This window comes from Anas acuta, chromosome 11 (assembly GCF_963932015.1).
Source record: "Anas acuta chromosome 11, bAnaAcu1.1, whole genome shotgun sequence".
Taxonomy (NCBI): Eukaryota; Metazoa; Chordata; class Aves; order Anseriformes; family Anatidae; genus Anas; species Anas acuta.
This window is the reverse complement of record NC_088989.1, coordinates 15,342,101-15,484,063: the sequence shown is the minus strand read 5'-3', so window position 1 is coordinate 15,484,063 and position 141,963 is coordinate 15,342,101. Positions and strand designations below refer to the sequence as shown.

General features: G+C 45.1%; 5 protein-coding genes and 2 pseudogenes across 7 annotated transcripts; 2 read left to right on the top strand and 5 right to left on the bottom strand.

The window, feature by feature from the left end:
• The window catches only part of LOC137862742 (zinc finger CCCH domain-containing protein 11A-like), an 11,206-nt pseudogene extending 10,435 nt beyond the window's left edge, over nt 1-771 (bottom strand).
• A 16,160-nt stretch (nt 772-16,931) lies between these two features.
• LOC137862466 (zinc finger CCCH domain-containing protein 11A-like) lies at nt 16,932-26,869 on the top strand (annotated as a pseudogene).
• Nucleotides 26,870-35,245: 8,376 nt separating this feature from the next.
• On the bottom strand, nt 35,246-35,785 carry BRK1 (BRICK1 subunit of SCAR/WAVE actin nucleating complex). Its single transcript, XM_068695030.1, has 3 exons — nt 35,624-35,785; nt 35,465-35,547; nt 35,246-35,385 (listed from the first exon to the last, which is right to left on the bottom strand). Exons 1-3 carry the CDS (start codon nt 35,739-35,741, stop codon nt 35,359-35,361), a joined length of 228 nt encoding a protein of 75 aa, XP_068551131.1. The 5' UTR covers nt 35,742-35,785; the 3' UTR covers nt 35,246-35,358.
• On the bottom strand, nt 35,636-84,701 carry FANCD2 (FA complementation group D2). The gene is made up of 44 exons (XM_068695025.1): nt 84,574-84,701; nt 84,075-84,164; nt 82,610-82,744; nt 81,889-81,956; nt 80,997-81,100; nt 79,546-79,609; nt 77,121-77,173; nt 74,813-74,891; nt 73,961-74,085; nt 73,033-73,120; nt 72,044-72,148; nt 70,777-70,877; nt 70,169-70,277; nt 69,401-69,436; nt 68,923-69,066; nt 67,677-67,811; nt 66,245-66,376; nt 64,940-65,047; nt 62,939-63,048; nt 61,472-61,532; nt 60,814-60,939; nt 59,498-59,571; nt 59,257-59,397; nt 57,981-58,081; nt 57,560-57,675; nt 57,006-57,114; nt 54,725-54,823; nt 53,623-53,732; nt 52,012-52,158; nt 50,698-50,814; nt 49,838-49,966; nt 49,493-49,608; nt 48,338-48,451; nt 47,645-47,772; nt 46,610-46,709; nt 44,803-44,925; nt 44,056-44,149; nt 43,189-43,260; nt 41,590-41,628; nt 40,871-40,945; nt 39,707-39,781; nt 36,602-36,748; nt 36,012-36,080; nt 35,636-35,907 (listed from the first exon to the last, which is right to left on the bottom strand). The coding sequence occupies exons 2-44, from the start codon at nt 84,139-84,141 to the stop codon at nt 35,818-35,820; spliced, it is 4,335 nt and encodes a 1,444-aa protein (XP_068551126.1). The 5' UTR covers nt 84,142-84,164; nt 84,574-84,701; the 3' UTR covers nt 35,636-35,817.
• A 26-nt stretch (nt 84,702-84,727) lies between these two features.
• Nucleotides 84,728-88,534, top strand: EMC3 (ER membrane protein complex subunit 3). The gene is made up of 8 exons (XM_068695029.1): nt 84,728-84,983; nt 85,079-85,136; nt 85,564-85,657; nt 86,189-86,293; nt 86,909-86,990; nt 87,159-87,238; nt 87,847-87,929; nt 88,292-88,534. Exons 1-8 carry the CDS (start codon nt 84,829-84,831, stop codon nt 88,418-88,420), a joined length of 786 nt encoding a protein of 261 aa, XP_068551130.1. The 5' UTR covers nt 84,728-84,828; the 3' UTR covers nt 88,421-88,534.
• Nucleotides 88,535-91,672: 3,138 nt separating this feature from the next.
• On the bottom strand, nt 91,673-135,763 carry USP4 (ubiquitin specific peptidase 4). Of its 3 annotated transcripts, XM_068695026.1 has the most exons (22): nt 135,600-135,763; nt 135,345-135,472; nt 135,035-135,165; nt 131,405-131,531; nt 130,124-130,269; nt 129,806-129,867; nt 123,963-124,106; nt 123,222-123,339; nt 122,290-122,463; nt 120,298-120,456; nt 117,524-117,748; nt 115,031-115,114; nt 114,227-114,321; nt 101,715-101,906; nt 101,081-101,169; nt 99,898-100,110; nt 99,748-99,818; nt 98,053-98,168; nt 96,999-97,148; nt 96,123-96,226; nt 94,621-94,709; nt 91,673-94,493 (listed from the first exon to the last, which is right to left on the bottom strand). In XM_068695026.1, the coding sequence occupies exons 1-22, from the start codon at nt 135,746-135,748 to the stop codon at nt 94,392-94,394; spliced, it is 2,868 nt and encodes a 955-aa protein (XP_068551127.1). In that variant the 5' UTR covers nt 135,749-135,763; the 3' UTR covers nt 91,673-94,391. The 3 variants fall into 3 exon arrangements, 2 of the variants coding, with proteins under 2 accessions (XP_068551127.1, XP_068551128.1); XM_068695027.1 differs by lacking the exon at nt 123,963-124,106; XR_011100493.1 differs by lacking the exons at nt 91,673-94,493; nt 94,621-94,709; nt 96,123-96,226; ... (3 more) ...; nt 99,898-100,110; nt 101,081-101,169 and adding an exon at nt 107,497-107,628 and having other exon boundaries at nt 101,769-101,906.
• A 4,435-nt stretch (nt 135,764-140,198) lies between these two features.
• Nucleotides 140,199-141,210, bottom strand: GPX1 (glutathione peroxidase 1). Its single transcript, XM_068695007.1, has 2 exons — nt 140,932-141,210; nt 140,199-140,826 (listed from the first exon to the last, which is right to left on the bottom strand). Exons 1-2 carry the CDS (start codon nt 141,151-141,153, stop codon nt 140,461-140,463), a joined length of 588 nt encoding a protein of 195 aa, XP_068551108.1. The 5' UTR covers nt 141,154-141,210; the 3' UTR covers nt 140,199-140,460.
• Between the last annotated feature and the right edge of the window lie 753 nt (nt 141,211-141,963).

Genomic DNA, 141,963 nt, shown 5'->3' with positions numbered 1-141,963 from the left:
CCAGAGCAGCTTCGCAGTGGCGGTAGGCACATTTGTCTCCCTGGAACCAAAAGGAAACCAACGAGGAAAATAGAGTACAGCCTCAAAAATGGCCATGCTGCTGCCTAAGGTTGCTACAACTGAATTCAGAATCTATCTGGTTCTCAAGTTAACCAAAGACCAGTGTGCTTCCTCCTCCTAATCTACTCCTTCCTGAAAAAAATGGGGAAAAAAAAGCAAAGCAAAGGAAAGCCAGCCATACCTTGGTACAGGTAGAATAGAAATAGAAGTAGCAATCGTCTCCTTGTTTAGACATGCCGACGAGTTCTGCTAACAAGCTCGGCTTCTCTCCACAGGGACTTCCTCTGCTCTTGGAGAGAGCTGTCTTCACCCTTGCTTGGGCTGAAAGTCGTCTACTGGCTTGTGAGCAGGGAAATCTTCTTTTGAAAAGTAACCCTAAAGAAAGTAACAGGTAGGACGCATTAAACAGCACGTTGCAGGCACTGTGGGTCTTCCATTTCACCTACCTGGACAACCTCAGCAAAGTTATCGATCTTCAAAGACTTCCAGTTAACTTCTCCTGGAGGCCGAACCAAGACTGAATCCGTGAATTATTAATAAAGGGGTAGGAAGAATTTTCCTCCTCACTTTGCCAAGGGAACCTCTCATCCACAATTCAAACATAGCATGCGCTTTTAAGCAGCTTATAACTAATAGAGGAAGCAAGTCCATTTGAATGCTCTCTCAGACTGGAGACAGCCAGGGTTAGTTAGCTCTTCAAAACAATAAAAAACAACAACAAAAAAAAAAAACAAAACAAAACAAAACCAAAAAAGCTTTGAGAGGCAGGGGAATGCTCACTTTGCCAGTGGCATGGCTGCATGATACCAAGGATTTTGAATTAGTTGGATTTTTTGGAAGCAATTGGGTTTTTCTTTCTGCGCTGTAGCAAATACCACAGGTTTGCCATCACGTGCTGTTCCCTAATCCATATCTCCATCCTCATCCATTGCTGCAGGATCATGAAAGATTAGAGAAGACGACTTAGGTCTTCTTCAATTTAACAACCAATGATTTTTCGATGAGCAGAGCTGCAACAGATTTTATTTAGCCACAAGCATTTTTTTTTCTTTTTTCTGAGATGAAGTCAGAAATTTTAATTATTTATTTTTTTTTAAAGACACTAAATGTCACAAAACCTGCAACCAGACCAGATAAAGTTCAAATTAGAGTGATTCTGAATCCTTTCATGAAAACGCTGCACATTTCTGTGCAAATTATTTCTGACTCTTCTGGACAAAAGTGGATGAAATAGTTCTTACAAATTAATAATCAAAGGTTGGAACCTTTTACTCACACAAACACTAGTGAATTTTCCAGGAAATATTTTTTTGGCAGGGAATTTTCCCAAATCTAAAATAAAGAGAGGAAAAGTTGGCTTCTCATATTAGTTACTGCTTTTGACTGCTGGACAAAGGGAATAAAAACAGTAGTTAAGTGCAAGCTTTCCTTCTCTTCTTTACTATGGATAGGAATCATCACTTCGCACCTTTAGCACCTTCAGAAACACACCCAGTGCCACGCAGGTTCCTCTGCATCTACTTCTAACAATTACTGGTGCTCCTTAGCATGGAAGTTTGACTCAAAACACTCTCCAGATTTAGCTCTTTTGACTGCCCGAGGAGCTCATCATTTTGCTTGTTGCCTTCCAGTTTCCTGAACAGACCGGGAACGCTGTTCAGAATCTGAATGGATCTGGTCTAAGGAATGGGAAGAAAGCAAAACCAAGCATACCTCGCAGCCCTAAATTCCAAAAAAGCAGTCTCGTTTTAAAAAGGACCTCAAAAGCTTTTTTGTATTTTAACATAGCAATCCAAGCGCTAAACCAACTGAAGTTGCCCCTGAAAGCCTGAATAAAAATGAGTAACTCTGGTGCACTCAGCAGGTCTATAATAGAAGTTGGTAAGATTTTTAGATTTCTTTTTTTTTTTTGCTCCAGGGTGCTGGTAAAATTTTTGCATTAAGAGATTTTGAACCTTTTGTACCAAAGAATTAGAGATGCGCTACAGCGCCAGTAGCTGGGGGTCTGGAAATACACACCAACAAGTGTCATAAGCTTTGCCTTTGCTGAAGGAAGATGAATAGTACCAAGAAAATCTGTCTAGTTTGTTTTACAGGCTTGTCTTTCTCAGTATGGAACAAACTGACCTCCCTGGTCTAACTTTGCAGTTGCCTATTCTGCCTTTGTCCTGGAGAGAAGAGCAAGAAAGGAAAAAATCTATTTTTGCACTCCAAAAATGCATTAGAGGAGGATTATCACACCCACCTAAGGGTACTTCCCTGTTTGTTTGTAAAGCACCAAGTATTTCTCTTGGACAGTCTCTGTTGCTGGTCTGTTTTGTGTCTTCCATTTATAATAAAGATATTAAGATGCTTACCCCTTTACCCCTTGTTTTTTTTTTTTTTTTTTTTTTTTTTTAAAGAACAGTGGAAGTGGAGAGTCGGATGACAAGCAAGAACAAACACCAGAAACTCCTTGTTCTGCCCCTGCTTTTTAATCACCCAGCATCACCCCGGCTGCAAAACAGCCTCTGCTGATTTACCTGCTTGTTAAAGCACCCCACAGGCTGCAAGTGCGGTGTGCTAGGTGTCAAGTTCTATTTCGCGGTGCACAGGTAACCATTCATCTTCCCACAGTCGAAGCACAGAACAACCTCTTGCTAACAGAACTCATCCCTGCTGCTGCAAGAAACCTCACGGCCTGCAGGAAAACCTCAAGCTAAGAGTTCCAAAGCCAAAGCAGAAAACGCATGATTTGTACTCTTTATATTGGAGTGAATTCTAGCTGCTAAACGCTGCCTACATCTGAGGGCACGTGCTGAGGCTGGGGGGAAGGACACTCAACACCCACCGACAGCAGGAGTGCAAAGATGCCAGCCAAGAAGGCAAAGGTTAGAGCTGAACGCTGCCTCAGCTTCCTCCAGCAGCCAGCTGGGGGGCACCTTTCAGCACGCTCTCTGAGACTCTGAGCCCCGAGTTACCGCAGCCGCCAGGTACAGCTGCTCCTTGCTGGCCCAAACTATTGGAAGAGTCTTCAAACTTCAGGGACCTGTTTTATGACAGCCTCAAGATCCAATTAATCTGTTCCTGAAGGCGCTGATCGTCCTGGTGTTTCTGGAGCTGTCCAAGAACAGGAGCTCGTCTGATCAGACAGTGCTTTGGCACAGATTTGTCTTTAGCTTGACACATCAAGGTGAAGAGGAATCGACTCTTGCAAGCAACCTCTCAAACAGGGATCTAATAAGGTGACCAAAATGACAGATCTGTTGTGCAGATCTGAGCACGTCCCTCTGCAGGGAATCACTTTCAAGCCTAAGATGTTTCACCCATCTCCCTGCCCCAGAGCGACACAAGTAAAGCTCTTAAGCAATTGCTAACCTGTTCTCAGTGCTCACGAGTCCCAAATCACTCATTTTACAATCTATAAACCATGGCAGCTGGCACCTAGCTGGCACACGGTGACACTGCACACGTTGGCAGTGTCATCAGGAGCTGCAAAGTCAGGGCTGAGGGGGTTAAGGGAAAACCACACATCAGTTTAGCAACTTGGCTCCCGTAGGATACTTCCTACGGCAGGAGTTTCAGCAAAGCCACTCAGAGGGACCTGCTGGCTAATTCAAATGGGACTTCTGCTGGAGCAGTCAGAAGGCAGCAGGGTATCAGGAGATATCCAGTGGACATCACTGTCAGTCTGTGGCAGTTTGGGGTCCAGGTATCAGTGGTTAGGTGGGGTTTTCTCTGCTTCACTTTCTCCAAAGCTGTGAAAAAATATTTCTTTTACAGCACTGTACAGTCCCACGTTACGGATGGAACCAGCTGCATCAACTTCCAGTACGACGGCGTTGGAAAAAGGTGCCTTTGGTGGTCAGAAGCACAACAGCTCTGCTGATGTGTTATTGAAGTGTGTTCTTTCATCTGAGTTTCCTCATAGCAGTATGTAGCTGAGGGGGTCCAAGTTTCCCAGGGAAGATTTATGGTTTTTCTCCTACCAAGCACTAGCTCAGTATACAAAGCTCTGTTAATAACACCCAAGCATGTAGATGTTAAACTGAAACTGCTTTTAAACCTAGTTGTTGTTACGAAAATAGCTTAATACACCATCTTCACAGGGTAAAAATTCACATGGAAGTACAGAAAAACCCAGAAGCGCTTCCTGAGCTTCAGTTTACCAACAGCACCATCGGATTTAGATCCTGGCCTGGCAGCCAGGATGCAGGGTCTGTAAGCATTGCTGCCATGTGGAAGTGCCAAGGCAGGTTTCTGGCCTGCCCTGACTAAAAGACCTTTTTTTTTCATACAAACAGCGTGCCAGGTACGCTGTAATGCCAATGTGCCAGGTCAATAGAGGATGTCAAACAACAGAGGCGTTTCTCCTAATTTCTGGCATGAAAACGCTTTTAACAGCATTCTTTTCACCAAGAAACCCCTCTCTATCTTCTCCAATGCTCCAGGATCTGCTGCAGCTGCAGCAGCCGCGCTGCTACAACCCACATCTTTACCAAATCTTTTCAATAATTGTGCTTTACCTCGGCAATGTTGAGGTCACTCCTCTTCCTCCTCCAGCTGAGGAAGCAGCTCGCTGGCTCTGCCACACCGCAGGTGCGCAAGCGAAAGCTGGGAACACAGGAGTCAAACTCTCAGTGCTCACGAAGCCACCAGGGCACAGGCCTGACACAGAGGCACCCCGGATCTGCTCTCCCACCCCGCTGCGAGGCTCACAGCAGCCCCGACCCGAAGCGCACACAATGCTTCGCATGGTGATGTCACCGCTGACTCTGAGTCCCCAGGTGAGGATCTGCCTCACCACTCTCAACGCTGGGGTTGGGTTTTGGTTTTGTTTTTTTTTTTTCTTTTAAACATTCACAGCTTATGGGAAACCATCAGGTAAACCACAGATCGCTAGGGAAGAAGTCCCACACGAGGGAAGCCCGTGCTTTTCTTCCAGGCAGCGGCACGTGCTTTAACACGCCGCATTCGACAAAGCAGCTCTCCCCGTTTTGCTCAGTGGCAACAGGCACAACTGCAACGCACACAGGTGTAGGCAGCACCTGCAGGTCCCAAACCCTTAACCGGTTTGTAGAGAGCACCAATTTTTGAAGGAGTGGTTCTCCCTTAATCCATGAGCCCTTCTTTCCTTTATTTATAGCAGGTGGCTCTCCTCCATTTTCCTCCTCAGTGTCTGAGCAGACACTGGGAATCGTTTCTGGAGGAAGGGCACTGCTGAAGCTCCTACATCTACTCTCCGAGAAAAGAGAGTATGTCAAAGAATACAGATTTCCTTTCTTTTTCCTTTTTGAAATACAATTTCTGAAATCAACGCTGCCGCCTGGCAGCAAATACCTACGGGACTAAAGAGGATTCCTCATCCTCACTGTAACGTTGTAGTTAACCTCCCAACGAACCCATCTCCCCAGGAAGCGGCCATTTGAGATGGGAAGGGGCAGAGCAAGAGGAAGCTCTCCTTAGCCTAGCTCTTCCCCCAACACCACCTCACCACCCAGCACCAAATTCAATTCACCTGCTCCGCCCAATCAGTCGAACGGGCGTCCGACGCTGGCACACGCCACAGCGGTGGTTCTGACGTGGCTTAAATCACCTATCCGCAAAATATCTCGGGTCTGTACGCTCCAATAACGCAGTAGTTGAGAAATAACGCCCAGAGCTCACACTCTGAGTGCAGCCCAACAGCACCGAAGCACCGGGAGGCTAAACATTCGCAACCTGGCAACAAGGCCGACCCAAGCAACAGCACGGAACCCTTCTGCACCTTCAGCGTGGACATCAGCGTAAGGAAACACAGATTATTTTTTTCTCCTGGGGCTGCACCGCTCAGGGCCAGCAGAGCAGCGCTTCCCCTTCCCTTCTCTGTCTGTGCCAAGATCATGCCTTGTCTCTCGAGTCCTGCCCGTGATGGTGCCTGGCCTCAGCCCCTTGAGGCGGCCGTTCCTCCACCACCGCAGGTCTCTTGGCAAGCTGCGAGTCATTTTATGTCTTGTCACGGCTTTCCAGAGCCAGGCACACAGGTTCTGGAGAAGGCTGGGGCAGGACAAGCCTGCTTTAAGCCCCAAACCTGCCTCCTTTACTGTCTCCTCTCAGGCCAGGCCTACCCTCCGGGCCCAGCAGCACTCATCCTGCCTGCCCCAGGACCCGCAGGTTGCTCACTGTGGTAGCAACAAAGAGCCCCCCAAATGTCTGTCCTGGGGTACACAGGGGTGAGGCAGCCCCGTCACTGCACAGACACCCACGGGACACGTCACCAGAGCCGCTAGCGGCTTGGCAATTAAGGACGTGGGAGAGGAGCCCACGTCACGCAAGCATTCGTGGCTGCCCTGGACAAAGAAAGAAACAGTGGCTGTTTTTCTCCCCATTTAAATAGCTAAAAGCACCGCTAACAGTTTCTTTCTTTGCGTCCAGCCTGTACTACGTTTAAAGAAAGAAGCAGCTTCTGCTGAGGAGGTGGAAGATGCTGTCAGCAGAAACACCGTGCCTAGAATGCGAGCAGGGAAGACAGCGATGCTGCGAAATAAAGCTTTTACAGCCGCTTCAGATCAGTTGGCCCGGGCTCCAAGGGTCAGACACCCAGCAGGGAACATTGAATTTCCTCCTCGATAGCCTTGCCCAGCTCAATCTTGCCATCCTGACTTGGCTCCAGAGAAAGCCTCTTATTAAAGGCACAGAGAAACAATAGCTTCTCGGCCAAAAACTAGGAGTTCAAGCAAGCCAGTGAAAAAACTGTGCTTGGGAACAAGAACGTTTCAGAGGCTAGTTGATTTAGTTCTCATCGTCACTCGTGTCATGGCAAAGGGCCTCTACAGAGGCAAAAGAGTCTCAGCACTGAGGTAGGACATAGTTCAAACACCAGCCCCAGAAGGTGGAGATCATAGCCTTGACTCACCCTAAAGGCATCGCAGAAAGGGCACCAGGTAAGAGGACAAGGAGGGTTTTTGCTCTAGGGTTAGTTTGTCACATAGCCCAGGAGCCACTGGCTTTGGCTAGCATTTGACAACTGATTCTGGACCTTGAATGGACGAAGCCATACTCTGCCTCTGAATAATGAGGCTTGCATAGAGAGAAAACCCACACTGCCTATAGGGACTCTGTCATAGCAGTGGGCTTGCTTCTTGATCCCCATCCCTCTTTCCACCCTGCAGGCCCTACTTGCACGCTCTGCCTTGCTCAGATGGGAAGCTCAGCCATTCATCCAGTACCACGAGAAGATGTGGGATTGATTTCACAAGCTGGTGGACACACTGAGGACGTCACAGTTACATGTGGGCACATTTTATTCTCTGGATGCACTCGCGCATTGTTTCTGCTCAACAGCCAAAGCTTTATTGATTCAAAACCATTTCCCTTCTCCCCCACCCCCAGCATGTTTTATTTATTTATTTATTTATTTTAAATTTTGTATATGTATCCCTTTTCCCACCCCTCAACTGCTCGTCCACTTCTGATTTGAGTAATATCTCTGCTTGGAGTCTGTTTTCTCAGAAGAAGCTAACTGACAATTCATTCATTTTTTTTTTCTTCCAAGAACCATATAAATTACATGCAAAACATTGTACACAGAGATTAATATCAAAATGCAATACAGATCAGGTACACTTTAAGCTGGACTCAAGGATATGGCAGACACAACAGGGTACATATTGCTTTGAAACCACCATTTTTTTTAATGTCATGCATACCACATAATATTCAGTCTTTTGGTTTGTATTTTTCTGTTTTTATACAAAACTAGCAGTGCTTATTATACTAGTTACTGGATAAGAAAAAAAAATCAGATCTGTGTGTCTTCTTCAAATCAAAATTTTGTTGTGAGAGGATTGGATAAATATATATACACACACCAACAAGCGTCATAAGCTTTGCCTTTGCTGAAGGAAGATAAATAGTACAAAGAAAATCTGTCTAGTTTGTTTTACAGGCTTGTCTTTCTCAGTATGGAACAAACTGACCTCCCTGGTCTAACTTTGCAGTTGCCTATTCTGCCTTTGTCCTGGAGAGAAGAGCAAGAAAGGAAAAAATCTATTTTTGCACTCCAAAAATGCATTAGAGGAGGATTATCACACCCACCTAAGGGTACTTCCTTGTTTGTTTATAAAGCACCAAGTATTTCTCTTGGACAGTCTCTGTTGCTGGCTTGTTTTGTGCTGTCCATTTATAATACAGATATTATAAAAAAGATAATAAAGATATTAAGATGCTTACCCCTTGTTTTTTACCCTCCTCTTTGGGTCCAAACACCCATCTGGAGGGAGCAAAGCATCGCTCTTGGATCTAGACAGAGGAGCGCAGGCTGTGCTGTCGGACATTTTTAGGCCCCGGCCTCACATAGTAGGGCAAAAGCCTCTTCCTTGGGCTCAAAAGCCTTGATTGAAAGGATAACCTCTCCTGGCTTTTTGTTGCTTACACATCAATCTTAGAGACCAGGCTGCCATTTCCAAAGAACAATTCCCTATTTTTAGGATCCACAATTCTATTATAAGATGCAACGCGGCCTTCTTAGATGGCCAGGCCTCCCCCTTAACCTAACTTCTGGATCCAATGTCAGATTTTTCTTGCTTCCAGCCACACTCTTACGGACCAGGCGGCCCGTTTTAGGGCAACATGCCCAATTTCTAGGGTCCACACTTTGATCGTAAGGTGCAAAGCGGCCCTTTTAGATGCCGAGACCTTATTTGAGAGGAAAACCCCTCATTCCATATTCCCAAATCCTCATGCTAGGAGCCGAGGCCTGAATTTTAGGGTCCAAAGCCTCCTCTTTCGGTCCAAACACCTAGATGGAGGAAACAAAGCAGCACTTGAGGATCCAGACCCTGAGCTGCAGAGTCCAAAGGCCAAGCTTTCAGCTCCAAAGCCTGACTTGAAGATACAAGACACGCCCTCTCCTCCTCCTCACTGCCTCTTGCCTCCTCCCCTCCTCAAATTTTAACCATCTCAAACCTCATTATTAGGGCCCCATGCTTCCTTATTTCACCCCAAATCCCTATGTTCAGGGTCCACAACCTCCACTTGGTATCAGAACTCTTCTTCTGATTGCCTTAACCTTCCATTTAAGAGACAGGGTGCTCCTTTAAAGTGACCAAGTGCTTTGGGTCAGGGCCCTGACACTTGCTTCTGGATCCAAAGCTAGATTTTCCTTGCTTCCAGCCACACTCTTACTAACCAGGCTGCCATTTTTAGGGCACAATGCCCGATATTTAGGGTCCACATTTTCAATGCAAAGTGCAAAGCGGCCTTTATAAATGGCGAGGCTTTCTTTGAGAGGAACACCCCTGCTTTCAAATTCCCAAATCCTTATGCTAGGAGCCGAGGCCTGAATTTTAGGTTCCAAAGCCTCCTTTTCAGGTCCAAAGATCCATCCGGAGGGAGCAAAGCATCGCTCTTGGATCTAGACAGAGGAGGGCAGGCTGTGCTGTCTGACATTTTTAGGCCCCGGCCTCACATAGTAGGGCAAAAGCCTCTTCCTTGGGCTCAAAAGCCTTGATTGAAAGGATAACCTCTCCTGGTTTTTTGTTGCTTACACATCAACCTTAGAGACCAGGCTGCCATTTCCAAGGAACAATTCCCTATTTTTAGGATCCACAATTCTATTATAAGATGCAACGCGGCCTTCTTAGATGGCCAGGCCTCCCCCTTAACCTAGCTTCTGGATCCAATGTCAGATTTTTCTTGCTTCCAGCCACACTCTTACGGACCAGGCGGCCCGTTTTAGGGCAACATGCCCAATTTCTAGGGTCCACACTTTGATTGTAAGGTGCAAAGCGGCCCTTTTAGATGCCGAGACCTTATTTGAGAGGAAAACCCCTCATTCCATATTCCCAAATCCTCATGCTAGGAGCCGAGGCCTGAATTTTAGGGTCCAAAGCCTCCTCTTTCGGTCCAAACACCTAGATGGAGGAAACAAAGCAGCAGTTCAGGATCCAGACCCTGAGCTGCAGAGTCCAAAGGCCCAGCTTTCAGCTCCAAAGCCTGACTTGGAGATACAAGACACGCCCTCTCCTCCTCCTCACTGCCTCTTGCCTCCTCCCCTCCTGATATTTTAACACCCCATCTAAGAAGGACGCGTTGCATCTTATAATAAAATTGTGGACCCTAAAAATAGGGAATTGCCCCTTGGAAATGGCAGCCTGCTCTGTAGGATTGACGTGTAAGCAAGAACAATCCTGTCAAAAGGAGGGTTTATCCTTTCAATCAAGGCTTTGGAGCCCAAGGAAGAGGCTTTCTGCCTCAATATGTGACTCTGGGGCCTAAAAAGAATGCTTTGGGCCCTAAAAGTGAGAGCCTGGGTCCAAAAACGGAGGGTGTAAGTGATAAAAAGGCAGCTTTGGATCCCAACTATAGTCTCTCTTGTCCTGAAAACATCCTGAAAGCTGGGTGCTTAAGAACAAGGCTGTGGTCTATACAGAGGAGCCTTGGTGCCATGCCTGTATGCTTCTCAGCTGCAAAGAAAGGGTGAGAAAAAGGCTTTGGATCTGCAAAAGATGCTCTTAGCCCTGAAGAGAAGGGGTTATAGGGTGAAAATGAGACCTTTGGCCCTAATGAGGAAGGCCCCAAGAAGGCGTCTCTGAATTCAAGAGGTGGGTCTCCAGGCCCTAATATTAAGGCTTTGATCACCAAAAGGAGACTCTAGGTAGGCAATCAGCAGGGGACTTAGGATCCCAAAGCAGCGTCTGGGCCCTGAAAATCAGGGTTTGGAGCCTGAGCATGAGATGTCAGCCATGAAGAATGAAGTTTTAGAGCCTAGCATGGGGGTCTCTGGACACTAAAATGGGGCTTTGAACCCAGAAATGAGCCTTTGTACCCCAACCTGAGGCTTTGAGTCCCAAGGAGAAGGCTCTGGGGTGCTAAAAAAGAGGCTTTGGGCTCTCAGGTTGAGCCTTTGGGATGTGACAGTCAGGCCTTGACTCAGCAAATGATGATCCTGGCACTGAAAAGGAGGGTTCGTTCTCTAAAAAGGGCTTTGAGCCCAAGGAGGATGCTTTTTGCCCTAATATGTGATGCTGGGGCCTAAAAATCATGGACAGCGCAGCCCGCTTCCTCTGTCTGGATCCTGAACTGCTGCTTTGTTTCCTCCATCTAGGTGTTTGGACCGAAAGAGGAGGCTTTGGACCCTAAAATTCAGGCTTCGGCTCCTAGCATGAGGATTTGGGAATATGGAATGAGGGGTTTTCCTCTCAAATAAGGTCTCGGCATCTAAAAGGGCCGCTTTGCACCTTACGATCAAAGTGTGGACCCTAGAAATTGGGCATGTTGCCCTAAAACGGGCCGCCTGGTCCGTAAGAGTGTGGCTGGAAGCAAGAAAAATCTGACATTGGATCCAGAAGCTAGGTTAAGGGGGAGGCCTGGCCATCTAAGAAGGCCGCGTTGCATCTTGTAATAGAATTGTGGATCCTAAAAATAGGGAATTGTTCCTTGGAAATGGCAGCCTGGTCTCTAAGATTGATGTGTAAGCAACAAAAAACCAGGAGAGGTTATCCTTTCAATCAAGGCTTTTGAGCCCAAGGAAGAGAGGCTTTTGCCCTACTATGTGAGGCCGGGGCCTAAAAATGTCAGACAGCACAGCCTGCCCTCCTCTGTCTAGATCCAAGAGCGATGCTTTGCTCCCTCCAGATGGGTGTTTGGACCTGAAAAGGAGGCTTTGGAACCTAAAATTCAGGCCTCGGCTCCTAGCATGAGGATTTGGGAATTTGGAATGGGATGAGGCCTCTCAAAGAAGGCCTCAGCATCTAAGAAGGCCGCTTGTCAACTTACAATGAACGTGTGGACCCTAAAAACAAGGATTTCTTCCTTGAAAATGGCAGCCTGGTCCTTAAGATTGTGGGTGTAAACAAGAAAAGCCACTAAAAAGGACGGTTTCTCCTTTCAAATAAGGCTTTGGAGCCCAAGGAAGAGGCTTTTTCTGCCCTAATATGTGACGCTGAGGACTAAAACAAAAAAATGTTTTGGTCCCTTAAAATGAGGGCCTGCATCCAAAAACGGAGGGTGTAGGTGATAAAAAGCCTGTTGCATCCCCAGTGGCTGCACTGCGCTGTGGAGGGCGCCTTGTCCAAACCGAGGTGTCCTGTGTGGCCTGGTCACAGGCAGGCGGTGCAGCAGGCTGTCACCGTGACAGGGAGCGCGGCCCGCCCTGCTCTGTCTGGATCTTAAAGTGGGGCTGCATCGCTGTCTTCCCTGCTCACATTCTAGGCACGGTGTTTCTGCTGACAGCATCTTCCACCTCCTCAGCAGAAGCTGCTTCTTTCTTTAAACGTAGTACAGGCTGGACGCAAAGAAAGAAACTGTTAGCGGTGCTTTTAGCTATTTAAATGGGGAGAAAAACAGCCACTGTTTCTTTCTTTGTCCAGGGCAGCCACGAATGCTTGCGTGACGTGGGCTCCTCTCCCACGTCCTTAATTGCCAAGCCGCTAGCGGCTCTGGTGACGTGTCCCGTGGGTGTCTGTGCAGTGACGGGGCTGCCTCACCCCTGTGTACCCCAGGACAGACATTTGGGGGGCTCTTTGCTGCTACCACAGGGCGCAACCTGCGGGTCCTGGGGCAGGCAGGATGAGTGCTGCTGGGCCCGGAGGGTAGGCCTGGCCTGAGAGGAGTTTGGGGCTTAAAGCAGGCTTGTCCTGCCCCAGCCTTCTCCAGAACCTGTGTGCCTGGCTCTGGAAAGCCGTGACAAGACATAAAATGACTCGCAGCTTGCCAAGAGAGCTGCGGTGGTGGAGGAATGGCCGCCTCAAGGGGCTGAGGCCAGCCACCATCACGGGCAGGACTCGAGAGACAAGGCATGATCTTGGCACAGACAGAGAAGGGAAGGGGAAGCGCTGCTCTGCTGGCCCTGAGCGGTGCAGCCCCAGGAGAAAAAAATAATCTGTGTTTCCTTACGCTGATGTCCACGCTGAAGGTGCAGAAGGGTTCCGTGCTGTTGCTTGGGTCGGCCTTGTTGCCAGGTTGCGAATGTTTAGCCTCCCGGTGCTTCGGTGCTGTTGGGCTGCACTCAGAGTGTGAGCTCTGGGCGTTATTTCTCAACTACTGCGTTATTTGAGCGTACAGACCCGAGATATTTTGCGGATAGGTGATTTAAGCCACGTCAGAACCACCGCTGTGGCGTGTGCCAGCGTCGGACGCCCGTTCGACTGATCGGGCGGAGCAGGTGAATTGAATTTGGTGCTGGGTGGTGAGGTGGTGTTGGGGGAAGAGCTAGGCTAAGGAGAGCTTCCTCTTGCTCTGCCCCTTCCCAAGGGTACCCAAGGGTACTGAGAGAACTGGCAGATGAGCTGGCCAAACCCCTATCCATCATTTATCAGCAGTCCTGGCTATCGGGGGAGGTCCCAGCTGACTGGCGGCTAGCAAATGTGACGCCCATCTACAAGAAGGGCCGGAGGGCAGACCCGGGGAACTACAGGCCGGTCAGTTTGACCTCAGTACCAGGGAAGCTCATGGAGCAGATCCTCTTGGGAGTCATCATGCGGCACTTGAAGGGCAAGCAGGCGATCAGGCCCAGCCAGCATGGGTTTATGGAAGGCAGGTCCTGCTTGACGAACCTGATCTCCTTCTACGACAAAGTGACGCGCTGGGTGGACGAGGGAAAGGCTGTGGATGTGGTCTACCTTGACTTCAGCAAGGCTTTTGACACCGTCTCCCACAGCATTCTCCTCAAGAAACTGGCTGCTCTTGGCTTGGACTGGCGCACGCTTCGTTGGGTTAGAAACTGGCTGGATAGCCGGGCCCAAAGAGTTGTGGTGAATGGAGCCAAGTCCAGTTGGAGGCCAGTCACTAGTGGCGTCCCCCAGGGCTCGGTGCTGGGGCCGGTCCTCTTTAACATCTTCATCAATGATCTGGATGACGGCATTGAGTGCACCCTCAGTAAGTTTGCAGATGACACCAAGCTAGGTGCGTGTGTCGATCTGCTCGAGGGTAGGAAGGCTCTGCAGGAGGATCTGGATAGGCTGCACCGATGGGCTGAGGTCAACTGTATGAAGTTCAACAAGGCAAAGTGCCGGGTCCTGCACCTGGGGCGCAATAACCCCAAGCAGAACTACAGGCTGGGAGAGGAATGGTTGGAGAGCTGCCAGGCAGAGAAGGACCTGGGAGTGATGGTGGACAGTCGGCTGAATATGAGCCAGCAGTGTGCTCTGGTGGCCAAGAAGGCCAACGGCATCCTGGCTTGTATCAGAAACAGCGTGACCAGCAGGGCTAGGGAGGTGATCGTCCCCCTGTACTCGGCTCTGGTGAGGCCGCACCTCGAGTACTGTGTTCAGTTTTGGGCCCCTCGCTACAAGAAGGACATCGAGGTGCTTGAGCGGGTCCAAAGAAGGGCGACGAAGCTGGTGAGGGGCCTGGAGAGCAAGTCCTACGAGGAGCGGCTGAAGGAGCTGGGCTTGTTCAGCCTAGAGAAGAGGAGGCTCAGGGGTGACCTTATTGCTCCGTATAAGTACATTAAAGGAGGCTGTAGCGAGGTGGGGGTTGGCCTGTTCTCCCACGTGCCTGGTGACAGGACGAGGGGGAATGGGCTAAAGTTACGCCAGGGGAGTTTTAGGTTAGATGTTAGGAAGAATTTCTTTACTGAAAGGGTTGTGAGGCATTGGAACGGGCTGCCCAGGGAGGTGGTGGAGTCACCATCCCTGGAAGTCTTCAAAAGACGTTTAGATGTAGAGCTTAGGGATATGGTTTAGTGGGGACTGTTAGTTTTAGGTCAGAGGTTGGACTCGATGATCTTGAGGTCTCTTCCAACCTAGAAAATTCTGTGATTCTGTGATTCTGTGATTCCCATCTCAAATGGCCGCTTCCTGGGGAGATGGGTTCGTTGGGAGGTTAACTACAACGTTACAGTGAGGATGAGGAATCCTCTTTAGTCCCGTAGGTATTTGCTGCCAGGCGGCAGCGTTGATTTCAGAAATTGTATTTCAAAAAGGAAAAAGAAAGGAAATCTGTATTCTTTGACATACTCTCTTTTCTCGGAGAGTAGATGTAGGAGCTTCAGCAGTGCCCTTCCTCCGGAAACGATTCCCAGTGTCTGCTCAGACACTGAGGAGGAAAATGGAGGAGAGCCACCTGCTATAAATAAAGGAAAGAAGGGCTCATGGATTAAGGGAGAACCACTCCTTCAAAAATTGGTGCTCTCTACAAACCGGTTAAGGGTTTGGGACCTGCAGGTGCTGCCTACACCTGTGTGCGTTGCAGTTGTGCCTGTTGCCACTGAGCAAAACGGGGAGAGCTGCTTTGTCGAATGCGGCGTGTTAAAGCACGTGCCGCTGCCTGGAAGAAAAGCACGGGCTTCCCTCATGTGGGACTTCTTCCCTAGCGATCTGTGGTTTACCTGATGGTTTCCCATAAGCTGTGAATGTTTAAAAGAAAAAAAAAAAACAAAACAAAAACCCAACCCCAGCGTTGAGAGTGGTGAGGCAGATCCTCACCTGGGGACTCAGAGTCAGCGGTGACATCACCATGCGAAGCATTGTGTGCGCTTCGGGTCGGGGCTGCTGCGAGCCTCGCAGCGGGGTGGGAGAGCAGATCCGGGGTGCCTCTGTGTCAGGCCTGTGCCCTGGTGGCTTCGTGAGCACTGAGAGTTTGACTCCTGTGTTCCCAGCTTTCGCTTGCGCACCTGCGGTGTGGCAGAGCCAGCGAGCTGCTTCCTCAGCTGGAGGAGGAAGAGGAGTGACCTCAACATTGCCGAGGTAAAGCACAATTATTGAAAAGATTTGGTAAAGATGTGGGTTGTAGCAGCGCGGCTGCTGCAGCTGCAGCAGATCCTGGAGCATTGGAGAAGATAGAGAGGGGTTTCTTGGTGAAAAGAATGCTGTTAAAAGCGTTTTCATGCCAGAAATTAGGAGAAACGCCTCTGTTGTTTGACATCCTCTATTGACCTGGCACATTGGCATTACAGCGTACCTGGCACGCTGTTTGTATGAAAAAAAAAGGTCTTTTAGTCAGGGCATTCTTTATTTTATATTTTGGAAAATTCCCTGCCAAAAAAATATTTCCTGGAAAATTCACTAGTGTTTGTGTGAGTAAAAGGTTCCAACCTTTGATTATTAATTTGTAAGAACTATTTCATCCACTTTTGTCCAGAAGAGTCAGAAATAATTTGCACAGAAATGTGCAGCGTTTTCATGAAAGGATTCAGAATCACTCTAATTTGAACTTTATCTGGTCTGGTTGCAGGTTTTGTGACATTTAGTGTCTTTAAAAAAAGTAAATAATTAAAATTTCTGACTTCATCTCAGAAAAAAGAAAAAAAAATGCTTGTGGCTAAATAAAATCTGTTGCAGCTCTGCTCATCGAAAAATCATTGGTTGTTAAATTGAAGAAGACCTAAGTCATCTTCTCTAATCTTTCATGATCCTGCAGCAATGGATGAGGATGGAGATATGGATTAGGGAACAGCACGTGATGGCAAACCTGTGGTATTTGCTACAGCGCAGAAAGAAAAACCCAATTGCTTCCAAAAAATCCAACTAATTCAAAATCCTTGGTATCATGCAGCCATGCCACTGGCAAAGTGAGCATTCCCCTGCCTCTCAAAGCTTTTTTGGTTTTGTTTTGTTTTGTTTTGTTTTGTTTTGTTTTTGTTTTTTATTGTTTTGAAGAGCTAACTAACCCTGGCTGTCTCCAGTCTGAGAGAGCATTCAAATGGACTTGCTTCCTCTATTAGTTATAAGCTGCTTAAAAGCGCATGCTATGTTTGAATTGTGGATGAGAGGTTCCCTTGGCAAAGTGAGGAGGAAAATTCTTCCTACCCCTTTATTAATAATTCACGGATTCAGTCTTGGTTCGGCCTCCAGGAGAAGTTAACTGGAAGTCTTTGAAGATCTGTAACTTTGCTGAGGTTGTCCAGGTAGGTGAAATGGAAGACCCACAGTGCCTGCAACGTGCTGTTTAATGCGTCCTACCTGTTACTTTCTTTAGGGTTACTTTTCAAAAGAAGATTTCCCTGCTCACAAGCCAGTAGACGACTTTCAGCCCAAGCAAGGGTGAAGACAGCTCTCTCCAAGAGCAGAGGAAGTCCCTGTGGAGAGAAGCCGAGCTTGTTAGCAGAACTCGTCGGCATGTCTAAACAAGGAGACGATTGCTACTTCTATTTCTATTCTACCTGTACCAAGGTATGGCTGGCTTTCCTTTGCTTTGCTTTTTTTTCCCCATTTTTTTCAGGAAGGAGTAGATTAGGAGGAGGAAGCACACTGGTCTTTGGTTAACTTGAGAACCAGATAGATTCTGAATTCAGTTGTAGCAACCTTAGGCAGCAGCATGGCCATTTTTGAGGCTGTACTCTATTTTCCTCGTTGGTTTCCTTTTGGTTCCAGGGAGACAAATGTGCCTACCGCCACTGCGAAGCTGCTCTGGGCAATGAGACGGTCTGCAAGCTGTGGCAGGAGGGTCGTTGTCTCAGGAACGTCTGCCGATTCAGACACATGGAAATTGACGTGAGTGCCTAACGATGTGTTCTCAAAATCAATCAACAAAAGCATTTTTCAGTGCCGTAGGTGTACTGATTGTGCTTTTGCAGGATAGATTCGTTTGCTTCAAAACCATACTGGTTTCTGTTACCAAGAGAGGGGGTGGGAGGAAGCAGAGGGAAATAAAATCCTTCAGATAACGCTGTTCTAGCTGCCTGGGGTAGGAAGTGGGGAAAGTTAAAGGTGCAGAAGAACTAAGTGTCCAAGAAGTAGTTCTAGACAGGGTTAACCTAGGCAATTTCAGATGTTCTTTTTCCCTCTGAATAATGCTAGTATAATCCTAGGTGTATTAGTTTAAGCCACCCTCAACTGGTGTCTGAGAGTGCCTGTCTTCTCAAACTGAATGATGACAAATCTAAATGTGCATAGTGGTTCCAGCTTATGCAAACTTTGTGAATATGCCCAGAAATACTCCACTGAACTGAGAAACTGACCTTTGGAATGATGTTTCAGCACTGGGTTGTGACAGCTGTCATGATCTGGAGCTGCGCATCTCTTTGCAAGCCTCAGGTGCGTGTTATCACGAGCTTTTCTTTCTTTCTGTCTTCAGAAAAAGCGCAGTGAGATTCCTTGCTACTGGGAGAAGCAGCCGGGAGGCTGTCAGAAAGCCAACTGTGCTTTTCATCATGCAAAGGGACGTGACATCGATGGACAATTCTTCCCACCAAGCAAGAGTGAGTTTAGGTCCTTTTTCTTGAAGCGCTGAAGACTTAATTTGGAGTATTACTTAGTGGGTGCCAATCCTGTAGGGGCCATCAGGTAACTGTTCATTTGTGAGTGCAGGAAAAGGTCTGCAGTCATAGGTGTAGTGCACCGAGTGTACTGCTGGTGTTTGTTTTCTGCTTTCGTGCTCAGCTTCTCTTGGCTTTGTGTGATGTTTGCCTTGCAGTTTGCTTCCTGTTGTTTCATCTTTTGCTGGGTGGCAGGGAGATGTGTTGTTGTTCGAAGGGAAGTCATTGTTGACGGTGTAAACAGTGATGGGATGGGCAAAAGGAGATGCTGAATTCGTTGTCTGTGCGGGTTATCTGCCTTTCCTACCATCTCTTTGCCAAATTGTGGTCAAAGTTTTAAACTGCCATATTACCGATGATCCTCCTCTTCCTCCAGCTACACTGCCAAGTCCGCCTGAGTCCGCGGACGATGCTTTGAAAGTGGCTCAGATGTCACTGCAGCAAAACAAACTTTCTGTCCAGTCAAATCCCTCTCCACAGCTAAGGGGGTGATGAAAGTGGAAAACTCGGAAAATGTCCCAAGCCCTACACACCCTCCAGTTGTAATCAATGGTGCAGATGATGATGAAGATGATGATGGTGAGCATGTTTTGGTTCTTGGAAGGAATTTGTGCTGTAAATGATTGTGTAAATCTTTGGTTCTTGAAGGAATTTGTGCTGTAAATGAATGTGTTAAATCTTTAGTTCTTGAAGGAATCTGTGCTGTAAATGAATGTATAAATCACAGATGACCTGAGGTCTGACTAGCGATAGGGCAGGCAGTGTGGCCAGGTCACTGGTGGCTTTGTCTGGCAGTCAGTGGACAGAACCTGAAACGTTGGAGGAAAGCTTAGAACCACTCCTGGCTTTAGCTGGTCTGTTGTGTAAAGTTCTATGTGAAACTAGGAAGGAAATTTCTTTTTTCTGTCTGAAGAGCAATGTGTTGTGTAGTAGTTAAAGCTGCAGAGAGAATCTAGAGTCCTAGATGTTTTGTCCTAGTGTATTCTACTTAGGAGTTCATCAGGTCAGTGTAGCTGTTTAAAAAACAAAACAAAACAAAAGAGCAACAAAGTTTTTTATATGAAGCATGGGCTGAAGTGTCACTGCATGAGCTACGTAATCATGAACAATCTGGTCTATGCATAACTGAATAGATTTTTCCCCTTCAGACCAACTTTCTGAGGAAGGAGAAGAAACTAAAACTCCCGTCCAGCAACCAGCTGCGGAAGGCAAAAATGGATTACGGGTGATTTCCACTCACAAAGGCAGTTCTACTGCTACTAAACAAGGTATTCCAGCACCTTAGTAGGATAAATCAGAAGAACTTGACAGTTAACTCAAAAGCAGTGTGGTGTAAAAACACAACAAAATGTAGGGGAGCTGAATGGACTCGGTTATTTCCATGATCTCATTTCTGCCATTCATACCATCATGTGCCCATTGGGTCAGAAAGGTGAACTCCTTTTCTTTACTTTTGGAGAACAAAACAGGGCCACAGCATGGCGTTAAAATGGCTGCACGTGCAGCCTTGTTGCACTGTTGATAAGCCAGTGCTTGCAACCACTGTTGATAAGCCATATCTAACGACAGAGGGATCTAATATCGTGTAAATGGATTAAAATTAAAACTACATTTTTAAGCCTGAAGGATGAAAGGAGGGGCAAAATGCCCTTGGTTCTCCGGCTCTTTCACTTGTGAGGAGTGTTGACAGGCTTTATTCTAAATACTTCAGAAAGTTGCTGAGCGCTAAGAAGCCTGAGGACCTGTGGTCCTCAGTGAGAGCCTCTAAGCCTGTCTCATGAACTGTTTCCTGTTTTCAGAGGGCAATCTGAATTTTGGAATAAAAACACTTGAGGAAATCAAATCGCAGAAGATGAAGGAAAAACATAAGAGACACGGTGGTGAGTTAATATTCCCTACTTTCGTATCCTGTTCACGGCAGGTGATGGTGACTGGGAGCTGCTTGAGGGACAGACTTCCAGTTTTAGCTGGGGGCATCAAGCAACCTGATTCTCAGCCAGCTGGTATTCTAAATGGGAGTTCAAAGGGCAACCAGAGGCAAATTGGTCACCTCTCTTATTTACATGCTCTGCTTGCTGTATTTTGGACAGTAACAAATAATTTAAAGTTTTTTGTTCTTTGTGATAGTTTTTTATGTCGGGTAAACTTCCTTATGTTTTGGTTGCTCTGAACAGAAGGTTCTTCAAGATCTTCTCTTTGTCCCATTGATCCTGTGATTTTTCCTGCTCCAGAAAAGGAAAACGTCCAGACAGTGGTGAGAACTGTGACACTGTCTTCCAAGAAAGGTAATAGTGAATGCTTTTGTTTTGATTTCATTACTCCTAAACTGGAGGGTTAAGCAATAATTAAAACAATTCACCCATGTTAGCCTTCTGGTGCTGCCTTCTGTTCAAAACGTGCTTTTATGCTTAAAGTCCCTGGTTGTACTGGCAAGATTTGGTGCTCAGGTTAAGTGCAGTGGCAGGAGAAAAAAAGTGTCAGTATGCAAATAGGGGGGTAACTGAAAAACAGAAGAGTAAGGAGAAGAAAGAGCTGTAGAAGACAGTGCTATATAAGAAGCAATTTCTGAAGCATTAAAGAGGCTGCCAGTGGCAGGTGTGGACACAGTATGACAGGAGTTTGTGTATAAATTGTTTAGAGCTGTGCAAATGCCTTTGAAAGGGAAAAAAGTGTGGAAGTACTTTTACTCGTAGACATTCACCTTCGAAAGGACTATTTGTCAGCATTTGTACCTAATAATATTCTGCTTGCTTATGCAGCTTTGTTCTGCACAAAGTATAGCTGTCAAGCAGACTCAGATTCACTCTCTACTATCTCAGCTGGAATTTGAAGCAAGCACTGAGACTATTAATATTTTTTTTCTATGTTAATTATAGTTACAATATGAGTTTATGTGGTTTAGCTGTCAAAACAGTGTCTGACATGTTGGAGATGGGCTAACAGGATAATATTTCTGTTGGCTACCGGTTTCTGTGAAATAGAAAAAGAAAATCCCTTTTGTTTTAGGGGAGGAACCTGTGGTTCGACTAGATCTTGCTGCTAGACAAGGAAAACGGAAAGCCTCCGCGGGTAAGAACTTTTTATGAGCTGTTACGTAGGTGCTGCCTTCTATATATGACTGCATTAAAGAGTATTTTTGATGTGTGAAAGGAAAATACGTTGCAGTGGAGATCTGTGTTGACTGCAGAAATGGCCAAAAAAAAAAATAAATCATTTAGCAGCTGAAAGGCAATTCTATGAAAATATGCTTGAAAAATAGAAGCTTATTGTTGACTGTTCTCAAAGCTTCCTGCAAAGAAAAGTTCTTACAATATTCCTTGTTTTCTCTGAAGATGATGTAAGCACCCTTCCAGTGAAGCGCCGCCTTGCTGAAAGGCTGGGGAAGAAGGTAGAGGCTCCGGGAAATGCTGACAAAGCACCCAAGAGAGATCCAGGTACTAACCGGGCATCTGGATTGGATTCCTGGGTTTTGTATTTAGTCTTTCTGTTTGTCCTTTTCCAGTGATGTTTCTTTTTGCATGTTGGCTGAGGTGGTAATCACTGGGGTTCAAAGTTCCCTTTCCTGTCTTGTTTTGCAATGTGAACCTGAAGTTGACATTCTGCAGCCTCCCTAATTCGTTCTTTTTCTGTTTTGCAGTTCAAGTTGCCAAGTCTCTGAAGGACAGGCTGGGATTACCTCCGAAACAGACCAGTACTGAGAGAGGTAACAGCTAGATATTAAATATGCTTTCTCCTCCTTCCTTTCCATGAACTTGGACTGCTTTCATCCATCCCTAAAAACTAATTGAAACGAAAACAAAGAACTGATGCCTCTTGCTTGAGTGCTGAAGCTCTTCTGACAGCCACTATCAGAAATCTGGCTCTAGGTGTGTGTTTCTTTTCTACTTGTGCCTTGTCAAGGTTTTTGGCTGCTTCTGTGAACCGTTCCGTACAATTAGAACAGAACCACTGCCAGGAGCAGGAATTTGAAATGCAGTCTGAAAAAGTACTAAAGTAAAGCAGCATTTCTGTGTAGCAGTTCTCTCTGGATAGGGCTGGTCTTCAAAATACAAGTGGCTCAGCGGAGGAGGAGAATGTTGTTCTAAGGATATTGTTCTAAGATGCATTATTGGGAACACTCAAGATTAGTTTTCCTTAGTGCTCTGACAAATGTTGGAGACTGAAACTATTGCTGGACTCTCTTTAAATGTTGGTGCTTCTCCTCATTTCTTGATGATGACAGGGAAGGCTGCTAAGCCGATGGGAGAGATCCATGTGAAAACACTGGAGGAAATCCGTCGTGAGAAAGCTCTTCAGAGACGCGAAACTCAAGCCAAAGCCGAGGCTGAAGGGCATGGTAAAACTGAAGATTCCAGCGCAGGGGCAAGACCTGCTCGTGCAGCTCCCTCAGCACAACCTGGACCTGCCCCAGCAGAGCAGAAATCTTTATGGAGCACAAAACTAACAGGTGCTCCATAAACAGATGCTTTAATGCCTGCCCCAGTGAGGTGCTTCCCATCTTGAGCAAGTTCAGTTTGCTCAGGATCTGCTTCATGGATAATTGCTGAATGGATTGCACATTGTAGCCTGTCTCTCTCTCTCTCATGGGGCACAAGGAAATAAATGCACAAAGGAAACAAGTACCCAGCTTTCTTTATTTCTGCCGTTGACCAAACTTTTTTTTCTCTTCTTTTTCAGGTGCTTTAAAAAAAGAAAAGAAGGCAGTGGAATTGAACCGGCCTTTTCCTAAACTTTCCTCTGTGCCTGATGTACAGGTGAGTCCTCTGTGAAGACACACATACATTCGTACAATTTCTGATCATTCTGACAAGTTTGGTTACTCACCGTGTGCCACCGTCTTGAGCGTGTTCTTACCCTTCAGCACCTGGTAGGAGCTGCAGTGCAGTCTAAAGCCTATCGCCAGCAGCATTTCCAGACAACTCTGTACTCCTCAAACTTGGAATCAGTCTGTTTATACCACAGCAACAAAGAAACCCTGTTAGCACCAGCTGAAATCTACACAGTTAACGTGGAGGGAATTCTTTTTGTTCTTACTGACTTGATCTGTCAGACATGAAGGATTTAATACAGAAGGCCAGAGTTCTGTGTTCAAGGAAATCAATCTGTCAGTGGATACTGTCTAGGGGAACTTGTATGACTTTCTGCTGCTTAAAAAGAATGTGATAAATAGATGTACAGCAGAACACCCTAGCTGTTTAAAGAAGCTTGCCATAGTGGATATTGCAGATATGTGAGACTGTGTCCATAGTAAAGCATGGCTCTTGTTACAGGCAGAATTTTAGGGGAAAAAAAAAAAAACACAACAGTAACCTGAACGATATTAATACGCTGTTCCACATCAAGACCATTTTGGAGGGATTGCTGATCAGATTTTCTTAACGAAATCTCCACGGATTTTTTTTTTTTTTTGTCCTATTCATGCACTGCTTTTCTTTCCTTCTAGCCCACTCAGCAGAGTGGAACTCGTAAATGTCCAGAGAAGAGCTTTGAAGAGAGACGGTGGGAGAAGTGGCAACAGAGAGAACAACAAGAGAAGCTTGGGAAGGAGGAAGCTGCTGTCAAATCTACTGCTGGCTTCTTTCATACCGAACCAGCAGGGAAAGTGGCAGCTCAATTTCAGGGCCAGGAAGCTAAAAGTAAGTGTTGAAGGTTAAGAGTTCCTTAGGTTGTCTTCTGAAATACAGACAGAAGATGACAATTCTCATGCTGTAACTCTGGCTGGGTGCATTTTGCCACGCAATGCTACGAAGCGAAGTGTGTACTTTCTTTTTCTTAGTTTGTTTCTTTTCCTGCCAGCCAGATGTTAGGTAAGGAACGGGAGAGTAGAAAATGACACTACAAATTTGGACTTTGTAGAACAACTTAACTGTGGGACATTACTGCAAGGGTGAGGCAGCTGGTACAACAGTTGCATACACTCTTGTCCTACTCTAACTGCTGCTTTTTCCTTTCCTAGAGGGAGCAGGACTTGAAATATAAAAGCTGTCTATATTTGTGAACCTAGCTTGCACTTAGGATTGCTATGTGTCTGAGGTTTCCCTTGTCCTGGATTCTTATTTACTGTAGCTATTCGGTTTCTGTGTTCCTTTGTATGGATTGTTGGTAGACAGAGTTTACTATGTGGAAAACATTCCTGAGAATCCAGGCAATGGCGGTGCAATTCTGCTGGCCAAATGCATTTAACTGTGTAGAAGGACTGTGGAAATGATGAAGAGAACCTGGATTTTTCCTGAGGCAGAGCAAGACTGTATCAGTTCTCTCTTCCTTTTACTCTAGCCAACTTGATGACATCTGCGAAGCCTTCGGGTGGGAAAGTGACTTTCCCCAAGAAGAAGGCACTGAAACGTAAGGCACCTGGGAGTTATCCCTCTGCCATAGGAGCTGTGGAACTCCGGACTGCCTTGGATGCTGACATGATGGGACCTCCAGCCAAAAAAGCAGCCATGGTAAGGCCAGGGGCTAATGCAGAGATGGATCCCTTGTTAAATTTCTACCCTCCTCTAGGAGAAAAGGTGGAAAAGGCAAACGTTCTGCAGGCCTTCTGTTTCCTTTGAAATCCAGTAGCTGTCTACAGGATGCTTGTAGAACCCTTCTGTATTTATGAGCTGAATGGCACTCTTTAACCGGTACTCTGATGCTGTGATTTCTCTGGTGGGGGGGATTTTGCCCATGAATGCCATGTTCTTAAAAGACACAAGATCATGAGTAACCTCCAGGTGAATGTGAACTTTCTTCAGGAGCACCTTGGTTTTGTATTTTGGCCACGGCTCCGCAATGCCAGAGGAGAAGCAGTGTGGAGGAAAAAGCTATTAAGGAATCTTTTACCCATGTGTCATAAATACTGTTTTGCTGCTTTCTAGGGTGTTTCAGACGTGCCGGAGCACATCCCAGCCATCAGACTTGAAGAAAATGCCCAAAACAGGTGACAACCCCAACTTGTTCTTTTTCTTAATCAGTGTATATCCCCAGGGAAACATAAATTCTGTCACATGTGGGAAAAAAGGAGGGTTCTGAGATCATTAAAGCCCAAATCCATCAAAGGAATAAGTCACCTGAAACCACTTTCTAGCAGCTAGCAGGATTGCTTAATTAGGCTTTCTTTAAATGCTGCAAGTCAGCACAGCTTTCCAGTGACTTCTTGGGTTGTCTGAATACCTGAACGAGAAGGAGGTGAAGTTCTACTTCCTCATGAGGTGATAGATGAGGAGTAGTGTCCTCTGCCTTTTGGTCCTCAAGAATGCCACCTCAACTCCAGGTGCCCTGGCTTCACAGATAAAGCCCCAGACTGAAAAATGTAGCTGGTAACGCATCGGGCTCTAAATGTAGCCCTGGGTTGATTGATAACAATCCCTGTATAAGATTGAAGCGTAGGAGGGCTTGCCTACAGTTTTAAGAGCCGGTTTGCAGAAAAGGGATTGCCCGTTAAGAAATGGCATATCCTGATTGTTCTTTCTTGCTCTCCCAAGACCTGAAGTGCGTCTTGGAAGCCCGGCAAGATTAGAGGAGCAGATGGAGACCTCGACCTCAGCTTCTTCCCAGCTAGAAGAGGCACGGACACGCCGGCTGAGTTCCACAGGGAACGCGCCCTTATCTGCGGATGACGATTTGGAGAAGCTACTTTGGGAAATCTCAGGAGGCAGACTGGAAGCCGAAATCGACTTAGACCTAGGGAAGGACGACGATGAGCTCCTCCTTGAACTCTCTGAGATGACTGACAGTTGAACTGCATAGTCCTATGGTATATTAAAAAAAAAAAAACAAAAAAAACCCTGTTCTTCTTGTTGGATACCCCGAGGTGATCCTTTTTCTAACTGAGGCTTTGCAATGAGACTTAAAGCACAGTCTGAACTGGTAGAAATTGGCAGGATCTGCACTCAGTTGTCCTAAATTTTCCTGCTGCTCAGAGTTAAGGGCTTGTGCATCCGTTCTGTAACTATAGGTGGCTACCTTCGCTATTGAGAGGACAAAGCACTTCTTTTGGCACAGAAAGATCTCCATTGGCACGCCATGGTGGCTGCAAATCGATCTTCTGGTGGAGCGATGCTCTGAAGGCTTAAATGTAAAGCTTCTTCCTTCCTCCCCCCTTGGCACAACTCGATGTTGGGCACATTGTGAAGCTTCGGTGTTCTGATTTCTCGGACAGTTGATAGCCAAATCCTGGAGTTACTATGTCAACTCTTGACTTTTACTCGTGTATGCCATTGTTTTGACTGTACCCGTGTCAGATGATGAAGCTGTAGGGGTGGGAGGGAGCAGAATCGTTATTCCAGTGTGTTATGGACTGAGCTTGCTGCCAGGAGTGGGGGTGGGGGTCAGCCCACCCAGCCTTACTTTCAATTATCAGGGATGATCAAATGGTGAAAAGCAGCAGCTCTGCCATGCGGCTCCGCTACCCCCACTCCCTTCTCTTGTGCTGTACCAAAGTTCCCCCAGGCTTTGGTTGGTGCTTTTTGCTGGTGTGAGGACTCCGGGGCGAGCAGTCGGGACTCTGCCGCAGTCACGGGGTCGATGAAGGGTTGGTTAAGTGCCTCTTGGTTTTCAAAATTGCTCCCCTGAGCTGCTGGCTCTGCTGCCTGCTACAGCAAATGTTCAGGTGCCATCAGCATCGCGCTTGGGCGTGGGCACTGACCCTGCGGAGGACAGAGCTGAGATTCGGGTGTATTGTGTACCCTGCCACCAGCCAGCATTTTTTTTCCCCTAGCAGATCAATTTTGAATTATTTTCCGACCTTTTCGCGGCACGGTAGGCTCTTCCCGCTATGATTTGTGAAGCTGTGGGGGCCCTCAGGCATTTGCTGCTGGTAGAGGAAAAGCGCTTGTCGAATTTGTTGTAAATACTTAATGTTTGGACAAAACCACTCGTCTCTGTGTGTGTGTGTGCTGTGACGCCCCAGCCCCACTAGGGAAAATCTCCGCCGACGAAACTGCTGCTGGAGCTCACGCAGGCCTTCATCGTGCCGAAGGACTTCACGGGGACTTCTGCCCTATTACCCCTTCACTTCAGGTCTAAGAGCATCTTTTGCGGATCCAAACCCTTTTTCTCACCCTTTCTTTGCAGCTGAGAAGCATACAGGCATGGCACCAAGGCTCCTCTGTATAGACCACAGCCTTGTTCTTAAGCACCCAGCTTTCAGGACGTTTTCAGGACAAGAGAGCCTATAGTTGGGATCCAAAGCCGCCTTTATCACCTACACCCTCTGTTTTTGGACACAGGCTCTCACTTTTAGGGCCCAAAGCATTCTTTTTAGGCCCCAGAGTGACATATTAGGGCAGAAAGCCTCTTCCTGGGGCTCCAAAGCCTTGATTGAAAGGATAAACCCTCCTTTTGACAGGATTGTTCTTGCTTACACGTCAATCCTACAGAGCAGGCTGCCATTTCCAAGGGGCAATTCCCTATTTTTAGGGTCCACAATTTTATTATAAGATGCAACGCATCCTTCCTAGATGGCGTGTTAAAATATCAGGAGGGGAGGAGGCAAGAGGCAGTGAGGAGGAGGAGAGGGCGTGTCTTGTATCTCCAAGTCAGGCTTTGTAGCTGAAAGCTGGGCATTTGGACTCTGCAGCTCAGGGTCTGGATCCTGAAGTGCTGCTTTGTTTCCTCCATCTAGATGTTTGGACCCGCAAAGGAGGATTTGGACCCTAAAATTCAGGCCTTGGCTCCCAGCATGAGGATTTGGGAAATTGGAATGGGGTGAGGCCTCTCAAAGAAGGCCTCAGCATCTAAGAAGGCCGCTTGTCAACTTGCAATGAACGTGTGGACCCTAAAAACAAGGATTTCTTCCTTGAAAATGGCAGCCTGGTCCTTAAGATTGTGGGTGTAAACAAGAAAAAGCCACTAAAAAGGACGGTTTCTCCTTTCAAACAAGGCTTTGGAGCCCAAGGAAGAGGCTTTCTGCCCTAATATGTGACGCTGAGGACTAAAACAAAAATGTTTTGGTCCCTAAAAAGGAGGGCCTGCGTCCAAAAACAGAGGGTGTAGGTGATAAAAAGCCTGTTGCATTCCCACTGGCTGCACTGCGCTGTGGAGGGCGCCTTGTCCAAACCGAGGTGTCCCGTGTGGCCTGGTCACAGGCAGGCGGTGCAGCAGGCTGTCACCGTGACAGGGAGTGCGGACCGCCCTGCTCTGTCTGGATCTTGAAGTGATGCTTTGCTCCCTCCGGATGGGTGTTTGGACCCAAAAAGGAGGCTTTGGAACCTAAAATTCAGGCCTCGGCTCCTAGCATAAGGATTTGGGAATTTGAAACCAGGGGTGTTCCTCTCAAAGAAAGCCTCGCCATTTATAAAGGCCGCTTTGCACTTTGCATTGAAAATGTGGACCCTAAAAATCGGGCATTGTGCCCTAAATTGGCAGCCTGGTTAGTAAGAGTGTGGCTGGAAGCAAGGAAAATCTAGCTTTGGATCCAGAAGCAAGTGTCAGGGCCCTGACCCAAAGCACTTGGTCACTTTAAAGGAGCACCCTGTCTCTTAAATGGAAGGTTAAGGCAATCAGAAGAAGAGTTCTGATACCAAGTGGAGGTTGTGGACCCTGAACATAGGGATTTGGGGTGAAATAAGGAAGCATGGGGCCCTAATAATGAGGTTTGAGACCGTAAAGTATCAGGAGGGGAGGAGGCAAGAGGCGGTGAGGAGGAGGAGAGGGCGTGTCTTGTATCTTCAAGTCAGGCTTTGGAGCTGAAAGCTTGGCCTTTGGACTCTGCAGCTCAGGGTCTGGATCCTGAACTGCTGCTTTGTTTCCTCCATCTAGGTGTTTGGACCGAAAGAGGAGGCTTTGGACCCTCAAGTTCAGGCCTCAGCTCCTAGCATGTGGATTTGAGAATATGGAATGAGGGGTTTTCCTCTCAAACAAGGCCTCAGCATCTAAAAGGGCCGCTTTACACCTTACGATCAAAGTGTGGACCCTAGAAATTGGGCATGTTGCCCTAAAACGGGCCGCCTGGTCCGTAAGAGTGTGGCTGGAAGCAAGAAAAATCTGACATTGGATCCAGAAGTTAGGTTAAGGGGGAGGCCTGGCCATCTAAGAAGGCCGCGTTGCATCTTATAATAGAATTGTGGATCCTAAAAATAGGGAATTGTTCCTTGGAAATGGCAGCCTGGTCTCTAAGGTTGATGTGTAAGCAACAAAAAACCAGGAGAGGTTATCCTTTCAATCAAGGCTTTTGAGCCCAAGGAAGAGGCTTTTGCCCTACTATGTGAGGCCATGGCCTAAAAATGTCAGACAGCACAGCCTGCCCTCCTCTGTCTAGATCCAAGAGCGATGCTTTGCTCCCTCCAGATGGGTGTTTGGACCCGAAAAGGAGGCTTTGGGCCCAAAGCCTCAGGCCTTGGATCTTCGAATGAACATTTTGAAACTAAAAATGAAAGAGGGTTCCTGTCAGCTAAGGTATTGCCCCCTATAAAGGCAGCTTTGCATGTAGCCATGCAGCCTTTTGTACCCCAACCTGAGGCTTTGAGTCCCAAGGAGAAGGCTCTGGGTGCTAAAAAAGAGGCTTTGGGCTCTCAGGTTGAGCCTTTGGGATGTGACAGTCAGGCCTTGACTCAGCAAATGATGATCCTGGCACTGAAAAGGAGGGTTCGTTCTCTAAAAAGGGCTTTTGAGCCCAAGGAAGAGGCTTTCTGCCCTAATATGTGATGCTGGGGCCTAAAAATCATGGACAGCGCAGCCTGCTTCCTCTGTCTGGATCCTAAAGTGATGCTTTGCTCCCTCCAGATGGGTGTTTGAACCCTGAAAGGAGGCTTTGGGTCCAAAACCTCAGGCCTCATCTCCTAGCATGAGGATTTGGGAATGTGAAACCAGGGCTGTTCCTCTCAAATAAGGCCTCGCCACAAGAGGGCGTGTCTTGTATCTCCAAGCCAGGCTTTGGAGCCGAAACCTGGGCCCTTGGACTGGCTGCGTCCAATGCTCTGGCACACAGAAAAACCCATTTCTGAGGAATCAAAGCCTCATTTTTAGGGCTAAATGTCTCATTTTCCCCCTATAACTCCTTCACTTCAGGGCTAAGAGCATCTTTTGTGGATCCAAAGCCTTTTTCTCACCCTTTCTTTGCAGCTGAGAAGCATACAGGCATGGCACCAAGGTTCCTCTGTATAGACCACAGCCTTGTTCTTAAGCACCCAGCTTTCAGGACGTTTTCAGGACAAGAGAGCCTATAGTTGGGATCCAAAGCCACCTTTTTATCACCTACACCCTCCGTTTTTGGACGCAGGACTACTGATTTCATTTGCTATTGAAACCCTTACACATTGTCACTATTGGGAGAAACTGGAGCTGATGCAGGCAGCATAACTGCAAAAGCTGGCTATCGACAGCTTTATAAACTTCAGTGCAGAAGTGGAAAGGTTCTTGGCTCCTTTGGGAGCACACTGATGTGTTGGTACGGTCCCAAGCATCAACTAGCACAGCTCCCAAAAACTATTTTTCTCTGCTTTGTCTCGACTTGTATTTCCGTTAGCTGTTTTATACCAGGTCAATCAGCTCTGGGTAGCTATCAAAAATAAGCAAGGAGAAACCTTAGCATGAATGTTCCGTGATGTAGCAAAGGCAAATTCAAAGGATGATGGCTTAAAACCACAGATGTCCCCTATGATAATGCTGCTAGAAAAGGAGCAGTTTTCCAGTTGCGAGGGACTGGACAGGTGGGACCACCACACCACGGCTCCGGAAGAGGCAAGGGAAAGTCTGGGCGAGCTGTGGCTTGGCAGCCCCAGCCCAAAGGTGTCTTAAGTCGGGTTAAACATCAGATACGGTCTCCCCTTGAGATTTCCTGAGGCTTACACACTTTCTGTTCCTAGGGAACAGATAGGCCTCCTGCAAACAGAAGTGGAGGTGAGCAGTTGGCAGGATGCCAAACGTGACCTATCCTCTTTGTCCCCAGGATACGATTTGCAGAAAGCTCTGCTGCAGGATGCAACCAACAAGAACCTGCCCCTCTCCCAAAATCAGGGCTTTGCATCTGTGTCAGCTAAAGTGAAAACACGCGTGGATGTGCCAGGCTGCAGGGGAACAGGACCACCCCCGAGCTTCTGCATGCGCTGGGACCACGTCCCAGTCCTGGTGTTTTGCAGATTTCAGAGCAACGTCAGCGGCAGCTTTTGGGAAATGACACAAAAACCTCGGTGAATGTGGAGACTTTCCCCCACCCCCAAGACACTCGCAGCTCACTGACCCCGTAGGACCAACAGGCAGGCAGGGTCAGCCTCCTTTGTGGGACTGCTCCAGGCGATTTCCCCTGCTGCCAGGGGAAACTGGACTTTAAAGCCCAGTGTAACAAGACACAGGCAACTGCACCTTTTCCAGTAGCAGCAAAAATGCTTCTATACACGCAGCTTCTGTACGCCGGGTTAAATAAAACCACCACCGCAGGACCCTCTGGGGTTGATATGGCATAGAGCCAGTTCTCTTAGTGCCTTCAGCACCCTCCTTCCCTCAGTGTGTTGCTGTAACACCAAGGCTGTCAGCAACAGGTGCCTAGACAGCCCCAAAGGTACTTACCAGGGTACTGGGTTTCCGTGGCAAGGTGTTGGTAGGGCGGGCTGCGGGGGTGGCCTCAGTGAGAAGCGTCCGGCAGCTGCCCCATGTCAGACAGGGGCCAGTTTCAGCTGGCTCCAAAGGGACCCACTGCTGCCCAGAGCCGAGCCAACGGATGAATGAATGAATGAATGAATGGCGATGTCGCTTGCGCCTCCGTGAGAGCAGATTTAGGAAAGGGGGGAAAAAGAAACCTACTGTGCAACAGCAGCTGGGAGCAAAATGAGAAGCAGCCCCGCAGCCCCCCAGATGAGTGCAGCAGGAGGGCAGGAGCTGCTCCAGGCAGGCAGCAGCAGTTCCCCTGGTGGAGCAGGCTGTCCCCCTGCACCCATGGGTCCCCCATGGAGCAGATCTCCACGCTGCAGCCCCCCCATGGGTGGAGGAGCCCCCGGTGGAGCAGGTGGATGTGGCCTGGAGGAGGCTGCGGCCCATGGAGAGCCCCCGCAGGAGCAGGCCCCAGGCTGGAGCTGCAGCCCGTGGAGAGGAGCCCACGCAGGAGCAGGGGGTCTGGGGGGAGCTGCTGCCCACCCGTGGGGGACCTGTGCTGGAGCAGTTTGCTCCTGGGGGATGGACCCCGTGGGACAGAGCCGTGTAGGAGCAGTTCCTGAAGAGCTGCTGCCTGTGGGCAGCCCCCGCTCAGTTCAGGAAGGACGGCATCCATGGGAGGGACCCCACGGGGAGCAGGGGCAGAGGGACCGTGAAGGAGCCGGGCAGAGTGCCAGGGACTGCCCGCAGCCCCCATTCCCGTTCCCCTGTGCCACTTCGGGGGAGGAGGTGGAACAGGGTGGATGGGGGGAGGTATTTTTAGTTTGCTTGTAGTTTCTCACTGCTCTAGCTTGTTAGTAGTAGGTAATAAATTACATTAATCTCCCTATGTTGAGCCTGACAATAATTGTTGAGTGCTCTCCCCATCCTTATCCCAACCCCTGAGCCCTTTTCATCATATTCTCTCCCCCTTCCCGTTGAGGAGGGGGAGTGAGAAAGCAGTTGCGGTGGAGCTCAGCTGCCCAGCTGAGTACAACCACAACTAGAAGCTACAATTATTTGAGAATAACGCCTGCTAAAACACGTGCTTTGGCTCATCAACTGCAACTTCTGTGGCATAGAGCCCAAAGTTAAACTTTGCATTTTCTCACTTTTCTGCTGGCACTAGAAAATGGTGAAAAAATTCAGTACTACCTCTGGTTCCCAGACCTGAGATCTGGGAATTGTGGGCCCAAAGGAGGACTGCTGGACTGCTCTGATCGCTCCCTCTGAGCTGCCTGGGTGACAGGCTGTGCTCACTGCAAGCAGGGGCACAGCTCTGGCTGTGCAGACATTTCTCAAGTTAGGGCTCTGGCTCTAATGAAAATGAAACTGCTGCATTCACACAGCTTCGTAAGAGGCTTTGGGTGAGCTTGCTCTCTGCTGCAGGCTCTGAGGCAAGGTCCTGGACTGGTCAGCTGGCACCAAGCAGAGCTGCAGGGCTGCCTGGGCACTCAGCTCTCCCCGTGCAAAAGGAAAGCGCGCTCTGACGATACCGAGCATGCTGTCATCTCCTGCTATTAAATGTGTGGTGGGGAAAATGCACAGAAAAAAAATAATCAGTCTCCCGATTTAGAATACATGAATCCATGCCAAAAAAAAAAAGTTTAATGTGGGTGCCTAGGGCATCATATCCAGAGTCCAAGGAAGGGCCACAAAGATGCTGAAGGCACCGAGCATCTCTCCAGGGAGGACAGGCAGGGGGAGGTGGGACTGAGCCTGGAGAAGACGCTCAGGGGGAGCTCACCCGAGGGGAAGGTGCAGGGAGGATGGAGCCAGGCTCGTGGCAGTGATGCCCAGGGACAGGGCGAGTGGCGGGCACAAAGTGGAGCTCAGGAGGCTCTCTCTGAACATCAGCACACGCTGCTGTGCCATGGGGGGGACGGAGCAGTGGCCCAGGTTGCCCAGAGTGGCCGTGAGTCCTTGGGGCCAGCCAGCAGCCTCCTGAACGTGGTCCTGGGCAGTGTGCGCTGGGTGGCCCTGCTGGAGCAGGGGGGCACCGGGTGGCCTCCAGGGGTCCCTGCTGAACTCAGCCACTGTGATTTTGAGACAGACCAGCAGAATCCTCTGCTCTATACAATAATCCAAGTGCTCTGAACATAGCCAAGTTCTATCTACTCCCCGAGGCTGCACACTGCAGCAGCAGCTGAAGTATCACCCCAAGGACCAGGCTTCTCCACCCAGAAAATCCTGTCTCCCGTTTAATTTTAGGCTGGATAATCTTACAGTGATTCAGGCAGAAGGGACTTCTGGAGGTGTCTAGCTCACCCCACCCCACTTCACACACACACGCATTCAAAGTGGGGCTAATTTCAAGTCCAATCAAGCTGTTCAGGGCCTCATCCAGACAAGTATCAATCATCTCCAAGGACTCCACGCCAGCCCAGCCACAAGCACATCCAGAATAGGCAGCACGTGAATCATGAGTGGACTTTTGGTGTGTGTGGGTCACAGCACAACTGTCTTCCAAGAAGAGCTAGGTGCCTTCCCTCTACCTGTCTTGTATGACAGCACCCCTGAGCAAAAGCACAACATCCCCACTCTTTGCTGTAAGCTCTGCTGGGCTGGTACAAAGCAGTTCTTTCTGCTGGAACTACACAGCAGAAGCAGCCAAACCTCCTGGATGTGCAGCCTGACCTGACAGGAAAGCACATGCAACTGGCTACGCAACAGCAAGGAAGCTTGGAGTTTTCTTACTCAAATGGCAGAGAAAACTGGACTTCCCATGGACAGCAAAACCATGACTTTGGGAGAAAACACAGACTGGGGGACAGCCAGCTGACGTCAGACCTGCCAGCCTGGATGATAAAAAGGGGAACACAAAGTTACTCAGGTGTTCAGTAAAACCTGCTGACATCACATTATCACCACAAAAAGGTGAGCTTTCAAGCTGAATAACGTACGGAGACATTTAAAGCCTGCTGGGAAGCAAGAAGACTTTTACTGACCCCAACCCCATGGTCTCCACAATAAAAATAAGAGCAGTGAGATAGCAGCTTTAGATGCCCACTGAAGAACTGAGAAAAACGGGAGAGTGGTACAAAGGGAGGAGAGATTGCCTTCTCCATGACGCTTGCCTCCCAGAGGAGGAGACATACCCCTTGATGCTGTCTAAGGGTGCTCTCGGTGCGTGCACGACGTGGGTGAGCCTGCTGCCCCCAGCCAGCCCTTACAGCGTGCACAGGTGCAGGCAGAATCACTCCACCAACCCTCAGGCTCACCAGCTTTTTTCCTCCAGACCCCAGCAGGAGCACAAAGCACCTCGGAGGCTGCGCCACGCTGCCCGGATGCCTCACGGAGTCACCAGCAGCCAGGCCCAGGACCCCGGCAGCGTCTCCCCTCTGCAAAGGGGACGATCGAGGGTCTGGACCCTGCGGGGCCGGAGGGGGGTGGGCAGGCAGGAGGGCGCACTCCGGACATCCCTTGGGGCAGCAGGCAGCCGCGCAGCAGCCGGTCCCGGGCAGGCAGAGAGCAGGCAGGGCAGGAGCACAGCGGTTTATTGGCAACACGAGCGGAGGAGACGGCGGCGGCGAGCCCGGTGCAGGCCGTGGGACTCCAGCTCCAGCGGCGGGGGGCCCGGAGCCGCCCCCGGTCTATGTCAGCGTCTCGCCCTTGGTGACCTGCAGGAACAGGGAGTGCCTTAGGAGGAGCCAAGCTCGATCTCGGCCCCGCCACCCCCGAGCACAGCGCAAGGCTCACCCTGGCCTCGATGTACTCGATCCTGCGCTCCAGCGCCGTCAGCTTCTCGTTGAGGGTGGCCAGGCGGGAGCGGCACGACATGTCTGCGGCAGCGGCAGTGAGACACACCGCCCCCCCACACACAGCCCCACACAGCCCCCCGGCCCCCGCCCCCCTCACCGAAGGAGTTAAGGAAGTCGGCGATCTTCTTGATGGAGCTGGTGATCACCTCGATGTACTCGCGGTTGGCCCAGTCCTGGTGGATCTCCCGCTGCACCGGGTCCTCCTGCACCGACATGGCCGCCGCGCTCCGCCCTCCCCCCCCCCTCCCGCTCCCTCCCCTTCCCCTTCCCCTTCCCCGCCCCGGGCGGTGCTCAGGGGGCAGGGCCGCTGCCTGCCGCCCCCTGCCCTTCCTCCTCCTCCTCTTCTTCCTCTTCTTCCTCCTCGTCCTGGTCGCTGGGCTCCTGCGGGAGAGGCCGGCCTCAGCCCCGGGGGTTGTGGGCTCGCCCCCCGCCATCCCCACCCGGCCGCCTCACGGAGGGGGCAGGCGGTGCCCCCGCAGCCCTACCTCAGCGGAGTCCTCCTCGGAGTCCCTGGTTTCGGAAGCTTCAGAAGCTTGAGACAAAATCTCTTCTCCCTACGTGTAACACAGATGTGTGTTGAGTGGATGGGAAGCAGCAGAAGCGTGCTGGGGTGGAACGGAAGATGGCGTTTTGTTACTGCCTCAAATAAATAGGTTTGGGGTGAAAAGCAGGCTTTGTGCTGGCTGGCCTGCCTTCAGAGTGCAAGGTGAAGAAAACGGCCAGAACGGGTTTCCATTAAGACGCAGACAGCCGTGCAGGAGGTGTTCAAGAGGGGTTACCTCTTCCTTTTGCAAGTTCTTAGCCCTGAGGAGAGGAAGGGTCCCCGTACCCACTTATTGGGAACAAGAAGAGCTGACCCCTTCGGTGTGAGGCACGCTGTGAGAAAGCCCCCAGGGATGCAGGACCTTGAAAACCTGACATAAAATGCTTCCTGCTGTGCTTGTTGCAGCTGTAGTATGGTCACGTTGAATGCAGCCTTTCAATACTACCCACACACAAAGGCAGAGTTACAGCTGTGGGGGTAACGTGAGCACCATCCTTTCCCTGCTTGTAATGGCCCCCAAACAATTCTCACCTGCAGATCCCGATTTTTGAGGATTCCCACCCAGAATGCCTCCTGGCAGTGGTTGAATGCCAGCATTGCCTTCACTCGGTATACAAATTGTTCCAGTGACTTCTTCAACAAAGGCACATGGTTAGTCAGTCCAAGATCTTGGCGAATCTACATACAAAACAGTTGAACAACATGGTTACAACTGATTCTTGCCTACATTTTCTGCCTGTAAAAATTAGGCAGTACAGACTCAGGCTGGGAGGAGAATTTCACTGGCAAATTATGTTCTAATGTTACAGGAAACTGGGCTAGTCCAAGCCACAGTTATACAGGTGGGAGGGATGGGACACAGTTCCTGCAAAGGTTGCCCAAACTATGTAATTTCTTAGCCAAATTCTTTCACATATTAAAAAAAAAATAAAACTCAGACAAGCGTTTTGTCTAAAACAGCAAATGAGTCATTTCCAATAATCCAAGCAGCTGCATCCTCTGGTAAGAACAGGAGGAGCCTCAGCTTTCTCATAAACCTTACAGGCAGGCCACTAACACCTCTGCCAAGTCAGATGAATTCTGCTCACCCTTGGGAAATCTTTTGAGAATCTGCTTTTCATTTGCTCCATCCTCTCAGCAACAGGCTGGTGTCACTTGCTCTTTTCTCCAAGAACACACAGCTCCTCACAGACAGATCTCCCACTGCTGCCACCATGGCAGCCACAGCTTGCTTGCACACAAGTGTCTGAAAGATGCACTGCTGCTGGTGGCATGTGTAACTGATAATGTTTGGGTAAATCTGGCTCTCACATGCAAGCTATTGGTGAAATACCAGTTATCTATGTAGGTCAGCAATGGACAATCGCACAGATCCAATCCCCAGCAAAAAGCAAAGCTACAAACTGCAGACCACCACACTACCTGCCTAGGAAGGGAAATAGCTGCTTACTGATAGCCGCAAACTGCCAACTAATCCCGAGGGAGTTTCACGTCAGGAAATTCCCAAGTACAGAGAAGACAGAATGAGAAAGGTGTTGAATAAACCACTGTAATGACAATCTTTTCTGGCTTAGTGCCTGACATAGTTCCTTTACCTTAGCTGCATGGAATGTATCTGCACTATCAACTCCAAAGGCAGCTTATGCAGACCAAAGCAGCACTGGCTTTTGGAGGACTAGGGCAATTGGAGCTGATGTAAGCAAAAATCAGCTGAGGAAGGGCAGCTATGCCAAGTATTGTGTGAGATTTAGCTCCAGGTGAGCGTGTTTGTCTGAGCAGTCCCTTCCTGCTAGGCTTGGATCTAGAGCCATTGCTAAACCAGAGAACCTGCCCAGAGTCGTAAATAATTACTTTGTGCGTGTTTTCTTCATTCACGAGAATACTTTGCAAGCTTCTTGCTCTCATTAGCTGTAGTCTGAAATCAGAGTAACTTTATTTCTTGGACGAGGTCAACATGTATGGGAAGAGGGGCACTGCCTTTCTTTGTGTTCTGCCAGCAGGGAACGAGCAACTGAGTACCAACAGCAATCTGTTCTCTGGTCTGCGTGAGAGGCAGGAGCTAGCAAGCGTCAGCATTAATCAGAGCTTAATCAGGGAAGAGCTCGCCAATGACGCTACCAACACCACAGTGCTCCCTGGGTCTTGGAACCCACCCAACTGCTTTCAAGCAGTTTGGAGACTCGACAAAGCACCACGTCCTTTGCAAAAATCTGTTCCCTTATGTCCAGCATTAGATATGCAAGCTGATGCAGAAGAGCAAATGCTAAATACCTCAGGTGAAGCTGATCGCTGCTGTCTGGTACGAGAAGCTCTTTAAAGACATTCATATCGAGGGAATAGCAAATCTTAGATAACATCACATGTAAGTCAGTGAGCATCTACTAGAGTTGTATGAAAATGCTATCAAGACTGTTTTAACAAGTGTTGCCATTAACACCACACAGGTAATTTTCAGGTAGTCCTCTTCATTCACTGCATACATTTATTTATTTGCCCAGAATCAGTCACTGCCTTCTCACTCTTACCAAAACGATTTGGCACAGAGGCCTGATCAGATTGCAGTGGATGGAAGAGCAATTGTAAAACAAAGGTGTTCACTAATCGCAGTTATTTGCTAAGAGGGACTGTGGGACACCACACTTAGACATCCAGGTCAAGTGCAAAAAAAACCATCACAAGCTGCAGTGGTGTTATACTGCTTTTGGGGTGAACTGGGACTTTAAAGTGGGCACAAGGAATTAAGTTTCAAGTGTCAGACTGGCTTTTTAGCATTTCCCAGGTTGGTGCCAGGTTCTAGTTCACCAGACTGATTGGACAGGTTCTCCTCTATGCTGAGAGCTGCAATGGCACGTTCTGTTTTTCAGCGAGGTTTTTCTGCTCCTGATGCCAGCTCTGGATTACACTGTTAGCAAATCTAGCTTGGGGAGCACTGCTTCAACTACTTTGGAAAAGCTTCTTTCTCAGACGTGTTCTTGGAGCTCTGAGGAGTCTGACACAAGTGAAATTCCTTTTTACTGCATTTTTCTCCTGTGATTCTCTCTTGTGCTAAGTACTGTCTCTCCACACTGCAAGCAGGGTGCTAGTCCTCTTCTTTCTTCTTTCCCCCAGTCTTCTACAGAGAGAACTGCAGACTGGTTGGGTGTCACCATCTTACTCCTCTCCCTTTGCCCTTTTCTTTAATATAAATGTATAAAGCCAAAAAGGCACCTCAAGAGGATTTTGAGTATGGTTTTTCCTCGTCCGTTCTTCTGACTCACAAGGCTGTTGGTCTTTGCCAAGGCTTCTCTCCCATATTATCAGTGTAGCACCTGCACTTTATTCCAGGTCTCTAGGGTCTTAGCTTGTGTCCTCAAAAACATCCTCTTGCAGATGCCAATGACCAAAGATATCAAGAACCTGTCCTAAAAAATAGGGTACGCTAACCTGATCTGATATCCACCTCAGCCACTTCCAAATCAAATAATTGAACTCCAGGGCCATGAACTAAGGCTATTTCTCCTCCTTCCAGAGCTTTTGCTATAACTGATACTGCTGTAAGCCTGCAAGTAGAACCTGTGTATGCCCTAGAAAAACAGGGAGAGGAAAATAATCAATTCTTATGACAGGAGTTTGTGCTGCAATTGGAAGTTACCTTACCTTGGAGTGGCCACACATGTGATGAAGTTGTCTGGTACTCAGCTGCAAGGTTTTCAGCAAACCCTGCACATCATCCTGAAACAAATAAATAAATAAGTAGATCAAATCATGGTCAAAGGATTTTTCCATAAGGAAAATGAGAGTAATGTGAGAGTCCCAGTAATCCTTTTAAAGATATGATGCAGAGATCATCAGATGAACAGGATAAACCACAGGAGACTTGCACCATGCACATCATCAAGTAACTGGTAACAGAAGTAGGATCACATGTTATAAGCACTATCAGGCCAAGCAATTTGAAAACTGATTTTGAGTCAGCCTTTGGAACCTAACAGTGAAAGTGGAGCAGTTAAGATCAAGACCATCTTGGCACATCTGTGCTTGAGTACAACCTTCTTTATCAGGGGAACCAGAAGGAAAATACATAACATACTGCTAGACTGTGATATTTGAAACACTTCCAACATGAACTCTGGTCATCAATTCTCTCTACTGAGCAAATTATGAGGCAGTTTCTATTGTGCAGTAGTAATGACTAGATATCTTTTTGATAACTTCATTCCACCAAACAGCCATGAGAACAGATCTTATATTTGCAATGGAAATGGGTTATCTATTAAAGACTCGGACAAGTTGTAAAGACAGAGCCAAAGAACGAGTCTCACCAGTAAAGGAAGTTCATCTTGCAACAAAGGAAAGGGAATAAATAGACTGTTTTTGCTTATCACATAGAGCACTGAGGTTGCTCAGTCCATCTGCATTCATGCATATTGTACTGCTCAAAACTGCAAGAATTTTTGCAAAAACACCCTCCCACTGGATCCCTAGACCCCACCAACACCAACTACTTCCTACTTTGAGGGACACCTTTGTGGTGATAACTGTTGAAGGAGAAGGAGGTTGAGAGGGCTTCCTTTGCTAACAGTGAATCCATTCAGCTTTTCCAGTTCACGGCCAAGAGCTCACAAATAGCAATCTGTTTGCTAAGAGAGCACTGCACAGGCATGTAAGCAGGGCACAGCAAGCTGGAAACATCAGACACATTTGTCATGAAGCACTGCAAGTGTTGTGCCAACATTTGACCAAAGACAGGAATCTCCTTAGAGCAAGTATCAGTCATGCTTCTCAACCAGTTCTAGACAGTTCTGTTTCCAAAGTATTTACCCTATGTTTTTTAAAGCTGTGATCCAGGAGAGGCATGGCAAGCTTCAGAAATGCTTCTACAAAAAGACGTCCGTACTATAAAAGAACAATAAATACATTAGAAGGCAAATTTAAATTCCTCTTCAAAGAACCATCATGAAGTCAGGTAAGAGAGTAATACATTCTTTCAAGTTATCCTGGAGAGACGGTTCTTGCTTAGTAAAAGATTATGTTCATGTAAAAGCTGTACTGGAATATACAAGCTCAGTAAAGGGTCCCACTCTAGTCACTGCAAAGGTGGACTCATACACAGCCTTGTACATGGTCTCATAATTGTACGCATCCCTGGTTTTATTCACTAGCAAACTGGTAATAAACCTAAGTAAAGAAAATGACAGAGTCACTACGTAAATCCTAGCCAGAAAAGGAAGAGCTGCAGGAGGACACACTGTCTCTCTGGGCTCTAAAGGAAACCTGCCTGCTGTGATGTCTCCTCTGATTTGAAGTACCCCAGGGAAAGCAGAGATGGAAAAGGGCTTAAGTCAGTAATGCCATTAGCAGCAAAGTCTTCATGACTGAGCCATTCGAGAAGGATAACTGGAAGACAGCTCAGCGTATGAGAATAAGTTATATCTGCTTCTTCCAGAGAAATCAGTAACTACTCTTCTCCACTGGAAGCAGTAATTCAGGAAAGCTGGTATTTTAATAGCTCTCTTCAATTATTTTGAGTTCTTGCTTACCTTCAGGCAGATGTTGAGTACAGGCCTGCTGTCAAATACCTGCGTGGGCAAGAGGAGAGCTAGATCAGTCTGCAAGTCTAAAGGCAAAAACACAAGCACAGCAGCCAATTGCAAATAGCACTCAGTTACATGTGTGAAACCTGTTCTAAGGCACCATCCATTCTCAAATTTCAACAGAGAACATGTGTAAGTGCATGAAATGTAGTGGTTGTCAGACAGAAGTACTTTGCAGGATGGCTATTCAGTCATCTAAAGGGAGCAGGGAGCTATACCTTTTGCAGATGGCACAAAATCATCCCAGTGAGTCTGAAATTATTGACAGTCTGGGAACTGAGAGACCCAGTCCAGCTGGTGGGCAAGTAACCACCTAACAGACAAAGCAAAACTGAGGCATTCAAAACAATGTATTCTGGAAGAAATAATGGAGCTGTTATATTAATGATGTCAGCCATGAAAAAGCAGCAGGTGTCACTGCACAGGTCACACAGCTGTGGTCTAACAACAAAGAAAGAAACCAAATAGATGGTCTCAGCTCTCCTGTGGGCTTTCTTCTGGTATATTTTTGCATACATATTTTTTGCCAGTGACCAATTCTATGGCCAAATAATGAGCATTTTAACTGGCATAGCACACAGATGTCAGTAAAGGCTGAGAAGGTACTCTGGTGCTGCCATGGACTGCAAAAAACACAACTAGTTGAGTCAGCTCTACTCTTTATGCTCTCAGATGGCAGGTGCTGTGAGAGCATCTGGAGTGCAGGTAGGGCCCCAGTGAATGCTGTTGTACAGAAGAATCCAGCTCAATTCACCAGAACTCATAAACTGTACTTGAAAAAGCTGATCATCACTGCAAATATGATAAAAGCAAATAGTAATGATCAATCTAGGCATAGAGCAACGTGCAGCCGTACTTGTTCCCTTCTGCCCAAAACGTGGTCACAATCGGTGACATTGATTGTGCCAACTCAAAAACTGATGGAAGGGAGTATTTCATCCAGTGGGGCTGGCCTCTGGAATTTATCACCACAGGGTGACGTGGAACGTTGGCAGGGTTCAAAGGAAGCACACATTGGGTGTGAGTCAGGAGATGAGGGCTATCAGATAAACACTGAATGAATGTTCTAGACAGGAATCCAAGCCTTCTGAGTTCAGAGTATTAGCCTGCCCCTAACTGAGTACAGCAGGAGAATGCCTCTTTCTGTCAGATGTTATTCCAGACCTACCGGTAAGGCTTCTTCCATCTACCTCCTTCCACAGCTGGCAGTGGACTCTGTCATACACAAGATATTGTACTAGATGATAGGGGGGTCATTCTGTACTTTGCCTGCACCACTGTACATCATTCTTCCCTTTTACAGACTTTTTATTTGTGATAACTATATTAGTAAGATGTGCAGACTGTACAATTAGAAAGTACTTAAGAGAAAGCTAAATGGAAAACCTTGTACACAAATTATAATTGCCTTTAATTACCACTTCCAGGTCATTCCACTAGTAAATCATTCTTCACATTTTTCCCTTGTGCTCACAAACTTGGGTAAATTGCTAGGAATCTGAAGGTAAAACCAGAAAAATATCCCAAATCATCATCAATCCTCACCTTGACCAAGTTAACAAGGATATGGAAATTCCGCACAGCAATGTTCCACTGCAGCAGTTTCTCCAGTTGTGCCTAATGGGATGCAAGGAGACCATAATTAGAACCTCCTGGAAACAATGTTAAGGCAAATGAAAGACAAGGAGGTGATCTGAGACAGCCAGCATGGCTTCACCAAGAGCAAATGGTGCCTGACCAATCTGGAGGCCTTCTATGATGAAGTGACTGCATCAGTTGACAAGGGAAAACCAACCAACGTCATCTACCTTGACTTCTGTAAGGCCTTTGACATGGTCCCACATCACATCCTGATCTCCAGACTAGAGAGAGAAGGTATTTAAGGGTGGACTGTTTAATGGATAAGGAATTGGCTTGAAGAACTGTACCCAAAGCATGGTTGTTTTTGAGAACAGCTGGACAAAGCTTCCCCACAGGCAGATTTATCAGACAAAACCACTGACAAAACCACACAATGGCAATGCCAGCCTGATCAGTTCCCACATGCCTTAAAAAATGCTCAGAGTTAACACACTTCCTTGATCTTAGAGAAACTCTTGCTTGGAAAATAATGTTGTGCTGCAACACAGGTGTGCAGGCCAACTGCAAAGCTTTTTATTTTGCTGATTACTATCTGTTTTCCAGTTATGGCTTCTAATGAATTTACTGTTTTTTACATGGTGCAAACCAAGAAAAAAAAAAGGATGCTACTCCTGTGTATCAGTTTTGTATTATCAATGAGCCTCTCTGACTGCTTTTCACAGACCATGTTCAGCAGTAGATTCCTTTACAAGCTGTACAACTGTATTATGCTGTATAGTTTAACTTATGCCCTTTTTCCCCTCAAAGATTCCATTGCATTTGTTTTCCTACCTCACTTGAGTCTGATGGTTTCCCAGCTGGGATGCTTTTCACTGAACTCTCTAGCTGAGCTATCATTACTCTGAAGAAAACTGGGAATGTCTGCCTGTGGAGTAAACAAGAGCAAAATTAAAAGCCATCCCTCAGCACCTGGACAAACTTATTGTCCCCAGAACAATGTGGAATACTTAAAGATTGCCCAGCTGAGCATTCTGCTTAGTAGCAAATCCCAAGAGACTGAGCCTAGGACTCATAAGCATGTCTCTCCATCAAAAATCTAAGATTTTAGTTGTTCTGAAGTGCAGGAAGTTTGGCCATCCCTACATAAGCCATGCTCCTTAATTCCTGTGCTAGTAGCAGGAATAACCTGAGTCCACAGAGCTTTTGCAAACCACGTACCAGCCCTGGACTGCTTAGAGCTGCCCCAGGTCTATGAAGGTGACTTTTAGAGTGCTTTATATCACAACAGTAGCAGCATGTAAAGAGGCAGCATACTTAATGATGGATGGCAGTTCATTCTCCAATTGAAACGGCTCACAAGTAATAAAGTTAATATTGCGGCAATGCAAAATGACATTCCACATCCATTTAAAGCTAACTATGCACTAACCTATTTTGGACTGTCCCAAAAAAAGTTTAGAAGTGCCCAGAGCTGTCCACAGCAGTACTAGCATGAAACCATAATAGACTACAAAATAATTGAATATAAAAAGTCATTGTGCATCTTGTGATGTACAAAGTCTCAATTGATATAATTACCTGCTCAGTGTAGGATATGTAGAAGAACATCCATCTTTGGCAGAGTTGATCAATTCAGGAACACCAACACTGGAGATTTCTTCTATAGCTTTCAAGATGTTGTCTGTGTGCTCTAGATAGACACTAAATCCGAAACAAGCTTAGTTCACCAGTAAATATTACACAGAATAACCCAGAAAATTCTTGAACTACCTGTAGCACGTGGCCTAAAATTGTCAAGCTCACTCTTATGCCACTCTTACGTAGGAAATCCAAAGCAATAGTGACTGGTAGAGGTGCCTGAGGACTAGAGGAAAAGTGTCACTCCTACCTTCGAAAAGGACCCAGGGAACTACAGGGATATGTATGTAATGTTAACCAAACTGGCCCCAGTACTGAGCCCTGGGGAAGACCACTTGTGACTGGCTGCCAAACGGATTTAACTCTATTCATAGCGACCCTTGGGCCCTGGCCATCCAGCCAGTTGTTTTTTACCTAGTGAACCATACAGCCCTCCAAGCCACAAGCAGCCAGTTTCTCGAGGAAAAGGCTGTGGGAAACAGTATCAACTGCTTTAGTAAAGTTCAAGTAAACAAAGTCTACAGCCTTTCCCATATCCACTAAATAGGTCATGTTCTCACAGAAGTAGATCAGGTTAGTCAGGCAGGACCTGCCTTTCACAAACCCATGCTGTCTGGCTCTGATCACCTGTTTGTCCTTCATGTGCTGTGTGAGGACACTCAGGATGATCTGTTCCATCACCTTCCCTGGCCCCAAGGTCAGACCGACAGGCCTGCAGTTCCCCAGAGCCTCCTTGCTGTCCTTCTTGTAGACAGGTGTCACATTTGCTAACCTCCAGTCAACTGAGACCTCCCTGGATAGCCAGGGCTGCTGATAAATCATTAGAAGTGGCTTGGTGAGCACTCCTTCAGTACTCTTGGGTGGATCCCGCATGGCCGCATAGATCTGTATGTGTTCAAGTGGTGTAGTAGGTGGCAAACCATTCCCCATGGAATAATAAGGGCTTAGTTTTGCTCCCTGCCCCTGCCTCCCAGCTCAGCGGGTTGAGTACCCTGGGAACAATTAGTCTTACTAATGAAGTCTGAGTCAAAGAAGGCATTAAAGTACCTCAGCCTTTTCCTCATCTCTCATCACTTTTTCTCCCTACATCCAATATAGGATGGAGATTCTCCTTAGCCCTCCTTTTCTTGTTTATGCACTTATAAAAATATGTTTATTGTCTTTTACAGTAATGACCAAGTTAAACTCTAGTTGGGCTTTGGCTCTTCTGATTTCCTCCCTGTAATAACCTCACAACAGCTCTGTAGTCCTCCTGAGTTGCCAGTCCCTTCTTCCAAGAGTCACAAACCCTCTTTCAGTCCTTGGCAGCCTGCTCTAAGGGGTACCTGTTAGAGCAAGGGAGTTGGAACAAAGTGACCTCCAAAGGTCCCTTCCAACCTTCACCATCTTTTGATTTGGTGATTATATTTCACCTAAGACTCAGTCCTGCTCTCCTTGGCTTTAGTGAGAGCAGATTTGTGTTCACTTTTGTGAAAACAAAACCAGATATTTTAGTCCACATCCACATTTCTACATGTATGCACACATATCTCTAATGTGCTGATGTACACTGACAAGCTATCATCTAGCAAACACGAGGTCCAAGCATGCTTCTATGGCCGATGACTAACAGAATTCTTACCACTCATTGTATCCTTAAAGTATGAGGGTAATGACTGAGAGGAGTCATCCCTCTGCAACAACGGTAACGACTAGAAAAATTTGTATAGAGTGTCTCAGTATGCTCTTACAACGGCTTGAGTCTTACCAGAGCAGAGTATGCAGCGCGCTGTTGAACTGGCTGCCCTTCTCTTGGTCCCCATTGGGTTTCACCCAGGACCGGCAGAGGAACTGCTTTGCCAGCAAAGCTGTAAAAGATAAGGAATAACTTACAGAAGAAATTGGACGTGCTTTGGTTCCCAAGAATCTAAAACAATTTCCTTCTTCCATAAAAAGGCCACATGTCCATGTGTCTTGCAGAAATATTTTAAAACCGGATATTATTAGTTAAAATTTATTATTCCCTGGCATGGTCAGTGGGCAGTTCTCTCAATGTGGGCCTGTTTAAAGACGTAAAATCCCATCAAAGATGGGATTTATCACGTCTCTCAAAGATGAGAACTTATCATTCTGAGTGGCTATGGACATCTGAGAAAGGCAAATTCTAGAGGTGTCTCAGTATGACAAGGTACAGCTGAGAGAGCTGTCATACACTGAAATAAAGAATTCCAAGCGGAGAGCAAGTGTTTTTCTTGTATATTACCTGCAAGCATGCCTATGCCTTATCTGCTTGAATGCTGTCCCTCCTACAAAGCTGGTTCTAATCCCTAAGAAGGGCAGTTCTAGTGACTGAGAACATTTGTTGTATGGGGTTAACAACAGATAAGCATTCCCCTCTCTACCCTGAAGTAACAGCTCTATGCAGACAGTTCATTTTAAGGGAAGCTACATCTGATTATGTCTGTGGCTAGCTCCATCATCAATGGTTAAACTGGTATCAAAATTAAACAGCAGGAACTCTTAAAAGTTGTGAGGCTCTGATTTTAAAAACACCAACCAAAGGAGCTGGAGTCTGCCTTTCTGCATGTGACTGAGGCACAATAAAACAAATATCAAAGAGTTTCTCATACATTTACTGCAGTTCCTTTTATTAGTGGCTAGGACTGCTCACCCTGGTGAGACCACTAGGATACTGAGAGGAAAACTCTCCCCAAAAACATGCACTCCAGATACAGAACCCAAGATTCACTGGCAAAGGACAGCATGAAAACTAATCTGGGAGAAGAGGTTCTTCACACATTACCCATTTTCTCTTTCTTCCAGCCAGCCATTGGTTTCTCAGAGATGGCAATCAGGAGCTGAGTGAGGATGAATGCACACTGGAAGCTGGGAATGCTCTGCTGGAAATTCAGTAGGTACTGGAAACTCTCACTGGGGAATGACAGGAAAGAAAAAAAGTAAAGACAGTGTAAATAGGGTAATCTCCCATAAGCACATAAATAAAAAAGGTGTATTAGTCCAGCTTAGATCCAAGGTCTCCACAGTCTAGCCTGGCATTTGTCTCTAGCAATACTCTCTTTGAAGAAGGGGTAGTCAACCTCTAGTAGACCAAAAGTCAGTCACTGGGAAACTTTTCTCAGGCTCCAGTCACCTTAAGTTTAGCAACGTCTTTATACACTGCTTTTGCCTCATGTCCCTACAGACCTTTTAACTACCCAGAACCTGCTCATTCCTTCTGTGAATCCTACTGATCTCTTAGTCTCAAATAGCTCGCTTACAAATGAGATGCACAGACTGATGCACATCTTACAATCCTGTAGCAACATTTTATTAACTTTGACTGCACTATAGTTAGACTAAATGCAAAATCCCCTGTTTAAAGGTGGTATCATCTCTGAGAGAGATCCCAAACACACATTTACCCATAATGCCCACCAAAAAAAAAAAACCTGCTTGAAATTCGTCGCTTTCAAAGTTTCGGAAATATTGATTCTACCTTATCAGCTCATCAAGAAGAAGAAATTCCGTCTCTCCTGGCTTTAGCCTGTCTGCAACTACCTGGAGAGCTGACCTTAGCAAGTCAGTATTCTCCTGCTGAGAAAAACCATTCCTGAGGGCAGAAAAAAAAAGTCCAGTTTATCATCAGACTAGAAAGAGGAGAGATATCAGATACAAAAGCATATCTGGGCATACATTTGCAACAAGAAAAATAAAGAAGCTGATATGCAAGAAGAGCCCAGCAATATGAAAGTTATAGGGCACACACACACAAAAACCCACAATTTTAACAGCAAGCTTAGTTCAAATATTCCATCTTTTTCCCTGCAACTGCCAGGGCAATGGAAGAGAAAAAGGAAATTAGAAAATTCTGCTAAATATTAAAGAGAATGTAACTTTTATAACTGAGCGTTTAACGTTTAGGGAGTGCCAAAGTGACAGTTACTTGCATTCTGCTACTGCCTTTTCATACTCTTTTTACAGTTACTGATGTTTTTGAAGTACAACAAAGGTAAAGTGCTTTCTACATACAGATCTAAATTAGGATTCAGATAAAAAACCTCCATGATGCTAATCAGAATTATATTAACAGATGCGGAAGTTAAATCCATGCTGCACATGCACTGAGTTTGGCATTTATGAGTCCAGTTCAAGTACATGAGCAGCATAGGCTTTTCAGTAATGAAACACACATTCATCCTATCCATTGACAGAAGAAAGTCTTATTGCTCAGGACTCAGGCAATGACAAATTAGCCTGAGACAAGGGGACTTCGGGGTAAGAAATTCCAAGATCCTTAGGTAGAATGAGAGTTGCACAGGCAGGTGTGAGAGTATGCCTCTTATGTTGATCTTAATCCAAAACCACATGGATTAACACAATGAATGCTGGCCAGTTCTATGCTTCAGACTACCCTGCATTCACTGTGAATCACCTACTGGTTTAGTTCAGGGTCGACAACAAAGGCTGACATAACTACAAAGTGTTTAAATGTCTCCAGTGTATTGTGTGCATGTGTGCAGTGTGTTGTTCTGCATAACTAACAGGCCATTTGCTGGGTACAAACACTTAAAAGGAAGGGAAGAAGAAAAGGAAGCAGTAAATAGACTTTGTTTTTTTTATGCAATTTTTATACTCTTCTGCTTGAACTCACCAAGCAAACAGCAAGCGAAAAGTTAGTAGCAGCTGTTGGTAACAAGAGGACATCATCTGGTGCTCCTGGATGTTCACTCCTGGATCGTCTACCACACCCTGATTTTGTGTAACTGCCTTTAATACAGAACAAATCATTCATTACATGCCATTCCAAGGAAAGACAACAGCACAGCAATCCATTTCCATAAATTCCATGTTTAAAATAACAAACAAACAAAACAAAACAAAAAAACACTCAAGACACCAAAACCACTTTCTTTTCCCCCACAAACAAAACCAAAAATACTTTGAGAGGCAACAAAACCGGATGATTTTTTTTGAGTCAAAATTGCTGCCCACTGACCTGGAAGTAATTGTGCATGTTCTCCATGTGATTACACAGTGGCTTCAGTAGCTTGACTACACACACAGCAACTTCCTTAGGGGATCTCTGACGCAGGTGGGTAAAGCCAATATCCTTGTAGCTTCTTTCCTGTGGCAAACCCAAAAATTCAAAGTCAATTCATCAGTCTTACTTGAGAATAATGTTGTATGACATACTTGAGAATAACTTAAGATTACTTCAGCAGCGCAATTCCTGATGTCATATACTCTGCCAGGAAGGGGCACTGAATAAAAAAAAGGGCTTCTGCTGAACAACCAGCACCAACTCAGACAAGTGGACAACATTTGACGGAGAGAACAAAACTGATGTGACATCTAGGTCATCATGTTTTACTCAAACACTAAGAGAAGGCAGTCTGTGTACATGGGAATTAAGATAGGTAGAAAGATTAAGAACAGGAACACTGATGTAGTGAATTTCTCATAGTTTAATGCTATGGGCCACATGCATTTACTTTCTTCCTGAAGTCATCGGCCAGGAAACCAAAGAGTTACTACATTCGAGGTGCTGTTTTAAAGACTACAAATCAAAAAAACAAAAACATCAAACAAACAAACAAAAAACTGAGTCCAACAGCTTCTATCTGCCTAACCTGAGCTACATCTTGTCCCCTTGGACAGAGAAGTGGTACAGAAATCTCTTTAAGACAAATTGTCTTTAGGACAAAGGACAAATGCTGCTGTGACACACAGTTGGGACATTTAGCTGTTAAGCAAAAATAATTCTGAAAAGCATTTATTCATTCAGGATAAGCGTGGAAGTCACTGACATGCTCTGCTTGGCACAGGCGTTGCACCATTAGCTACTGCTGTACGTGCCTTTAAGAAGGGCACTCTCCTTGTGGAGCCTGGAGTCAGCACATGTTCCAGCTTCCAGCACAGGTCCTCCAGGAGGAAGTAGAGTTCAGCAGGCCCCAGCTGCACAATTTCACTAGCCTGTAATTACAAGGAAGGACAGTCAATTCCTGGACTCAGGACCTAGTTGTAGGTCCCTTGAAGCTCAGCTTCACCTCCTCCATACTGACAGAGAACCAATTTATACATTAAAGTTCAAAATACTATTGACGTCCTAGGGATAAAAAGAGGTTTGAGTCCAAAGAACCACAAAAATCACTGAGTAATAGCCAAGACATAATTTGAAATACTGCCACAAATGCCAGGAGATTTGTCACACAGTCTTCCAACTGCCCTGCTCTCTATACACACAGAGATAGCTGGCCGTGGAGCATGCCAGGCTACACTCCAGCCTACTGTGCCCCTTTCATAGCTTATTAATCCCACTGCTGTGCAACAAAATTAGACTCTAGGTGGACTCAGCCTGCCTACAAAGAGCATAATAAAATTATGCATTTCTGCTTTCCAGATCCATAGTAATGCAGTTTTACAGAAGCTCCCAGATGGGAGACAGGACCCTGTCCAGGGAGGGCACATCCATGACACTAATCCCATATTTGAGCCAAGTTTCCCATCTAGAATCATAGGATATCCTGAGCTGGAAGGGACCCACAAGGAACATTGAGTCCAACTCCTGGATGACAAAGGACTACTTACAAATCAAACCACGTACCTGAGAGCATTGTCCAAACACTTCTTGGACTCCAACAAGCTTGGTGCCATAACCACTTCCTTGGGGAGCCTGTTCCAGGGCCCAACTACCCTCTCAGTGAAGAATCTTTTCCTAATACCCAACCTGAATCTCCCCTTACACAGATTCATCTGCTGATAACCTGAGACATTTGCCTTTTGCAATGTGGACTGTAATGCCATAGGTTCTCTGCAATAGGTAGGCCACCACATCCTGCAGCTGAGCAGTGTTCAGTATTAAAACCTCTTGCTTTCTGTTAAATGCATACGTTATGCTGTATCTTTTCCCCTTATATGCAATATTAAAATTATTATTATTTTTAAATATTGTTGCTGTACTTGATGTCTAATATAGAAGGAAAGTCCTTTTTATCTCAGTGCCTTGAGCTACTTCATTTTCTTTGTGGACAGATTCTCTCCTAGTACCCATCTCACAGCCCTGGACCAATCTTCCACCCATTTCAATGGATCAGAAGGAAACAAGGCCTCAGAGAGAGACAGTACATAACACAAAATCATACCTGGATGTTTTTGTGGTGTTCCACTCACCTCTGTATGCATCTCCGTGTCCAGGATAGACTTTGTCAGCAGCCCGCAGTGGAGTACAGTGAACACTTCCAGGTCTAGTTCTCGGAAGTAGGGGCGATAACTCTGCAGCTGTGCCAGAGGGTTCCCTGCCTCTCTCTCAGCAGCAGTCTGAAAAGTAAATGGCAGAATTCAGCTTGCAACTTGTAAAACTATAAGACTTACTAGCTCAAATAACGCTGTTTCTTTCACACAGTCTTCTATATTTCATGCCAGGCTGAAACAAGACTAAGAAGAATTCACAGTAGCTAATACAGAGATGGGCACACAGAATTAGAATCATTTCCATTTTGTACTGTACAAGTCACTAAAAGCTTTCTGGAAAAAATTAATATCTAGGAATCTGGAACAATCTTTGCTATCATCTTTCCATGACTCAACAGCCATCATGAAACTCATTCTGGACTTGATAAAAGACAGTGTCCCATAAGCACCATAAAAGGGGAAGGCAAATGTTTTTGTCTTTGATAACTATCAGGATGGTAAGCCATGGGATGCTATCTTTCTTTTAATCATATCTATAAATTCATAGAGTTTCATTCCATGCAGCCCTGTTATGTGACCCAATGTATGTTATATGTGGCTCACACCAGGATTTCTGTATTCTGTTGTGCTGGATAGGGCATGGCATCTATGGGTTAGTCTGGGACCTGTACTCTGTTTAGCTAAGAAAGGTTAGTAACATTAATTCCCAAACTACCTGAGACTTTGTTTATTTGTTGTAAGTTAAGTGACATTATTCATAGAATGGCTTGTGTTGGAAGGGACCTTAAAGATCATCTATCTCCAACCCCTCTGCCATAGGCAGAGACAACACCCACTAGATCAGGCTGACCAAGGCCCCATCTGGCTTGGCCTTGAACGCCTCCAGGGATGGGGCATCCACATCCTCTCTGGGCAACCTGTGCCAGTGCCTCACTACCATTACAGTGAAGAATTTCCTCCTAATGTCTAATCTAAATCTATCCTCTTTAGTTTAAGACTATTCCCTCTTATCCTATCATTAGCTAATCAAGTAAGAGTCCTTCTCCATCCTTTTTATAAGACCCCTTTAAGCATTAAAAGACCACAAGGAAGTCTCTCCAAAGCCTTCTCTTCTCCAGGCTGAACATGGTCAGCCAGGCATCAGAGCCCAAAACCAGGCACACTTCTCTGGCTTTGCTCCCTCAGCCAGCACAGACCTTGCATTCTCAATATGATGACAATACCTTAAGACCTTGCTTCAAAGAACAAGAAATTTAATCCAACAATTCATTAGCTGACAGGTTTGGGAGCTAGCTCTTAACATGGGATGCAAATGGGTAATTTTTAATATGCCTTATGATGAATATACATTGATCAAACAACACAAAGAAAATATGAAAAATGAGCACCTGTGACTGAAGCAGTCTGGAGACAGTGGGAAATACGATCCTTACAAGGGTCTGTATTTTCCAGATTTATCTCACAATTTCTGATCAGAGTCTAGAAATAGCAGTTGCCTGATTATTTTAGTAATTCAAAACTTTTTTTTCTTTTTCTAAGTCATTTTCCTTTGTCTGCCTTTCTTGCCAGTCCCCAGGCGTATATTCCTACCTTCTCCAGCTCAGAGAGCTCACTGTCAGGCTGGTTTCCCTCAGAGCTTTCATCTGCTTGAGAACGGTCTGCAATGCTGGCTTTGCTGCCATCAGACTTTTTCTTCCTTCCTTAAAGAGAAAAGCAACTTTAGAAAAAAAAAAAAAGCTGCACCATGCTCAACACTGTTGAGGCTGCAAGGCAGGGAAATAGCTCAAGCTGTACTTTAATCAGCCCTAAGAAAGCATGGAATATACACAGGTTGTGTGTCATCTGCAGCTAGGATCAGAAAGAAACAAAGAGAGTCAACAGCATTTGGGGCTTTCTCCCCAACCAGCTTCTCTTTTATAAAATCAAGGTAAGAAATTAAAGTAAGTCTCACTTTTTTTATTGTACTTTAAAAATGTTATGCTGTGACTGCAAAAAAATGGTGGGTCATCATCTTAAAAAAAATGCTTGAACCAAAATTAGTGTTGCTGTTTCACTGAGAAAAGCAGAGGACCTGGAAAATGACAGTAAGTCAGACAACTCCAGAAGGGGCTTGCAGGGACGCTATGCCAATAGTAGAGTAACTCGATGAATTCCTTGCAATGGGCTTCACTGCTGACAAAGGTGGGGAGACTCTCAAACCTGACACACTGTGTAGCATCTCGAAAGACCAAAGGAACTACATTTCAAGTAATCCTAAACAACGTGTTAAATCAAACAGACATCATCCAGGAAGTCACCAGGGCCAGGTAACATTCACACAAGCTCCAAAAGCAATTCAAGCAGAACACTTCAGAACTGCTGGCCATTGTGCCAAAGGACTGACAGCTTGCCAACAGAATTTCCATCAATGAAAAGAGATCTAAAGGGGATCTGGGGAATTCATTTCAATGAATTTTCAATAGTTATATGCTAAGCATAGCTTCCCCTCCAAAAAAACATACTATCCAGCAGCTGTATGGAGTAGGAAAAATTTTACACCTCCATCTGCACCAGGAGTTAATCAGGTAAGATTTGAAGCTAGATTGGCCATACCAGAAATTCTGTGCTTTATGCATCACACAAGTGCTATTGACTGCAGCGCAACTTGCCAATCAAACCCATCACATCTGCTTCCTTGTTATAAACTTGTTACCATTTTTTTTTCTCATGGCACCAACAGCGTTAACGGATGGTCCTCCCTCCGTAGCTTCAGAATCAAAAGTAGCTGGTGGTGGGACATAGCCAGGGGTTGCTGAAAGAGCCAAAATGCAGAACTTTGGTTAGTTCAGCTCCTGAATGAGAAAACAGAGGCAAGATGCATGTCTAGAGGAAGCACCCCATGTTTCCCCATCCCTGTGAACATCCCTCTGCTCTTACGCTCAGGCACATTTAGCTCCAGTCAACCTTCTTGTATTGCCACGCTGCACCAGAATCACAGCTCTTTGCATTCCTCCAGAGAGGGAGAATAACAAGAGCTCAGCTGTCTTTGGACCTTCATAAATGTAAGTGAAGCTGAAAGGGCTGCTCTAGCGCATCTGAGGCCTTTCCTTGCTGTCCCTGTAATTCTCTTGGAGCAATAGAAAGGTGTTAAAGAGGCTCTTTATTTAGGATTGATGTTGATCCACTGGTTTAAAAACAAAGCTTGTAATGGATAGCTTGTGGAAGGTGATAAAGTATTCTCTATTAAGGTTATTTGATTGAGGACCTTTTCAATGCAAAAAAGAGTACAAGTAATAGGCGAAGCCCATAAACAAGGACAAACACAAACCTGGTAGGCAAAGACCAAAAGTCTCCACTTACTAATTGATGGTCAATAAGGAATTCCCAGCAAAGCTTTAAGGAGAGACAGCTGGGCTTTGAAACTGATAAAATGGGATGAAAAAGAGGAATTTGAGGACCTGTGATATTCCAGGGGAGTAGGAGTGGTGGTGGAACTATGCAAACTGATGAAGGAATGTGCATGCAAGGAAAGGGGATGGGGAGGCATGAAGAGGGGAACAGACAGAAACAGGTATAAAAGGACCGGACATGAGTACAACACTGCCAATCAGTACATTTGCATGACCGAGCCCTTCACCTGACCCTCCCAGTCTGTCCTATCTTCATACTAAATCCTTTCTTAGCTTCATTTCAATGTAATCTCACTTCTCTTATCCTGTGAGTGTGTGTGTGTGCAAAGAACACAAAACACAAACCACTGGCCAGACCTGTGTGAGTAAATGCTGGGCCAGCAACTAGAGTCAGACTGGGCATTTACGAGCCCTTGGCCTTTGGTGCCAGTATCTGGAGTGAGCGAAGGTCTCAACTTCAGTAGCTTCAGGGCCAATAGCTCTTGGAAGCATCTCAACAGGTCCTGTGGACTTTGTGGCCAGAGCACCAGCTACTGGGGTGACTGGTGTGAGTGGATTTGGTGCCAGCACTTGCAGCAAATGGGTCCTCGCTGTCAGCTCCTGGTATGGGTGGGGGTCTCAGCTACCAGCCACTGGGGCAGGAACAGCGCTTGTGTGTGCTGAGAACCAGATGTTAGAGGGCATCAGCGTGAGTGGAGCAAGTGAGGGACTCAGCACCAGCAGCTGGAGCAGGACCACGGGTCACAGCCCATGTGCCCGGTGCTGGCTGCTGGGACAGAGCAGGGGCGAGCATTTGCATCTTCCCCAAAATTGGCACGCATTGGGGTGTGCGTCTGCAATTTCTCGTCCAACTTCAAAGGCAGACTAGCCAGCTAGTAGGAGGCCCTGGGTCCAGGAGGGGCTATCAGCTGGGTGGATGGTCCATGCTGGGATCTGGAGGACCTACAAGCGTGAAGTGCCTGTGGGACAAGTTTTTATATGAGTGTGTGTGTCTGCCAGGTAGTAAGGAGCAGCAAGCTGGACTGGGTGGTTAGTAGGAGACCTGTGGAGCAGTTTATAGGGCCCAAAATCTGGGCAGGAGTATTAGGCAGACAGAGGGGCTGTGCCAGTACTCGGAGATCCACAAATGCATGTGTGCTTGTGACTCAAAAGTGTCTTAAGCAGCTCAAGAGCAGGAAGGGGACTTGGCTGTCTTTATTTATGTTTTACATGAGTCCTATGCATAGGTGCTGTCTTCAACTGTTGTCATCTGCCAGTTTCTGTGACTATGCTCATTAGCCTGGGACAGAGACCACCAGGTTCCTGCACTTGCTTCCAGCTGCCAGACAGCAGGAATTCATGGGCCGAGTTAACGAAGGCAGCTGGTGCTTGTAACAGGTCTCAGCAGCTTGGTACAACCTGAATGCCAGAGAATCACACTGCATCTTTGGAGAGAAACAGGCTTCCTCCTCTATAATCAGATTCTTAGGTCACTGGAATAATGCAGCATATATTACCATACAATTCCTTCTTTGATGTTTAAACCAATACCTTTCACTTCACAGCTGGTGCAGGCCCAGAACATGCAAATATTTTCATACGCACCTGCCAAGCATTTTCCTAGCACATTCTGCAGCTCTGTGATGTTCTGTATTCGAGTCAAAACCTTTCCCTTCATCTCAGCGTCTTGTTGCTGGCAGAAAGCATTTACAACCTAGAGACACAAAACAAACTCACTGTGAATTAGAGAGATTTGCATCCATTTTTCCTTTTTCTTTTCTGAATAACATCCACAAGTCCCAAATAAGCACACAACAATTAGCACAAGTGGCCTGGGTGACCAAATCCAGACTGCATGAACAAAGCTCCTCAGAAGCCCATAAGAAAATGCAATCTGAAAAGCAACAGCACAGCAGCTAAAGGTCAAGTTCTTAGCCAAGTAAGCAGAGTTGTTACTAGAATCAGGATAAAGCATAAATCATAATGAAGAGAAGAAAGAAGAAAGAATCGTAATGAAGAGAAAGAGAAGACCTTGCTGGAGAACATTTCCAAGAGGCAAGACTCTTCTTCGGCAATTGCACCCCTGAAGCCTGGGGTTTGTGTTTTTAAGTGCTACTCCTCAGTTCCACTGCAAAACATGCAGACAAGGCTCTACTCACCTCACGAAACCAGTTGAGCGCATAGAAGAGAAGCGAGCACAGAAATTCCCGTTCCTGCTTGGAAAGAGAGTCTATCTTCCCTTCAACTTCCAGATCAGTCAAGTACAGGGGGCAACCTGAGACAGGGTAGGTAGAAAACACACCTTGGACTGTGTTTGCTACCTATGCTTTGCTTTTTGCATGGACAATGACTCTTCCGAAAGCCCGTACTCTCAATTCCAATGACTATTTGGAGTGAACACCATCAGTCACTTCCCAGAGAAAGTGATTGTCTCCCCTGCCTCCCTTCCACTTGTGGCCAACAGAGCATCTCAGCCTCCATCATAAACTACACAACTCTTCCCACAGCTGCAGGAAGGCTTTGCAGATCTAGGACAGGAACAAGTGAGCCAGAGGGGTCTGTAAGATTTACTTTCCATACCTAATAAGGCATCAATCTCCTCCAGGCTTCCATTGTTTTGCTCTCCAGTGTAGAGCCTGAGCAATCGGAAAGAGGGTGATAGACATATTGGTGACACTACCCTGGGGAAAAGAAAAAAGAGAGAGAGAAATGAAGTGAGTCCCATGTTTTATACGCCTCCAGAATGCTCATCACTTTTCTCTTGTGTCCTATGTCCTCTCCACACCACCTTGCCTGTACCTTCTTTTATTTTGCTTCTTGAGAGTCATAGCAACACAAAGCTGAAATGCCTCATATGGTTAATAAATACATCAGTGACCATCAATTTTCTGGGAAAACTTAAGAGTAGAAAACCTGCTGTACTGAACAGAAATGGAGTCAGATTTATTTCAGGTAGAAATCAAAGTTGAATAGTTCAGGAGGAACTACAAGAACTTGTGCAAAAGACAGCTGTGAGCAGTAGAGAAACCTCCCTGAATGTTTTCTCACATGCTACTGCTCACATTGTAAGCGAGGAAAATTAACATCTTTTTCCGCTCCATCAATGCATGTGAGGTAGCTATATTTCTTTTTATTTGGTATAAAGTAATCATGTATTTTTTAAGTGCAACTATGATCTCAACAAAATCTGACAATAAATTATGCAAGATATAAAGCTGAGTGTTAGAAAAAAAAAAGCCTTTTATTATTTTTAACTTTGATGTCCCATTGTTTAATAAGATGTTTTACTTCCTGCATGCTTCTTGTTTCGTTCTCTTATGACAAAGCCTTTGTTTCTCATACAAATTTTACTTGTGGTGGCATGTTTATGGTTTTGCTGTGAAGCAGAAGTCCATGCTGTGAAAGTGCAACTGAAGGATGAGAACCAATTGTGCACTCTTGACACACACAAACTACTTGCCGACTCCATTTGAGACTCAACACTCAAAATATGAATTTTGCCCAAATGGATGGAGTTGCCTATCCATCTTGGTATGGCCTTCAATATCCCAATGATGCTGGAAGGAAGAGCTACTATTCTCAGATGACAGATGGGAAACAAGGTAGATGCAACATGACTTACTCAACATCACCTAAACAGTCTGAGCCAGAACAGACTGCCAATTCCCCAGCACGTCCTTATGCCTCTAGACCTATCTGACCCATGTCTAACAGCAAGGGAAGGAAAAGAACACTGGAAACTGGTAAATTTTCTGTCCAGCTCCTAATCAAGCACTTGGGCAGGCAGGGCTGGACACAAAATGAAAATACAATTCCTTTAAATGTAGAATGATTGCAAAGGTAAGCTCCACAGTACCTCTTACTTGGGTTATTCGTTCCATCAGTGACCCTGCCAAGCTCACTCTGTGACACCAAAGGTAAGAGGTTAATAGCAATTGCTCCCTGACTTTCATCTTCATCGAGATTATACAAGGGCTTCACTGGGAACAAGAAGGAGCTGCAAGGAAAGGCAGACAAACTCAGTTAAAAGGATCACCACATTGACAAAGTTGTCAGTGACAGGAACGTTACAAATACTTAGCCTGTGCTCAGCATACCCGGTCACTGTAGGGCTGAGATCCACCACAAAGTCAGTGGGAAAGTCCTCCACCAGACTCTTCCCAAACTCCTCCTATAAAGAAAGGAAAAACCTGCTCAACAAATGGGCTCAGCAAAGAAAGCTGTGACAGCAGCAGTGGAAAATGCAGAAGAGGAGGCCAAGCAAAAACACCCTGGAACAATCACAGCAGTGAACCTACTGCCTGCAAGGAGAGCCAAAGCCTAACTTCAGAGAGACAGCCAGGAAACATTACCAAGCATGCACAATCAATTTATTCCCTGCTCTTTCGACGTGGGCTCATCTACCAGCTCCCCACTGCTGCAGAGGCAGAGCAGCTGGCTGGAAGGGCCATGGGAAGTTCTCTGTCCTAAGAACCCAAGGTCAGGATGAAATGGCTACAAAGTGCTGGCAACATTTTATTTCACACAATGTATCGCGCAGACTTCACCTGCTTACATAGGTAGCAACAGTTAAGGGAGAAATACTGCAACAGGTGTGACAGAGTTCAGACAGACAATGAAAAGACCAAAAAGTGTCTGCACAAATGTTGCAAGAACTGAGTCATCACCCTTACTAGGAAAAGGGAGAAACTCCCCATCCTGTTTAGGGTGACTGTCACAGCTCACAGTCCGCTGATCATCTTCCCCTGTTCTAAATCACAGTTTTGCTTCTCCATAAGAGCAAAGATCTCTTTGTGGCACCATGAATGATCAATTCCACAACAGCTTTCATGCTCTGCTGGGCCCCAGAATGATTTGCTAGTCCCCTGGCTGGCACAGCACACATGTAAAAACATCTCCAGCAAGAAGAAAGAGCATTGGCCTTCACAAACCTCTTCCTATTACCATAAGTCTTCACCGTGGCTCCTCCAAGTTCCTAGATATCAGACAGCCTTAGCTTTTTGACTGGAAGCCAATTTCAATACAACGGTTAAGGTTCTTTCAGGTTCTACCTTTATCTATGGATTTCAAAAGCCTACTCCGAAATGTCATTTCATTTCCTTTAAAAGGCTTCCCCTCCTCGTGCTGTTACATGAAAGTTCACATAAAGGAAGTTGTTAAAGCATAACGAGGAATTTGCCACAATCAAAACAACAAAAAGCAAGGAAACCACAAGAAAACAAAACAAAACAAAAAAAAATAGGTGAAAAGAGGATTTTGTATCTCTTACAGGAACCTCAGGCATGCCTCAAACAAAAACAGTTCTCAGACTGGAGTGAAATCCTCAAAATGATTTTGTCCTGCTCATGTTTGAAAAACATTCTGCTTTTGAAGAATACATAAGTGATTAAATTCAAAAAACTCTGCAACATACCAGGAGCTGCAGGTCCAAATTTCCCTTCTGCTTCTCAATCAAATTGGCAAGTTCATCATAGTAGAGTGCCAAGACTTCTGGTGTTTGCTCGCAGCAGAAGCCTACAAGGTCCAGCAATGTAGAAAGCTGAAAGGAGAGAACAGTCTTCAGAATGGTTTTTGTTTTGTTTTGTTTTTTTAAAGAACAATTCAAACTTTTACCTTAACTCCTTCTTGTTCTTGCATTAATTTATTCTGAGGCATATGCAAAGATTCAGCTCTAGGCTAACAGCCCATAGTGACTGGTCTTACAGACATGCAGTTTTAAGAAGAAACATGGGTCTTTCCCAGAGCTGGAATATTCTACCATGGAATAACACAAAAGAGATTGTCCTGTTTCTTTCTTTTTTGTCTGAAATAATGCCTGGGCAGAAGACTTTCACTAGATGGCTGTAGTACTGCTGGAGTGCTTCTTAATACAGCCCTGCATTTCTCCAAAACCAATTTTAATAGATTTTTGCCTCTGTAGTTGATACACAAGCCTCTCAGGCCCAGTACAGCTGACTGTCAGACACACACCCTGCTTTACCTAAGACTGTGTCTCCAGTCACACCTTCTTGCTGACCGTGTCCTCCGTCTCTCCCATACTGCCCCAGCACGCACCCATTCTTGGCACCCACCTGCCCATCACGCTCGAAGTTCGGCTCAGGTCTCTCCGATGAACCACCATCTCCTTCATTTCTGAAAGCAATTGATAACCTTGCATTTGTTGCACAATGTTTAAGAGATGGCAAAATCCATCACACACATTGACTCTCTCCAGAAAATGAAGAATTATGCATGGAAAGAAGACATGCTTTGGACATTATTAGGAAAAGACCTGCTGCTGTTTGGCACCTTTGGGACAAGACTCAACGTCTTCTTCAAGGAAATGCTTTTTCTAGCCTGAGACCTCTAGCCATCTCCTCTTTTGAAGGCCATGGAGCCTCTCCTTACGTGAGCCTAATATCTGCAGCTGCACATTATGCCAGCTACTCAAATTCCTGCTGCTTATTTGCAGGGCTCAGAAAGGTAGTTTTTTCTTTGACAGAGGCTTTAGAGTCTGTCTTCTTCAATCAGTTTCTTAAGAAATCAGACAGGAAGCCAGTACGGTACACAAAGACCCAATTACAAGGGTATTTCTCAAGTAGCAGAAGACAGATTTTCTCCAGGATCTTGGGTCAGAGTTGGAGAGGGAAGGAATTTCTCTGTAAGTCAAACAAACAACTTCCCTGGGGATTTAATCCTTTTTCTGAGGCACAAACCATGGTCCACCTGCTGGGGTCACCTGTGTGCATTTTACCTGGCAAATTCACTGCTACTGCAGGTTCCTTGATGCACTGTTGACTCCACTCTTCTAACTTTTTGCCTATAGTCTTTTAGGAGTTTCTAATCCTGTTCTTGAAATAACCATTTCGGCATCTACTGCCTAGACTTAAACCAGTGCCTCTAAATTAGTAAGTCTGGTATCAGTGCTATGGGAGCAACCATGAAGAAGTCTGATAACTCAGGGCCCAGAGCTAAGACAGGCTTTTCTCTTCATGTAATAATCAGCAAAAGCATTCCATGAAGAGGTCATGCTTCCCAACACCACTTAAATATTTGTTTCACAAGCCCTTTGATCTTTGTCACAGATCTTATTGGAAGTTTGTCTCATTTATCAATGCTATTTATAAATTATTTATATAGTACATTAGAGATGGTCACACCAATGCCCAGCACAGCAGTAATTTTTCTTCTTCCTTCTCCTTTAGATTTCCCTGTACTCGAACAGTGCACATTAAGCTATTCATCCTTAATGCCAGAGGCTGATCTGCAGTCAGTCCACCACAGCTTTTTCTTTTTTCCAAGCACTAGATCTCACTGGTGCTAGTCAAGGCCCCCATGAGTAAGCACTAACAAGAAATTCAGGATGCCTTCAAGATTTGCAGCGGAGATTTAAGCAGGTTGCAACACCAAATGCTGCAATTTTTAGGAAAGATTTCGAAGTTATTGGATTTGACAGAGATGTGCATAAGCTAGAAGACAATTGCTCTCCCCCACCTTCTTTGTCCCACTCCAGGCTGTCTTACCACACGTTAAATTCACCTTTGTACATTTCTTCTCACCTTTTCAATGCCACACTGCCTATCATGGTAACAGCACCAATAATCCCCATTTGTTTGTGGTTGGGAACAGTGCTGGAGAGCCATTTCCTGATCACCATGTGCATATCATCCTAAAAAGACAGACACAGCCTATGTCACCACAGAGGTACTTATGTGCATCATTCAGCTCTATCAGCATCTGCACCTAATGTCATCTCCAAAGGCTGCACAGAAATGGTTTACTGGGATTACAGCGTTGTAGAATGAACGTACATCCTGTAATTTCCTTTATTATGAGCACACTGGTCAAAACTCTAGGTAAGGGTGCAAAAAGGATTAAAAGTGATTTGCTTTGGCTTTGCTCTAGTTACTGTACTGAATGTGTCCAGATTTCATCTATAATTAATAGAAGAATATATATTTAAAAAGGAAAGAATAGATGGTCTTCACACACACATTGTAGCTGCATAGCTGCCCTCTGAAACGCTGCCAGCTGCAGGAGGCTCAGGGATAGAGCAGTTCTTGGGGGAAGGTCCAAAGAGAGTTCAAGGAAACAGCACACCAGGCGCCTGGGACTGAGGCATTCCTCCAGCTGCCTCCCTTGTCCCCTGGGAAAGCACGGCTGAACAGCTGTAAGGGCTCCTCTGCAGCAGCTCCATGACCACACAGCAGGTCTCAACACAGCATGCTCTATTTTAACAGTTGTGTCAAAGCAGCTGATCAACTGCACTTTCCCAAAAGAGGCACAAACACCTTGGAAGAATTCTGGACTACTAAGGATAGACTTAAGAGGTCTCCCAACAATGAAAGCACACAGCATTCCTGTTCTGACGAGGAGCACTCTCAGACTGGAACTGAGTATGTGAGACAACTCAGAAGCAATTTCATAAAAGCAGCAAAGATCTCACAGGCCACCAGAAAATTTTATGCAATCAGAACAGCCCCGGTTGTCTTGATGCTTATTAACTGCCCATGCTGGTTCTGCAAAGGAAGTGTCAGGCCCATACAGAGGTGCTCAGTACGCAAAAGCTGTAGTCTTGAGACAGAGGAGATGAAGATTTAAGGTGTAACTTATGCAAAGAACCAGTGCCAACAAGAAGCAAAGAAACAGGGAGTCCATGGCTATGCCATCTTTTCTTGACTTTCCCTAGGCAAGATGCCTCTGGAATAACCTGTGCAGTGCTGGTGCAAATGGGTACAAATTCAGACCCAGGTACCTGACATCACCACTGTTATGCTGCAACAGAGTCATACAAGGTATCCTCTGTAAAACGAGTATGAACTTAGACAGAAGAGGTTTCACAGAATCACAGGATTGTAGGGGTTGGAAGGGACCTCGAAAGATTGAGTCCAACCCCCCTGCCAAAGCAGGTTCCTAAAAGGTTTGATAGCTTCTTTTGTGCCTCTTGTATAAACACATGAGGTAAGAAGTCTACAGCATTGCAGCAGAATCTTCTGTTCGGTGGGGTTTAGTTCTGTTAACACGAGAGCCTTTGTCATCTCTGACCTACAAACATCAACCACCTAAATTAAGATGAGCGCCTTGGGGAAAGAAGCTGAACTGTGCTTTCTGAATGCTTCCAAATGAATGAGAAACAGCTTGAGAAAGAGGCTCCAAATCTACCCTTCTGCACATCTTCAAGGTTCAGCTAGATAAAGCTACAGGCAACCTGATCTCATGCTGGCGACAGTCCCACTTCCACTGGGAGGTTAGATCAGAGACTGACATCAGTCCCCTTCCACCGACATTTCTACCAACTCTACCTTTCTTAGATGTGAGAAAAGAGGGCATTTCCAGGACAGATACAGCCTCTGTATTTCCTTGCTAGCATTGCTATACAGGATAGGAAATTCTGGAGCCGCAACCTAGTCTGCATAGAATAGAGTCTAAGCTGAAGGACATCTTGACACCAACTGTTGTTTATAAACAAGGTCGCTATTTGTGCAATATAACCACTAGAATTTAGCCTAGCCAAAGGACCAAGGTGCAGCTGAACTCCTTTTTGTTGTGCCCCTCCTTACCTGTATATAGCTTCCTTCCTGTCTCTGGCTGAAAGCAAGTGTGCTGAGAATGTAGAAAAGCTTCCGGATCTGGCACGGATTCAGTTTCTGTGTAGAGTCTAAAATGGTCTGTAAGAGAGAAGCCACAAACTAGCTCAGATATGTCAAGAAGGCCTTTCCAGATTCCAGTTGCAGGGAAGCAGATTAACTTTGCCATTTTGGTACAGGTATGAAAAATCTACATTCAAATGAAATAAACATAAACGCAGAGCTATTGCTCTGGCCTTAAATATTACAGTCCACTCTATCGGAAGCTGCATGGGAAGAACAAGCTGGCTACTACAAGCATTTTGGGAGTGTTCCAATTGCATTAGTGACAGCTGTTTAGCTTCTATTACATATTTCTTCACTGTGTTCAAAGTACTTGACACAATGAACATGATTTATTTTTTTTTCTGCTAATATTTCCAACGCAAGCACTGTAATAGCCAAACCTTTAACAGTTTAGGGGTGCATTTTCTGTGCTGACTGGCATCCTCAGCTATTTCTTCTTCTGGTGCTTAAGTGGAAATAGTCAAGTCATTTTCCAGAGCAATGCTGGCTTTTCTAACACTCACATTCTGCTAACATTATTTTTCTCCTAGAACTGGTCAGCCTCGAGCAGGATTTAGATCCAGGCACTGAGTTTGACAAGGATGACAGCAGGATTATATAACCCTTTTTGCCACCCCCGAGAAAATTCACCCAGTTTCAACATTAAAAAATAGCAATTAGGAGAGAAAATTTGTGCTGGGATCTGTATGTTCTCTCTGTGCAGAAGAGTCTTCAACTCTGTGTGAAACATGCCAGGCATCCGCTGCTCTACAGATCTTTTTACAGGTAAACGGGTACTGTCTCAACCACCTACATTGTGCATGTCAAACATGGCACGCTGCAGGTCCTTAGGGTTGGCCAGAACATTTATTAATGCCTTTCACATACAGGCTTTGGTAATGCATCAAAGATTGGCCCACAGAAACCATAATCTGTCACTAATCTGCCAGGGCAAGAACATGCAAACAAGGTCAGGTGTGAGCAATTGCTCCCCACCACACTTGGACACTCCCATCTGTGATGATTTTAAGTGTTCAAAGAAAAACAGTCCAATCTTTCAGCTCACCCTTCCATAGCAGATTCCTTTTCATTCTGACCACTGCATTTCTCAGAACTTAACAAATATGGGTTGTTCCCTTAAGGCTATTTCTGAGAAGTACTGACCTGTTCTGGGTTTGGGGCAAAGTACTTTAAGGGTCCTGAAATGTTGTATTCCCACAGAAATATACGTACCTTCACAAAGGTGGCATAACGCATCAGCAGGGATGTGTGCACAACCACCAAATCAGTGAGAACATCCAGAGCAATATCCAATTCTGCTTCATTCCCACTGCACACGTGTGTCACCAAAGCACTCACAACCTCCTGAGGAAACACCCACCGGAGAAACCGCAATGAAATATCAGCAGAAAAATGTCTGTCCTGTTCTACTCATATGAAATCTATTGATCAAGTACAGATAGTAACCTTGAAACTCAGCCATATTATTCCATCTCCCCTCTCAGTTTGCTTTTTAATTCCCACTATCCACAAAACAGGCTCTTTCAGCCTGAGTTTTATTCAGTTCTAAAAGCTTCCATGACTTCACAAAGCTTTTCTTCACCAATCTTTTCCTGCCTGCCTGCTAACATTACTGCAGCTTCCTCTATTTGCTACTATCACGTAAGATTAATAAAAACCCATACAATTTTCATAGGCACACAGAATGTTGCACCTTACCCGGTAAGACCTCTAACTACAGCATTTCCAACGTCTCAGCCCTCATTACCAACAGCAGCTCAAAACAGGTGTTTTTGTTTCAAAAATCTTCTTATTTGCCTTACTTCAACTGGCTTCTAGACATGGGTCTCTCTCCAACTCAATCCGCTGTCTGGGGCTCTGGGTCTTTCCTATGTCCTTAACTGTTAATACAGCCTTCCTCTTCTGAAATTTGTAACATCTCAAAAATATTACTAAACTCCCTAACTTGCTGCAAATGTGAATGTCTTCACATTTCAAGTTTTTCTCAGTTGCTTATTTTTTTAATTTGCAATATCAAGTAATACAGGTGCAATGTTGGAAACAGCCCTAATCATAAATATACTGTGCCAAAAACTGCAAATACATTCAAAAGTTCGTGCAGAGCTGTTTTCAGACCACAAACTTTCTGATGTAAGCATGGGTGTTGGAACTCATAAACAATGTCTGGCCTGCAATTATTTCCAAATATACAGGAGTCCAAGTTGGTCAGGGAAAGCTGTGTAGACTTTTTCATCACAGTGAGTTCTCCAAGGAAAGCCTTTCAATACAAACGATAAAAATGGCTTTTTTAAATAGAAGAGGCTCAAAGTGATTAAATAAGATAGAAGAGATAAGGAAGAAAGCACAGTCCCTCTGCTTCACAAGTATTTTTCATTCTGTCACCTCTGAGGCCTGCCAGTTTGCTCCCGGCTCCTCTTAGGGCTTTCTGTGCTCAAGTCACTTGAGTAAGGCTCTGGTAGCTACAAGATCATCACAATGATCTTTTACTGCAATGGTTTTCCATCTTCTGCTTGGCCTACTCTACAGCATAGACCTCTCTCAAAGGCTTCGAACTGCCTCAAATCCCCTCCTCTGAAGGATCAGGGCATGCATTCCAGAACAAAGTGTGAACAAGCACAAATAAAACAAATCCATCATACTGTACCTGCTGGCAATAAGAGTCAAAGACTGCAAAAGCTTGTTTGTACATGCAGCTGCCAAAGGAGACTATGGCTGGGTGTGCAGCATGCAGAAATGTCTGAGCAAGTACTAGGATTGAAGGGAAGAAGTCTCGGATAACCTGAAAAACAGAAATACAGACATTGTTAGAGAGCAGATTGCTGCTGCTCATTTTCAACTCTCGGGTCTCTAAAGAGATGCTACAGCTCATCCCAAAAGCTTTGTCTACTTTAGTAAGTGCTTTCCTGACTTCTCTTGCTGTCCTATCTAGCACAAATGAGCAGCAAGAGCAGATGAGGCACACCAAAATGGGTTTCTCCTACTTTCTCCACACAAAGAATTTACAGATTGGTTAAGCCAATCTGCAAAGCTGCAGAGTTCTCAGCAATATATCCCTGATCAGTGACACCACAGAAGTCACTTTATAACTATACACCACTAAATAAAAGCCCCAGGACAGAAACAATACTGGCACCGCTTTAACAGAAGGACTCTGCCACATCAAGATTTTCAGAAAACTCTGAGTTACCTTTTAAACTTAGATAAATCATTCAAAGCCCCTCTAAACAAGCTCTCGTTTACAAATTAAGTGGAAGGATGTTAAACAAAAATTGAATTCAGGTCACTTATATTCAGAATGGATGTTTTCACTTAAGGAATTAATATAGTTTAATTTATTTTAAATTCACAACAGTGTTTTTCACCTGCTCCCCCATATCTACAAGAAGCACTGTAACGGTTTTTAGTTTTCTCTTCAGTTTTGCAAATCTGTTCTGTTTTTCAGATCTTTCAGATCTGAAAACTCATCTCAATTTCTCAGATATTTTCAGTTTTCTCATAGTATTATCCAAACACGTGCCTATACATATACACATGTACACATATCTAGACCTAGAAAATATTGCGCTCAAAAAACGGTGTATGTAAAGATATGAACTTATAAAAATACAGTGGGAGACAACAGCATGTCAGGAACATGCAGTAGAGATCTTGGGCTTAGACCACATAAAGGCTGAGAGGTTTTGCACCAAAATAAAGGAATTCTGATCTCTAAAATAACAAACTAAAACAGACCATTACAACACAGGACATGTGCCTTGGAAGATTGATCAGTGACCAAAAGAAACCTCAGGAGTAAGCATACATAATGCAGTCCAGGGTTAAATCATCATCTGACAAGATATTTGAGGGATAAAGGAGAAAAGGTGTCCCGGTGCAGAAGCAGCACTGACCATTGAATGATCCTGGAAGGCATTCTGCATCAGCTGTTCTGGCATGCAGCCCAGCCGAATTTTGCTCCTCAGTATCTTCTCAGCTTGCTTCCTGTTCTTGGTGTTGGTTGAATGGATTAGCAGCAAAACTATCAGATCCAGAACCTTTTTGAGGAAATAAGCACCGATCATTATGCTGAAAAGATATGAAACAGTCCAGACAGTCTAGGCTTCCTGAAGCCAAAACTAAGAGAATCAAGAGCTCAAAAAACTCCCAAGACCCACAACTACAGAAAACTCAGCCCCACAAGACAAATTCAAAGCAGGTAAATTCTGTCCCCTAACATTTAGAAGGGATGAACTAAGAGTTACAATGAAAATGGATGGCTGTTATAGGAGCAACAGATCAAATAACAACAGATGCAATATTACATACAACATTATTTGCAGTTTCTGGTTTGGTTAGAAAAATCTCCCAGAATTTACTCAGAAGTATTACCTTATGGTCAGACACAGATGTGGTGTTCTCAATAGCCTAAGAGCAAAACACAAGAATGCTGTTACATTAAAGTACAATACTGTATTTCAAAACCAGGAGTGTTACATGAAGTCAAATCAAAAAAGGCATACACCAAAAGAAATACTGCTCACAGATTACTCTTCTCTACAACAGGACAACTATCAAAGTCAGCAAACTGGATCTTGCAAACAGCAAAGTTTCCAGAAGGCACTCAAAAAATGGGCATGAAAATTCAGTACGGACATTGTCAACAGATGACAAACACACACACAAACCTAAGGTACAGAGCAATCAAAGGCTGAGAACAAGTTTCATGGTTTACAATGAGCCACAATGCCAGCCAATACAGATATCCTGATAGATATTTTCAAGCACCTTAAAGCTTCATAAAAGTCATTCTCAGTAGATGGGTAAACATTTTTGCTCTCTAGCTGATTGAAAAAAAAGCTGAGACTTTTTCTTCAAAATTCTGTTGTAAACACATAGAATCAGGTTTACTATACAAGTAAAGATCTGGGGTCTATACAGTGGAGCCTAGTGGCCAGCTTGCAAGCACTGGGAAATCAGTAACTGAAGAAGAAAGCAGACTCCTAAAAAAGCACTCCTGATTTGGAACAAAATTAAATCTGTGTCAGCAAAATGATGGGCTAACATTTATCTTTTGATGTCACATCTGTCAGCCTGTTGTCAGGCTCAACCTACAGGTTGAATTCTATCAGGAAACAAGGGCCAAAGCACACAACTCACCTTAATCCAAGCTTCAGAGACATCTTTCTGAAATCTTACAGCTAGCTTTATCACATCAAAAAGTAGCTTCACACAATTCTGGCTGGTGGTTACTTGGCTCGTGGATGAACTGTAAATAATCAGAAATTCTCAGCCTCTGTAAATACCGTAGTAAAAGGAACAAGGCAGCTAGCAGCAATGGCAGTTATGTAAAGCAGAAATTATCTAGAGGGAATGTTGTGGTGAGGACAGGGAGTTTCAGAAGAGGGTGGAAGTGGAGGTCGCAGGACCCATCAAAGACATACCGGAAGGAAGTTAAAACAGATGAACTGGCAGCAGTATCATCACTAACGGAGCCATGTACTCTCCTGCAGACATGGATGCCACGACAGACATTTCTCAAAAGGTACTATATAAATGGCAGGGGAAGCTGGCTGGGCAAGGATTGACAAGTGTGTTACACTAATACCAAGCAGGAAGGAATAAGGGTCTTAAAGGTCAGCACCTTTACTTAAGATAAATTAGGCTCATGCATGTAACTAGGCATGCCTCAGAGACCAGATAAAGAAGAGCTGAAGTCACCTTGTCCCACCTCACCCCTGCAGAATCATGTAAATATGCTCAAGTACCTGGTTTGGACTTGGCTTTTAAGCTTCTTCTGGGACCCTGCGATCTGAAGTGGCAGAACACATGACGACAGATCCAAGTTCTTACGAAGATCAGAAATCACCTGTAGAACACAAATCCTGGCACAAATCACTCTGATGTATGAGGGAGAAACAGAAAAGGCTAAGGAAAAGAACAAATCTCACAGAATTACAAATCAAAATCTCCTAGAATTACAAATCAAAACTCATATTTGTTAAGATTCCTAAGCATTTAGCTATGCTCAACTTTTTAAATACTTAAAAAGTGAAGTTCTTCATCACAATGTTACGAGGTCACGTGTGCATGCACGCAAACAGAAAGCAGGAGAGGATTTCTTAACAGCTACTCCATGAAATTCTCATCTATTTATGCTAAAAGCTGCTGTGAATTAATTTTATCCTGTTTAGCAGCAGAGCAAGATATGAGACAGCCATAGAAATGCTGGGGTGTGAGAATTCACCAGTTTGACTGTTGTCAAATAGTCAGTGCTATGCTGTGGGTCAGCATAGATTGGGCTGCACGTTATAGGTATACTGTTTTCAGTGCTTTCCCTGAAAGATTTGGGCAGATTACAATCCACATCTGCCTTAAGCTGAGGCTTCCTCAAAGAATGAAAAAAAAAAAAGCATTGTTCAACAGTTCATCAAGGCTGGCTTAACGAAACAAATGGTTCATTTAAAAAAAATATTCTGAGTATGTTTCCTTTGATAAAATGACTCTCAAAACCAAAAGATTCTTACATACGAAAATGAAAACAGCCCTCTAAACAGGAGAATCACTACTTTGGGAATGTTTCTAGAACGGTATTTAGAGCAGAACTCAGTGGAGAGAATTACCAAGTTGCAATCCCAGGTCTGTTGGATACTTCAGGATTTTAGAACCCTTAAAAGATCTGTACAATGAAAATACTTAGATAAAACTCAAAGGCTTAAAGTTGCCACAAACAATTCTTCAGTTTAGGAGCTTAAATCAGCATAATTTCATTACTTTCAGTTCTCTAAGGTGTTCAACACTGAAGAAAAAAATAAATGCAAATTCTAAAACCAAATGAGAAAAATCTGCAATGGCCAGCAAAAAGGAGGAGGTTTCAATTTTCATGCCTGAAGGCATAACCAAATCTATGTCAAAGGACAGACAGTTTCTACATGTGCTTTCATCCTTGGCAATTTTAAAAATTGTACTTGAAAACATATTATAAAGCTTATATTATAAAACTTAGTGGTCTTAAGTATAGAGAAAATGCCGTACCTCTACTGCGTTAGCAGCCTTGACGTTATGGAGGATGAATTTTACCACCACAGGCAAATCTTCCAGTTTTACAGAAGGTACAATGGTCATGGCAGACTGCTGCACCTGAGGGGAGAGCAATTCTGGATCACAGCTCTAAGACTTTGGTTCACAGATACATGGATTAAGTCGGTCGGAAGGGATCGTTTGAGGTTTCTCCTGCAGCCTTCTGCTCAGAGCAGGAATATCACCAGTACTAGATCAGGCTGACCTTGACTTGATCAGACCCCAAACCATTTTCCAGATGTCCAACCTGAACCTCCCAGACTGTAATTTGTTGCCTCTGCCACTTAACATATCACCTGGCACTGCCAAGCAGAGCTTGGCTCCATCATTTTTAAATGGCTTTCAAAAGAGGAAAGCATGGAAGAATCTAGCACATTACACAGCACTAGCCTTTGGGGACTATGAAAAATAGCATTTAATGCACTCAACTGAACCAATGTTATTCTATTCATTAGAAGCCTAACTGAAAGCAATCCAGCATACCCAGAAGACCCAAGGCACATGATTTCTTTTCTTTTGGCCAAGAAAAACTATGGTCATATGATGATGCAGTCACCAGCCTGCCTTTATTTAGAATACAGCACTCTAGTCTGGTCACTGTACCTCAAAAAAAAAGAAACAGTGACAATGAGTGGGTTTAAGATGGGTGGTAAATGTTTACTGCAGCAAGGCAAAGTGCTTTTGCATTTTCTAAAACAGAGCTGTCTGAAACTTTTGAATGGATACTGTAACAGCCAGAGTATGCTTGTTAATGAATTTCTCATGAATGTTTCCAAAAATATTTTTAGTTTCCAAGATTCCTTTCCAATTCCAGCTAGCTCAGAACTTCTGAAGGCCTACAGAAGTCATATATAGCAACATATTTTGAATGACCAAGCAGCTCTTGCTGTCATGTTGCTATGAAGGGGATAGATTCTGCCTGACCACTCAGTAGCAGCATTTACCTCAGCAAGGAGTTCTGCATCAAGATCCAAACGAGAAAGAGCATCCAGAATCGGAACCGTCAGCCGCCTGCCCTCTTTTAGTAAGCAGCTGATATTCAAGAAAAAAGAAAATAAATTATCTTAATAGAACCCCGTAATGGGAACACAAAGCTACAAGGTACAAGGAATAGGATGTACCAAGGGCACAACCAGGGGTAGGCTGAAATAACAAACACCAGAGTGAAAAGATAATTAGCACTGGCATAAATGTAAGTGAACTGTGTAATGACCAGAACTAGAAACATGGATGTGTATAATTAAATATAGGCTAAGGTTACCAAAAAGACAAATTATTGTGTAAAATGAATACACCATAAAAAAGACAGATACAAGGGCTAGCTTAATGTGATGCTCCCTGGGAGGATATCTACTGGTGTAAGGTCATCCTGTTCTTCGGGTCAGTAAAAATGCTTGAGAAAAGTGTATAAAAGAGCTACAAGGTTCTGCTTCACGAACATGTTTATTTTGTTGTGTTGTGTTTTTTTAATTAATAAAAGCAATGCTGACTCTTACCATGGCAGAATCCAAACCAAATCCAAAGATACCAATAGTGATAACCAAGTGACTAATCACAACAAAAGTAATGAGTGCTTAACTGGAATCTACCTGCGCCGTACCCATGTACTCAAGAACTTAATATTTTTTTTATTATTTTTTTTTTAGATAAAGACACTTCTGGAGCATTTAGACATCTCTTTAAGAGCAAAACAGCACACATTCTAAGCCAGTGCTGATTGTCCTTGAACGTTACCATTAAGAGAAACAACTATTGTGCTGCTTTAGTCAGTCCTGGTACAAACTACTTTCACACAGGATTTTTTTTAGTTTTCTGTTAAGAGCAAGAAAAAGGGAGGAGAGGGAATAGGGGGGGGTGCTGAATCAGCTGTACCCAAGTTCTCTGGCAACTTCACTTTGCTGGGAATCCTCCAGGATCTCAGGTAAGCTGGTGATAATATCATGCTGAATTGGTACAGGAGACACACTAAGCATCTGCATTAACTTCTTGACGAGATCCTACAGGAAAAGGAACACTGGTAAAGTGCATGTTCATTAGAATGGCAACAATACTACGCACAAAAGATCACTCAGGAAGTTATTTGCCTGGATTTATGCCAACTGCCCCTTAACTCATTGTGTCATTGAGGCAGGGAATCATTGCATAGACTTTTAGGAAAACCAGCATTTTACAGGTAGGATATGACTATTTTGCTGAGCAAAGCAAACTGGGAAACCCAACAGCAAGCTTCCCAGAGTTGGGTCTTGATTCAGTTCAATCTGCAACTCTCCTTAGGAACAGCCCTCCAGAACAAAGTAACTCATGGAGACCGCTGACTTAGGAAGGGAAAGAAGGAAAAGAACCATCAAAGCCAGAACAGAGAATTCATCCCCAGGTGCTTGCAAGTATCCAGTACCTCTTGTTAAAAGTAATCAGGAGGGGACTGTAACTTCTGTAACTTCTTGTTAGAGACTGCTTTAAAAGGGGGTCACCCATGTGGATACACACGTACAGATACAAGTTTATGTAAAAGGACACTTAGAACAAGACAAGAAGAAAATAAAACGGGATTTCCAAAAGTCACCAAAGAAAAGAACAAACAAGAATTAAATACCATCTCCCCTTCAGGATGTGAATAAGGAGACATCTGTTCTCATTAGCATCAAAACTGATCTCATCCCACCTGAGAGGTGTTACAGAAGTTGACTGGAGAAACACGCAGGGGTTTGTGCCATCAGTACCCACCTGGCTGTCAAGAAGACCATCAAGCCATTTAAACTGGTTGACAATGAGCCGGGGAAAATTTGTTCCAAATGTACCCACACTAAAAGAGAAGACGTGAAACACAGGTTAGTCAGATCCACAGACAGACTCAAAGGCTTTGCTGCTAGTCAGCAAGACCGTGACAAGCAATTTGTATTAGCCAACTATCAAAATCCCATTGTGAAAATATCATTAACACCTCTAGAGCTTTTAGCACCATGAATGAAGAACCCCCCCACTTCTTACTTGCTGGACACACAAATCAGGGATACTACACTCTCAGCAACACCCTAATTACAGCACAAAAAACTGAAACATGCCATATGACCTCACTTCAGGTCTCCTGTCCTGCCATACATGTTACCTTAGCCTAAACCTCCTTTTGAACCTGGTATCCTCATCCCAGCTGCTGGGATTAGATGTATTTGGACATCTTGGTATTAGGTGCATTTGGACAAGTTTTGAGCACCAGAGGATGCACAGGGCCATCTTTTCTCAGTTTCACTCAGCCTCCAACAATACACACCTTAGTGAATTCCCAAGGCAGAAAGCTCCACACTCTGCAACACTGAAACTGAAAGCTAACTATACATGACCTGAAAAAGTACGTCTGCTTAAGTTTGCTGCCTTGCATAGTTAGAAACATGGGTTACACTTTCCTCAGCTACTTTTTCTAAATCTTTCTTGCTTTCACTTACTTTTCTGTCCTCTCTCTGCTTGTCAGGCAGGTAGAACTCTATTTTACTTACAATATTTTTCCCTACTTATGTAGAAATTATTCTACTACATTTTCCTTTCTAGCTCTTCTGAAAGGCTGCCACATTCAAAATGTGATTGTGCCATGCATTTACAGTGACATGCTGCTTTCCATTTTGTTCCTTTCCTAATATTGGCTGCTGTTCTGACTAATGCTGAACATTAAATGCATACTCAAAATGAAAAACAAAGAACCATTTATACAGGATGTCTTTCCCCAGTGATAATACTGAGTTAGTCACTGTATTTACATAATCAGGATTATTTTCAGTCTGATTTTCTATGAAAACAAGGCTCATACAGATGCACTGAGGCATCCTCCCTCATCTATAACTGCTGATCACGCTGGTCTATGTATTAATGAATTGGCTGTTCCAAACAGTGTAGATAAACCCAAGTTGCCCCCACCCTTCCTACAGTAGGCTAATAAATTACTTTTCATCTGTCCAGGCATCAGCTGGCATTAAACCTGTAGAGGTCTATGTTTTTATGTCAGATTTGGGTGAAATTGGCCAGCCAGTCCACGTGTGGGTACAGTTCAGCTTTAATGAATGCTCTTTTCTTGTCCCATACTTGAACAAAAATCTTCTATTGCTCTTCACAATCATTTTTAGATAAGATTAGCTTGAAAACTTGTTACCATAGGTTGTTACTTTACTCTTCGTTTCCTTTTTCATTTACAAACTTGCTGAACAGCCCAGATCTCCAAGGGACTGTCCTAAAACCTTCTTGTACTGCAAAATGGATTTTTCTACTTTTTTGTTTCCATTTTTAACTGGTCATTAACACATGGAAAAAAACTTCACTCTTCATACAACTCAATAGAAAACAAGTGTAACAACATCCCTTTCGAAGTCAGTAATAAAGTCAGTAAAAGTTTTTTAATAAAAAGAGTTCACAGCACAATTAACAGCTTATCATTTTTAGATCCAAGATTCTTTAGAGCTCTTCAGTGAAAGCAATTCAGTCCTTGTCACTGTTTGTGTTAAACCCTCCTCTGACAAGATTCCAGTGAGGGACAACTTCTCAGGCTCTGTACAGCATTTGCATCCTGCTCGATACTCAACATCGAACAAATACCGTACAAATACTTTTTCTGTTTTCCTTGTTTAAACCAGAACTACATTTTTAAGAGGGTCTTTTTGCATCTAACAGCCACCTAAAACACTGCCAGTCACTTTCATCCTTTTTAAATATTAGGACACTCTACTGAAATACTTCCAGATTTTGTACCAGTAGCTAACAAAAGCATAACGAATCGTGAGGTGTGTCTGTATTTAAGCTTCTTTTAGCTTGTTTTCTGCTATATACACCCATAATATAAAAGGCGTAGTACCCCACAGATAATTTTACATATATATGAATAAACAACAACAAAGCAGTGCAGACTTCCATTTATATTTTTTTAAGTGTTTTTTTTTTTTTTTGGTAGATCCTTTTAGGTAAGTTGGAAATTACAGTCAAAGTCAAACAGCTAGTAATTGTTCAAAAGAAGAAATTTCATTTCAAGTTAGAGGGAAAAGTCTATACTCACACATCAAAAAAGAATTCAGGGATCTTTTCCAACAACAGCGTTATGACAGCAGGCTAGAAGGAAGGCAAAAAGACAACATTAGGATGATGATTTACTGCTTCTGCTGTGGCATTGCCTTCAAAACTAACTTTTCACAGAAGCTGAAATACACAGGGAATAGAGGACTCAAAAGAACAAAGAAAAGTATTTCCTGTAAAAGAAATCTCTTCCCTGTTGCCAGAGAGGAAACACACAGCCTGCAAGGTGAAAAACACAACTGCAAGCTACATACGTAATTTAACAGGAGTAGACCATGTGAGCAGAACTTACAATTCCTCTGGGCCAAACTCTGTCCAACCCATTTGAATCATTTTTCACCACACAAGAATCTAAAGCATCAACTTTAGATAGGTTTGAAAACTGCCTACGTGATCTCACCATTTCCCTAGCAAGGCTGATTCTTTTTCCCCTTTTAATATGCAATTCTAAAAAAAATGTATTTAAAATAAGAACTTTGAAAAAAAACAATTATAAGAGGATTTAAATCCACAGCTGTTCTCAGGTTTCTCATGCCTTAGTGAGATACGTCATCCTCAACTCCATATGTTGATGCAACTTTTTTACAACTTAATAAAACTTGTTACCACCAGCAATGCTTTGCAAACACAACTATTTACTATTCAACAACACCTATTAAGTACTATTTAAGTACCACCACAGCGCATTTTGCTTCATGTGTGTGGTTCTTTTATGGGGGATGAGTACCAGCTCCCAGGAAGGCAGGAGAACAGGAGCTTCAATTGCACTGTAGGGCTGAAAGGAGTTGTCTTTGGAGCCACGTATGGGAAAGGAAAAGACAGAAGGGGATGAAAGGAGAACCGTGTCTTACTGCCTGGACATTTCTTGCACAAGGACAGTCTGTATGTTCACTTTCTCCTTCCGTGCCCCAGGACAAGGCAGAGGAAGAGAAGACGAGCAAATACCCGTTGTCCTTTTCCACAACTGCAATTAGCAGCTGCAGGAAGGGGAGATGACTGATACAAGAGTTGAGTGAACTGAGCTCCCTGCTACACCCAAGGAAATCTTGGGAGGGCCTCTGTCCTTTCACATGGATTGTTTCCTTGTAAGGCTTCTTCAGGGCTGTATTTTAATTATGAAAAAATTTGCGTTAGAAGGGAAATTTGGAGTTCTCTGGTCCAAGTCTCTGCTTAAAACTTCATCATCATTAGATCACGTTGCTCAGTGTCTCGTCCATTTTTAAACACCTCCAAGATTTAACTACATTCTCCACAGTGGAAGTGGTTAAATTCTCTCAGAATGTCCTGTCTTTAACTTGACTTCATTTCTCATCCTGCCCCAGCCCACCTTTGAGAAGACTCTCTCTGTTTTCTCTGCACCATGCAACTGGAGAGCAGCAAACCACAAGACCTCCCCTAACTTTCTCAAGACTAAACAAGGACAGTTCCCGCTGTCTCTTCTGACATGCCGTGTGCCACAGGCCCCAAGCATCTTTGTGTCCCTCAAGAAACAAGAAATTATAAAATCATTTGGGTTGGACAAGACCTTTTAAGATCATCAATCTATTAACCTAGCACCACCAAGTCTACCACTGAAGCACATTCCTACACACATCTACACGTCTTAAATACCTTAGGGATGGTGCCTCAACCACTTCCCTGGGCAGCCTGTTCCCATGCTGCACAACCCCTTCTGTGAAGAATTTTTTCCTAATATCCAATCTAAACCTCCCTTGGTGCAACTTGAGGCCATTTCTTCTTGTCCCGTTGCTTGTTGCAAAGAGACCGACCCCCACCCTGCTACAACCTCCTCTGAGGTAGCTGGAGAGAGCAGTAAGGTCTCCCCTGAGCCTCCTTTTCTCTATGCTACATAACCTCAGCTCCCTCAGTCACTCCTCATAAGACTTGCTTTCTAGACCCTTCACCAGCTTTACTGCCCTTCTCTGGACATGCTCCAGCACTTCAATGTCTTTCTTGTAGCGAGGGGCCCAAAGATGAACACAGTATTTGAGGTGCAGCCTCACCAGAGCAGAGCACAGGGGAACGATCCCCTCCCTGGTGTGCTGGCTGCACTACTCCTGATACAAACCAGGGTGCTGTGGGCCTTCTTGGCCACCTGGGCACACTGCTGGCTGGTGTTCAGCAGGCTACCCACCAATACCCAAAGGGCCCTTTCCTCCAGGCAGCTTTCCAGCTGCTCTGCCCCCAGCCTGGAGCACTGCATGGGGCTGTTGTGTCCCAAGCACAGGACCCAGGCCATGGCGTTGCTGAGGCTCATACACTTGGCCTCGACTCGTTTATGACGGATGCTCCTCCAGATGCAGCCTCCTCTGCCTCATCACCAGTTCTGCTCATCCTCTACTTACAGAAACAAAAAGATCCCGAAATAAATCAACACCACTGTAAAGAGAAACCTAAGGTGTACGTACCTGTAAGATATTAATTCCAAGAAGCATTTTTATGAGGCTTTCACAATACGAGTGCACCAAAGTCCTGCAAGATGACATTGCGCAGTTGTAGTAAAAGCACAGGAGGAGAGCAAAGTAACTTTTTCCAGTACTTTTAAAAAACAAACAAACAAAAACCACAATGATTTGCTTTATATACCAAAGACAGCCCCCAAAACAGTAGGTAATACAGCAGGAATGTTAGTAAATACTCATTACTAGATAACTGCAAGGAAATGACACTTCCAAGACTTCTATGACAATTCTTTTAGAAGTGAAATTTGAAAATTAACGGCTAGGTTTTAACATCTTTCAATCCTAACTGTCTGTATTGGTTTTCTGGGACAAGGTTTTAATACTGGGGGCCTGCAGGTGTGGCCTCTGTGAGAAGCGTCCAGCAGCTGCCCCATGTCAGACAAGGGACAGTTTCAGCTGGCTCCAAAGGGACCCACTGCTGCCCAGAGCCAAGCCAATGGCAACGTCGTTTGCGCCTCTGTGAGAGCAGATTTAGGAAAGGGGGGGAAAAAAAACTAATGTGCAGTAGATCTGGGGAGGCTGCTGCCCGTGGGGGACCCATGCTGGAGCAGTTTGCTCCTGAAGGATGGACCCCATGGGACAGAGCCGTGTGGGAGCAGTTCCTGAAGAGCTGCTGCCTGTGGGCAGCCCCCGCTCAGTTCAGGAAGGACGGCATCCATGGGAGGGACCCCACAGGGAGCAGGGGCAGAGGGACAGTGTCAGGGACTGCCCGCAGCCCCCATTCCTGTTCCCCCGTGCTGCTTCGGGGGAGGAGGTGGAACAGGGTGGATGGGGGAAGGTATTTTTAGTTTGCTTGTAGTTTCTCACTGCTCTAGCTTGTTAGTAGTAGGTAATAAATTACATTAATTTCCCTATGCTGAGCCTGTTTTGCCTGTGACAATAATTGTTGAGTGATCTCCCCGTCCTTATCCCAACCCTTGAGCCCTTTTTATCATATTCTCACCCCTTTCCCTTTGAGGAGGGGGAGTGAGAAAGCAGTTGCGGTGGAGCTCAGCTGCCCAGCTGAGTAAAACCACAACACCATCTCATACTTATGCTTTCTGAGAGAGAATATAAAATACTTTAAAATACATGAAAGCCTACATGTTATAAGAATTAATTAAATAAATAAATGACATTATATGCTGGTTGGAGATTCCCAGTGTCAAACCAAACTGGAGGTTTCAGCTGCCTTTGCCCTGAAATCAGCAGCTGTGTAAGAGAGAAGACATTTTCCATAGGTGTCTGAAAGGGGAAAACATTCAAACCAAAGAATGATGGGGTCTTTTGCATAAGACACAGGTCTTGTTATCAGCTGGAGCTACGGCTTTTCACTCCACTCAGCTCACTATTGCACAACATTTAAGTAGAGACTGGCTCTGACTGAAAGGGAGAACAAAAAATACATTTTCCCTGACCTTGACCCCTCAGTCCGTACGGGAGCGCATGGCAAAAGGCAGTTCTTGAACTGGTTTCTGTCCCTGATGTGTGATTCCAATCCACTGATAAACTGCTTCACAACCTGCAAAGCAGAGAGAGATCATTCGCTTCCTGAGAAGATGCCCTCATCAACTGCTGGCTTTCAGGATGCCCTTTGTGAGCAGATGATGAAAACAGGAGAGAGCTAGCCAGGGAGCTAGAATTTGTCATAGAAGGAATGCTGGATAATCTGTATCCTCAACCAAAAGCAAACACTGGTTGGTTTACAAAATAATTCTAAATTAACAGTCTCTCACTTCACCTCAATTTAACCTGGCTTTCCCTACCTCCCTGTTCAGCTGAGACAGCAACATTTATCGTGACAAGAACTGCATCCAAAAACATTTGCAGGATTCAAACCACTGGCCTCAGGACATTCATGCTGGGTTTGTTGCTGGAGAGGAGCACCAAATCTTGACCATTTTAACACTGCCAGCTCCCAGCTAACACAAAACCAAACTTCCACTGGAAAAGTTAAGCAAGCTACTGTGCTCTCTTAAGAGTCTTTGTTTATTGAATAACGTTGCCAGTGAATTACTTTGACAAGGCATGGGGTTGGAAATGCAGCAGTTGTGCTTTGAACTATGAAAAACCAATCTCGGAGCAAACACATCGAGGTTGGTACCAGAGGTACGTGCTGGTTGTCACTTTGTGCCTAACTGTTCTGAAGAACAACGAGACCAAAGGCTGGGATGATGACATTGAGCAAAATAGCAAGTTTTGCTTGCTTCTGTACAAGACCAGCAGAGAAAGGCAGCTGCATCTGTGCCTTTTGCTACACAGCAAACAGTTTTAAATCTGGCTCCTGCCAAAGCACAGTCAGTTACTTACGCCTGGGTAAGTCGGGTGCTTCTCTAGGGTCAGGCGGAGCTTCTTCTGGAAAGCCATTTGATCTACAGCTAAGGAGAAAGTTTAAAGAGAATAAAGAATCAGACATGTTTTAGCCATGCAACACTGCACTAAAGCTACACTGGCTACAAGCTCTCAGGATCACCCACCATTATTGCTGCATTTGCTCTGTTGAGAATTCCAGCTAGCAAAAGCCCGAGTGGTATTACCTGCCGCGTGTGCTCTCTCCACTCTGGGCTGAGGGTACCTAGTAGCACTGACAAGGTTTGACACACCAACTCCTACATTTTTTGGCAGATAAAAACAAATCCATTCCAGACAGAATGAGGGGTCAGGAAGTGGAGGAAGAATCCCTAGGCTTTTTTTTTTTTCTGTCCTTAGGAGGCAACGTGATCCTTGCCAAATGTGCAACCCAAAAATCCCTTTGCCCAACGTAACAGAGTAGCCATCTTCCAGCAAAATCAGGCCTGTAGCCACAAAGCGGCTACGCTCCAAAAGCAAGCGTGATGAGTTTAAGAGAAGCACTCAGTTAGGCAGGAGCTGTGCAATAACAAATAAGAGTCCAGATGAAAGTTTCCTTGAAGTTTCAAACAAGCTCGCTCAAGCATTTCTTACTCTGCAAGTAACAAGTGTCTTTACTTTGTAACAGTCATCTTTGCAGGCTTTGAGATACAAACAGAAAGAACAAGTGTTAAATCCATACCTATTTCATTCTGTCCTTCCCCAGCTTTCAGTATAATTCCTGATGTTCTAAGGAGCTCTTCAAATACTCCCTCACTCTCCAGTCCACCTTGGGCAGAGGCCTTTTCCTTATCAGAAGCCCGTGGCTTCTTCGTTTCTGAGAAAACAAGACAAGCTACATCAAATTATTGTGCAAAAGAGCAGCAGGGAACTTCCATAAAAAGAACTAATTCAAAATTAACCTTCTAGTAAGAAATTACAGGAACGCAGGAATACATTTATGGGATCAGACAAACAAACAACACTGTGATGCTCTGTTTGACAGCAGGCATTAGCTAACCCAAACACCAACGCAGAGATCCTATCAGAGTTACCCCTGCAGCACGACACCACAAAGGAACATTTCTTAACCACCACTTTTAGCACTCCACAGCCAAAGGCAGGAAGACACACTTTTGGTGCTGTACTCCCAGGTGAGACATATCTGCAAACAAACTGCATAATACAAGAATCATGCTTTCCTCTGGCCTGGAAAGCACAAATTTAATTTAGGTTCTTCCACTAAACTTGTAACTTAGGGATCCACCCATGTGCTAATGCAGAAAAGTCTCTTCCCTCTAGCTATGTAGAGAGGTTATTTTGGTTTCAGAGGTATCATTTTTGATCAAATGGGATTAGTCTGCAAAAAGCCAAGGTGCTGAAGCTTCAGATGATTGACCTTGGTCAAAGGTACAAGAGCAGTGGGACTAATAAAAGATATGGTACTGCTTTTTAGTGTGATTTGACTGTGATTCTGTTGGGAGGAAGGAGTTAAAAGTGGAAGATCGTCTAGGGGGATGGGGTCAGAACTGAAGACTGGCAAGGAGGATTGTAAATATGTACAAATGACCTTGCAGCTGGGAATGTGTAAAGTCTGGGGAGTAGTGATGTAGGAAAGCACATAAATTGTACCTGCTACTGTTTGTGCCTGGGTATTTGGCAAGTAGCACATCTGTGTATAAGTAATAGAGGTGTTTGGCAGGCTCAGAGGCATCCTATTGGATGCACTTGAGCTCCCAAACTCGGTACAGAGAAGATCAAACAAGCACCGTGAGGACCACAGCATGGTGGTAAAAACTGTGCCTGTGTGAACCCTTGATAAACAGGTGTCAGCTGGAGGCAGTGACCCAGCACAGCCTGAGCTCGACAACCCCTGCATCCCTGCTCGTGCGCAGCTGCTGGATGTTGCTCTGGGAATCCCCTGGTTGGCGAGGTGATGGGAATTAATCCACCCTCTGCATTTTAGCTGAGAGCCTGTGGTTGTTCCTGCTGCCTGCCTGTGCTGCGTCACACAGCTTCATAAAACAACAGTGCTTAAGATTAACAGTAAATTAACAATTAGCTACTGGGATAATCAAACTGCTGTTATGGCCTGTTCTTTCTCCTTTGGAGCTGCTGCCGCTGCCGACAGGTTTCCAGTTCTTGCAAGATTATGCCTGAGCACCTACTTGGCAAGTCTGGTTTTGAGTTCTCTCCAGAAGCATCAGGTTTTGACAATTTCCTTTTGGAAACCATGGTAACAAATCGTTTGCTGTCACCTATAAGAAAGCGGGAAAAAAAGACAAGTAGGTAAAGGAGATATAACTTTAACTCAGAAGAAAACGTGACTTCGATTCAGTTCTTTTTATGCAACTCTAGAATGGATTAGTGAATAGTGAAGCAAAACGCTCCAGAAATACAACTTTTCCACAGGAAGGCAGGTTGCCTGGCTGACCGGTGTCACACCACGCCGCTCTGCCGTACAGGTTAGATTTTAGACTCGTACAGGTCAGGATTTCAGAGCCCGTCACCTTGAAGCACCCACACCACACCCCCACCCACACCCTCCCCTCCCCTCCTGGCGGGGCCTGGAGGCCACCCAGCGAGCCCGAGCCGTCCCCCAGGACTTAAGGGGGGAAACAGCTGACAGCGAGCGTCCGCGCGGGGAGGGGCCTGGCCTTAACTCACCCAAACAACGCCAAGTGCCTCCCGACACAGGGGACGCGTCGCGACACGCGGGGACCTCGCGACACCTCAGAGCGGCGCCGGGCCCTGAGGCGCCTCCCGGCTCGAGCTTCCCGCCACCGGCGCGCGGCGCCGCCCTTCCGGCGGGGGGGCGGAAGCGGAAGTTGGCAGCGGAGCGGCGGCGGCGGCGGCGGCCGGAGGCTGAGCAGGAGCCGGGGCCGGGACCGGGACCGGGACTGGGCCCGGGGCCGGGCCGCCATGAGCGAGCCCGAGCTGCTGCTGGACTCCAACATCCGGCTGTGGGTGGTGCTGCCCATCGTCTTCATCACCTTCTTCGTGGGGATGATCCGGCACTACGTCTCCATCCTGCTGCAGAGCGACAAGCGCCTCACGCAGGAGCAGGTGTCCGACAGGTCAGGGCAGGGGCAGGGGGAAGGGAAGGGCAGGGGGAAGGGAAGGGCAGGGCCCGGTCCCCCCCTCCCCCCCTCACCACAGCTCTCTCTTGCAGCCAAGTCCTGATCCGGAGCAGGGTGCTGCGGGAGAACGGGAAGTACATCCCCAAGCAGGTACCTGGGGGGGGGGGGGCAGGGGCAGCATTTGGGGCTCGCAGCATTTGGGGCTCGGCCGCTCCCAAACGCTGCACAGAGCAAAAGCTGGGAGTCGGGCGGTGGGAACAGCAGCGCCGGGTACACGGGGACTGGTACTGGGCGAACAGGAGCTCTGCACAGTGCCAAAAGGTCCTTATTTGATGTAGATTCTTTTTAAGAGATTTCTGTCTTAAAATATTTTAAGGTTTGCAGAGAGACAGAGCTAGTACTTCAGGGAGACATTAAAGAGCTCCATTTAGAGCTTTTTACATTTAGTAAAGTACCTGAGAAAAAAAGATTTAATCAAACAGCTCATAATGTGTCTAAAGGAGCAAGAAATAACCTTGTCCTCCTTTCGTTTCTTACGGTGCTATTGGCCTTGGCTTTTTTTTTTTTCCCTCTCCAGTCTTTCCTGACTCGGAAATACTACTTTAATAACCCAGAGGATGGATTCTTTAAGAAAACAAAAAGAAAGGTAGTGCCTCCTTCACCAATGACAGGTACGTTAATATAGCTGGGCAGAAAACGTGTAACTTGCTGCCAAGGCAGCAAGGTGAGCCACCTCGGCAAAGAGCTCAGCGAACGTGAGGGTCGGGGTGGGGCTGGGGGGTGAGATCGCTCCCTTCAGCAGCAGCGTATCGGGTCACTGAGTTTTGTTTTATGGCACTTCGTGTCTGCCTGCAGCATCTCACAAGACCACGACTGTCACAGTGCTGTTGGAAATGGGAAGTCCTGCATGTTCTCTTTTTTTTTGTTGCACCAGCTGTAGCAGGACGTTCTCTAAACTGATACAACTCACTAACACAGCCAAAAACGCAAAGAGCAAACCAGCTGCATTGTTCATTGTCACCCTTCTAGCTAAATAGTCTTGCAGAGGAATCTATTAATTTCAGAGATATGGAGCAAGGGATGGGGTCACACGCAGCAGGGAACGCAAGACACTTCCATCAGCAGCCACTGCTACACTGTGAGCTACCCCTGTGCCTTTAATGTGACACACTCCTACATTATGTTAAATCCTTTAATTACAGATCCTACCATGCTGACAGATATGATGAAAGGGAATGTAACCAACGTTCTGCCTATGATCCTCATTGGTGGTTGGATCAATATGACGTTTTCAGGATTTGTCACAAGTAAGTGTGCGGCGTAGCACAGCCCGTGGGCCGGGCCGTGTTGGGTGGTGACCTCCTGGGTCCATCAAAACCTTCATCTGGGGTGGGAGCAGCTGGGTTTGTCTTTGTGGCACTGTTGCTGTTTGCTCTGTGAAGTGCAGTGACTTGCTGGCCCCCCAGTAACGGGCAGAAGGTTGGTTTCAGGGTGCTGGACAAAATCACAAAGAAAAGTCTGGACTTCCACTTGTAGTAAGGGATTTTCCTCTGAGCACGTCCAGGCAGTCCGTTACCATGTAATGCAGACTATACAAAACAGAAATACTCCCTCAAATTCAGAGTTCGGTTGTGTTTTTTTTTTCCCTTACTATTTACGTGGTAGCTGTTTCCTTCAGAAAAGATACTCCCCTTAACAGTCACTGAAACAGCTGGGGTAGTTTGGCTGCCTGATCATGTTTTGAAAGACTCCATATTAAAGTCAGTATTTGAATGACAGCCTTTCTGAAACTATTTGTTATCGTATGCATTACCTTCAGACTACGTTAGGTCCAATGAATGAAACATCTGTTGGCTTTGCAGTTTGCTCTGCAGTTACCTAGTGTTGCTTGGTAAAACTGGGCTTTTTTTTTTGTCCTGCAGCAAAGGTTCCGTTTCCTCTGACGCTGCGTTTTAAACCAATGTTACAGCAGGGAATTGAGCTGCTCACTTTAGATGCATCCTGGTAAGCGTGTGTCCTCCACGAGCAAGGCTGAATGTTTATTTGGAGCACTGGGTGCAGTACTAACCCCTCAGCAGCCTGTGCATGCCTCTGAAATAAGGTCACAAGCCACACGTCCCATGCACAGGCAGCATCGAACTGCAATCAGACATGCTGCTTCTGATTTCTCAGGGTGAGCTCTGCTTCCTGGTACTTCCTGAATGTGTTTGGACTCAGAAGCATTTATACCCTCATCCTGGGCCAAGATAATGGTAAGACAGCATCATTTCTGTGAAAGAGGTGGCTTCTCCTTCCACTGGAAGGCTTGTGGGGGAGGTTGGGGAAGGATTTCTACGTTTTCAACCAAAAAGCTCTTCAAAGCCTCTCTCACTTGTTTGAGATTACTCTGCACTGGCTAGGTTTGATAGCACCTGCAGCAGTTACCCAGCTCTTTTTGCACCAGCCCTTGGCTAACTGCTTGTAAACTTCCATGGTAATTAACCCATGCTTTTCTTCTCATCAAATTGGTGCTTGGTAACTTTGATGTTGTGTTTTTGTTTCTAGCAAGAATGGATTTTAAGGAAAGCTGCAATTACTGCTTCTTGTTAGATGCAAGGCAAGATGGTTATGGAGAACGTAGAAGACCATATTTTCCTCTACCTGTCTGCCTATTTTAAGTAAATTTAGCTAAGATGTAAGGAATGGGGACAAAATATCTTGCGAGAAGCTGCACTAGCCAGTTAATGTTGCATTCTGGGGATTTGTGCAACCTTTCAGTCACAACCTTTTAGTCTTTAGGAAGAAGCGAGCCTGGTGGCACTACACTCCAAGCAGTCCTGTTTAAGTCAAATAAGAATGAACCTCTCATTTCTTTTTGTAGCTGCAGATCAGTCTAGGGTGATGCAAGAACAAATGACAGGTGCAGCAATGGCCATGCCAGCAGATACTAACAAAGCATTTAAGGTACGGTATTTCCACCTGCATCTCTCTTTGCTGTGACTTTACAAGATTACAGGCTGTGCATAACTCCTCCTCTCGCCCTGACAAGCAAGGGAAGTGTTCTGGATTCCTGTTCCTAAAATTAGAGGTGACAACTAATGTGTGTGGAAGCCTGACAGTGCTATAGTACCCTGAAGCACACCTGATTAGGCAGTCATAGCTGATGAGGCAGTCATTCCTGATTTAAAAAAAACTCACATGCCATCTTCTGCCTTTGCAGAAAATCACTTTTTCTTAGTTATTGTCTAATGTGTACAGAAAGTGCTGATAACTACTTTTATACTAAGTGGCTTTTCTTTCTCTACCTGTGTTTAATGTCAATGAAGACGGAATGGGAAGCTTTGGAATTGACTGATCATCAGTGGGCCTTAGAAGATGTAGAAGAAGAGCTCATGGCAAAAGACCTCCATTTTGAAGGCATGTTTAAGGAAGAACTACAGACCTCCATCTTCTGAATTTGAGAATATGCTGTTGGATCTTCTGGTAAAAGGCATTTGAAAAAAAACGTTACGTAAAACTGTATAATGTATTTTAGCAAAGCTGAGAATAAAAGAAACACACCACGTTCAGTACTGTGGTTACCTAACTCTGTGATTTGAGCCTCGGGCCCAAGTATAATATATTAGAGCCAGAAGGTCTCAGGGTGGGTTTCTAGCTGCTGTTTTACTCTTCCTGGGCTACATATGCTACAGGAAAAAAGGGAAATTTCTAATTCTAGTACAAAAACAACCAAATTAATTACGGCATTGAAAATTTGAGACTGAAAAAAAAAAAAAAACTAGTACCTGTACTTCTGGAGGTATCTGTTTAAATAGCTTTGTAGCCAGTTGTCCTTTGAACAAGACAATGTCACATTAACAACTCACACCTGACTGCTGTGGAGGTTCTCTAACATCTTCAGTAGCAGCTTGAGTTTCAGTTTTTTGAAGTGTTGGTTGTCCTTCCTGTTTATAAGGAGGATACCTCTTTTCCTCTTGCAATAATTGTGGTTTGATGCTTTCTCATAAGAAAACGAATGAGTGAATAAGAAATTTTCTGAAAGAGGGCTTTTTGTTATTTTTCCTGCAGAAAATGGGCAATTAAGCAACATCTGCTAGATTACTGCTCTAACAATTAAGAGCTAACCTACAATTTATGAGCAGTAATTGTGACAGAGAAGGCTCTGGTATTTGTACCTTGATTGGCAGGCTAAGCATTACTTCTCTTGGTAAAAGAGAGTTCTGTACAACAATGTAGAACTGAAAAGAGACGTCCCCTTTACCACTACTGGCTCTCACAGGCTTTTCTAGCACCTGTTGGTGGCTGAGCTCACCCCTCCACAGCGTGAGAGAAGTGGGAGTAGTCACTTTTGCCCCAAGATTTCTAGGTGTGATACAGGAAAACTGGTCAATTAGGTTCATTTGCAGACATGTTAGCTGTAATGGGCTAAATAGCCTACAAAGCACCTCTGAATCCAGCTGGCCTCGGAAAAAAAGCAGAGGCTTGGACTTTAAATTCAGAATGGAAAGCATACACACCAGCCTCCAAGCAAAACATCACCTGTGTGATCACACCAAGGTGGTGGCAGTGACCCCACTGCTGCTGCCCACCAGGCAGGAGAACCCAGTCTGCGATTACAGCCCACCCCTCTTACCTCTCTCCATGAGCACACAAGAAGATCCTCCACACTTGCACGCAGCAAAGCCTGGCACAGCCCCCCTTCACCTCCGATCCAAGCCTGCACCACAGCTCCCCAGTGCTGCAGAGTCCCATCAGCTCCCTTCTGCCCCGGTCAGCGTGCTGGTGGACACTCGTGGTGGTCACACAGGCAACCTCTGGCTCCCCTTTCACTTCTTTTGCTCCTGGGCAGAACGGCTCCTCAGAGGGCTTTGGGGAGCAGAGACAGGAGGCACTTCTGTGCACACGTGGCAAACACACAGGCTGTTTTCCCATTTATTTCTTGTTTTCCCAAGCACTTTTATAAGCACCTCACAACTTCCCACTGAGTCAGCCCCACAGACCGCAGAGACCCTCACGCCTGACACACCAGCAGAAGGATGCACGAGCACACAGGGGTGCCCTATAGTCCCTGGTCCAGTTATTTACTGGGCTAGGTGTGGAAAAATAAACACTGATCTTGTTTAAAGCCTCTTACCTGTCACCTTTTTGAACTGGGACGAACAAGGAGAAGCTGTTCCTGGCTCGCGTATTTCAGTGCCAGAATTGAGCACTGCAGGAGCTCCTCAGCTGTCCCGTCCCCAGGGTGAAGAGCACTGACCTGGGGAGGTGTTTCTTAAGCAGAAGTTGCCGTAACTGTGGCTGTTTTTTCTTCCCTTTTTATTTTGGCTCCTTTGATTTGGGATGAACAACACAGGAGCTGAGCCAGGACTGAGACACATCCAATTCGCCGTTTTTAGCAAAATCATTTGCCCTCCTGTTAATAGTCATAGCGCTGAGACATTCTCTGCCTCAGAGATTTCTTTCCAGAACACTGCTGCTCCACTGGCAGCACTGGTGTTTCAGGTCATTCCCCACTCCCCACCCCCAATCTTTATTTTGTAATGGGGAATTTCACCTCATTTCATGCCTGGGGCATTCTCGCATGAGATTCCTGCAAGCCCGTGCACTGATACAGAATACCCCAATACCTCTCACGTCAGAAAACTGCCAATGTGCTCTCTCTTCTTCCCCAGTTCCTACTTTAATGAAAAAATACACAGATCAGTACAGGGTTTTAACACAGATCAGTACAGGGTTTTGCCACTGACCTCTGCTATTGCATAAAACTTACCCTGTCCTCCACTTTCTGGTTTTGGATCATTTTTCTTCCAGGCGACCTCCCCATTGCACAGGAATTTGATCAGTCTGTATTCCCTTTCTCCCGGTTTTCCTCCCTCCCTCATTTCCCAAAACACCGCCCACTGCCCTGTTTCACTGAAGAGAGACACACAACCTCGCGTTCCTCTGCAGTCACAGATGGTCACAAGGAGCTTCACGCCGTGCTTTGATGGTCAGCATTTCACAGCCAAACTCAAGATCTGCTCTTCTACATCATGGTTCTTCTAACCCTCTCTGAGGCTCCAGCTAAGATCAAGCTCCTCAGCACCACATGAAGATATAAACCTTCTTACTGGGGCTCTTGTCCTCACAATCACCCTCGATCCCCCAGATAATCCCCCAAGTCTCCCTGAACATGCACCTACACTAAAGAGTGCTAAATACATACCAATCTGTTGCATTTAACTCCCTTCCTCAGCCTTTTCCAGCTGAACTCAGGGTACTTGCTCAGCGTGCCTCCAAAGGAGGCTGCAGGACTGCAGGACAACCATTTCAGCAGCCACAAGCCCAAAAGACACCACCTGCTACTGGAAAAAACAGTGATAAGGGCAGGGCACCCTCGTTCTGCAGAGGAAGAGGAACGACGATGAAGCTGAGGCTGCCCAGTATCACAGAAAAAGGGCAGGACGAGCTTCGTTATGCCACCAGAGACGAGCGGCCCAGTGCTGCAGAGGGGAAGAGGCACCCTCTGAGCACCGACTCTGATTTACACAGCAGTGTGCTGTTCTCCTGAATCCCCTTGGCAAAGCAGGGTGGGCTGTGCAGCCTCACTCTACTTGCCATGGCCCAGCTGAAAGAGCTCCTGCGCCACCAGGCATCCCCACAAACCAGCAGCTGTTCAACCCGCACTTCAGGTCACTTAACGAAAGCTGAAAAAAACAACCAAACAGTTTCAGTGCAAACCACTCTTTAATTTTCCTCTTTGTACAATAGAGCCAGCCACTTACAAAGTGCTAGTCTAAAAAACAGGTCTGGTATTACAGAAGACACACACCAGCCTAAGCCCATCGGCTCAGAGTCAGAGAAGGTAAGAGCTGGGCCACTTTTTCTGCAGTACAACAGAGTCTGTTCAGCATCTGAGCATCAGCTTTAGCCCCACTGACACATTTCTTAGTGTCAGCACAGGAAAGGAAGTAAAGAGGAGAACAAAGGCTATTTCAGATAGATCTTTCCTTTAAAAAGGTCTTTTCATCCCCTTTCCTCTCCCCCCCATTTTTTTGGAATGCCCGTGTGACTTTCTTTCAGGGTAAAACTAACAAAAATGCTGCTCAGAGTAATTCAGTGCAGTGCTACAGCTTAAAAGTTGATTTTTGGATGCTCCCCTCAGTAACGAGGAAAGAACAGAAATAAAATAGTAAGAGTTGTAAAAATCCCAAACAACCCAAAAAAACAGAACAGCAGAAGCAAATAAACAATTCAGAACTCTATAAACTCAAATTTCAATGCTTTAAAAGCAAAATTCTGCAGAACAGGATCATAATACTAACGTGCCAGCTAGAGACAGGCCTCCCAGTCCTCCCTCCTCCTCTTACACCAAGACCTTCTCGTGCCCTGGCCAGGGAGCCGTAGGTGCTGCCCTCCCATCCCACTGCCTGGATCAGGACAGGACAGCAAGCAGCCAGCTGTGCTTTGGCAGGGCTGCAGCACAGAGGTCTGGGGACTGGCACGTGACAACTTCCGATGGGGCTTGTTGCTGAGGGAAGTGGAAAGGAGCTGAGCTGGTGTGCCTGGAGTTCAACGATGGCTGCTGTTATGTTGACAGGACAGTTCTGGCCAGCAGTGAAGCCGCAAGAACTGTGCAGAGAGGAGAGTGTGACTGCAGGAACACATTTTGTTGGGGGGGAGGGAAACAAGCCCTCGTGAGGCAATAGTCTTTCTTAGCCTTTGGTTCTGCCAATGCACCTGGCTCCGAGAAGGAAAAACCCACCTGTGTGGTTCGCCACCTTGAGCTAGAACTTACCCTCAAAACCACAGATTCAAACTAGATTTTTCCTATTTTTCATGGGAAGACCACTTCTCCATTGAGGACTGACCCAATCTAGCGGTCCCCGGAGCCCTCCTTCAAGAGCAAAGCCGGACTCAATTCCTGCAAATAACAGACAGTTTGGGTAAAGGTGGAGCAGGAAGAGCATTTGCCAGTTGTGTTGGAAGGATGGAGCAGAACAGCTGAGCAGCTATGGCAAAGGGGAACCGTGGCCAGGGCCTTTACACCTGCAGCCTCACAGAAGATGTTCGCGTGGGTGACATTCAAGGGAAGAGGACAAATACCAGAAGAACGGTGCAGAAGAAAAGTCACGAGAAAAGGACAAAACCTCACACAATCCATTGCACTGGGCTAGCATCCTTACAGGCGACAGCTTTGGGACACAGAGCTGAGCCTTACCAGCGTAAAAGCTCCAAGGAGACACTTAAACGAACTAAAAACAAAACATAAAAGTGCTGCAACCATACAAACCATGGGGAAACACTGGAGGCAGCTGTGGGTAGTTAGGGGCTGGCGGCCGGAAGATGTGGCGCTGTATGGAAAGGTGGAGCCCCTCCCTTGATGGACAGCAGCGTGTGGCCTGTGCTGTAAGCAAGCGGAAGTGATGCTCTGGGCCTCGGCTAGATAACCCCATGGGACTCGACAATAAACGCCATTTGCCACCCACCACATTGGTGTCTGTGAGCCGACAGACCGAGCGGCCTGGGGTTGGCCGCCGTGCCGTTCCCGAACCAGGTCGCCGCTGCCCCCTGAAGGCAACAGGCAGGAAAGTCCTTAGAGTGGCCTGAAGGTGGCATGAGGGATACAGGAGACAGATTGAGAGGACAAGAAGCGGACAGCCTTACAGGTGATATTTTCTCTAGTGAAGAATAGGAGCCAGAGCTCTAAGAGCTGCATCCTGCAGCCACTGTGCAGAGAAGCCTGTGCATGCACCAACCATGGGGCCAGGTGCAGTAAAATTACCCACATGGCAGGATTCGGTGTTCACATTTACAAGGCTGAGTCAAAACTGCCCAGAAGAGTTGTGAAATGCATCGGCAGATAAAAGGTGCAAGAAGGAGAAACTCTTGATTCTTGGCAAGGGAACCAAAGTACAACGGCAGAGATGGCAACAGGCAAGCCAGATGGATGTAGATTTGAACTGAGAGCTTCCAGAAAGGGTGCACGCGCCTCCCTGGCATGGGATGGGGGGGCCTGGGGCATCAGCAACATCAGAGGATTTACAGGAAGCCCCTGTACCAATTCACAGAATCACCTCCTGCTCCACGGGCCTCACAACATTCAGCTGTGATCTCCAATTCCTCCTCTCCCCAACCCCAGCTACAGCTCTCAGCCCGGCTCAGCCCTGACCCCTGCCTCTAGCCACACAGCTCAGCCAGATTTTTAAAAAGAACTTTATCAAAGCTCCAATATATGTTATTTTTGGCCTCTAAATATACAAGTGTCAGCACCTATTCCTGACTCTCCAGTGCTATTCTGCAATCCCAAGCACCGGATCTTTCAGTGCTATGTTTTCTGCTCAAATCCTACAGAAGGAAGAAAAAATTTCAGATGCCTCAGACATAGCTTTAGAAGAGTGACCGCTAACACGGTGGGCGAGTGCTGGGCGGGGGCGATTGCGACGCTTAGTTGGTATCCATGCCATCACACTCTTCTTGGGGAGGAGATGGAGCAAGATGTTCTTCACTGGTTCGGCGCTGATAAAACAGCACATATGCAGCTTTTGTCTACCAAACAGAGAAGAAAAGAATCTGAAAGACTGAAGCAATCCATGTAGCTTAGCTAGAAATACAACACCCAAAGCAGGAACCACCTGCCGTACAAACTCGGATTAGCCTCAGGCCAAGCACTCACCACTATTTGGTCTTCTGAAGCCACGGACACGCTGCTGTCATCAAAGTAGTACCACTTGTCGTTCACTTTGTTCTTGGCATAGGCGGTGTCTGTTGAGAGGAAGGAATGCCACTCAGGTAGTGCCACTCAGCTGCACTGCACAAGTGACATTCAAGACTCAAACCAGTCGTGGGAGACGGTCCCAGAGCTAACGTTGTCAGCAGCTGCCCCACACCTCATTCACTAACACAGCTTCAAGAACACGCTAGGTCATCTAGTGAGGCTAGAGCTATGTCCTGCATGGGACTCAGCACTAGTCGTAAACAGCGCCCATGGCTTGCACAGGTACACTCTGTGCTGGGTTAAAAACTGGCTGCATGGCCAGGACCAGAGAGTGGTGGTGAACAGAGTGAAATCCAGCTGGTGACCGGTCACCAGGGGTGTTCCCCAGGGGCCGGTCCTCTTTAATGTCTTTCCTGATGATTTGGATGAGGGAATGGAGTGCACCCTCAGTGAGTTTGCAGGTGACACCAAGTTGGGGGGAAGTATTGATCTGCCAGAGGCTGGGAAGGCCCTGCAGAGGGACCCGGACAGGATGGGTCGATGGGCAGAGGGCAACAGGATGAGGTTCAACATGGCCCGGGGATGTTTAAGGAAAGGTCGTATATGATGCTTGGTTGAGGACATGGTTTAGTGGGTGATATTGGTGGTAGGGCCATGATCAAGGACCTTGGAGGTTTCATCCAACCTTAATGATTCTGTGATTCTATAATTCTGTGAAGCACTATGCATTTGTCTGTGTGGTTTTGTTTTTAAAAAAAGCCTGGAAGAAAGGGGGAAAAAATATAAACCTGCTTTAAATTGCTGTTGCACCAAACAAGTCAGGAAAGCAACTGCAGAAAGGCATCAGACCCAGGTTCACGGCAAGGTTTGTTCTCTGAACCGTGTCCTTGGCCTACGTGCAATTATTTGTCACACCTCGTGTGACACCACTAAGGGAACCTGGCAAGCTCTTGCCTGGCTGGCTCAACTGCTCACAACCTCTGCTCCGCAGCTGTAATGCTGTGCCCATGCTGGACGAGCAGCTACACTGCAGTTTGGTGCAGGACAAGAAGCTGAGACTTGGAGTTGAACTGACAGCTTAAGCTGAAGACTCTACACCAACGCTCTTCTGTAGGAAGCTCCTTTCCACAACATCGTCATGTTCCAGCATTAAAAATAACGATGCCCCTCATTAACTGCAAACACAGTTTGCACACTCCATAACAACTACTAACCAGGGTCCTACAGTCGTTAGATTCAGACCCAGGCAGCTGCAAACTACTCAAACTAGCTGGCTGCTCAGCAAATCCTAACCGGAAGGAAGCTTCCTTTCAGTAAGATACTCACTCCCCTATAGAACATGAGTAAGTTTTGGACTAGACATCCTTAGGTGAGGGCTGCTGCAACTCCCCAGTGCACAGAGCCTCCCATGGTCCCTCTATTTCCTTGCACACATGAAGTACAGAAAAGCAGTTACTTACAGTGGCCTACTCCCATGGCTCCATAGTGATTGGAAACTGCAATAAGGTCATAGATATACGAGCCTCTTCTTGGATCACAGACAAACTCAGACATGTTTAAACCCCTGGAAGAAAATCCAACAGTATCAGTACAGGTTACTGGCATATTTTCTGAAAACTAATGCCTGACACACCTGCGAAGCTCTGCTGGCAGTCAGCACTGGCTAAGGATTGTGCTCTGCTGCTGAACAGCCAGATGCTACCAGTGTAGATGTGCCCGTGTTACCAGAAACAGGAACCCTCTCACATAGGGTCCTAGTGAATTCATCAGGTGCTGCCAAAAGACCGAGAGGGAAGTGCTGAATAAAAATCAGTGCAGAGTGTATCCACGTGTAGGCATGAAAAGCGAGATGGAAGTAGGAAGGAGTATTGCCTCAGCATCAGGGCTGAGGCAATCCCAAGCACAAATATAGGCTGGGGCTTTGAGCAACCTGTCCGGTTTCACAGCAATCCCCCAGTTTTAATCTTTTTTCAAAAGAACCAATACCTGATAGTAACTGTAGTTCTCTGAGATGTGTGGAACTGATTAACAAAACCAAAAAGAGGTAACGCAGAGCTGATTCACATTCTGACTTTCTAGGAGTGTGTCTACCATGTAACACAACACACTTGCCCACCCTATCTGCCCAGGAGCAGAGCAACAGAAACAGGAAACTGCTGATGTGTCCTGCATTTTGACTATTACCCAAGTTTCACTTATGCCTGCTGCTTTCAAACCTTAAGACAGAACTGTTCCAGTTATAACATTAGTAACAAGCCCACACAACAGTAACAGCAGAAGTAGATTCCTCTTGCCCAGCTCTTCACATGCAGACTAGCTCGAAGGAAGAATCCTACCTGATAGGGAATTCAACAACAGTGTCGAGTTTATCCCTCCAGTATCTGCTGTATGAGAAGCGTTTTAAATGAACTACCAAAATCTTGGGCAAAGACCACAAGTCAAACTTCTTTGTGGCCTGTTGATGTTTCTTACAGTTAGGGCAGTACCTGAGGAAAGAGTACAAACAAGGAAATGAAAGGCTATGCTAAACAAAAATCTTCTTGTCCATCTGTTAGAGGATACATCAATACCGCAGTTCAGTCTCGGACTTAGAGAAGACATTTCTGGCTTGTGGAATATGCAGGAGAACACTACTCCCTGAAGGTGTCAAAGCTACACACTGCTTTCACTTTGTAGGTAAAATGTCCAATTGCAAGTGCATTAACTGAACATTGTTCGAAAACAAATAAAAGGTTTAAAGGTTCCATTGCTGTTTTATTGTTTGTTTTATTGTTTCCTGATTTAGCTCGAACAGGTAACAGGTACAAACATCTAATAACCTGTAATTAGAAATCAGTAACAAACAAGCACCTACTACACTACAGGTTGTTTTCTTACACACCCAGCAAACAACTTCCAAGGATGTTCTGTATACACATTAATCACATTTTGGTCACTTAGGGAGACCTAAGTGCTGTACCTAATCCCTCAACTGGGGATTTTTCATAGAATTAGGAGTGTTTCAGGATGAGTACAAGATGAAAATAAAAAAAGTAAAAAAAAAAATAAAAAATAGCCACATGCTAGCTGTAATGTAGCCACACACTTTCACTGATATCACAGCTGCTTCCTCTGATTCATCTGGAAGATAGATGTACATTGGAGAATGAAAAATAGCCTCATCTCTATGTATCCAGTGTCTTTTTGTTTAATACAGACAGGAAACACGTATGTGTTATTAACCCATGCTTGCAGCCTACTGTCAGTGACTGAAAAAAGACACAATAGACTTCTTCACACCAAGACAAAGAGGCAGACCTAGGAAATTATCAGAATCCCGTGACAAATAACGTGAAATCAAGCAGTTACAGCATTTTACGGTAAATGTGACAGGCAGAAAGATGGTCTTACCAAGGGTCATGTTCACCGAGTGTTTCCATAGTAGTAAAGAGCTCTATGCAGTCTCTGAGAGCTACCACAGCCTTCTTCTTCTGTGGTTGTAACAAACTTGAATGCTTTTCGAATGCCTAGTGAAAGAATGCATGCTTTATTCATTTCCATGTAGGCTTTACTCCTTGACATCATGAAAACAAACATGGCCACCTTCACTCTGCTTATGATTTCTGGACCTCTTCTCCACCCACACAATCAAGTTTCCAGCCACTCCTTTCCTGTGCTCTGAACAGTCCTTTTCACTTTTTCCACCTCGGGTATGATCCTCCCAGACTCCTCAACAAATTTAGAACTCCTCACACCTTAGCAGCAATGAAATAAGGCTGGCATTTACCAGAACTAAACACTTTCTCCGTACAAAAATGTTTATAAGGTATGAAAAGGACTGGAAACACCCAAAAGCAGATACAAGGAATGATTATGGTAGTTTTATGACAGCTAGAACAAAAAGCAAATAAAATATCAGTCTGCACAGCCTTATGACAACCAGACCATTAAACTTGTTCTCTGACAAGATTATGAAACCCCTAGTAAAGGACGGATAGCTCTGCAAACATATGGCATAGCTCAAGTATGCTGCAAGACATCCAGAATAATCAACAAATGTTAAAATCATTATGACATATGCTAAATGTATTCAAGTGATTGACAGAAACCACATGATAGCGGGGCAAAGAAGCTATCAAATCCTAGAGGAATAATCACGTTTGATACATACTTTCAAGTGAACCAGCTCTTGCTCTAAGCCATTCGACTGCTTAAGTGTAGCCTCTTAACAAGAAGTTTAAACAAAATCTTTGCTGTTTTAAATAACAGAAAAAACAAGGATTACCGTGATAATGCAACTGCATTTTTTTCCTGGCGATACCAGAGGGTGGTAAAACTCAAGCATTCTGGATGAAGCGCACTTCAACTTGCATTTGCATCCAGGTGATAATTTTAGGTATGCCGTATAACACTTGCAATGAACAGTTTTGCACACACAAGCAGAGTGTCTGGAATATAATCCTGGCTCTCCACCCCTACCTTCTATGAAGACAGTGATACTTGAAATTGCATCTAAATGGAATAACACCATTTCCTTTAATCCTGTCCCAAAAGTTTATACTCCAATTTGGTATACCCATGAGCCCAAATATGACTTAGCTACTGCCTAGCACTGCACAATGCCTACACATGGAAAAGTTGCTTTGTGTGAGACCACATTTAACTAATGGGGGCCTCTCTTCATAAGACCAAAACTTATGTTGTTACTTCAAAGTTAAATTATTTTTGTTTTGGCAAGGGAGCAACAACAGATTGTTCTGTTACAAAGCATGACTCAGCAGAACCCACAGAAAGAACATTGTGGTTTCTATGAAGCTCTATGCATTTGGCTTAGTGTATTTTTTATTTTTATTTTTTTAATTTGAATGGATAATGAACTAAACTTGAAAAAAAATAAAGTATCTACTTTTAGGAACACTGGCAGCAGATATCAGCAAAAACAGATCTATAGGCCTTATCTCTAGAAGATTTTAAGTAAGCTTATCATGTGCTGGTTACTTAATTTTTATGCAGGGGACCACACCTACACTTCAGTGCTTACTATAATCTATTTAAGTACCATGAAAGTTTACACACACAGTATTTATGAAAAGAGCATACTACAACCTGTGCCTCCTGTTCATCAAAGAGTAGCCTCCGCGTATCAGAATCCCAGTCAATAGCAAGTGTAGAAAAAGCTACAAGAAATACAAAAAACATTTGTTACAAATTTGTTCATGAAAGGAGGAAGAAAAAGTATGCCAAGTCAATAATTACCATTCAGTTTCAAGATTTTTCCTTCCACAATGGAGTTTATTTCAGAGGTCCCATACGAATTCACAATGCTAAAAGTGAAATGCTGCTTCTTGCAAGGCTGCAGGTCTCTTGTTGACTCAACCTGCATGCAACCATCAGAGTGGCATTCAATTTCTGACAACTTTTCCTTGCCTTCCTGTCCGCCATCCTGATGGTCCATCTCTTCAATGTCACCTGGCAAAATTTAAAACAAGCCAAATATTGAAGAGTTTTGGTTAAATGTTTAGATTGAGACCTCACATTGACAGCTGTTTGCAGGAGCCTGTGCACAGTTGGCTTAGAATTTAGTGAAAAACACACACAAAGAAATCTGTGCTTCCAATCACTGCATCTGAAGCTGTGTTTTGTCCTCTAGCAAATGTCAGCTAAAACACTGGGGTTTGTATCCCAGCATCAGACATGATGAAGCCTGCTTAATGCACAGTAGGTTATCAAATCACACCATCTGATAGCACACCCTAATAAATATCGCAAAAGAGAACCAGCAAAGGTTGCAACTAGGTGTCTTCACAGAAGGGAAAATACAACGCCAGGGAAGCTGTTGCCATTCCTTGGTTAAAAATGGGCATGCTTTCTCCCCAAGTTAAATTTCCGATATAACTTGTTCTGATTGTTATTCTCAGCATCACAAGCAAATCCTTTCAGAAAGGGAAGGGAAACATGTACTTCTCATCACCATTAAAAGCTTCCTTGTGAACATCTAACCTAGGCACAATATCCCATGATTCTAGGTCCAGGAATACAAAATGCTGTTTTCATTGCATTTCTCCAGAACTTGCCTTCATAGGATCTAACAGGCCAGTTTTCATCACAAAGGGCACATTAAAAAAGGATTTTCCTCTAGAGGGAGGCACCCGAACACCTAATAGAACACCAAGAACTTCACTAACACTGATTAGGACAAACACACACCACTTTTTTTCTCCACCTGTTGCTTGCTGACATCTGACCTCTCTAGGAAGGAAAATGGTCTATGGGAATCTTCACTACACCACGACAAAGTCCTATGCAACAGTGCAAATTAATCTTTGTGTAGAGCTAAAAATCTATCTGCTGGAGCTTAAGCCACTTACGCACAGCACAACCTAAATGCTGACAGAAGCTTTAAGCTGAAAAGCTTCCAACCAATTTTGAAAGGCTTTACCTTCAGCCACACCGCTGGAGCCATTGCAGGTGCCTTTGTCTGAGCAGGGCGTCGAGTATTCTTCTGCCAAGGGGAGTTTCACGTAGCGACTAAACAGAGGTCATATTTTTATCACACAGTCATAACAAAGCTGTACATCAGAACAACTACACCCTCTCCACCACCAGTAATAACAGTCCCTGCCACCCAATTGCCCTCTGCAAACCAGCATCCACACACTGGGAGCTCTCAGTCAAACAAAAAATTCAATAATTTTATGTTTTCACCACTTGTACCAAGTTTTACAGGTAGTAGAAGTAGCATAAAAGCAAGTTATGGTGGCCCATCAAAGGAGATACAGGAGAGCCCTCAAAACGTTTCCCAAGTTGTGCTCCTGATCTGTTTTGCAACACCAAGCAGGTGACTTCCATTGGGACCACCAGCAGCATCATCATCTTACAGCCCCTGCTTCTACAGGACCTTGAGATGCCCTCGTGGCCTCCAGACACTTCTGTAATCCAAGTGCTGCTTGGTGTTCCACAAACAGATCAAGGAAAAGATTTCCCACTAAAAAGGATTCAGTGATCTTATTGCAGCCTAACTCAGTAAGGAAACCCTAGAATTCTGCACAGGAATAGACGTAGACGTGGCTTACCTGATCTGCTCCAGAACTACAACGTACAAGTGATCCACTGTGAGCTTGTGTTTCGGCACGGATATCAGCAGTGGCTGCCCGAACAGAACGGTGCCTGAAGTATTGCTGGATTGCCTCATTGTCTTTTCCCGAAAGTAAACGGAGAGAGTAACATACTCTGAGCCATCCTCACTTGGCTTGCAGACTTCATATCTGTTTGAAAGACAGGCGTTTCCACAAGTTATTTGTGCTGCCGAGAAGCACAGCGGGTAGAACCAATATTAACTCAGTCCAACAACTCTCTCCACCACGTTCTCCTGAGAAAGACAAAAAGGGTTGTACTCCATGCCTTTGTGCCAAAGATATGCTTCCTGAACACCTCCCACAGCCCGCAGTGGCACAGGATACGCACCTGCAATCAACTCAGCTGCCACCTTCCCTCTGCCTTTACCTCCTATATTCACATCCATATTGTCACTCGTGTCCCCAAACGCTACCCTGACAACTAGATGTTGTTTCAACCAAACCATCGCATCAGTGAAAAATAACTAAGCGAACTTTTAAATCCCTGAAACAGTGATTGTTCTGTCTAGAGACGGAAACCCTCCCAATAGCTTGGGTCTCGCACTCCCCCAGCCTCTCATACAGTTACGAGCCTGGGCTCACACCACTGACCAGCCAATGCTTCAGGAAACCAAGGGCTGGGAAACATTTGATTCACAGAAAAATCCAAGGACTGTAAACACAACAAAATCATTCTGGAAGAAACTGGGGGGGAAACGTGAAACTTAAGGGCAGCCTTGGTTGCAGTGATCATGAAATGGGGGCGTTTTGTATTCAGAGGGCAGCAAAGAGGGAGCACAGCAAGCCTCCTGGACTTTGGGGGAACACTTTGGCCTCCTCAAGGATCTGCTTGGTAGAATATCATGGGACAAAGCCCTGGAAGGAAGAGGAGCCCAAGAAAGCTGGTTGATATTCAAGGATCATCTCAGGAGCAATGCACCCCAAGAAAGAGGAAGCCAGGCAAAACCAGCAGGAGGCCTGCATGGATGAACAAGGGGCTCCTGAAGAAACTCAAGCACAAAAAGAAAGCATGCAGACAGTGGCGGCAAGGACAGGTAATCCGGGAAGAATGCAGAGACACTGTGTGAGCAGCCAGGGATCAGGTTAGGAAAGCTAAAGCTCAGACGGAATTGAATCTGGCCAGGGACATCATGGGCAACAAGCGAGACTTGTACATCACTGACAAAGGAAGATTGATGAAAAGGAAGATCGATAAAGGGAAATTGTGGGTCCTCTCTGGAACGAAATAGGAGACTTGGTTACCCAGGACCCAGAGCAGGCCGACGGTACTCAGTGACTTTTTGCCTCAGTCTTCATTGGCAAGTGCTCTAGCCACAAAGCCAAGAGGGGCAGAAGGCAAAGACAGGGACTGAGAGAATGAAGAACTGCCCACTGTAGGAGAAGATCAGGTCTGAGACCATCTATGGGACCTGAAGGTGCTCAGGTCCACAGGACCTGATGAGATCCATCTGCAAGTCCTGAGGGAACTGGCAGATGTAGCTGCTAAGCCTCTCTCCATCACATTTAAGAAGCTGGGGCAGTCTGGTGAAGTTCCCAGGGACTGGAAGAGGGGAAACACAATCCCCATTTTAAATGGGAGAAAAAGAAGACCCAGGGAACTACAGGCCAGTCAGTCTCACCTCTGTGCCCAGCAAGGTCATGGAGCAGATCCTCCTGGAAACTCTGCTGAGGTCCATGGAAAATAAGGAGGCGACTGGAGACAGCCAACAGGGCTTCACTAATGGCAGATCGTGCCTGAAAAATCTGGTGGCCTTCTGCGATGGGGTTACAGCATTCACGGGTATGGGAAGAGCAGCTGATGTGGCCGACCTGGTCTTGTAGGAAGCATTTGACACTGTCCCCCATGATATCCTTGTCTCTGAACTGGAGAGATGCGGATTTGACAGATGGACCAGTCAGCAGATGAGGGACCATCCAGATGGTTGCACTCAGAGAGCTGAGGTCAACAGCTCAATATCCAGGTGGAAACCAGTGACAGAATTCCTCAGGGGCTGGAACTGGGAGCAGCAGTACATGTATTTAACACCTTTGCTGGCAATCTGTATGGTGAAATTGAGTGCACCCTCTGTGACTTTGCCAATGACACCAAGCTGGGTGGTGTGGTCAGCACACTGGAGGGAAGGGATGGGGATGTCATCCAGAGGGACCTGAATAGGCTGAAGAGGTGGGCCTGGGTGAAACTCATGAGGTTCAGCAAGGCCAAGAGCAAGGTCCTGCACCTGGGCTGGGGCAATCCCAAGCAGGAATACAGGCTGGGTGACAAGAGATAAAGAGCAGCCTTTCAGAGAAGAACCTGACAGTGCTGGTAGACAAAAACCTGAACACAAACCAACAACGTGCGCTTGCAGCCCAGAAAGCCAGCCCTCTCCTGGGCTGCACCAAAATCACCATGGCCAGTAGGGCGAGGGAGGGGATTGTGCCCCTCTGCTCTGCTCTTGTGAGACCCCACCTGGAGCCTGCGCTCAGCTCTGGGTCCCCAGCAGAAGGACAGGGATGTACGAGAGTGAGTCCAGAGGAGGACCACAGAGATGAACAAGGGGCTGGAGCACCTCTGCTATGGAGACAGGCTGAGGGAGTTGGGGCTGTTCGGCCTGGAGAAGGGAAGGCCCCGGCAGACCTCCCAGCAGCCTGCCCGTGCCCAGCAGCAGCTACAGGAAAGCTGGGGAGGCACTCGTTGTCAGAGGGTGTGGTGATAGGACAAGGAGTAATGGCTTTAAACTAAGAGAGGGTAAGTTTAGATGAGATATAAGGAAGAAATCCTTCACTCAGAGAGCGGTGAGGCCCTGGCCCAGGCTCCCCAGAGGAGCTGTGGCTGCCCCATCCCTGGCAGTGCCCAAGGCCAGGCTGGATGGGGCTGGGGGCAGGGGGCCCTGCCCATGGCAGGGTGGGTGGAATTAGATGATCTTCACAGTCCCTTCCAACCCAAATCATCCTGTGATTCTATGAAAACAAACAGCTCCAGAGAGCAGTGAGAAGACAGACACAGCTTGTGCTACTGGGTGAAACAGCAACAGCAGATATTCGCTTTTATAAGTGTCTAAAAAATCTACATGGCCCAACACTATTGCATTTTTCACCCCCATGTATCTTCTGAGACTATTCATTAGAAAATATTTATGAGATCTCAGGAATGCCACATCATACTGCTCTTTAACTTGGTGAGTCACCTGTCCCAGGCTTATATTTCTTTTTTCATTAAAACTGAAAAGTTTTTTTCAGAAAAGAAATATAAATATTTCACGAAAAGATGCCACTAAACAAAACCACAATCACATATCTGGGCATACCAACTCTCAGCAGCTCTCTTACATTAGAGAAGCCACTTTCTCTTGAAAGCCAAGAAAGAGATTTTTGCTCCTGTGTTCAGAAGACCCTTTCAGAGCAGGGAGTGGAACAATTTCAGAGTTGCAGTTCTACTTCATTCTATTTAAAAAGAAGTCTGGGTCCCAGCTTGAGGCCTGCCCTGAGCCTATGTATGTCAGTAGAAAACAAACAAAAAAAATTCCTTCAGAGAGTTTCATCCCAGCCCCCAGGAGCACTAGCGATTAGCAGAGCCCTCCAAGAGCAAGCGTGCAATCCAATGACTGCTGAGGTTTTCTATGCTATCGATGCTATTCAGTTAACCAACAGCACTGCATACAGCTTGCACCTTCTGAAGTTTCCTGAGAAACAGCACCACAAAGAGTTGAATTATTTCACTTAGTACTGTTTAAATGACAGAAGACCATCATACTCAGAGCATCACCAACGATTAACTCCAGGTCCTACGAGACCCTTAGGCTGGTCTCCTACAAAACAGATCAGTACACGACACAAGGTACACATTCCTCAGAGTCCTGGTGACTGCCTCTCACACCACCTACACTGCTGATTAAAGCAGCCCCCATTCATACCCCATCCTCACGCAGGTCCTGTACAAAATCCTGCCTCTGTGCTGGAACAGATGGGAAACAATGAAAAGCCAAGTGTTACCCACACACAGGTGCCATCCACCACGAGCAGCCAGCGTGCTGTACCCCTTACAACACTCCTCAAGGGAGCATCTTGCAAACTTCTTACTAGAACATCCCAGCTTGGTTACTCGAGTGCCCCTCTACCTACTCTGCTGCAGAACGGCTGTTGTTCTAGTATTACAGACAGATGTAACAGAATCCAGATCACTTTCTGAATCTCTACAAAAAGAGTACTTAAAAATTAAAGAAATTAAAAGAAATTAAGAAAATACTTTATCAGTATTTTAAGGAAGCCTACAGAGCTGATAGAGGGAATTAGATGACAATGAGCTGTACTTCTGTACCCTAGAACTTGACTGAAATAATCAAAGATAAAGATGATGCTACGCCAGATTACACAAGGTGTTTTCATAAATCAGCCACCTGCTCACCAGCTACCACACTGAACGTTCCCTTTATAATTCATGACAGCCTTTACAGATGTTTTTCAGTGAAGCACCAGTAAACAGGGATGGCCTTGACCAGCCTTCAACCCGACAAATAAGCACCAGGAAGCTTTCATTAACATTAAGCGAGAGCACAGGAACATGAAAAACTACAGGAAAGACAAGGCAGTGCGATGTGAAAGGGCACTACAAGGAGAAGACAGTCTGAGCTAAATGCCAGGGTAATGTATCTATCACAGATACCCATCTATCACATACCTACCCACACACACTACAGCGTGTTATTCAAGCATTCCCTCCAGAGCACCGGGATGTAACATTAAATACAGCTGGAAAACACTGCGTGGGTCACAGGTCAGCTCATAACCACCAAGAAAACAAGCGTATTTTGTAAGTGAACAGAGAAGGGTAGAAAAAAATGCTACTGAAGAAGCTGACAAACAGATCCACCTGAACAGGATTACCATTCCACATCTACCCAGACACACTGCTGTGAAGTTGCAGCATTTTCAGAAGTTGACAATAAGAATGAACAGAGGCCTAGAAAAAAAAGACTGAATGAAAACAAAGCACGTATTCTATCTCTTCTGGGAAATGGAGGTACTCCTAATCTGTTTACTTTCTCTCATGACATGAGAATAAACACAATCAATTGAACTAGGAGATATGAAACTGGAAGTAAAACATATTTATTTAGACAACAGGTGGATTGCCCTGCAGAAGTCTGTCACAGGATTTTCCAAGTCATGCAGAGGAGCAGGATTTAAAAGGATGAGGGTACTCAATGAGTAAGATTTTTCTAAAGGTTAAAGAATACAAACACATACTGGAAGGGATACAAACTCTTGTAAACAAGCAAACAACTGAGAACAAGCTTCCTAGATTAGCTTGCTACAGTCTCACGCATTTCAGATTTCACACAAATTCCTGGGCTAGCTGGTTTGCTGACCTAGCAGTGCAGTAACTGTTCTAGCTCTTCAGTAACAAACTTGACCTTTCTGCAGCCAATCATGGTTTTCAAGACCACCTGAACATAAAACACTGCAAAAAACATAGTATGTATGGCGAACCAAATATATTTTATTAAAATATGCAGCTTTTATAGGTTAAAGGTGACCTGCAAATCAATTTGTGCAACTCTCATCCACGTAAGCAATACACGTTGTGTTATATGCCCCATTAGCCAGGCTAAGAGAACGGGGAGATGTGGTTTATTCATCAAAACATTTTTCTTCTTAGGTCTTAGGAACTAAGAAGAAATACTAGGAGTCGTGCCCATACAGCAGTGGGCCATGGAGTCTGCTTTCCAGTAGCACTTACCTGACCCCTTGTAGGCCGGCTCCGAGCTCCAGCGGGATCCCTGGGTGATGTGATATCACCAGCATGGTGCATGCGGGGGTGTTACATTGGAGCGGGAGCCGGGGGTCCTAGTGGGGCTGCACTTCATGGAACCTAAGAAAAAGAAATAGTAAGCATTTTGGTTATGTGCTGAATGCTGCTCTCTGCTTAGCCTGGAGAATGAGAGCATTCAGCACAAACACTGAAGTGATTTTGTCAAATTGATTTGCAGACCACCTTTTCATGAGTGACTTTCTGGTCATTTGCCACAGAACTCCCTGTCCTCTCACAGTACCACCGTGACTGCAGACAGATGTTTACAATGCTGCAATAAGTGGGCTGCTCCCACTGCTCTTTGGCTGCACAGCTCCATGTGTCATGCCAGCAACCTTCCTTATGTCAAAACCCTTTATTTCAGCAAGTATCTTACCTCTTCTCTGATGCTAAATATATTAATATATCTTTCATCAGGACTATACTACGTTTCCAAGCCTATCACGAAGAGAAAGAGATGAGTACAAGCCCCTGTGACAGAATGGGCTTGGAGAATTCTAGTCCCAAATCCCTCTCCACTGGAGAAAAAAACATTGTTGCCCTCTTGCGTAAATGGAGCCAAATTCATTTTGGAATGCTTATCACTTCAGAGTCCAGTAACGATTCATTTTTCTTTTCTTTTTTTTTTTTTTCCTCTTTTTAAGAGGTTTTACTATCAGAGAGCACAACAGACAATATGCCATAAGAATCAATAAAACAGAAACGGATCAGCTGAACGGAAAAATACATCTTAGCCATCCAATATCAAATAAAACAAATTACTGTCCATTCAGCTTCAACTCCAAATGGAGTCCAAGGGCACTCTTCTTCCTCCTTGCACCACTTCAGCAGAACATGAAAATTCACAGTGCAAATTTCAAAACACCCCACGTGCACTGCAAAGTCACAGAAAGTTGATAACCTCCGTATCTTGAGTGAAATCAGGAAAAAAAATACAGCTTTCTGACCACTAAAGTCACTTTTAAAAGGTGCAAGTTCAATATTCTGTACGTCCCATGTACTGCATATTTCACAAATACTGTTTTAACAGTGCAGTCCAGACTAAGATGTGCGTGCCAACAGACCTCTTCTGTTGCCAAGCCAACTCTAAGTAAAACAGAGCACATCCCAGCTACGATACGTTCCTGCTCCATGCTCTGCAAGCTCCTGCTCAGTGATATTTTTAAGCAAAGCATTTCAAGTAAAGAGATGCTGCTCAGTAGCCACCTAATCCAGGGACCTAAATTCAAAAGTCATAGCAGATACTGGCGCAAAAAGCAAGACGACAAAAATTCTGTCTATTCTGTCTAAAATTCTAGTACTGTCATTTCTTATTTTTAAAAATGAAACAAAAACAGTGTCAGGGGCACAGACCTACAGTACTAGATGTTTGAACTAAGACTACAGTATTAGATTTGGAACTGAATTTTGAGCTGAGCTGTGTGTTGCCCGCTGGCTCGGGCACTATAGTCTAGAATCAGAAGTCTGTCGAAGCAACAGGGACATTGTTTTCACATGCAAACTCTGGTTTGCCTACTGCTTTCAGTGAAACAAACCTGGAGAAAATACTGCCAGAGGCCGACCCTTTACATTGAAGCTTCACAGTCCTGAGTCAACTTCAGAGTGGCAGCTAACAGCCTCAATACCTATACCGAGGTATTTGTAAGAAGTAATTTCATGAAATCATGCTCCAGCTAGGAAAGAACAGCCTTGCTCCTTCTGCTCAGCTGACAGTAGCTTGTCTCCTCCTGAACAAGCCCAGCAGGAACAGATGTAAAATACAAACCCTGCAAAATCAACTGCTGGATTCTGTCTGGCAACCTCTTTAGATGGAGACAAGGAGAGCAAGGCACGAGACAAACCCACCTTGGATGCAGCTCCTTGTGAGATCAGAGCCTTGGGGCCCCCGACAGCTCCCCCAGTTACTGCATACTCGTCCCTTGCGTCCTTTGCTCACGCTCTAGCAAACAACCGCAGTTACTAACAGCACCTTGTTTTGCTTTTTTCAGTGGAAGGGAGGAGTACTTTTCAAATGAGGAAAATATTACACAATTAAAAAAGATTATTCGAACTCTGGTGGGAGGCAGGGAAGGGTGCTGCCTTCAGTTTATCACAGCTTTTCTCATAATTCCCTTGGCATGGAGATAAGGAAGGAACAAATGAAGAGACCTGCGAGAACACCCAGCAAAATACTTAAAAATTGCAAACTGATCAGTGGGTCCTTTGTGTATTTTTTTTTTTTTAAATACAAGTTTCTGAAATGTACATCTAAGAACCTATTTCTGAATATGCTGTACTGATTAAACTCTGTTTTTAATTGCTTGGTTACTTGCACTTTGTTTCCTTGCCAGTGAAAGGAACTTTCCATCTAACTTCAGTGACTTCAAACATAGCGATGAGATGTACACGTTACAATTTGCCAACAAGGAAGTCGTGACACTGGATGTTGGTGGAAAACAAGAACAGATAGTCAGCACATAAAAGGGACAAGGAGGTGCAGGGATCAATGAAACAGCAATTCGGAAGGAGTTTGAGTATCTGTGACAGTGAATATCACAAATTTAATTATGGTAGACCTTTTGATTCTAGAAAATATCCTTAATGTAAACCACAAACAAGTCCATGGTCCTCAACAGTCATATCCTGGATTGCATGCACCACCCTAGGTTAATATTTAGTACTTAAGAACACACAACGTAAAAGATACCAGGATTATCAGATCTCTCTCTAGTTGATTTTTCCCCAAATGAAAGCTAACGTACTTCTCGCTCAGGTTTGTTGAACTGCAGGCACAGTGTCCTAAGATGGTGCAGATTTCCCATTTGATATGTACCAGAAGTTATTAATGTTAAAAATCTCATTTTCTGTTACTCTTGTATTACATAAGGAACTTAAGTGATTCTTCAGAAAATCTTAGGAAAAGTAGTTTTCAAAATATTGTAGACAAACAGCTTAACAGGGTTTTTCTTTCTTGCATACATGTATAAATCATTATCTTCTCAGGCCAATTTAACACTACAGAACATTTTCTTAGAAGTTTATTTTGTGGTAATACACTCTTGTAAATGTACTTCTAAAAAGACGGGTTAGCATGATTGGTTTAATCACTATCTTTATCACAATTGGTTGATCACTATCTTTAAATCGTGAATTTTAGGTGAAACTACTGTAGCTGTAAAAACATTACACCTACTTTCTAATAGAAGGCAGCTGCTCCCCTTATTAATCAACACAAAGTTTTATTTCAGGAACAGAAGGGAGATACATTATACAGTGTAGACAGGATACACACCCAACTACATCGCCACTCAGCCCAAGAGAATCTTTTCTAAAAGTTTTTGTGGACTACGAAGATGCACAGAGCCATGCTTCGAGTCCTAAGATGCAAAAATCTTTGCATCACTTCTCTGAAGAGCTAGCCTTAATTTAAGCCCAACAAAAAAAAAATACTTTTACTGGGCACTCAAGTCTTCTTTGCTGACTTGAGAGAAATGAACTATTTCTCAGCTATATGTGATTTCGATTACATACCTCTGCTTTCAAGTGTAGCAAGTTTGTTCTTTACAGGTGGAAGAATTGGAAAGACTTAAGATATCTGGAAATATCTCTCATTCTTCCATTTATTAAACAGCAAGATGTTTGTGTGCAATGAAAGCAGGTAAATAAATGACTAGGATATCAGAAAACCTTTAAGTTATCAGCAGCAATGTGAACACACGCCGCCTGATATCTCACTCATTAGTGAAGCATCACACAGCACCTTCAGGAAGGCTGTGAACACTTCGCAGTCCCTGTTGGTAACTTCCACCAGAAGCGTACCACTAGGACTACAGACTGAGGAGCAGCTGAGTATTTGTTTAATCATACCCTTGTCCCACTCATTTCCCCATTTATAGCAGCACAGCAATGCACAGAGCAACACAGCACACTGGACAGGGACCTGACCCATATCCTGATCTAGCTCACCCTCCAGTTCCACAGTTCTGCCAGCACAACTACGGCAAATGAATGCTGAGCGTTACCCAACCAGCACGTAGGGTACAAGCTATTTTCTTGCTTAGAACATAACACGCAGGAAATTTTAGGAACACTAAACCAACGAGGCTAGAAGGAACAAAGTAACCCAATAACACAAGAGGAATGAATGGGGCCGATTGTGTGCTGGTTTTGGAGAAGAGGCCCACACAAAGCAAATTCACATTTCAGTGCCTGAGCCCAATCCCGAGAAGAACAGTAGCGACAGGTACAAGTCAGTTGCACTTGCTTCTGTTAAATAAATAAATAAATAAATAAAGTAAGCAGGTAACCCATGGAAGTCCCAGAAGTGAGGGAAAATGCCAAAGGGCCAGGATGTCAGCTGGAAGTGCCAGGGCAGGTTCTATGAAACAGCCCTCTAAGCTGGTATTAAATCCTCCTTTCTGCAAGAAGCAGGAGGAAGAAATGCAGCTCCATGGCTAGGAGCAAATTTCTCAATGGAAAATATGTTTTGAAGCCAGTAGGATAAAAATATCCACATTGCTTTGGAAGTGATTCACATTTTAGTAACAACGCACCAAGTCCAAGCAGAAATTAGCTCTCCAGAAGCAACTCAGATCATTCTCATAGTCCTAAAGTTTAAGATTTAGAAAGTTTCAACTTATACATGACAGTTTCAACTTGCTGAAGAGCTCTTATTCAGAGATCTTCAGGGATTCCTCAGTACATGAACTACATATACAGAAAAAATAAAAAGTTTCCTAAAGAAAAACTAAAGAAAATCTTAGTTTCTTTACACAAAAGATATTAAAAATACACAGCACATACACTAAAAAGCTCGCCTTCAGCATGTTCTTAGTGTCAACACTTTGCAAGAGCTCAATGAAAAAGAATTGACATAGCTATTCTTAATCTCAACTGAATCCTTTCTGTGACAATTTTCAAAGATTCAAAGTTCCTGCCAGTGCCACGACATTCCCACCACCTTCACACCTCAAGTTCTACAAGGCAGTAATAGAAAAAGGGTAAAAATCACTAGAGAATCACTTGGAACTGCAGATCAGAAATCTCACATGGAAGACCTACTTTGCTCCCCATCACCACCCTGTGAGGATCTTACCACAGACTTATGTACCCTCAATCTCTCATATATCCTTAATCAAGTGATTATATAAAGAGTTTTGCGTGTTATGAACAAGTGCTGCTGTCATGTTTTGGTACTTCCTTTCAGTAAAAAGGCTGGGGTTTAGTATACAATTTTACATTACTTTTTCTTGGTGGTATCATCCCTTCAAGCAGTTCTGGTGCACAACTTTCTCCTAATTCCCACCCTGGTGACTGCCTGGCTGCTTGTTCTTGTCCCACAGTGCAGAAAACATCATAAGAGGGTTACGCGGAAAAATAGGATTAGCAAAGTTTCCTCCTGCTGCCTTCTCCTCTTTCTTGTAGCGTTATTTTTAGCCCAGGTCAGGTCACTGCTGTGACTCACACACAGCATGACCTCATTTACAGTTAAGCCTGCACATAAGGAAATGGTCACTGCAAGGAACAGGGCTGCAGCTGAGCTAATGCTTCCTCAGCAACCCAGGAGCTGAGCTAATGAAGACACAGTAGTTTTCTGTGGAGGAATATGCAACAGATCACACGTGTAAGAAAATTATTTTCTTGCAATTAGCAAGTTCCTCAAAGTTACAGGAACAATCCCAAGGGGGCAGCTGAGAGATTCTCCAGGCTGGATTTCAGAAAGAGCACTGTAACATTATGTTTGTGTTTTCTACATTGTATGAGCTTTGGACAAAGGCTTGGTTGCAACTTAATGCCTTACAGTATCATAACAAAAATGGATTTCACAGACACCAAATATCCTTCCGAGGCACCCTAGCCAGCCTCACCTTCAGCTGTCATTGACGAAACCAATGGGTATGACAACAATTTCCAGAAACCATCAGCTTTTCCTTCTCAGCAGCGGATGGCACAACAGGACAGCACCAAGCAGAATGTCACCGCACTCCACTCAGTGCAAGGTACACGTTGTGCCAGAGTATGAAAGTGCAGGGCTTCAGACCAGCAGAATTTTTTAGAAACAGCATTGTTGCTCTGGAATACTCTCAAGTGAGAAAGACAGGACTTCTCATGAAGGTCTGAACTGGACTTCACAAGCTCCAGGTTCAGCTACTAGCTCCCAGACTCTGTTTTATGTTTCACATGCACTATTTTCCATTACTCAGCTGCAGCAGAGGAACGCTACTTCTGCTCTCCTCACAGAGAGCTAAGTCATCTAATTCACCACATGTATAGCAAACAACAAGCACAACCAAATCCTCAGCTTCACTCAGTCACTTGTAACCCCTGAGGGGAGTCTACACGGTCCTCTGCAGTGGGACACAAAAAACTGAGTAAGCACTAGTCAGGAGTCTATCAAAAAAACTCCAGTCATGGAGTGCTGTAACAACTGCATTGGTGTTAGGAGAGGCACAGTGCAACAGCTTAGGCTTGATGCTATTCTAACATCACCTCCAAGGCTTTGTACTGATTTGGAGCATAAAGTTAGAGGCTTGAGGCACAAAAGCAGGAGCCACATGGAAAGGGTCTACAGGAAGGCTTAGGTTTTGAGAAAAACAAAAGGTTCAGGTTCTATATTTTGACACTGAAGCAGATGTTCTGTAACATTCTTTGCATCATGGCATCTTCCCACTTTACTCACACAAAGATGTCGTCTTTTGGCATGATATGATTTAAGCCTTCATCCATTTGGAAGATTTTGTGGAATCGATGATTATACACGTCTGTCACCACCATCTAGAACAGCAAGCGATATATACAAAGAGATTATAATAAATATTTACATTAACTTAGGCAAACTAAATTCGAGCAACAGTTTATTCATTCTTGTTGTGATTTTTCAGCATATCTATCATCAGTACTCTGCTTTCTGTAACAGCACCAGCAGCTAATCAGCCGTATTCATTAAGGTGGATCAGAAAAACAAAGCAAGCAACAGATTGATTTTACAGAGGTATCAAGGAGATGCAGTTCCTACAGCGGCTAATCAGGCTGGTAAAAACAACTGCACAAATCTCAACACCAGAGTGACAACGGGCTATGATTTTAAGCAGAGATCACTCACATCTGCAATTAACTGACACAAAATGAAGTGCTACGCTAGCATCCTGAAAACAGTCCCCATCACCTATGAAATTGTTCACTTTATAAAAAGCTCACCTGATCCCTTTGTTACCAAAAGGATGTCCAACGGGAGGTGGACCCAAAACAGACTGAGCATCTCACATTACTAAGAAACTACACTATCAGAAATGCTAGAGTGAGTAGAATACACCGACATTTAACGATTTTATTTTATTTTACAGTTAAAAACTTCATTCAAACTTCTAATGAAATAACGACAGAACCATATGATTCTGCTTATCAGCCATTTAAAAGCTAAGACACCAAAATGCTTCCAGAAGAAAAAATATTTATCAAAATCACTGTTAGAATTTTTCCTTACATTTTCTGCAGGAACCCCAGAAAGTTTGGAGAGTGATTCACACAGATCTGAGATGGCCCCCATCATTGGCACCACGACCCGGTACTAGAAACAAAGATAACATCATGCTTACACAAGGCAGAATAAACCCATGTAAGGCAGCGAGCAAGACAATGGATATAAAACTTCAAATTTGTAGGAGTTCAGGTCACAGACACACATATTAAGGTTTTCGGGATTTCAGCTCTACCTTACAAAGCCAGGATTTACAGGGAACAAAAGAGCCTTAAACAGCTGGCCTCCTGCTTTGGTAAGGCTCACTTGTAGCATAACACACACACACAAATACAAAACAAAAAGCACACGCGACAACCTGCTAAGTAGATAACCCTGCTGGGTTATTTTATGTGTTTAAAAAAACTCCTATAGCCATTCTCCCCTGATTTTGAAATGCAGGATGGCAAACTCATGTGTACTGCATATAAGGATGGATCTGCCTGAGCAGATCAGGTGACTCAAGCTTGCAGTGGACTGGAAACATCATCTGCACTGAGTGTAGCTTACTTCTTTTAGAAGCTCCGTTCTGGACATACTCTCAGAGCTCACCCAGCAGAGGACACACGGGGTGCTACACGGCACTGGGGCTGGCGAGGATGTAGTTAATCTTCCTCACAGCAGCCTATGTGATGCCATGCTGTGAATTTGTTTCTAAAACAATGCTGACATCACACTGAGCAGTGGCAAGGCTGTCTCTCTCTCCCCGCTCTGCCCTCAAAGCAGATAGGCTGGGAGTGGGCAAGAAGCCAGGAGGGGACGCAGCCAGGACAGCTGTCCCCAACTGGCCAAAGGGCTATTCCACACCTACAACCTGATGTTCAACAAAATAATTGTGTTAGAGACAGAAGGGGTGCCTTGGGCACTGGCTCGCTTGTGGGAGGTGGTGAGTGATTCCCTTGGTGTTATTTGTGTCATCATTCTCACTTCCTCTTCATCTATTAAACTGTGCTTTTGTTCTTCCTATTCTTCTCCCTTCCCATTCATGGGCAGGTGTGGGGAGTGAGGTGCTGTGTGGGTGCTTGACTGCTGGCCAGGGTCTGTAAACCACTCATGGAGCTACAAAAAGTAAGAGTGGCACAGTTCAAGAAACCCTTCACCCTGTGTGACAGAAATATCTTGCAAGTCTGTAGGGAAGTGCCCTACCTCAGATGCTAAACTTTGGATAAAAACACTCCTCTGAAGACAGCTATATGACCTTTTACAACAGCTAGCTGATGTTGTGCAAGCAGAAATGTGCACGAATGCAAAGATTTGGGTGCACCAGAATGCAGACACCTACAGCTTGATTTGGCAGGGCATCTTTTCTTCATCAAGGAATCGGTACTGTATGTTTTAGAGAAGGACTCAAAGGCACAGTAGTAGTTATAGACAGGCACATGTTTAGAGAATCATGTGGAATACACTTGCCTTGACTAAAAGGAACTATGTATCTTTGATTATTCACTAGGATCCTCTCAGTTGTGCTATGTGCATATTCAGCTGTGGCCATCACAGGCTCTCGGCACAACCCTTACGGTGTCACACACCAGAGGTGGAAGGAAGTGGTGCGTACCTCTGGCTTCTCAATTGGGAGATCACAAAATGCAAATAACTGCTTACAGGGAGACTGCAGGTGAGGTGTGGAACAGGCACACGGCCAGTTCATCTAGAAGAGCTCCAATTACTGACAGTTGGGTTTATCTTAATTCAAAGTAGAATTTATCCTTTCAACCTCTATGCCACCAGTAATCTTGGTCAGCGTCTCAATGAATCCCCCCCCTCTGTTCTTTCCCTTCACAAAGCCTCAGTGACGAGTGCAGCTGTCCTTGATTTCACAGTTGTACAAAAAGCAGGATGAAAACTCATTGCTAATTCAGCCTACTGCATCTACCAGTCCCCTCTCTGACAAAGTAAGTGTATATACAAATCACTAATTTTAATGCACAACACATACAAATATTGAAGGTTACTTCAGGTATGCGTGCACTCACCAACAGGCCTATTTGAAAAAAAGGAGAAAAAACTTTAGTCTACCCTGGAAAAGAGCAGGCTTTAAAAGCAATCAAGTCATTTATTTACTTATTTTTTGAAAAAGAGGTTGTTTTTTCAGTTGTTTGAAACTGCAAGGCCTTACTCAGAAGTTTCACCTTTATGTTTTCCCAGGCACATTTTATACGAGGTAAACATGATGATGTAAACGTATTACTGCCTTCAACCAACAGCATATCACACAAGTAACCTCATCACAAGAAAAATTAAGCCACTTTCAGCTGACCCATGACCTTGGTCTCATGAATGGAGTTTTTACAAAGCCTTTTGATTTCACATGTTTAAATCCCAGCTTTTACAATTAAAGAAGGCCATCCCACCTGACTCAAAAGCAGACAGTGTCTTTTAGGTTATTTGAAGTGTCTCAACTTTAAAACTTAAGAGAAAGAGACAGATTAAAAAGAAATTCAGGTGTTACTCATGCCTCACCTGGACAGGTCTGCGCTGTGGGTCTGCGTATACCAGGGTGACTTCCATGAGACGATCTCTCCTCAAAGGCAGTGGAAGGGTCAGGTAACAGAAGGGATCAAAGGTCACAGAAACTTTAGAGCACTTGGGACAAACAAGTGTCGATTTGAAGAGACCATGAAAAATATCCACAATGATAGAATCATTCCTCAGCCTATGGTTCTCCCAGGCTTCTTTTGCTACCACCTGTAAAAATTAAAAAAGAAAAAATATTTCTTAACAACACTTCCAAGGCTCTGCGTGCACAGGGATCAAAGAAAATTCATGAAGTTCATACTGACAGATACAGAGAAATTCCACAGACCGGGCGGTGGGAGGACCTACCCTCTTTCCAGCCTAACACACACAGATTTTTCTCAGTGAAACTAAGGCCTTGTGTTAAGTGTAATTCATCATAGCCAAGTCACTTGGTCAGTGTTGCTCTGATGCAAGCAAAGCCAGAAGCATGAAGAGAAGCAAGGGGGTGTCAAGAGGCAGGAGACCTTTTCTCCATTAACACCAGCGACAGGACCCGCGGGAACGGGGTTAAGCTGAGGCAGGGGAAATGTAGGCTTGACATCAGGAGGGGGTTCTTCACAGAGAGGGTGGTTGCACACTGGAACAGGCTCCCCAGGGAAGTGGTCACTGCACCGAGCCTGACTGAATTTAAGAAGAGATTGGACTGTGCACTTAGTCACATGGTCTGAACTTGGGTAGACCTGTGCGGTGTCAAGAGTTGGACTTGATGATCCTTAAGGGTCCCTTCCAACTCAGGATATTCTATGATTCTATGATTCTATGAAACAAGTGGACAGTGACAGGGTTACACGCTGCTCCTCAGAACAGAAAGCTGCTAACTCTACTTTACCCCAGGAGGAATGGATTGATGTCCCCTGATTTTAAAGGCAGCTGCGGTTACAGCTTCCAAGAAAATAGAGTTTTTCTTCGTGGAAGGGCCTATTGCTTGACAACAAAGTATAAAAGAAGGCAAATTAAAACCCCTTGAAGACTTTCACAATACATTTTAAAAAATTCCTCATGTAAGAACAACAAGTAGCTAGCATTTGTCTATTCGTGTGATTAGAGGCTCATACAAATATGAGATTTTCAGGTTCCAGTACAATACTGTATTTTTCATAGTGCATCTTCACTTTATCAAACGAAGTAAGTGCCATACACACCCCCTCCAAAGTTACTGCCAGTAACCAGGATGCTGAGATGAGAACAGAGGAATTAGCTCCAATAATTGCAGCAATACAGAAACATGGCAGAAACATTTGTGCACCTCCTACACCAAGAGAAATGGAAGTACCTAAATAACATGAAGGCATGCTGGGCACCCTCTTCATCCCACAACTATCACCATTTCTTGGAGGAAAAAAAAAGACTAAAACTTCTTGTGTTGCTGCTACATGCACTGTATTATACAGGAAAAGGCAAAAACCATTATACTATTGCCAGTTAAGAGGAAAAAAACAAATATTCACACATACTTCCTAAAAATAATTGTTTTACCTGGCTTTTAACAGCTCCTAAAGCCTTACCCCACCCTAACAATACATTTACTCTGGACTCTGCATTTCTCAGTATGCTGCAGCTGTTTGTACCAGGGCAAGAGTTAAAAGCCTGATCAGGAGAATGCAATTTCACTTAGGGAAAGACATTCCACTATTGTGTGTTTCATTTTAATGTGAGCGTGGTGTTTGGCAACTTCAGAGAAACAAAGAGGTGTTTGCAGAATCCTCACGTACCAGCGTTGACAGAAGATAGAGAAAAAGGCAGGAAAAAAAAAAAACGAACATGAGATTTTTCAGGACTTGGTCAGGAAAATGGCATAAGAGAATTAGTTTTCTGTATTTATGTAGAGTGGGTAACTGGAGCCCAACAGCGTAAAGTTGCTTTTACATCAGTGCACCCACTCCCACAACACCAGAAAGGAGGAAAAATCAAGTAAAGCCTCTGCAGGAGAGGCAGGTAGTTCACCAACTGTTAGGTGATCAAGATCCACAGCAGTACCAAGTTACAGTGAATCACCTCCGCACATAACTAAGTTCTCTCTTTGCTTTGCCTGGTGATTTCGAACACCCTGTTCAACCCAGGTTGGCAGCCGATGGCTTACATTCACCTAGAGGCCACAAGGGAGCACACCTGAGAATTACGGCCTCTAAGTTCTTTTTGTCTGGCATGCTGCTGTCTACCAGAACACTGTTTACAACCCCGTGCCCAGGATGCTTATCCTGGCACTTTCTTGAGAGCCACCTGGACGCCACTTAAGAAAATCCTGTTCCACCTAATGCCACATGTAAATACGACCGCTTGCACAGTGTTTCCCTTGAATTGATGCAAAAGCTGCTGCCCAAACTACCTGGAGGAAGCTACCTGGAGGAAGACAGTGGGCCTGAGTAGTCAAGAGACGAGATTATGGTAATAATTGCAATCTTACATTTAGCTGTTATGTCACAAGATCAATTTCCTTCCTTCCCACTGCAGAATTGTGTCAGAATGGTACAGTGAGTACATCTGCCTGTCTGTCAGGAAGGATACTGGTGTTCTGCTATAACACAGAGCAACAGCTACGTGCTGCAAGGTGTCATGAAGAACTGTACGGGCCATGGAGCATGGCAGGGTTCTCCCCTCCCAGGTACACTAGCAGGGAAGGTGCTTGTGCAGTCTGTGGACAAGAAGGCCACCAAGTGTCACAAAACCCAGTTACGCTCTCTCAGAAGCAGTGGACGCTCAGGTAAAGGGCACCATACCGAATCAGGCCTGCCATTAGCATCCTTCAGCTCCAAGTAGGGCTTCTTCTTCACTCTATTCAAATCCTCATGCAAACCATCCAGAAGAAAAGCCAACAGCTCCTGGGAATCTTGCTGCTGGTATCCTGAAAACTGAGGAGCAAACCGGCCAACCTGTGTCTGAAACATGATGCAAGAGTTAGAGGGGGGGGAATATAAACTGTGTGTAAAACAAAGTGGAATAAAAACACGTCCTAGCTTTTGCAGGAATCAACCCCATGTTACCTTGTATTAGTAGCAGACCCCAGTGAGCTGGATGCTAACAGAACAGAGGGTGCCAAGATACTATTCCGAACTATTTTCTACTTTGTCCCCCAACACTTGAGAGAGACGAATGCATTTAGTGCTGTAACACTGGAAATCTAGATTACCAATGTTAATTTAGGCACCTGCAAACAACCAGCACACAAAACTTACCTGCCTGATGCATTTCTTACTTTTAATTTCTTGCAGAAGCCTACACTTCCCACAATGCAGACTTGCTATACGACTGTAGCTTGAAGAAGCTGGACTGCAAGACTGGAAATGCTTGCAGAAGATGCTTGTGAGCTAATATAACTGGCTTAGAATTAAGATTGAAATCAGTAGTCACCAATAGCTTCTAGCTATTCTTAAAAACTTTAAATAAAAATTAAAAAAAAAAAGAGCTATGAAGCTCTAATACATAACAGCCTGGGCAGCAAAAGCCAGGAACAGCACACCCAAATACATCCTCTGCTTCTTCATGCAGCACAACACTGCCCTTTAGTGTTCCTGCTTCTAAAAACAACAGCTTTTCCTGTGGCATCCCTTTCAACAATTAGCTGAAGGAGCAGTCTGTCCAAGTGACCAGCAGAAGTTTTCTCATGAACACACGGCATCCAACATGCTTCCAGAGCTAATGCTTCAAACATTTTAACCACTCAAGATGACAACTGCAACAAAACCCAAACTGAAGGGCTGAGACAGTCATTTATCTGCAACAATATTAGAAAGTCACAAGCAATACTGCTCCATGAAGTAAAAAGTAATGCTTATTCCAGTCTTAAATAAGAACAACCTACATTAAGACATTTTTATTGATGTCCACTACTGATTCTGCATATTTCTTCTGAACAGAAGATTACAGAACAACTTTAATAGTGGTAGATGTTGTGCGACCAACTCCAATTCACGGATATTAAAGACCATCTTGTTGATGCATAATGACCTACAGCTCTACAGAGGACAATTTCTATAGTCCATAAGACTTTTGCTCTAGGTCACAAAAGCATTTACCCTCAACTTCGAGACCGTCTGAACGGCAAGAGGGTGTACATTTACATTAAGGTCAGCTCATTGCTTATTTTGTGCATTCAGGACATTATTCTTTCTCAGATTACTAAAACTGCACTTACAGAGGTAAACTCTTAATGTACCTTGGATGCTTTCATTATATCGTCATGCAGTGCAGCATCTTCACATTATATTTAGAACAAATGACTTTTTATCCTATGGGGGGAGTGTATACAACTGCTGCATTCCAGTATTTTAGCTGAAAGCAGCTCTTTATAATGAAAGATTAGAAACATTGAACCAATAAATAACGTGGCAGACAAGGAAATGTATTTTACTTTCTACTTTAAAAATTCCAGTTTTTAGATTTATGACTTGTACACCTCTTTTCATTACTTAAATTCACAGCTGGCAATTCACATTACCTTGCCTTGGTTTGTAGCAAAGATCATGTTGATTCGTTTGAAAACAACTCTCAGGTTAAAAGGTCATTTACTAAGTAAGGCACTTAACATTAAAAACAGAAGCCAATTCCAGGTTAAGTTCCTTCCTTCTATCCTGAAAAGCAGTTAATTAAAACATGAAATAACACTGAAGCAGTTCTGTTGTTACTGCTTTCAGGACACCACAATTTGTGGAAGGCATGTTATCTTGTTTCTTCTGTCAAAGACTTATGCTACAAGAACACAGAGTACTTACTTTAAACATGCGTGGGGCCACGTGAGACTGTCTCCCAGACCAAATCTGTTTTATGAGCTCTGCATAGGCTTCTGCAATTTCTCCTCTCATTCCCAGGGGATTGTTCTGATTTATTTCAGCTTCGTATTTATCTTCCAGGAAATAGTCAGTCAGAGGAGGGGTATTGCTCAGACACTGAAGAAATATTAAGGAAATGAATTTACTGCACAGGACAATAAATCTGCGTGACAGCAAAATAACAAACCCAGCTTTCACATCCGAACATGTACTAAGTTATTAACAAATCAGTGAAACAGACTTACAGAGTACATACTTAGGAAAAAAAATCCAAAATCTATGGGAAGGGTGGGAAACTGTAATCACTGCAACTCAGAACATTGCTGAAATAAGGAAGTCACCACATGACAGACCACGGCATTCAAAAGACTCATTTCTGAAACGCAGTTTCTCTTTGCAGATGCCTCACTGACTTCTCTTGTTTGCCCACAAGTATAAGCCTTCTCTTTGGAAGACTTTCTCCCAGTTCATCTAGCATAAGGCATATAAGGCTCAAGGCTCCCCGGCCTGTAGCTCCTTGGTTCATCTTCAGAAATTTTATTTAAAACTAACATATTTGTCACCTTCTGCTCCTTTGGTGTGGAGTAATTTTACGCATGTATTTACTACTACTGTAATTAATAGTTCAGCAAAGCAGATAGCTAGCAATCTTCGGGAAAAAGTGGCCAGCATACTCATCTCACTAATGCTGCACGCACGTTAAAACATTTCCCATGTCAGATCATTGTTGCCTAAGCACTTTTTTTTTCCCCATTCTAGTAGTGGTCTCTTCATTGAGCCCTGTCAGAATGCTTTTCTTTCCACAGATTGTGATTCACAATTTCTGTAGGACTGTTCTTGTATTTAATTCTGAAGTGTTTCTTTCGTTTTTTTACCTGCAATGCAGAGTTCATGAAGCAGGTATTCCCAAGGTTACTGAGTCCACAAAGTCCAGGTTGTGACAGGGAAGCAGAGTCCCCGCAGTTGTAAGAGTTGCAGACAAATCCAGAACCTCTGAAAGAAAGAAAACACAATGAGTTACCCAGTCTCAGTAATGCTGAAGACTCACACCAAATACGAGATAAAAATTGTTTAATGAAAGGCAGCAGCATGCATATTTCTGCTGCTTCAACGCTGGATAACATTGGATATCAGGATGATGAGGTATACATGCTAACTTTGGAAACATTAATCACTACAGTCTATTATTAATTTATGTTTCATAAAACCTTAATTTCCTGTCTGCAAGTACACAGCACGCTATCCTAATGCAGCAAATCTAGTATAAGAATCCACACGATGTATTGTAACAGCTAGCAAGAAAATTACAGTCTCTACCTGGAAAGGCTAACACACTGGCAGGTGGAGAGAAGAATATACTCCTTTCCCTCGTATCCTCAGTCCCCTCAAAATGGGGCTAAACCCTAGCAATTAGTAACTATAAAACACGTACTACTTTACCAAGTGAGCAGGGAACTGCAGAGCCTAGTTGCCTCAAAAGCAAGGTTTGGTGACAGGTACACAAGAGAAGCAGAACTCCTCACAGGGCACCATTACACTCCTTTTCTATGCAGGCAAGGATGCACAAGAGAGTTCACACAAGGGACGAAGAAACAAAAGAACATTCCTGCTCTTACCCCCTGCCCAGGTGGGAGCTGTTCAGTCCATAGGAGTTACTGCTATCACCATTAGTAATGACAGAAGTGGCAGACACTGAGGAATAAGAACTTGCTGATGATTTTGAAGAGGTAGTAAAGTTTCTGCTAGTTGCAGTGCTTGATCTGGGAGAAAGGAAAAAGAAGGAGAAACAGTGCTACTACTTTTGTCTCCCCCCACACCACCTCCCACAAAACTCCGAGGACTTGCCACTTGACAGTCAGTCCCTCCACACAGATTTTACTGCTTTGATCTGTGTGATCACGTTTCCAAACACCTGTCTGGAACAGAAACGTCAGAAAAAAAGTATCAGAAGCAGGAGTAGCGATTCTTGCTTAAACCAAAATCTGGGTCCCAGACTGAAACAAGAGTGTAATTCAGATGGCACAAGCGACAGGACAGCAAGATTTACATTTACTCATAAACCACCATGGAACAAACAAAAATCCCAGTGTTAAGGCCACAAAACACTCACCCCACGTTAAACACCACAAAATAAGTCCTCCTCTACTTAAAACCCAGACCACCCACCCAAACAGAACAGTGATTAGCAAGAACTAGGGTGCTAGGGGGAGCATAAAGCACTTTTTTACTCCTCGAGGGCCTCCAGATGCTGGATTCAGGCACTCTCTTAAGCAGAGGTCAATGTATAAAACCAGAGGGAGGCAGTGGGAAGATGACAGCTATAAGGAACGTAGAGGTTTGTAGATGTGGCCACTGTAAAAACCACCCAGGAATCATCTGGTAGTTGCAGAGTTAGCAAATACAACAAAATACCTAAACTGAACATAGGAAATGACAGAGGGAATCTGGGCTGTGGCAATTTAGGCTGACAGAGAGGAGTTCTGGATTCCCTGAGCTGCTGAACATAAAAACGGAGGCATTGGTCAGCCTCATTTACCTGGTGGAAAACTGTTGGACTTTGAAAGTGGGGGTAGAGGGAGGCTAAACAATGCAAAATGATAAAATCCCTGAGAGAAAACACAAAAAAAAATAGATGGAAAAGTTCATAACTTTGAATCTATCCAGCTGAGTCCCAGACTAATGCACACAACTCCTCTCCCTGTCCAGAAAAGGACGGGAACACCATGTTAATAGACACCTACAAGGCTCTAAAAATCAACAATGTTCTGCCACAGACAGCTTTGGCTCCACAAAAAGCAAAACTACAAGGATCAGAATAGTTTCTGTAAGCCTAAGTAATTTCTCTGTAGCAAAGGCTAACTGGGAAACCTTTATCCTCCCCATTTTTACCTAACCAAACACCCAGAACTGACTGCAGAGAGGCCCAGAACACAACACCCCGCACAGCAGCGCTAATTTAGGCACCCAAAACCCAAAAAGAAATGATGCCCCCGAGGTCTGGCTCGTTCTTCTTAAGGTACCCTGAGTCTTGAAGGATAGAAACTAAACTCCCATCTTCATACTCAGATGCTACTAAGAAAACAGGACTGGAAAACCTTGGCAGAGCAAAAACTGAAAGACAACAAGCTGCAAGGGCCAAGAGGAGACAGAACAGCTGGAGGCCTTACAAGTTTGGAAATAAAACATCAGCAAAAGAAATACAGAAGGGCAGAAGTTAAAACAGGAGCTTCTGGCTGAAAAATGCTTGATGTGAGCCAGCAGTGTCCTCTTGCAGCCCAAAAGGCTGCACCAGCAGCACGGCCAGCAGGGTGAGGGAGGAGATTGTCCCCCTCTGCTCTGCTCTTGGGAAACCCCACCTGGAGCCCCACGTTCAGCTCTGGGGTTCCCAGCATAAGGAGGACAGTTAGAACAAGTCCAGAGGAGGGTCATGAGGATGATCAGAGGGCTGGAGCACGTCTCCTATGAGGAGAGACTGAGAATAAAATAGCTGAGCTGGCAAAGACCTCCAAAACTCATCTATTCCAAGTGCTTGGCCTCTCCAAGGCTAACCAAAAGCCAGAACACATTAACGAGGGCAGTAACCAAACGTCTCCTAACACCAAGAGGCATGAGACAGGCTGGATGGGGCTAGGAGAGGGGTTGTGCCTGTGGCAGAGGGTTGGAATTAGATGGTCTTTGAGGTCCCTTCCAACCCAAACCATTCCGTAATTCTGTGATCTCACATCATGGTTTTAAAGTGCTTTTATTCAACCCAAGAGATTACAGATAAGCCGTTCAGATCATCAATAACCTCTGAAGTCACAACAAACTTGTATTTCATTCTGCAGCATCGAGTATCTGGCTTCAGCTTCTTCTAGACATTGGTTTGTGCTCATCTCCATCTGCTGCCTGTAGAGTTCCTCATTTAATTTCCATTTCTCGTACACCGCAGAAGCTTTTAAGCATTCAAATAACCTTTTAATTTTCTCACTGGAATAATACTAACTTTAAGTAGTCCGGTACAAATATCATCTGCTACTTCAGCAGTTCACTCCACTACTTCCGAAAACTCATTAAGCTACTTTTCAGATTTCTCAACCTACAGGCACACAATCATTTCACATGCCCTTTACCAGTGTGCTGGTCTGTTACAAAAAGAAAATCTGATTCGCACTCAGAATTTCCCTACTGAACCACTGAGGTTGTTTTGTTTTGGCCTCAAGGCTGCTACAGGAGCTTACTTTCCGGAGGCTGACCCAGAACTGGAATCCCGTTGCCACAGAGTCCAGCAAGCACGCAGGGCTCCCGTTCTTGATCCCCAAACACACTTCACCTTTCGCAGCAGTGATGCACGCTGCCCCTACTCTACCAGGGGAAGACAGACATTTCAACACTTAGCACACAACCTTTCAAAAACGCATAGAAATGGCAAGGGAAGAGAAACCTGGAGACCAGCAGAATAAATCTGTCAACTTTATCTAGTACAGAAACTGTGAGGCCTTGTGGTTGATCAGCACACAAACCGCTAAGATGAATTATTGAAATTAAAGCTATAGAAGACTTTCAAGTGGTTGGAAGACACAAGAAAAGTATTCTAACTGAGCTAAGGTTACCTTCAGAGCACACAGTAAAATGAGTCCTTCTTCTATAAACTAGGAATACAAATAAAAGAAAAAACATTAAAAATACTTTGACAAAATCAATGTCAAAGGAAGAAAAGATGGAACTTGTATTTAATTGGAAAAGGAGGGGCTATAACGAATTTCCATTTCCTTTTCAGCAGATCTCATATTCTTAGTCTGCTCACAGCACAGCATTTGCAGAGCAAGCACTTCCACAGCAAGAAATAAAGACCTGCCCACATCTTTAGCCCAGTTGCTGAAGGGTTTCCCTGAAGTCACCAGCACACAAGGGAATAGGATCAGTTTCAAATTCGGAAGTCCATTTAATAAGGCATTCTGTACCTACAAAATGCCTATCAGAGGTCTTCAACTGTACAAGAATTTTGGGCGTGTATTATCACTGACTGGTGCATCAGGTTGAACAGATGCCTAAATCATGACAGAGCAACTGAAGAAAAGCAACACGTGTTCTGCGAAGAGCAAACTACGAGACACCTCTTCAGTGTTTTTACTGGAAAGTGTCCTAGGAAGAAAGAAGTGCCCTGAGTGCACAGTGCTATCAGCAAACGGAAGAACAGGAGGAGAATTCATTCCCTCTTCTGAAAAGCAATTTCAAACTACGGGAAGGAGAAGTCACCTTGCTCCTTCAGGAACAGCAAGGAAACAGCAGTGGCCAGGCATACTCTGAATATATTCCCCACAGGATGCTACGGAGTTGAAAAGCCTTTTTTCCCTGTTAAAGGCCAGTCCACTTGATGGCTGGGGATATCAAACACATGGAAAAGAGTCTCTGACAAGAGGCAAGTAGTGTGAAAAAAGCCTTGTGGCAGGAACGCCCCCACACCTCACAGCCCCCTTGTGCTTGGCAAGCAGTGGGTGAAGGACCCCCAGCTCCCCAAGGCCTCCTCAGGCACATGGGCAGCAGAGGAGACGTTCACAGCTCCTCCACTGGCACCTGAGAGCTCGACAGCCCACGTGGCTTATGGCATCAGAGCTCTGAACGCCAAAGAGCTCTCTCAATAAGCTTTTAATATTAGTGACGCGGCCCAAGGAAAAAAGCAGGGCAAAAGAGTGACCACGAAGGATTTTTATATGTCTGCGCAAGAGCAGGAAGTTCTCAACTTCCTCCTCCTCCCATTTCAAACACAGAAAAAAGTTTAAAGCCCAGGCTTTGTCCCAAGTTGTCTTATACAGCACAGCCACCTTTGGGTAGGACTGCACAGTATTAGGGCTTGTCATAACAGACGTTAAGACATACTGTTCCCTTCAGAGACCGTGCATGCACTGGTCACACGGAAATCTTTGATTAGCACTGCGTGCTCTGAGCAGCACACCCCGGTGTCAGACCCAAGGAGAAGGGGCAGGCCAGCTGCTTCTCTCTCTGTCGTTCCAAGAGGGTTTCTGAGCAAACGGCGAATACACATTTAACCCAAAAGACTAAATAAAAGCACAAAAGCCAGAGAGCAGAACCTACTAAACCAACTCACCCAAGTGTATAAGGAAGACATCACGTGGAACGTACACATATGGTTAAACAGAGACGAGGGGAAAGTAAATAGTTAGCCGAAAGGAACAGAAAATCCTCTATGTAGGAATTAGGTAATTCTTTCAGCTACCATTATCAGCATCAAGTCAAACAATGTCACAAGTTCTGTGTTGTAATAAGCACTTCTTTATTCCTGCATCATTAGAAAATATTAATCTACATCCCGCTAACCATTTTTATTTAAATACCATTAGACCTAAGTTGAAAGTCTTTATGGCTAGCTATTAAAATAAACCCTGAGGCCTGGAAGCACTCCTAGGCTGAAGCTTTGCTTCACGTGGAAACAAAAACTTATGATCTGGTCTGTGTACCGCCTCTCAAATACCTACTGTTAACCAGTACTCGGTTACGTATGTAACATGACTATTTACGTGCTTTTCACGTTGTATTCTTATAGGAAGGTCAGTGATCCTGTGGACATTCTCCTAATCCATTTCTCCAGCACAGCATTTCAAAGGAACTGAATCATTTCAGAACTGGCTTTGTGACAGTCCCGTCTTGACCCCAGCCTTCAAATTTAACTCCAGGAAGATCTGGATCTCAATGAGATCAATTGGCAGCAGGTTCTGTAAGCTAAATGCATCGTACAGAAAAGCATTTCCTTTAGCAGTATTGAGTCTGATGGCCTCATCTTCACTGGATTTTACCTTCCTTAGTGTAACACTAGGTAACAGCAGTTCCTCGCCATTGTATGTATATAGCAAGTTGTATGCAATATTTCATCACACATTTACTCATCTCTTCTCTAGAGATTAGATAGAAGATTTGTGTCAATACTTACAGTTTTCTAATTGTTGGGTGTTTTGTTTTTTGTTTTTTGTTTTTTTTTTTTGGCTGAGGGGAAGCTGCATGTTTGTCGCACTGTTTCTATGCCCTCTTTAAGGGGGAACAACCAGAACTCAGAGCATTCAAACTACTGGCAGCTTTGGAAATACATGCCAAGATCCTTTTTATTCTTCTATAGCAGCAAAATATAGATTTTCACTATGCAGTCCGCAGAGTTAGCTTTTTAAGTAGACTAGCTCAACATAAATAGCACTTATGTCTCCTAAACACTGCAGAAACCTAAGCTATTTAATCCTTACACAACTTATTTGAAACGGGCTTTTGGACAGAAGACTGCTGCTAAAACAAGAAACCAGCTGTAGAACAACTGAAGGATGCTTATATTCAAGTTTTTACATCCTCCAAAATATCCAAGACAAAGAAATCCACAATAAGCAGTGATAACTAGGCTTTCATGGAAGACACGGTGACTAAAACCAAGTAAACAAGTCGGACAAAATAGTGGAAGTCATCAGAATATGCTTACTTTGCCAGTAAATGCTGTCTAGGCCAGGTGTCATCATCATTTTTCACTTCTATTAGAACAACCTGAAAGAGAGTTCAGGTAATAAAAACACAACTGAAAATCTGCTACACACTTTGCAAAATCATTAACAAATCACATTCTCAGCATTTGCTCAATGTATATGACAGGGAAAGAAAACAGCACATGATAATCCAAGAAGCTGTAAACTCATAGATAAAGCATTGCTCGAGAAAACTTATACTGTAAATTGCAGAGCACTTTTAGTGTACACAGCCATCCTTTACTGTGAGCATTGGGGGGGGGAGAAATGCCCCTTACCTGCCCATGATACAGGCCCGCATCTTGCACAGTGCTATCCGGCTTGCTGAGCTGCTCAAAAGTGTTACTCATGTACCTGTTCCATAACCTAGTTTCCTTCTCAGCTGGGATGTTAAATAGTTTTCTCATTTCTTTCTCAATAGTGGCTGTTCAGGAAGAAAAAACACCAAAATTCCTAAAACATGAGTACTTTTGGAAAAAAAAAAAAAAAAACAGCCTTCTAGCAAGGAAGTACATCATCAATTGGTCAAGATCTTTTGAGTAGGAAAAGCACCGTGGAAGTTACAATTGCTCATGTAACTTCTCCAGTATTTAGTCTGAAAGAAAGAAATGCAGTTATTTCAGTTGTGCATTTGCATATCAGGCCCTCCATTCGATACTGTTCAGAACACATTGAGAAGCTTCTGCCCAAAGGCCAACTTCTGTGGAGCAATCATGATTTGAAAACACAGGCTCAAGAAGTAATTGTTTTCAGTTATCACCAGCAATTGGAAGAAGCATCTTTACAGACACATATGACAGCTGACACTCAGCATTTTTACAGGTGAAAATAGAGGGATGATACACAGAAGCCACACTTCAGGAAGAACAGAAGCATAGGATAAGCCATTAAGAAAACATCTAAATATTCACATACAAAGAGTCATATAAGAACCAAAGACAGAACTGCTTTACACAAGTGATGTGGATGTTCCTCAAGAACACAAGTTAGTAAGCAATGCATTCCTCAAAGCTTGTAACAACAAATCTCTGCACTGCACACAGTCTCTGTGGCTAGAAGAAACTTCAGGGTGTTCCTAGTCCAACCACTCAAAGCTGAGTTAACACCGCATTCAGACCAGGCTGCTTGGGACTTATCCAACCAGGTCTTCCAAGCTGGTAGGGAAGGAGATTCCCCCTCCCTCTGGGCCCCGTTCTGACTGTCCAGCTGTCCTGACAGGGAAAACTTTTTCATTATGTTCAACTGCAGCCTGTCACGTTTCAAATGATGACTGTCTGACGTTTTCTTGCATTGTACCTCAGTAAAGAGCCTGACTCCATAACCCCAGTAACCTCCTCATAGGTACTGTGAGGCTGCTAAGAGGTCCCCCCAAAGCCTTCTCTAGGCTAAACACAGCTCCTTCAGCCTCTTCTCGCACATCACATGCTCCAACCACAACCATCTTTTTGGTACCCACTTGACTTGTTCTAATTTCTCAATACCTTTCTTGCTCTGAAGTGTACAAAACATCTCTTGATGGAGTCTCAGAACACAGCTTAATGCATCAGAGAGCTACTTACCAACGGTATCCGCTTTGCTGAAGTGGCAGCTGATTACGTTGTCCGGATCACTGCTCTCACACAGCTTCAGTTCAAGAAGATAAACTTCAACTTTACAGTGCTTCACAAACAGACCGTATTCTACTACCTCCAGACAGAAGGAAGATGCGACAAAGCACAAACAAGAAAGTTAGAATCATAAAGAAGTGTAGTTTACAGAGCATTAAGTGTTTTTAAAAAGCTAAAAAGTTGTTAAAAGTGCTTCTTACCCTGAGACCTGTTTTCAGCTAACTGATGCACTAAGCCATTAAGGTTACAAATTTGATGCATTTATTTCATTTCCTGTCTCTACACTATGGACAATTCCACCAGTACTATTTAACTTTACGTGCTTAAATACAAGTGATTTGCATTTAAGCCTGCTACTTTATTAATTTAAATACTATACTCACTTCCTCATAGTCTCTTTTTGATAAAGAAAACTACATACAGCACAATCCTGAAGTCTCTTCCAACACTCCATGCAAGAGTAATTATTTAATTTATAAAATGAATAAAAGCCAAGTTTTAGTCTATTTAAGACTGTACAGGAAAAACACATGGTGTCCCAAGTGTTAATCTACTAATTCCATATTGATTTGGAAAGAGACACTGAAAAAATTACCCTATTAAAAAATAGTTTTTTTTTTTAATTTTATTTTTATTATTTGCACAGAGCTTTGCAGTGTAAAGCCTATGAAACTGAAATCACATTTCATCTAACCAGAACGTGTAAAAAGTTAAGGTTTTTCATGCGACATCAGACTCACTACGATCTACATCCATGATCTCTATCCTTCTCATTTTATAGGTGAAAACAGAAATGAAAAACACTTGGTCGAGTTTTGGAAAGAAAGGAAGAATCAAGTCTAAGACTTATTGTAAGAATTTGGCAAAACTACGCTTCCCTTTTTGGAGCTTTTATCGGGTAACATTATATGAAATATTAAAGGTTGTTTTTTTACAGAAGGATCTTCAGTATTTTACTGTTACAACAGGAACAGAAAGTAACAGTCAGGAAAGTTTTTTGTTTTTTTTTTTTAAATATGCAAAGGAACCCATTCACAAGCTCTCAGTTTCTTTTTAGAAGAAATTTTAGTATATGGGACTTCTTGTTTTCTGGGATTCTTGACTTAGAAACAAGTGAAAACTGCATTTAGAAATGGAGGAACTCTTTCCAAGGAAAAGTTTCTGATCAGATTACTGCATCTATTCATAGAATTTGGGTTGGAAAGAACAAAGACCATACAGTTCCAACCCCCTGCCATGGGCAGGGCCCCCTGCCCCCAGCCCCATCCAGCCTGGCCTTGGGCACTGCCAGGGATGGGGCAGCCACAGCTCCTCTGGGCAGCCTGGGCCAGGGCCTCACCACCCTCTGAGTGAAGGATTTCTTCCTTATATCTCATCTAAACCTACCCTCTTTTAGTTGAAAGCCATTACTCCTCCTGGTCCTATCACTACGCTCCGTGTAGGCCCCCTTTAGACACTGGAAGGACAGATGAAAGTCTCTAATCACCTGCAGATGTCTTTTAAAAGAAGTCTCTCCTCAGCTAGCTTGCTCTCTGTGCAGTTTGCCAAAGTAGAATTTGAGTCATCCCATTAGACATTGCTGTTCTCAGAGTGCTGTCCAAGTGCTGAGGAAGCACACTGGTACTGACATCCAAACTCACTGCTCTACAGTTTGTACATTAACACACTCTGCATTGGATCATTTATAGGGACTATCCCAAAAACACGGTTTGGAATTCTGAAACAAAACAAACACCAAACAAATCTGATCTCCCCGTACTTATCATCAGACACACAGCAATGGAAGAAATCCCAACTTGCAAAGCTAGGAAGATGCTTGAAAAATAATTACTTTCAAAATCTTACAGATACCCTGACGCATAAATTATAGTTGACCTACTTTTAGGAAAAGGATTAGAGCACTCAAGGATCACAAGTGCTTTACTTCCAATGCCATCTAGAAAACTCTCACCAGACACCAGCCAGGTTACGCTCAGGTGCAGTACTGTGGCTTGCATGCCCCACTGATGTTTCCTTTTTTTTTTTCCCCTCAAAATTACTATTCCCATATATTTTAAGGTGGTTTCTTTTAGACTGCAAGATCTACTTCAACTAGTAAATTAATGACATAGCCTGAAACTCTCACAACAATTCAAGACTTTAAAAATAGAGGTATTTTTAACTGGACCACGATAACTCAGCATCACTTTTCTGTAAAACAACACCATCTCTAAGCTCTAACACTCAATAATTACAGTGCTGAAAACTTGCATCTGATAGCCCATGAAAAGGAGATTCATACACTTAAACCTGTCACCCAATCGTTTCCCCAACAGATTCCAAACTTGCTGCCCAAATTTTTCAGAGAAAACAAACATCTAACGATACACCAGGTTTTGTAAAAGTGATCAGTCTTTCAATGAAAGAAAATCTTCCTTACTCATGAAGGCAGCGATCATTTACAGTATTATTTTTTTCTCTGTATAATTTTTTTTAATCCAAAATTAGGTATTTCTGTTAAAAAAAATATATCTTTACAAAGTATAATTCATTTCCACCTGCCTCCACCTGCTTCTAGGGAGTTCACACTGTTCTACCACAGTAGAGTGAACGTGGGGCTACCTGGTAAACCTCGGAAAGGAGAAGCTGAGATCATTTACACTTTGTGAAGAAGTCAGAATTTCCTACTACGTAGAATTTGTGACCCACACGGAATGACAACATTCCAGCATCACTGATCAGCATTGAGTGTGCCTGCAAGAGAGGAATCTTATTTCCTTTTTCCATTCTGCTGCCACCCTTTCCTACACCTCGCTTACCTTCAAGCAGACCTTACCGTAGCACAACGCCACTTAAACACACGCAATACTCATTTTGCACATCAACACCACTTGCTTGGTGTAGCAATTAGTCTTTATGAACCCCACAAACTGGCACTGCCAGTTACTTAAGCCAGTACAAAAGCCTAAGACTAAAATGAGAACAAAACTCCTTTTACCTGTAAACAACTGTCTGAAAGATTTCAAGAGAATAAGTAGTGGATTGGACTTTTCAAGACAGTTTAGATACTTATGATTGCATTCATGACTACTTGCAGAACAAAAACAAGAGCATGTTACAAGCTTAGAGAAAACCACAGGTCTGTCTCTTTTCTTCCAATTTTAGAGTACGAAAGTTTCTGAAAACAAGAACCACCTTAAACTCCAGAGAAAGTCCCCAAGCCATCTGTACTAGAAGGAAGTTTATTCCAATGCCTCATTCTGTCCCAAAAACCTGACAAGCGTGACTAAAAACCTGCACTCTTCAGTAAACTCACGTTCTTCAATAAACTACTCCATGCAACTACACCACTCCAATCATTAATGTAAAAAGGTTCCTAGAAAAGGTTAACAGCTCTCACCCCACATAACCCATGAGCTATGAGCATTCAGGTGTTTTAACAGCAATGCTGTCGAGTCATGTTTTTCAGACAAGACTTGATGTTATTCTCTCCAGAGTGGTTGAGCATCCTCTCTTATCTCATATCAAGTAAAACAACCACCACCTAAGCTGTGTAAAGATACAAAAAGCGTGATGAACAGAACACACTCCACCCATACTTACTTTCCTCACAATAGGCTGCTGTCCGTCTATGCAGCCGTACCACGCTACCAACTTATTCCAGGCCTCAGTGGGAACCAGCACGTAGTCCAGCTCGTCGATGAGGTGTTCCTTCAAGCTCTGCGTTTCCGCATCTGAAAGGGAAACGTGAAAAAGCCGGGTGTAAAAGCGAACTCTTCACTACCAAGGGAGTAAAAATAAATTCTTCACTCCCAGCAGCTACCGCAGCCCCGAGAGCCCCCCGTGAGCGTGCCGAGGCCCCGGGCCGTTACGGAGCGCTCAGCCCCCGGTTGGGCCCCGCGGCGCCACTCACCGCTGAAGAGCCCCGAGTTATCCACGGGCCCGGGGAAGAGGCTGGGGTCTCCCACGCCGAACATGTCCCAGCTGTCGAAGCCCACGAACTTCTTCCACTGCTTAAACCAGCTGATGTCCACCAGGTACCTGCAACGCACGGCGCAGCCCCCTCAGCGGCGCGGCCCGGCCCGGCTCGCTCCCATAGGCCTCGCGGCCATACGGGGAGGGGGAACGTGAAGAAAAAGGATAACACCGGCAGCTCGGCCGCACTCACCAGGCCTCCCCGGGGCGCAGCGCCGTGGCCAGCAGCGCCCGGAGCTCTGCCCGCTGCACCGCCGTGTCCGGCCGCGCCCCGCCTGCCTCGGCCGCCGCCATCTTGGTGCGCTCGCCCCGCCGCTGCCGGTGGGCGGCCCGCGTGCGCATGCGCGTTGCGAAGGGCGGGGGTTGGGGGGGGGGGCTCAACGGTCAGCCCCGCCTCAGCGCGACCTCCGCGGGGGCGGGAAGGGGAGGGGAGGGGGAGCCGCCATTTTGTCCCTCTGCTTATTGGGGGGGGGGGGGGGGTGGCAAGTTTAGTTCCGTATTTTATCAAATCATAGAAAACACGAGTTGGAAGGGACCAGTAAGGATCACGGAGTCCAAGTCCTGGCACCGCAGAGGTCCACCCAAAAATTCAGAGCACAGCCCAAACGCTTCTTAAATCCAACAGGCTCGGTGCAGTGACTGCGTCCCTGGGGAGCCTGTTCAGTGCACGCCAACCCTCGCCCTGAAGAACCTCTTCCTGATGCCCAGCCCTATTTCATGAGGGACAGATCCCCTCAGTGCTGTTTCCACCTGTCGTGCTTGTTTTCTCTTCCAGCTATCTTGCTAGAGCCCTCTGCTCAGGGCACTGGCTAGGGAAGGGGATTTCACATTGGAAGGGGAAGGAAAGAGCAAACAGATCTGAGTAATGGGCTGTGGAGCTCTCAGGAGCTGATAAAGTGTCTCTGGAAACAACTTCTTGGGAAGAGATTTGGTCATTTGTCATTATTACAGTGTGTCCCAGTGGGGAAGCTTCGTTTATGTTGCATGGGCTTGAGCAGTGGGAAAAGCGGGGGGGGGGGGGGCGGGGGGTTCAGGTGGTGATTCAGAAATGCCAAAGAAATTAAATACCAAAGAAATCCTTTTTCCTCGCCGAGAAGGCAGCATGCTGATGTGAATATCTGCACAGAGGAATGTGCTCCTGGCACAGGGGCAGCTCTGCAGGTGGGCTCTGCTGCCCCACAGCCAGGTCTGGCCATGCTGCACCCACTGGGGGGAAGCTGTTGGTGTGGTGACTGCTGTGAAAGCCTATTCAGTTCATATTGAAAAAGATGACAATTTCCTCCTTCCAGCAAGAGGAGATTTCTGTTACTTCTGTTTTTCTCAAAGGGCAGTGCCCCTTTGGATTTTCAAGAACCCGGTACACCCTGTTAGGACAAGGCTGGGTGTGTTTTTAAAATGAGTCAGCTCTTCTGAGGTAATGCTTTTACATGGCTGACCTCACTGGTAATGAATTACCTACTCCTAATACAAAGCATGGTAAAGAAAACAGTCTCATTCATAGCTTTCTGATTCAGAACTAGAAATAACATTATTGCAGTTTCACAGTAGATACGGGGGCAATGTCTTCTCTTGTCTCTTTTGAGTGCTGTCTTTTCATCCATGTAGCTTCCTGTCCTTACTTGTCTCCAGCTGAAAGCTAAACGGCTGTTCAGCTGCCAGAGAGGTACCAACAGGAACAAAAACTGTTCTTTTCAAGCACCACCCAGTTTGAGGTCAGCATTTTCTACCTGCCCTGCTATGGCAATGATTATAACCAGTCTGTCTTAAAGTTCCTGCATGCTCATCTGGAGGAGAAAGGAATTATAAATAGCTGGGAACTTTTTAACAGGCAGAGAAAAGTCTTATGCTCCACTTGATGGCATTTCTGTTGTATAAACACTTCAGACCACCACAGTTCCTCTATCATGGTTTCAGCACATGCCTTCGGGCTCAGTGTGCAGAGAGCATTAGGAAACCCAGGAGAGGGAGATAGGAGCAGGAAGGGAAAATTTTCTTTGCAGCTAGTTAACGCTTCTGACAGGTTCATCTCCAAACTTGTTAAAAGGTTTAAAAAAATTGATGGCAGCTATCAACAGCTTAGAAAGGGGGCGAGGGGGATCATGAGGTGTGTGGGGAGGAGGGCAAAACACATTCTCTAGAAAGGTGGGAAAGATGGGACTGATAAGTAGGGGAATGGAAAACCGGGGTGAGTGCTAACAGAGGAAGTGGCTGTTTGCAGATAAGTGTTGAAGTAGAAAGGTGTAGGAGTGTAGATATGAGACAGATATGGAAAGGGCAATGTCTTCAGGCCACGGAAAGTATGCTACAGTAGTATTTATTCTAAGGTGTCCTACTGAGTCAGTCTCTTTCTCTCTTAAATTACAGAAATAGAACTCTTTTATATTCACTGAGGAATCAGCTGGCATTCTTTGGGTGTACCCTGAGTTCAGAGCTGCTACCTGTAGTGAAATTTCCTCCCACATGGTTAAAACTCATTTGAGCATGAAAGCCTGCATGGGGGCAGTCCTCTTCTGTATGTCCCTGAGGAACATTTCCAGCCTGCAGGCTGCACTTTCTACCACAGCCTGCTTTTACCCCAGTAGCCAGCCATTGTGGGGAATGATGAAACCAGAGAGGAAATAACAAAGGGAAGAGGCTTTTATCTGCTCTGCAGAGTTGCTTCTGGGACTGCAGTGTGCTTACACTGGGATCATTTGTTTTCCTACTGGCATTGCTAATTTTCATTCTGGAATAGCATCACTGGACTTTGGTGCAGCCTTATCTGTCCTGGAGCTGCTGCTTTGCTTTGCTGCTCTAACAGCCCCAGCAGCCAGACAGTAAATAAATCCCTTGGCCGTTGGCACGGACTGATCACCATGTAAGATGCGCTCTCGGTCAGCAGGCAGAGATCCTGTTTAGCAGAGAGCTTCCTTTTGGCAGGGCTGCCCTGGGACCAGCAGCAGGTGTTATATTCTGCTCTGCTGTGGGGCTCAGCAAGGGCTGCAGGCTGGTACGGAGATGGCATAGCACACGAGGTGTCCCTGCAAAGGCTCCTGTTCAAACATCTGGTGAGCCAAGATGAAGGAAATGCCACAGTTCGCGTTGAATACAATTTTAAAATACAGTGCAATGAGTAGCAGTTCCTGCTGCCTGTGAGCTGCTGTACTCTCAGCGTATTTCAACATCCTGTGTTAATTAGGGAAGTAGATTTACTGCAAAATTAACACACCAAATCAAGCAGCTTCAGCCCCAAAGCTGAAATAGTTACTGAAAACATCCTGTTTTTCCACAAAGCTGTACTGGAAGTTAAGAAATAGCCCGGTGAGGATTGTGCAATCTGAGTTCAAATCTTGATTACTCACAGGCAGAAGTAAGCAGGGTGGAGCCGGCTGTAGGTTTTGCTGTAATGCGTCAAGCCCAGCACCAGTCAACCCAGCAAGGGCCTTGAATGTACTTGCACTAACAAAGCAGGCAGAAAATCAAGGAGGTAAGAAGCTATGGACAGGAGAATAATAATAAATAAATAAATAATAATAATAAACAGCTAAAGTTTAATTATGTAAATAGTGTGTAAATGATAAAGCTTAAAAGTGTGACTTCCCTTCAAAAGTTACAGTTCCTAGTTTGGGTTTGTACCCCTCAGTTCAGCACCAGGTTTATACCCAGTGCTACAAGGCCTTGTGAGGAGTAATTTGTACTGAAAATGTGCTCACAGAGATGTTTAAGGAGTGAAAATTTACCTGCAGAAGGACCTGTGCGACTGCCCAATATGATGGCAAATAGAATTTGGCACAGGTTCATGGTTTCCAGGAGAGAACCGGTGCTAATTTTAGCCATTCAGCAGCATGTTGTAAACCCTGCATCACTGCTCAGGAACAACACATCAGGATTGTCACAACTACATGAAATATGTCAGCTTGGTGCCCGTCAGGAGTCAAAAACATGTCAGGAAAGGAATAAAAACAAAATAAAAACATTGCCTGAACCCTGGTTCACCCACGCTTTGCATGTTGCATTCAGTTCTTTGCCCAAAGGTCAGCAATGACAACCTGAGGTAAAACAGTTTCTGCAGGAGAAGCAAGCTGATATTCCATGCTGGAAATGAAAGAACCACTCCTCTGTGTAATTCCCTGCATTGCAAGGTGATGTGGGCTGAATGCCAGACTGGGCAAGTGTGTGGAAAGCCCAACACATGTTGGGCTGCCTCCAATACAAGATGTGACAGCCACAGGAGATAGCTGGGCCAGAAAGGAGGCAGAGGTGCTGTGGATGCTGCTGTGGTTCTGAGTCTCCCCAGAGTTTCTCCTGGTGCAGGACAAATAATAAGACAGGCCTTGGGCAAAGGCTGCTCCTCCCCGTGCCCCTTGCCAGTGTGGGCACAGCAAGCAGGACGAACCACGTGGTTGCTCATCTGCCTGAACATTTATTAACCTGTTACAGACTGCTCCTGGTGTCTGTGCTGAGGGTCAGCCAATCTAAATTCATCCTTGGCTGCCTGCCCCCATGCCTCTCCTAAACAAGCCTCAAGGTCCACTAGGCTGTTTTACAAGGTATCTGTTCTGTGCCAGGCTCTCGTTCCGCCACCTTTGTTTTGCACGGGGTGAGATACGACACTGATTCAGAGGTTGCAAACATTGCAAACCGTTTCCCCGTCCCGCCAGGCTGTGTTTGTGTTCAAATTGAGCCTGCGTTGTTTGAGTCAGGCCTGCAAGCACCAACAGGACCTGACAAGCGTGTAACGCAGCAGCCATGTTCTGCCCAACTCACCCAGATTTAACAAGCAGTAGCCTTAAAGAAAACACTTTTCTGTTGGTTTGTTTCATTTTGTTTTTATTCAGAGAATCACAGTAAGCCACTGAGATTCACGGGCTGCTTTCCCTAGCATACTTTTCCAAACATTCACATGCAACTTTTGAAACATCAAGTACACTTCAAGGATTTGGAAGATGCACCATCACAAGCAAAACTTGCAAGGACATTGGAATTTCTGTCAGGGTAACAGCCCCTTCCTAGCAAAGCGGGCACGAGCTGAGGGAGTAGGGCCGGTGGGGCAGCAGATCCTAAAGAGCTCGGCTTTATTGCAGAGCCTCCTTGGGGACTTTCTGAAGCAGCAGCTCGATGTCATCCTGGATCTTGATGGTTTCGAAGTGCCGGCTGTAGCGCTTGAAGGGCACGCCGTCGGGAGCGATGAGGAACTTCTCGAAGTTCCAGGAGATGTCGTTGCGGCGCACGGGCGACCAGATGATGTACTGCGGGTTGGTCATCAGCGCTGAGGGGTCGTCGTGAGGGAAGGGCAGGGCCTCCTTCAGGAAGGCAAAGAGCGGGTGGGCGTCCTTCCCATTCACCTCGCACTTCTCGAAGACGGGGAAGTTGGGCTTGTACCCGTTGCCGGGCCGCACGTGCTCCAGCGAGCGCAGGATCTCCTCGTTGGTGGCATTCTCCTGCGGAGACAGAGCCCCCCGTCACCACATCCCATCACACCCCATCCGCCCCCTCGCCCCCGGCTCCCTGCCCCTCTCCTCACTCCGGGGCCCCATCCCCAGTACCTGGTGGCCGAACTGGTTGCAGGGGAAGCCGAGGACTTGCAGCCCGCGGGGCCCGAAGCGGCGCTGCAGCTCGTTGAGCTGCAGGAAGTCGCGGGTGGTGGTGCCTCAGAGCGACGCCACGTTCACCACCAGCAGCACCTTGCCCCGCAGCGAGCCGAGCGACAGCGGCTCCGCCGCGCCCAGCGGCCGCGCAGAGATCCCCGCCAGCACCTCAGCCGCCATGGCTCCTCACCCACCGACAGACAGACAAAGACACACCGACAGACTGACGGACAGCCCCACGGACAGCCCCACAGCCCGCCCCGGCCCGCCCCGTTCCGCCCACATCGGGCGGAGGCGATGGGAGCCATAGGGCAGGGCCTCTGGGGCCCCTTTTGCAGTTTTTCTGCGTCTCTAAAGCGAGCTTTTTTTTCTCCTCTTGCTTTATTTATTTATTTATTTTTCTCCTTTCTGTTTTCCATGTGTTTTCTCGGCAGCGGCTGTGCTCTTCAAGGATTTGTGCCTGTCCTGGGTGGGCTCCGTGGCCCCGTCCCCACTGCAGGCCGTGTGGCCCCACTGCCCTTCTGTGGGTGTTAGTGCTGAAATCTCGCCCTCACACACATTAATGTTTATTGCAGGCCCTTGTTCCACGGAACGGGTTCAAAAATAATGTCAGGGAACAGCGAGGATGGGGCCCAGTGGCTCGGTCCCTGAGGTGGGTTACCAGGGACCCCGGGCAGCACAGCTGGGCAGGGACCAGAAGCAGGGATGTTGGCTCCAGCACTCCCCAGGAAAAGATGGGAGCCCCTGCCCAGGGTGGGCATCTCCCTGCCACGATGGGAGCTCCACTTGGTGCTCCCAGCCTGAGCTATTCACTCACAGGAGCTTCAAGGGCAGACGGCTGCTTATCGGCATGGCCCCGAGCCAGGGCAGCCTGGGCCCCGAGCAGCGGGGAACTTGCTATTTTCTCACTGCCTTTCATGCTGTGTTTTTAGGGACTCACCCCAAAATGCCAGCTGTCACTAGCTGCCAGCACATAGCATTGCATCTCTG

Coding starts and splice junctions, on each gene's coding strand:
- BRK1 (XM_068695030.1), bottom strand. CDS start 35,741: ATGTCGGTGCAGGAGGACCCGGTGCAGCGGGAGATCCACCAGGACTGG. Junction 35,548..35,623: donor CGACTTCCTTAACTCCTTCG/GTGAGGGGGGCG, acceptor CCGCTGCCGCAG/ACATGTCGTGCCGCTCCCGC. Junction 35,386..35,464: donor TCGAGTACATCGAGGCCAGG/GTGAGCCTTGCG, acceptor CTGTTCCTGCAG/GTCACCAAGGGCGAGACGCT.
- FANCD2 (XM_068695025.1), bottom strand. CDS start 84,141: ATGGTTTCCAAAAGGAAATTGTCAAAACCTGATGCTTCTGGAGAGAAC. Junction 79,610..80,996: donor GTACGGACTGAGGGGTCAAG/GTCAGGGAAAAT, acceptor GTCATCTTGCAG/GACTTTGGTGCACTCGTATT. Junction 48,452..49,492: donor TTTCGCTTGCTGTTTGCTTG/GTGAGTTCAAGC, acceptor TTCTGCCCTCAG/GAATGGTTTTTCTCAGCAGG.
- EMC3 (XM_068695029.1), top strand. CDS start 84,829: ATGAGCGAGCCCGAGCTGCTGCTGGACTCCAACATCCGGCTGTGGGTG. Junction 84,984..85,078: donor CAGGAGCAGGTGTCCGACAG/GTCAGGGCAGGG, acceptor TCTCTCTTGCAG/CCAAGTCCTGATCCGGAGCA. Junction 87,239..87,846: donor CATCCTGGGCCAAGATAATG/GTAAGACAGCAT, acceptor TTCTTTTTGTAG/CTGCAGATCAGTCTAGGGTG.
- USP4 (XM_068695026.1), bottom strand. CDS start 135,748: ATGCGCACGCGGGCCGCCCACCGGCAGCGGCGGGGCGAGCGCACCAAG. Junction 99,819..99,897: donor AAAAATCTTGAAACTGAATG/GTAATTATTGAC, acceptor TATTTCTTGTAG/CTTTTTCTACACTTGCTATT. Junction 96,227..96,998: donor GTTGTTGAATTCCCTATCAG/GTAGGATTCTTC, acceptor ATTTTCTTCCAG/GGGTTTAAACATGTCTGAGT.